Source organism: Anabrus simplex, chromosome 7 (assembly GCF_040414725.1).
Source record: "Anabrus simplex isolate iqAnaSimp1 chromosome 7, ASM4041472v1, whole genome shotgun sequence".
NCBI classification, from domain to species: domain Eukaryota; kingdom Metazoa; phylum Arthropoda; class Insecta; order Orthoptera; family Tettigoniidae; genus Anabrus; species Anabrus simplex.
Window position 1 is genome coordinate 61,381,416 of NC_090271.1, and position 141,085 is coordinate 61,522,500.

At 39.1% G+C, this 141,085-nt stretch overlaps 1 protein-coding gene across 3 annotated transcripts; it reads right to left on the reverse strand.

Moving 5' to 3' along the window:
• Nucleotides 1-1,273: 1,273 nt before the first annotated feature.
• LOC136877694 (uncharacterized) lies at nt 1,274-102,928 on the reverse strand. 3 transcript variants are annotated; one of them, XM_068228492.1, is made up of 6 exons: nt 102,881-102,928; nt 84,783-84,880; nt 74,103-74,149; nt 59,422-59,653; nt 45,433-45,576; nt 1,274-1,780 (listed from the first exon to the last, which is right to left on the reverse strand). In XM_068228492.1, the coding sequence occupies exons 2-6, from the start codon at nt 84,810-84,812 to the stop codon at nt 1,745-1,747; spliced, it is 489 nt and encodes a 162-aa protein (XP_068084593.1). In that variant the 5' UTR covers nt 84,813-84,880; nt 102,881-102,928; the 3' UTR covers nt 1,274-1,744. The 3 variants fall into 3 exon arrangements, with proteins under 3 accessions (XP_068084593.1, XP_068084594.1, XP_068084592.1); XM_068228493.1 differs by having other exon boundaries at nt 102,784-102,887; XM_068228491.1 differs by lacking the exon at nt 102,881-102,928 and adding an exon at nt 99,825-99,960.
• Nucleotides 102,929-141,085: the final 38,157 nt, after the last annotated feature.

Here is a 141,085-nt window from a genome sequence, read left to right on the forward strand (position 1 = left end):
AAATTCATGCCGACTTTCAGAACACACTGGAGGACTCTGTTCCTTCATTTTCAACTTTTGCCAAGTGGACCAGCGAGTTTAAATTTGGTCGGGAGAGCTTGGATGATGATCCGCGTAGTGGATGGCCAAAAAGTGTTACGACCCCAGAATTTATCACAAAAGTGCATAAAATGGTCATGGAGGATCGTCGACTGAAAGTGCGGGAGATTGCTGAAGCTGTAGGGATGTCTTCTGAATGGGTATGTTATATTTTAACCGAAGAATTGGGTATGAAAAAATTATCCACAAGATGGGTGCCGCGGCTCTTGACATTGGACAATAAACGCGCCAGATTGGAAATGTCCGAACAAAATCTGGCCCGTTTTCAGTACAACCAACAAGATTTTTTGCTCCGATTTGTGACCACAGATGAAACTTGGGTCCACTACTATACCCCAGAGACAAAACAGCAGTCGAAGCAGTGGAAACATGCTGATTCACCACCACCAAAGAAAGCAAAGGCAGTGCATTCGGCCAGAAAGGTCATGGCCTCAGTTTTCTGGGATGCAAAAGGCATTCTGCTGATAATCTTCCTACTGGCCAAACAATTATGGAGCATTACTATGCAAACCTCCTAGACCAACTACAGGAAGAGATACGCGAAACAAGGCCTGGTTTGGCAAGGAAAAAGGTCATCTTTCATCAGGACAACGCTCCGCCGCACACAAGTGTTATTGCCATGGCAAAACTTCATGAACTGGGGTACGAATTGTTGCAACATCCACCTTATTCACCTGATTTGGCACCATCAGACTTTCATCTATTCCCCGAGCTGAAAATTTTCCTCGGGGACGGAGATTTTCTACAAGGGAAGAACTGACAGCCGAATTAGAGAGGTATTTTGCAGGCCTGGAGGAATCTCATTTTCGAGATGGGATCAAGGCATTGGAACATCACTGGACCAAATGCATCAGTCTACAGGGAGACTATGTTGAAAAATAAAAGCAGTTCCACCGAGGTAAGATACTTAATTCTAGTACATTCCGAGAACTTTTTAAACCACCTACGTAAATCTTGGATTAGAATCATAGAAAGCCTTCATAAATGCAAGGCAAGAACAAACCCACAGAGGCACCAAAGTGAAGTGTGCTAGGCAAATGAGTGAGGTAGTGTTCCGTATCTTTCCTCCTTGCAAAATATATATTCTGTAAATATAATTGCAATGAACCAGGTGCCCATCCTCTCATTCAGCTGGGCAAAGAATTTAACCCAACATTTATTGGTCAAGGCAATACAGAACATCCCTTTATAAAATTAAAGGTTGAATTGTTTTTTATTTTCCAGTACTAATATATCTGGAAATAAATTTACATTTTGTAATATACAGTAGTTATTATAGAAATTGCATTAATTTCTTTTAAGAATGGAAATAAGACAACTTCCTCTGGGCATAAAAGCAGGTCAATCTGGCTACTTCACCATATCTCCCCTTGCATATATCAAAAAAGAGTGGAGCCTTAACATTAATATTCCCCACTGGTCACTAGGCAGATGGTACACTATCCTGTCATAACTCTATGCTCTAATATGTATAGTTGAAGTTCCACCATTAATACTAAGATGTTAGATTTCAGTATTTATTATAACTAATGTTATATTATAACTGTCTTTTGATGCATAACACATCTCATCGACCTGCTTCTTGATGCAGAGATGATGAGCTCAACATCTCAATGCCACCATGTATCTTGTAGTGATGAAAATATCAAATCACCCAACGCTTGATATGTTCCTGCAACACCTGAAATTCACAAATACATAACTCTTTACTTCTGTTCCAATGATTTATTATGGAATAATATTACCAAAGTAGAGTCTTAGATGTGAGGCAAAATATAATGGAAAGGAACAAATGAGTGAAAAATCAAATAGTATTTAGAAAGACAGCAACATGAAATGGAACACATGTTAACTCTAGAACTGGCAATGTTAAATCTTGTGGTGGCAGCCATATTTGGCAGCTTTTACTTGTCTAAATATAATACAAAATATCCGCAAGATATGAAATAAATCTGCAAATTTTTATATATCTACTTAAAGTTACGCTGAGGATTGTCGTGGTGACACGAAATTGCTTAAATGTTTTGACTAGAAAAATTACAGTTTGTTCAAGAAGTGTAATTCCTAAATTCAAAATAATAATAATAATAATAATAATAATAATAATAAAATTTTGATCATATGTACACCAAACTGGAACATGTCAGAAACAGAGGTATACAGATTGTCAATATTGTATCTGTAATTCACTAGCAAAAGTTTCATCACTCTTGAGAGGTATATTCTTGAAAATATTAGGATAACTTATTGGCATGCAGTCATTTGGAGGTGTGACCTTAGATCACGTTGGTATGATAAGTTGCTTTATGGGAGGTTCGTCCTCACTTTCACTTCCATTATTTGATGCGAAGAAATAGCTGATAAACATCCCAAATCTGACTGATTCTGTCGATTCATTCTCGATTACCTCAGTCAGATGCATCACTTTCATTATCCAACAAATTTTGCACTACTTCATTACTAATTTTCTATGCTGAAATAAAGATATACTTAAATACACACTGTACTTAACATGTATATAGTCAATCAGAAGTAAATAACTCATGCTGAACAGAAAACTACAAAATAAAATGAAATAGAATAGCAAAACAGAGCTCATGAAGGATTGTTTAAAAACACTATTAAAAAAAGGTGCACAAACAGATCGCAGGAAAACTGCACTAATTTATTTCTGTGAAATTGTGCCCAAAGAGGGTATAAATATGAATGAAACTAAACTCACGGCTGCTGTGGACATCGAAAACGATAAGAATTAGACTGTCATGACATCTGTTGAAGAAATGACAAAATTACGAGAAGTATTACGAAAATGTTGAACCTTCTACAGTACCACTACAGCAAGGACCACCAGTTTAGGGTTAAGATAAACACAATGACAGGTCAGTGTGGTACAGAGCAGTAGAAAGGGAAGACAAGGACAATCTCCACATCTTCTATTGCCATCTTCAATCCCAGTTCTTAAACTCTGACAAGCTTGAATCATCTATGGTTGCTCATCACTGAAGCCTGCTGGGACGTTATGGCACGCATGCTGAAACGTGCATGGGTATCCCTCCGGCATTTGCATTAATGAAGGAGAAAGCCATTTTGAGCAATATTTACACTAATCAGGCTAGTGTGGATCAAGTAATCGAATGTTCGACAATCTCATGTATTTCAAGCCATGTGCATACACAAGAATTTACCATCAGATGACACGGGATATTATTTCACGCTAGTTTGTTGCAAAAACATGAAGAAATTCACCCAGTACATTCCTGTAATCCTCTTTATCTTTTTGACTCTTCCTTTTTCCTGTATTTATCCAGTTTTCTTCTTATCCTACATTATCACTTCAAGACCTATCAAGGTGGCCCCTTGAGTGTTGAAACCCACCCTTCTGATGAAGCTGGGAAGCAGAAATGAGTGCAATGGGGTCTCAAAAGAAATGGATGTAGGAGAACTGGGATTAATGTGGAGAGAGTGGTGGTGGTGGTGGTTGTTACTGTTTTAAGAGAAAGTACAATTGGACAACCTTCCTCTATTAACATTATTCAGAGGGGAAAAATGGAAGAGGTCTGACACTTCAAAAAATGAAGGTATCAGCAAACATAAGGAAAGGACCACAAAGGGTGTGAAAATGACTCACAAGGCCTCCGTGTTAGTACAGCAAGAGGTAAAAGTTAGTATTTCCACTAGCGACTCAGTGATGCTCTTATATAACAGTAGTTTGGAGACATTATGGTGCACAACAAGGCAGCGCGACCAAGGAAGCTCTGCTGTTGCCATCAATAAATGTCCCTGAATGGAATATAGCAACCGACTGATCTGAGGTTGCTCTATTGATTGGACACATAAAATTACACTTTAAAAGGTATTTAGTTTGCAGCGAGAACCTGTAAGACATTTTTCTGTTGACAATGGAGGTTGCATGACGTACCTGATGAGCCGTCTTTGTTAGAAACATTACAAAAACGAAACTGAAAATATCTTCCGAAACACCAGAGATAAGACACCTGATGACTCTTTGGTGAGACACCCAGTATATTACTTGAAAGGCAAATTGTATATACATAGGAAGTAGAGAGAGCGAGAGAGAGCAATGACTTACCAGACAAGCAGAAATAGATAGAACAAAAACAAAAAAGGTCCAAATTCTTTGGCTACAGCCTTCAGCAATGAGGGATAGAGTAAGTATGGTGGTGATCATCATTGAAATGCAGCCACTATTGCAGCAAGGTCAATCATATTATGAAAATGGATATCAATCGATGCTCAGGTCTAGGGAAACATTTAGCCTTAAAGTAAGATAACTGCTCCTTTCTTACTGCACCCTCCACTGATGATGGCTGCAGCTGTAAATTAGGGGTATTTTACACGTTTCTCTTGTAAACATTCTATCTAGGCATGTGATCTTACTTCAAAGCCTATACATGAGCGTCAGTTGGTGTCTAAGTTCAGAATCTGACTTACCATGTAACAGTGGTGTCTATTTTTCAACAATGATTTCAAAAGTAGGGGCTGGCATTGAAGGCAATACTGTAGGCAGCCATGGTCTTGGTGAACGTAACATAAGAGGAGATAGACTTGTTCAGTTCTGTATGGAGCACAATCTGTTCGGCTTTACACATGGATATCACCCGCCGATAACGACGAAAAGATCATAAGAAATCAAATTGATTTCATTTTGGTAAAACAACAACTAAAGAAATATGTGACATCCGTTAAGACGTATCCCGGTGCTGATGTAAATAGTGACCACAATCCAGTTGTAATGGACCTTAAAATGGTACGTTTCAGTAAAATTAAAAGAAATGTTAAACTATCCAAGCATATAGATATTAAGAAACTATTGGATCCCAAAGTAAGAACTAATGTTGGAACTGCACTGGAAAAGAAGATGAAATTAATAAGATACACTGAATCATCAGAGGTAGAATACACATGGAACGCCATTAAAGATAGTGTGATTGAAATCCAGGAAAATGAAATTGGACAATGCAACAACATCAAAAGACAGAGCTGGATAACAGATGAAATTCTAGAACTTATGGATGAAAGGAGAAAGCACAAAAATACAGATCACATTCTATACAAAATTCTAAACAAAGCTGTACGCAAAAAGTGCAGGGAAGCCCGAGAATTATGGATGACAGACAGATGTAAAGAAATTGAGATCCTTCAAGAGAAGCACGACTATTTTAACTTGCATAAGAAAGTTAAAGAACTTGCTGGTTTGAAACGGAGACGATATGGTCAAATTTTGAGAGATGCCAATAATGAAATCATCTTGGGTGTGGAAGGGAAACTCAAACGATGGAAGGAATATATAGAAAATCTCTTCAAAGATGACAGAAATGATCCTCCTTCACCTGACGAGAGAATAAATGAAAATAGCCCTGAAATAACAAAAAGTGAAGTTGTACATGCCGTAAAACATCAAAAGAATGGTAAAGCAACTGGACCTGACGGTGTGTATGCTGAAGTTCTCAAAGTAATAACAGAACAGGAATCTACCGGCCTCAATATCTTAACATCATTATTCAATCAAATGTATGTATCAGGAGAAATACCATCAGACTGGCTGAAATCAACCTTCATACCACTACCGAAGAAGCCTAACTCGTCTCAGTGCGATGATTATCGTATGATAAGTTTGATGTCTCACGTGCTCAAAATATTCTTGCGAGTCATTCACACTAGAATATACAAAAAATGTGAATCCCACATGGATCAGAATCAGTTCGGTTTCCGAAATGGCGTTGGTACACGTGAGGCACTCTTCTCGTTAAATGTGTTGTTACAGAGGTGCAGAGATATGAATGTTGAAATCTATGCTTGTTTTATAGACTATAAAAAAGCTTTTGATTGTGTCAGGCACAATAAGCTGATAGAGATTCTGAGGTCAACAGGTATTGACTCCGGTGACTTACGTATAATCAATAACCTGTACTGGAATCAGTTTGCAAATGTCAAAACTGATCAAGGAACTTCAGAAACTGCTTCGATCAGAAAGGGCGTCTGCCAGGGTTGTGTACTGTCACCTCTGTTGTTTAACATTTACTCAGAGGCAATCTTTAAAGAAACATTGGAAAACTATGGTGGGATCAAAATTAACGGGAAAAAAATCATCAACATCATCACATATGCAGATGATACTGTTGTCATAGCTGATAATATGCCTGCCCTTCAGTGCATGATAAACTCCTTAGTTCAGCACAGTGAAGAGTTTGGATTATATGTTAACCCCTCAAAGACGAAACTGATGGTGTTCTCTAAGAAGACAATTCGGACAAATCTCACAATAAAAGATAAAATAGTTGAGCAAGTGTCTTCTCTCAAATATCTGGGTATCGTCTTGGATGACCAATGTAACTCCAAACGGGAGATAATATCTAGAATTGAGCAGACCAGGAAACAATTCATTACCATGAAGAAATTCTTTGTGAGGTCAGATCTCAGTCTCCAACTACAAATTCGTATGATCCGCTGCTATATATTTTCTGTTCTCCTATATGGATGTGAAAGCTGGACTCTGGATCCAATCATAGAAAAACGTATTGATGCCTTCGAAACGTTCCTGTATCGCCGTCTCTTGCGGATATCCTGGGTAATGAAAATCTCAAATGCCGAGGTCCTTCGTCGGATGAAAAAGCAAAAAGAACTACTGCTCACCATAAAACAGAGGAAAACACAATATCTAGGACATATCATGAGAGGTGAGAGAGGTATCAGTTATTACAGCTTATTATCGAAGGGAAGATACAGGGGAAGAGATCTGTTGGGAGAAGAAGAAATTCATGGCTGAAAGACCTTCGAAGATGGCACTGCTGTACTTCAGAAATGGCATTCCATTCTGCGCTGTCAAGATCAGAGCTAGTTACGTGGATCGCCAACCTCCGCTCGGAGACGGCGTCTTAAGAAGAAGATCGCCACCATTCTTACTGTATGCTAACTTGGGATTAAGGAGACAAGTTGGTTGATTAAGGGGCATGTTCCAAGCTGTCAGTGGAGAGATAGCATGGAATGACATTAGTAGAAAATACGTTTAAGTGGATCTTTTAAAGGTAGGAAAAATCATAATAAGAAAATAAAGTTGGAATTCAAGAGGACAAATTGGAGCAAAAACATATTAATTTATAGGAAGAGGAATCAGTAATTTATCGAGGAAAATGTTCGATAAATTTCAAACAATTAATAGGGAATCTTCCACATAGGCAACAGCCCTAAATGCAGTTCGTTGGTTGGTTGGTGCTGACACGTGGTGGTAGTGGTAATTGTTTTAAGAGGAAGTATAACGGGCAACAATCCTCTATTAAACTAATCAGAGGGAAGAAATGAAAGGGAACCAACGCTTTGAAAAACGAATGTATCAGCCAAAGAAAGGGCCACGAAGGGCATGAAAATGAAAGACTCCCTACGCCTCGGAAACCTGATAACATCGGGGTTAACCAGTGGGCGTCGGATACGATAGATGAAAGTAAGTGGAAGCAATGCCAGGACTTAGCTACGGACCCTGTGGTAACCAACAAGTGCTCCCAAGTTGGAGAGTCCTTGGGGCTTGATGCTCACATGGTAAGTTGTTACTCTCCTTATGCTTCCTTAGCACATAAGTAGAGTCTAAAATAACCAGATATTCCAAATAGATATTGATAAAACCAAGAATTTAGAAGCAAGACCTCCTCTTCCAGAGAGGCACAGGTCCCTTGCTTTCAAGTAGTTTTACGCGACGATATCGTGATCATAGTCACGGGATCTCCAGCTTTACAAGGAATCTAAACCATTGGGTCGTGACTATTCATTTCAAAAACTCGTATTCATTGGCCCAGATCTGAACCACAGCTGCCTTGGTGAGAAGCCAGTAATGATGCCCCTCAACTATCATGCCCTACTCCCTTACACCAGGAATGAGTATCAAGTCAATTCCTGGGAACAAAAGCATGGATCTATACCACTCTATCCTAACCAATTTGTGTAAGTAGTGAACCTTCCACTCCTCCAGGGCCCTCCATGGCTAGTACAGTGACGGCTTTGATTTTTTCATCATATAATAACACTAGCACTTATAAACATACCAAGTAATATTTATAACTGTAAAAAAAAAGAAAAACACTTTACTCACAATAAAATATACAGCTTCAAACTTAAGATGGATAGAATGGAGCAGCAGTATTATGTTTTACATTGCACCGACACAGATAGGCCATATGGCGACGATGGGATAGGAAAGGGCTAGGAGTGGGAAGGAACCAACTGTGGCCTTAATTAAGGTACAGCCCCAGTATTTTCCTGGTTTGAAAATGGGAAACCACGGAAAACCTTCTTGAACACTAACACACACTCTCAGCCAAGCGCTCGAAGAGAGCAGACCACGGAGAGCCAAGACACAGAGCTCACATCCTGTTAGCCGCTAGCTCACTGTCACCTTCCACCAAGCACTCAACACGGCACTAAATAGTACTGTGCCACGCCGCCAGGAGTGCACCACCGCCCAGCCAGCCGCAGCAAGCCCCCGCTCGCCCCAACCACCCGTGTCAGCCAAACACAGAGCCAGCCGTTGCGGTTCCCAGCGCAGTCCGACCTGTTGGATATACTCAAACAGGAGTGTCCACGTTCGCCGCCTGTCACCCAGCCAAAGCCAACCTGACCAGAACCAGCAGCCAGCCTATCACACTAGGCGGGCAAATTTGTCAGAGCCTTCAGTGTGGACACTGGCTTGGAACTTGTCCCGTTGTGACACGGTAAAACTACACTTGTTCCAACCGTGCCGACTGAGCGAGCGCCAACAAGCGAGACGTGGTCCTCTACGGAGTTCGACCGTTCCAGTGCTTCTCCATCCCAACCAAGCAACCCCACCCACTCCAGCCAAGTACCTACTTTAACGAATATGGACAACCCTGGTGGACCAAGTAGCTGGGGCCCATATTCCGACTTCTCCCAACCCTCACCATCATCTTCAATCAAGATCAACCACGGGACGAAAATAATTATTTCATCATCACCGGCCCAGCATCCCCAAAGAACTTTCCCACGTACAGGAAATATCTTGCCACTACCTTTCAACCCTATGTCCACCTCATCCATAGTATCTCAGAACAAGATGACTTCTCTTTCCTATTCCCTAATCATCGATTAGCCAACCAAAAAAATCAATATTATACTAACATTAAGGCCAGATACCAACACCAAGAAATCCAACCATCAGAAGAACAAGAAGAAACTGTAGTGGAAGAAGACAAGCACAACTTCGAACATCCCTTCCACTACACCAAACAAAACACTCCTTTCCCCATTTCTGAAAAATGCAACCTCCTAATTCTCCCCCTAACAAACCCCGGACACATACCAATCACTCGTCAAACCATAATTCAAGCCATTCAACCCATAATCAGCTAGCATATTGCAGTCATCGAAGAAACCCATAACTGCCACCTTCTCATCAGCCCAATTAAAAATAGATCTATCCCACTCATCCTCAGCAGATTCCAAAACGCAAGTATCCTCACCCCCATCCAAATCAATTTACATTCCAACACCTCAACTAACAATGACCGTCCCCCTTCCCCCACTCCACCACAGCACCAAAACACTGAAACTTCCAAAACATGTACCCAAACTTTCCCCCTCTCCCACCCCCTTCCCGCCCCACCACAAACCAATAAGAACACACAAACAGACGGGACCGAGGCCAAACTATCACCGGAAACAGCCTCAAACCCGGCCACTAGCACAGACATTCTCCACACTTCCCCCCTCTCCCCCCTCTCCCCCCAACCTACTCCCGAGCCCAGGAATGGGACTTCATCAGTCCCACAACTGAGCACGGGCACACAAAACAGGTACACCCAGACTAAGAGCAGGCATAAAAATCCTGCTCACAAGTCCAACAAAACACCAACATGCAACACCACAACAGAAACTCGAACCCGCATCCCCCCCAAGACCCAAACTCGTAACACAGTGCTTTAACTGTCTTAAGCTAAACCATTCTGCAGCCTCCTGCTCAGAAGCCACCCGCTGCAACAGATGCGGCGGTCCTCACCGTCACACCGATTGTAAGGTGCTGTGGGACCAGGCGAGGTGTGCCAACTGCCAAGGCAGCCATGCCGCCTCATTCCCTGGATGCCCCTTTCTAAAAAAGTCAGTTAAGGCACATTACAGACACGCTCAACACTTATCTCCACACAACAAACCTCCCCCACTCTTAAATCTCACTTTCCCGCCACCCTCGAGCCCCTGTCCCTCCGCCCACGATCTCACCGTCCAGCCCAGCCAAGACATCACCACCCTATTCAACATTCTCCTTCTCAATTTGCTTTTGGCCCAAAACCAGCCTCCACACCACAGTATGCCTACCAGACAACTAATTATCACATAAATCCCCAACCTCCAAGAATTCCCACCAAGAAAATCCACGTTCTCACTTCCTACCCTTAAGACAGCCTTCAAAGCACTGGAACTCAGGCACAGTAGAGGTGGAGTGCCACAAGCTGCAATACAACAGATGCTGATATTCTAAATTTAACATCCACAGATACTTGTTCTTTCACTTACTTACTAAAAGAATCAAGTTGCGACCATAACATACGATGCAGCGTTGTAAATCTCCAAAAGCAACATCACGCTAGGCAAACCCTGAATACAATACAGGACGAGCCACATCGTATACGTAAAATGCTGTGCTAGTCATGTCACTGAATGATGCAAACCTCTCTGGTCGCACACAATTAACATAAAAACATATTACACATAACTTACACTTAACACAAACACACATACAAGTACCACAGTTAAGCAACGTTAGGCGTGGTCACCCATTGGATGGATGACCATTACCCAATAACACTTACAAATCACAAATACTGTACACAAACTACCTATAATGGAAAAACTTACAACGGCAAAATCACACAACAGATCACAATTACTACAGACCGACAGAAGAGCTTCGATGGGAGCACCAGTATCGGTACATCACAAACCACCTATCCCTCCAAGATAGGTGGACCATACAGATAACCAGAGGGGGGGAAACCATCTTTAGGGCTGCCAACAGCAGCAAGGCAGCATAAATAAATAAATAAATAAATAAATAAATAAATATCTCACACAAACAAACAAAAAAATTCTGAAGATGGTAATCTCCAAGGAGATTACAATGTAGTCTTCTCCATCCATCTCGATGTTGTGCTAGTCTCATTGCCTGTAAAAGTGACGTCCTAGTTCTTAACTGAATAATGTCTGCCCAGAATGCGGACAAATAAGTTTGAGTGGAGCTTTTAAAGGTAGGAAAAATCATAATATGAAACTAAAGTTACATTCTCTCTTTCAAGGGACATTACTTGTAATGAGGAGTCTTTCTAGACTCCTTTCTCCATGTCATGCATTGTGGCCAAAGAATTGTAAAATTCTTTGATATAGTTGATAAAACTGATCTTTACGCATAGCACCACCCAAAGACTGATTTTCTATAATGCTGAACAACAATAATAATAATTTTATGTGGCTATTGCTAGCCTGGTGCAGTCCTTGTAAGGCATACCCTCCGATGAGGGCAGGCACCATCTACCATATATAGGAAACTGCATGTCATTGTGCTGGAGGATAGTATTATGTGGTGTATGAATTGCAGGGATGTTGGGACAGCACAAACTAACAGTCCCTGAGCCAAAGCAATTAACCATTTAAGAATAAAATCCCCAACCTGGCTGGGAATCAAACCCGGGGGCCCTCTGAACCAAAGTCCACTATGCTGACCATTCAACTAAGGGGCGAGATGCTCTGGATAATGAAGAGTCCACATCTCAGGAAGACAGAACGCACTCAAGTCCAAACCAGTCTGGACTTAGAGAGGTAGAAAAATTGTTGTCAAGCTTTGTCATGATACTTTTGGCCATTGCAATACTACTTTTTTTATTCAGCCTCACAAGTACCACTACAAGTTATGACTGACTGAAGATATCATATGTTGGGGATAGTTTCAATTTCTTTAAATGTAGGTGTTCATATTAATTTGTTGACCATGTCTACTCCCATCACTTTTGTTACCTTCATGTTGATTTTCAGTCCCATCTCATTGCTTGTAGCAGTTACATGAGCAAGAAGTGTTCTCGTTTCAATCTCATCCACAGCAATGAAAGCATTATGATCTGTGTATGAAAAATTTGAAAACTTCTTACCTCCAACAGAAAATCCTCCATCCTAACCATCAAATACAGCTCTCATGTCAAATTCAACCTGAATATGAAAAGATTACTGGTGACAATATACAACCTTGATGAACACCCTTTTGTGTTCTGAAACCCAAAGAAATATTACCAGTGATTCTCACAGCAGCTATATGGGCTTCATATAGATCTCTAATCCAACACCTATTTCCAAAAGCATTTTACCACAGTTTCTGCTACTGAATGCAGTCAAAGGCCTTGGTGTAATCGAGGAAGCAGATGATTAGTGGGAGTTGAAATTCCCTGCTTTTTTCAATCAGCTGTCAGGCATTGAGCAGTTGGTTTCTAGTCACCTTACCTTTACAAAACCGGACCTCCTAAATATTACTCATTGCTTTGAGAAATTCAGCTGTACCGAGCTCGATAGCTGCAGCCGCTTAAGTACGGCCAGTATCCAGTATTCGGGAGATAGTAGGTTCGAACCCTACTGTCGGCAGCCCTGAAAATGGTTTTCCGTGGTTTCCCATTTTCACACCAGGCAAATGCTGGGGCTGTACCTTAATTTTTTTTTTTTTGCTAGGGGTTTTACGTCGCACCGACACAGATAGGTCTTATAGCGACGATGGGATAGGAAAGGCCTAGGAGTTGGAAGGAAGCGGCCATGGCCTTAAATAAGGTACAGCCCCAGCATTTGCCTGGTGTGAAAATGGGAAACCACGGAAAACCATTTTCAGGGCGGCCGATAGTGGGATTCGAACCTACTATCTCCCGGCAGCCGCGTGCCTCTACGCGCACGGCCAACTCGCCCGGTGTGTACCTTAATTAAGGCCACGGCCACTTCCTTCCCTCTCCCAGCCCTTTCCTCTCCCATCGTCGCCGTAAGATCTATCTGTGTCGGTGCGACGTAAAACAACTAGCAAAAAAAAAATTCAGCTGTGATGTTATCACTGCCTATTGACTTGTGAGATTACAACTGCACTACAACTCTTGTGTCATTGCTTCCCCTTAATTGCACCAGACTCTTCACTTTCAACTTTCCTAGGTCATTGTATTCCTGGATATAGAAATGGCCTATGATAGTGTTATGAGAGACAAGATCTGGGAATGCCTGAGGAAAAGAAATGTGCCTGAAGGACTGGTAAAGAAAATTCAGATGTTGTACAAAGACTGTACTAGCTGTGTACAATTGGGGAAAGTCTATCATCATGGTTTCAGACCAAGAGTGGAGTTCAGTAGTGTTCATCAATGTTATGGACAATATAATGAAGAATGTCAAGGAAAAGTTAGGTAAACTGAATGCAGTGGCCTTTGCTGATGATATCATGATTTGGCGTGAAACAGAAGAGGAAGTACAGACCAAACTCAACGTATGAAAGTCCCTGTTCGAGGAATATAACCTCAACATCAGCGAGACCAAGACAGTGGTGATGGAAGTCAACAGAGATGGATGTCCAGCAAGTGTAGAACTAGTAGACCCCTAGCTAGAGAGTGTGGATAGTTTTCCTTAACTTGGAAGTGTACGTAGGTGGTTTGAAAAGTTCTCGGAATGTACTAGAATTAAGTATCTTACCTTGGTGGAACTGCTTTTATTTTTCAACATAGTCTCCCTGTAGACTAATGTATTTGGTCCAGTGATGTTCCAATGCCTTGATCCCATCTCGAAAATGAGATTCCTCCAGGCCTGCAAAATACCTCTCCAATTCGCTGTCAGTTCTTCCCTTGTAGAAAATCTCCGTCCACCGAGGAAAATTTTCAGCTTGGGGAATAGATGAAAGTCTGATGGTGCCAAATCAGGTGAATAAGGTGGATGTGGCAACAATTCGTACCCCAGTTCATGAAGTATTGCCATGGCAATAACACTTGTGTGCGGCGGAGCGTTGTCCTGATGAAAGATGACCTTTTTCCTTGCCAAACCAGGCCTTGTTTCATGTATCTTTTCCTGTAGTTGGTCTAGGAGGTTTGCATAGTATTGCCCAGTAATTGTTTGGCCAGTAGGAAGATAATCTATCAGCAGAATGCCTTTTGCATCCCAGAAAACTGAGGCCATGACCTTTCCAGCCGAACTCACTGCCTTTGCTTTCTTTGGTGGAGGTGAATCAGCATGTTTCCACTGCTTTGACTGCTGTTTTGTCTCTGGGGTATAGTAGTGGACCCAAGTTTCATCTGTAGTCACAAACTGGCGCAAAAAATCTTGTTGGTTGCACTGAAAATGGGCCAGACTTTGTTCGGACATTTCCAATCTGGTGCGTTTATTGTCCAATGTCAAGAGCCCATCTTGTGGATAATTTTTTCATACCCAATTCTTCGGTTAAAATATAATATACCCATTCAGAAGACATCCCTACAGCTTCAGCAATCTCCCGCACTTTCAGTCGACGATCCTCCATGACCATTTTATGCACTTTTGCGATACATTCTGGGGTCGTAACACTTTTTGGCCGTCCACTACGCGGATCATCATCCAAGCTCTCCCGACCAAATTTAAACTCGCTGGTCCACTTGGCAACAGTTGAAAATGAAGGAGCAGAGTCCCCCAGTGTGTTCTGAAAGTTGGCATGAATTTCCTTTGCTTTCATACCTTTCTTTATAAAGTATTTAATCACTGCTCAAAAATCATATTTTTCCATTGTCACAAATCACTACGCGGGAATAACAACAAAGAGTCGTCGCTACCACACTCCTGCAGCTAGAGCACTGACGCGCCAGGTGTTCACTCATAAAGGATGTGTGATTATTGCGCGGGAACCTCGTTGTTCTAGCACTGACATCTAGGGGTGATTCAGAGAACGTTTCAAACCGTCCTCATAATTTGGTCAAAAAGGAGATTAAAAACAGAGTGCAAAAGGGATCAGAATTCTACCAACAAGAACACTTTAATGGGATGACATGATACCAAAACTGGCCAAACTGATGATGTTTAACAGCTATTTCATACCAATATTGACCTATGGTATTGAAGCGTGCACCCTCACAAAAAGAGATTCATCAAGACTGCAAGCATCAGAGATGAAATTTCGTAGATCCACATTTCAAAAGACCAAGATGGACAAGTTAAGAAATGAAGAGGTGAGGAAAGAAGCTGGAATAAAGACATCCCTATTAGACTGAATCGGCACATCCAGACTAGGGTGGTATGGGCATATGATGAGGGTGAAGCCTACAAGAACAGCCAGAATAAATTTGGAAAGACAGGTGGAGGGGAAAAGACCTGCTGGAAGACATGAAAACCAATGGATGGACATGATCAAGGTTGACCTAGTTGCCAGAGGATGGACAGTGGATGATGTTCTCCATGACGAGTTGTATATGGACAGGAAGAAGTGGAAGAGGCTTTTCAACAGTACCCGGGAAACTGGAACTGTACAATGATGATAATGATAATGATGATTGCCATGCTTTAAAAAACTATAATTTCAGCCCAGATTCCATCTCTGGTAAAATGTTGTGTTTACAGTGCTCTGTGGCAGGAGTTTTCAAATTAAATTAGATCCAGAAGGCCACATATCAAGCCTTCTGTCTCAGTGGGAGCCAGACCAAGACATGTTATCAGAAATACAAGACTATGAAAAAATTAATAAAAGGTGTTTTTAAGTTTACAGTTTAAAACTCAAGCACATTTTAATGCGCAGTATGAAACTTGTTTTTCAAATCCAGAATATTTTCAGAGTGTGACTGTAATTTAGTCCGCTCAGTAAATAAAATATATTTCAAAGGGTGGCCACTGAAGTTGGGTGTGTGAACTTCAACAAAGAATAGGTTTGCTCATACATGTCGGTAGTCCCAAAAACAGATAAGAAACTCTGTGGTTGGAGGGACAGCAAACCAAATGAGTGTTTGTGGAGTTTGGTCATGTAGCTGTCAGCTCGCATTTGGGAGATAGTGGGTTCGAACCCCACTGTCAACAACCCCAAAGATGGTTTTTTTGCGGTTTCTCTTTTTCACACCAGGCAAATGCTGGGGCTGTACCTTAATCAAGGCCACAGACTCTTCCTTCATACTACTGGCGCTTTCCTATCCCATCATCACCATAAGACCTATCTGTGTCAATGCAATGTAAAGCAAATTGTAAGTAATTTAAAAAATTAAGAAGAGGGACAACACCATAGCAGTCTCTCATAGAGTATAGACTTAGGTTAGTCATAAGAATTATGCACAGCATTTAAAAACAAGCTTATTCCCTTGTATCCTGATAAAACTTTTTCTCTTTATTCCATTTTATACATTTTTCTCAAGCTAGGGGCCTGATTAAACTGCTCCATGGACCTTATTTTGGAGACCCTTGCTCTTTGTTTTCTTTCTTCTTCTTTCGTTTTGGCCAAATATGGACCACGTTCATTTTAATTCAACTTCATCTGTTTCTGGGCTTTAATCCCCGTCCAGTACTCCTTCATCCTTTCACTATGCAATCTCCTCCTTTCTTCTGTCCATGGCGCTTGGGTAAAGGAGAGGATCCAAGCAAGAAAGAGATGATTATTGTATGAAAAACATTAATATCCAAAAGCCCCTTCATGTTGAACTTTCAAGGTCTACACCTTCATTTACTCAACTGTACCAAATGGCAAAAAACTATAGCCAGTTAGGAAGACTGACCAAAACAATTGCAATATCTTTGAAAGGAGAGTGATCCAACAACATTGGTGCCTATCAAGGATGGAGTAGAGAAGGAGCAGAGGACAGTGTGGTAGTGAGATGGGTGTATACCAGATCATAAGCATTTTGAGAAGCAGATGGATCCCATGGGCTGGTCATGTGGCAAGGAAGCTGGAATAAAACCAAATGGACATCTTGGGAATTTGGAAAAGAAAAGCACTAGATTGGCAGAGATGAAGACAACACGTTGCTTAAGGACCAGTGACTGCTGAATGATGATGATCATGCTGACTTTCATCAACTTGTTTCAGTCTGATTCTTGATATTGACTTCTTAAGCTCAATCAATCAATCAATCAATCAATACTGATCTGCATTTAGGGCAGTCGCCCAGGTGGCAGATTCCCTATCTGTTGCTTTCCTAGCCTTTTCCTAAATGATTTCAAAGAAATTGGAAATTTATTGAACATCTCCCTTGGTAAGTTATTCCAATCCCTAACTCCCCTTCCTATAAATGAATATTTGCCCCAGTTTGTCCTCTTGAATTCCAACTTTATCTTCATATTGTGATCTTTCCTACTTTTATAAACGCCATTCAAACTTACTTGTCTAGTAATGTCTGATATCAAACCCATGAACTTGTCATCATGAGTTGGACACACTTCCCCTGATCCACTGAGGCATATCTGACAATGATAACTGCCTAGATGAAATCCTGTTTTCCAGTGCTGATAAATAACATATCTCAGGAGAAGCAAGCAAAAGCAGAGCCATTTCCGTACAGGCCATAAAGGCCCTTGGATGAAAGTAAAGGCTTCCACTTTGTGTAACTCTGGCACTAACAAAGGATTTCTTTTTTAATCTAAAATGTTTGTATTTGCTTTAACTTCATGCTTACATTAAATGTGAAAATAACAAGAGTTTTACGTAAACAAAAGCATTGTTTGTCCAACTCTTGTCTCATTTCTCTACGAGGTTGGGTATGAGATAAGACGAATTTGTCGTAGCGGGTTTTTATGACCAGATGCCCTTCCCGATGTCAACCTCATCAGAGGAGTTAATGAGATGAAATAAATGACGTGATATATGATAGTAGGAAGAGAGAGGGTGAAACCTGGTGCCGGCACATAGCCTACGTCTCCATCTGATGGACGAATCACCATCAACAGCTTTGTATGCTCTCACTCTATATGAACACTGTGGAGAGGTTTGGAATTGAATCCAGGCTTTTGGCACGCAATCTAGTGATTAGAAACTGTACATCACCACCTCTCCTACCCTGCTAGCCAACATTCTGATGGTGAAAATTTTTTCAACTAACGGGACTCAAACCGGCTAACCACGGTGTCAGACTGTTTAGATTTCAACGCCTTAATGATCATGGCCACCAGGCGGGCTACATAAACAAAAGCATTACCCACATTAAAATTACAGTCTGTGAAATTACAAGATATTTGGTAATATAAACAAGAATTTTGACAGACTTTAATAATTTGGAGGCATAGCAAAGGAGTTAAGTGCTTTTTGAAGTTCATTGGGAATATTGTGATACCTTTATCAATGGTTGTACAGTTGACGTTAAGGGGTTATGGGCTTGATTGTCAGTGGTGACTTACATACATTACAGATAAGATGTTGGTCATAATTGATCACCCTACCAAGTTTCATTGCAATCAGTCTAATCTTACCCAAACAATTCCCTTGTATCTGAGATACAGTGTGTAGCTCAATCAATCACTACTGATCTGCATTTAGGGCAGTCGCCCAGGTGGCAGATTCCCTATCTGTTGTTTTCGTAGCCTTTTCTTAAATGATTGCAAAGAAATTGGAAATTTATTGTTGAACATCTCCATTGGTGAGTTATTCCAATCTCTAACTCCCCTTCCTATAAATGAATATTTGCCCCAATTTGCCCTCTTGAATTCCAACTTTATCTTCATATTGTGATCTTTCCTAGTTTTAAAGACACCACTCAAACTTATTCATCTACTAATGTCATTTCACACCATCTCTCCACTGACAGCTCGGAACATACCACTTGTCTTCTTTCTCCCAAGTCTACCCAGCCCAAAATTTGCAACATTTTTGTAACGCTACTCTTGTCGGAAATCACCCAGAACAATCGAGCTGCTTTTCTTTGGATTTTTTCCAGTTCTTGAATGAAGTAATCCTGGTGGGGGTCCCATACACTGGAACGATACTTTAGTTGGGGTCTTACCAGAGACTTATATGCCCTCTCCTTTACATCCTTACTACAACCCATAAATACCATCATAGCCATGTGCAGAGATCTGTACCCATTATTTACAATCATATTTATCTGATTACCCCAATGAGTCCGGCCCAGCGGTGTAGGCGACAACACGTCCGCCTGTCACCCGGTGGCCCCACGTTCAATTCCCGGCTGGGTCAGGAGTTTTTAATTGTAAATGATTAATATCCCTGGCCTGGGGATTGGGTGTTTGTGTCGTCCTTAACGTTCCTTTCCTCACATTCAACACTTTACACTTCTGCCATTTACAAAAAATACACGCATGGTACAAGTAGGGACAAAAGATCTTCTAGGTCTATGCCCCGAACAAATAGCTTTTTTTTTTAAACCAATGAAGATCTTTCCTTATATTAAGACCTAGGTACTTACAATGATCCCCAAAATGAACTTTGACCCCACCAATGCAGTAATTAAAACTGACAGGATTTTTCCTATTTGTGAACCTCACAACCTGACTTTTAACCCTGTTTATCATCATACCATTGCCTACTGTCCATCTCGCAACATTATTGAGTCATTTTGCAGTTGCTCACAATCTTGTAACTTATTCATTACTCTGTTTAGAATAACATCGTCTGCAAAAAGCCTTAACTCTGATTCCCTTTCTTTACACATAACACTGATATACATAAGAAAACATAAAGGTCCAATAATACTGCCTTGAGGAATTCCCCTCTTAATTATTACAGGGACAGATAAAGCTTCGCCTACTCTGATTCTCTGACTTCTATTTTCTAAACACATAGCCACCCATTCAGTCACTCTTTTGTGAAGTCCAATTGCACTCATTTTTGCCAGTAGTCTCCCATGATCTACCCTATCAAATGCCTATACAGTCCAACTGACCTCTTGAATCCGGGATATCTGCTATATTTTGCTGGAATCCTACAAGTTGAGCTTCAGTAGAATAACCTTTCCTAAACACAAACTGCCTTCTATCAAACCAGTTATTAATTTTGCAAACATGTCTAATATAATCAGAAAGAATGTGTTCTCAAAGCTTACATGCAATGCATCTCAAACTGACTGGCCTGTAATTTTCAGCTTTATGTCTATCACCCTTTCCTTTATACACAGGGGCTACTATAGCAACTCTCCATTCATTTAGTATAGCTTCATGCAAACAATAATCAAATAAATACTTCAGATATGGTACTATATCCCAACTTATTGTCTTGAGTATATCCCCCGAAACCTTATCAATTCCAGCTGCTTTTCTAGTTTTCAACTTTTGTATCTCACTGTAAATGTCATTGTTCTCATAGGTAAATTTTAATACTACTTTGGTATTAGTCAACTCCTCTATCAGGACATTATCCTTGTAACCAACAATCTTTACATACTGCTGACTGAATACTACTGCCTTTTGAAGATCCTCACATACACATTCCCTTTGTTCATTAATGATTCCTGGAATATCCTTCTTGGACCTTGTTTCTGCCTTAAAGTACCTATAGATACTCTTCCATTTTTCACTAAAATTGTATGACCCCCAATTATGCTAGCACCGGGCGAGTTGGCCGTGCAGTTAGAAGCACACAGCTGTGAGCTCGCATCCGGGAGATAGTGGGTTCGAACCCCACTGTCGGCAGCCCTGAAGATGGTTTTCCGTGGTTTCCCATTTTCACACCAGGCAAATGCTGGGGTTGTACCTTAATTAAGGCCATGGCCACTTCCTTCCCATTCCTAGGCCTTCCCTGTTCCATTGTCGCCATAAGACCTAGTGTATCTGTGTCAATGTGATGTAAAGAAAGTAGCAAAAAAAAATTATGCTAGCCATCATGTTATCCTTAGCTGACTTCTTTGCTAGATTCAATTACCTAGGAAGTTCCTTCAATTTCTCCTTACTTCCACAGCCATTTCTAACTATTTCTTTCTAACCTGCACCTCCTCCTTAGTCTCTTTACTTCTCTGTTATAATATAGTGGATCTTTACCATTCCTTACCACCTTTAAAAGTACAAACTTATTTTCACACTCCTCAACAATTGCTTTAAACCCATCCCAGAGTCTGTTTACATTTTTATTTACCATTTTCCATCAACCATCGTTACTTTTTAAAAACTCCCTCATGCCTGTTTTGTCAGCCATATGGTACTGCCTAATAGTCCTAATTTTAATATCTTCCTTTCTTTCACATTTATTTTTAACTACCACAAAAACAGCTTCGTGACCACTAATACCATTTATTACTTTGGTTTCTGTATAAAACTCATCTGGTTTTACCAGCACCACATCCAGAATATTCTTCCCTCTAGTTGGTTCCATCACTTTCTGAATCAGATGCCCTTCCCATATTAACTTATTTGCCATTTGTTGGTCATGCTTCCTGTCATTCGCATTACCTTTCCAACTGACATTTGGTAAATTGAGATCACCCGCTACAACCACATTCCTTTCCTTATTGTTTCCCATGTATGTGATTATCTTATCAAATAATTCTGAATCAGTGTCTGCGCTACCCTTTCCCGGTCTGTACACTCCAAAGACATTAAGTTGCCTATTGTCTTTAGAGATGAGCCTTACACCTAAAATTTCATCTTTATCATCTTTAACTTTTTCGTAGCTTACAGATTTTTCTTCCACCAGAATGAATACTCCCCCTCCAACCATTCCTATTTCTACGATACACACTCCAGTTCCGTGAGAGAATTTCTGCATCCATTATATCATTTCTGAGCCATGATTCAACTCCTATTACAATATCTGGTAAGTATATATATATCTATTAAATGACTTCTATAACCAGCTGCTTTTACTCCAAGGTTGTGTGAACCTCAGAGCCATACTCTAGAAGAGGAAATCTAGTGCCTTATCCTCAGTTGTGATATTAAAACCTGATCTTGCCTGCAAAGGTTACTGGAAACTATGTTATGGAACTGCATGTTATTTCACGGAGTTTGCTTCTTGAAGTGACTAGTCAGTCCATCTTCCATAATATCTTCCATTATTAGGAGCAAACATGATGTGAAATTTTAATCTCGTATGTCAGTTGGTTTCAGAATTATGAATATTTATAACGGTACTTTTAGGCCTCACTCTCCCAATAAAAACTCATTAGGGGTGTATAATTTTATGACCAATTTTTATTTAAAATTTAAGACACATAGGAGCAACAGTCATGTGAAATTTCAAACTCGTATGTCAAACAGTTTGAGAGAAATGAATATTTATATCATCAGTCCCCACCCCCAGTTAAAAACCCTAGGGGTGTATTATTTTAAGATGACATTTTATTCAAAATTTAAGACATATAAGAGGAACCACAGTGTGAAATTTAAACCTTGTATGTCAAACGGTTTCAGAGAAATTAATCGTTCGACTCGTTGGCTGAATGGCCAGCGTACTGGCTTTGGTTCAGAGGGTCCCGGGTTCGATTCCCGGCCGGGTCGGGGATTTTAACCGTCATTGGTTAATTCCAATGGCCCGGGGGCTGGGTGTTTGTGCTGTCCCCAACATCCCTGCAACTCACACACCACACATAACACTATCCTCCACCACAATAACACGCAGTTACCTAAACATGGCAGATGCCGCCCACCCTCATCGGAGGGTCTGCCTTACAAGGGCTGTTCTCGGCTAGAAATAGCCATACGAAATTAAATTAAAAAGAGAAATTAACATTTTTGTTTTCGGATATTAAATGCTACTGAATTTTGTTTCTAAGCTTGTGTTACGTAACATCTAGCTCGTAAAGGAGCAATCATTGACTGATATTTCAATTTTGTTTGGAAAATGGTTTCAGGGTGATGTATATTTTGGTTTTCAGCGTTTTACCCCCGTTTCATCCCATTAGAGGTGGAATTTTTTTTAAACCCTTCCTTAGTGAATGCCTACGTTGTAATAACAATGTATCTCCAAAATTCCATTTGTTTATATGGAGTATTTTTGCCTGGGCATTGATATACAATCAGTCAGGACATTGCCTTTTTTTTATACATATAGATAAGTATCATAATAAAAATACTTCAACCACTATTTCACTTCTTTTCAACCCCCCTCCCCCCTTTAAGTGGATTTTCCAAAAACAAGAAAATATGTATTTAATGAATGTAGGTTTTTGTGGGTCATTGCATTAACATAAAGAAATGAATGTCTAACTGGATTAAAGCCACTATACATATTTATTTAATGAAGCCTAGCTTTCAGCCAAATTGCATTGGCATTCATCTTTGCAAGTGAAGTTCTGCCTCCGACAGTGAGCTCACTTCACATGCTCTGTTGAAGGCCAATGCAATTTGGCTGAAAGCTAGGCCTCATTAAATAAATATATATAGTGGCTTTAATCCAGTTACACATTTATTTCTTTACATTAAAATATGTACTTCTTTACTTTTAAAGGAGATCCCAAATTCCAAACTTCATGTCTCTAACATCTTCAGTTTTTGAGATATACTGTAAGTATCCTCATCAAAACAGTTCAACTCCAGTTTCACTCCTTTTTGCCCCACTTCCCCTTTAAGTGGATCTTCCAGTGTGTGTTTTTTTTTTTTTTTTTTTTTTTTTTTTTTTTTTTTTTTTTTTCTGCAGCCAGACACACCGCGCAGCACTTCAAACCCACGGGCTCCGGCAACCTCCCCCCCCCCAGCCCGTGCAGTGCCGTTCTCTTCTGACGCGGCAACGTACTGGCCCACAGCACTGGGCGGGCTTAGTAGAATAACCTTGAGTACTTCTCCACAATAACATGTGCGCCGTGCACAACGAAATGTTCACGTCACACTGCTATTCGGATCATTCACTCTACGAATTCCCGTTCGCTAATAACATACTTTAAAGTAGGCTAATCGCATTTGGAAATTAAACAGTAGAGATTTCTCCTGCACTGTAATAATAATAATAATAATAATAATAATAATTGTACCGGGCGGTACACCTCTACTCCGTTTATTTAAAAGTTGCGCCAGTTGAAACTCCTCTTCTGGAGGAAGGTTGAACTTTATCTACTCTATTAATTCTCTACTTTCTCAGAAGATGTCACCACGTGGAAAATTTTGAGTTTTTGAACTGTGTCACTTTTGATGTGTTTTTGTTTAGCTTGAAGTAAGAAGTGTGAACTTTCTCTTCTAGAGGACACTACTTAAGATCAACAATAGTGCAACCTAGTGCGGAGTCAAAGAACTATTTTGTTGAAGAAATTTTTATTTCAAATGTTTGTTCTTTGCTAAATTTCTTTCTGTTATTGTTTAAGTTGGCTGTATACCCCTCTCTTTCCCCTTGTTTTGCATGTAGCCAATCCCGAATTTCTTAAATTAATTTCTATCCAATCAGATGTATCTTCCCCCAACTTGAATCGATTGCGGGGTCCTAGCCAATAAAATAATTGTGGGCGGGTGTTTTCATTCCCCTAACGCCTAGAACCTTCCACGAGAGGTTATAAACTGCTGATTTTTGGGTCTCCGGGCCACTTCTGTTCCATCTTTCAGTGTATTAAGTACATCGCAGGAGGCGGGTAGCGCCTCTTTCTTCTGCAGCGGTCAACAATAAGGTAATGGCCGATTAATAAATTCTTTCTTTTCTTGCTCAGCAGTTTAACTCTCGGGGCGGGTGCGAAGCGTTCTACCATGTAACCTTTTCCTAAAATGTAACTACTCTTTTCTTCGATTCTCTTGTAAAGCTACATTCTGGGATAGAGAGTGCTAACCCTCTCGAGCTCCCACTCATATTGTTTTGAGGTGAACTTATTTTTCTCAACCTATTCTTCGATAATGTAAAACAAATTGTTCTTTTCTAAGTCACCTCTGTAGTATGGGATTAGCCCTTGCATCAGTGGCCTAAGAGCCAAAGTAGGTCTTAAAATCAAAGTGTATTAGGAGTGCAAGTTCGCCTCCTCTCAAATTGTTTTAGAGGTCATTTAATTAACCTGCTTTTCATTTAATAGACCTCAGTAGATTGGGTATTTTACCCCTGTGTTTATGTCCGTTGACGGACAACTTGAAGGTGGAGTTTGGTGTGGCCTGGGAAAGGCTTAAATGAAAGAGCGAGTGGCTCTTTTGGAAACGGAGTGTTGTGTGCCTCGAGGAGGCTTTACTGTGTAATTTGGAGCAAGTGCTCCAGGGTTTGATTGGGGTCTTCTGCCCCTTTGTTAAAATTTGTATATCGGAAAGTTGGGCTAGTTGCTCAAAAATTGTGAACTCAGGGCTCGAAGCCCGAACTCTGTAACCCCTGCAATTGTACATTTCAAATTGTGTTTCGGCTACTAAGTACCTGTTCTTTGTTATTACTTAATATTGAAAAGAAAATATAACCTTGTTAAATTTTACGTTAACTTTGATTCCGTAGTTTGAGACCCATTCACGCCCGCACCTTCTTACACCTCTACCTACCATCAAAACGCGGTAACAAGTGGTAGCAGAGCGTGGTTGAATGGGTCTCAATTTAGCCCCTTTTGACGGCTAAACACTGTTTTGATCCGAACTCTAACCATTTTCTCAGTTGCTGGAAATTTTTTATAGAGGTTGTTCAAAATTTTTCCGTCATCATGCCCGGCCCTCGCGATGTTCTCCTCCTTAACTATTTGCGCAAAGAGGAGTTGATCTACGAATTAACTATTAGAAACGTGCAATCTGGAGGCACGGTTGCTATCGACACTAACAAACTTAGAGAGTCCCTTGATTTGCCCATTTCCATCCCCAATTTGGGAGAGAAAGAAATTGATGACTCTCTTTCCACGATCGTCGAGAATATTTCTGGGCTAGCATCTGTAGTTAGTTTTTTTGATGAAAATGATCTGTCTCCTAATCAAATTAAGCGTGTGCAAGGCAGACTATATCACTTTTCAAATAGAGTTAATGATCTGTTGTCTCTAAAGGTGAATGACGTTCAGAGGAAGGAAGCTAATACGCTCCTTGAAACTATTTCTGAATTGTCTAGTAAAGTCACTCAATTGTTAACTGGGGAAGTTCCTCCCAAATCTGATCAGCCCACCATAGTGAATGCAGGTAGTGAGGAAGCGCCTCCCAAGGGAGAAGTCAATAGGATAACCGTTGCTGCTCAAACTATCCCGGCCCCATTGGACACCGAATCTGAACGCCGTGCATCGTTGAGTAACATCCGTTCTGAATTAACTTCCTTACCATTGAAACCTTTACCTACTATGTCACCCGGGTTTAGCAGCTTGCCTCATCCATTGGCAATGTTGCTCAGAGGTATTTCTAAGTTTTCTGTTAACACCACTAGTGATGTAATTTCATTTTTAAGATTTCTAGTTGAATTTCAGGATCACGCCCTTGTGTTTTCTCTTTCCCCTTGTCAAATTTTGCAAATTATCTATCCTTATGCTATTGGTGTTCTCTCAGATAAAATAGTAAGAGCTATTGCTGAACAGTCATCTATTGAAGATTTTCACGCACACTTGCTTGCAAATTTCATTCCTGCCCGCGCGAGGTCATCTCTGATTCAGAAATACTATTATCGGGTACAGCGCTTGGATGAAAACTTGGCTGATTTCATACAGGACATTAAGTTTTATACTAGGGTGTTTGCTCTCCACTTCCCTGAGGATCAGATCGTGCAAGCTATTGTTGAAGGGATCTCCCCACCCTACAGGTCATATTTGTGTTTCGCGGCATGCCCGCAAACTTTCTCGGAACTTGAAGCATTGGCCGTCTCAGCGGAAGGAGTTAGATACGCCGATTCCTTGCATGTCGCGAAAGAACCCCCGCCTTCCTTTAGTAACACTCGGCCTCCACCTCGCCGATCAGTCACCCCTCGTAAATGTTATGCTTGCGGGTCGCCTGACCATCTGCGCAATAAGTGTCCTCTGATCAAGTCTAGTAGGGCAAATAATGGAGCTGGTTCATCACAGGGCTGTTTTAAATGTGGGGCTTTCTCACATATCGCCAAGAATTGTCCCAATTCGAATAGCACCCCCTCCTGCTCAACTTCTGGGGTAACTTCCAACAACAGTCAAAAGTGACTAGTGGCTTCGGCTGAGTCAACTAATCCATCTTCCCAAGGCTCAGCCCCTGGCAAAAAGGTCGAGAATTCAGGGAACGATAAGTCTTCGAATACATCTTTTGAATGCCCCAAAGAGTGTCTTAGGATTGCGGCGGATATCCCCGCACCTGTTCCTTTTCTTAAGATTGAGATAAATAACGAACCTATAACAGCTCTATTAGATTCAGGCAGTGTTTGTTCCATTATTTCGGCTGAATGGTACTCCAAATTGAAATCTGTTTGTAAACTACCTGTCTATGACTCTTCTCCTGTTAAATATGTTTCGGCTAATACATCTCCATTAGAAATTCTAGGTTCTTTACTGGTCAAAATTCGTATTTTTAAGTTTACATGGAAAATCAAACTGTTTGTGGCTAAGCACTTGTCTTGCCCCATCATACTGGGAGCGGACTTTATTTCTCACACTGGTCTTGTGCTCGATCTCCAGTCTAGGTCGTGCACATTCAAATTTGCTTCTAGTTGTAAAATCCCACTATTAACGTGTAATTCTGTGTCATGTTTCTCTATTTCGCCTACCCAGGATGAGATGTTGTTAGACCTTAGACATCTACCTGAGGAGCAGGCTAATAGTATTCGTAAATTATGTCAGTCATTTCCAGAGGTATTCACTGATACTCTTGGTGTTACTGATCTTATTGAATACAAAATTGAGGTCACGGATTCGATTCCTGTCCGTTTTCCACCTTATAGGCTATCTCCACCTAAAATGAAGGCTCTGAAAGAAATCATCGATCAGATGTTGAAGGATGGTATTATTAGGCCCTCTAAGTCGGCGTATTCATCGCCTATTTTTCTAGTCCCGAAACCCCAAGGAGGCTTCAGGCCTGTCATTGATTACAGGGCTCTCAATCGGAAGGTGGTGTTGCAATCTGTGCCCCTTCCTGACCTTCATTCTTGTTTTTCATGGTTTCGTAAGGCCAAGTTCTTCACTATCTTGGACTTGAATCAGGCCTATAATCAAATTCCCCTTGCCGAAGAGTCTAAACACCTTACAGCGTTTGCCACGGACTGGAATTTATACGAATACAACCGCGTGCCTTTCGGGCTCCCCACGGGGGCAGCTGTGCTCACTAGGCTACTAGATAGGGTCTTCTCCGACATCAAATTTGAATACTTATATCACTACTTGGATGATGTCGTCGTGTTTTCGGAGACCTTCGAAGAACATCTAGATCATCTGCGAGAAGTTCTGAATCGCCTTCGTAAGGCTGGGTTAACTGTTAAGTTGTCCAAGGTTGCCTTTGCTAAGCCCTCTATGTCTTTCCTAGGGCATATTGTGTCACCTGATGGTGTAGCAGTCGATCATTCTAGAACACAGGCCATCCGTGATTTTAAACCTCCCAAGGACATTAAAGGCATCGCCAGGTTTATTGGTATGGTGAATTTCTTCAGAAAGTTCATTCCTAACTTTGCTAATAGAGCGGCGCCCTTAAACCTTCTTCGTAGGAAAGGCATCAAATTCGAGTGGGGACCTTCTCAACAAGCCGCTTTTGAAGATCTGAAATTAGCTCTCTGTAATGCCCCTGTCCTTGCTATGCCTGATTTCTCAAAGAAATTCATCGTCCAAACGGACGCGTCGTCGTCAGCTGTAGCTGCAGTCCTTCTTCAAGAGACTGAACTAGGGAGGCGACCCATCGCCTATGCATCTAGGACTTTGTCGGCTCAAGAAGCCAAGTATTCCATCTATGAGCTCGAAGGTTTGGCAGTCTTATTCGCCTTAGAGAAGTTCCGTCTCTATCTGGAACATGTCAAATTCGACCTGGAAACAGATAATCAAGCCTTAAGCTGGGTCTTAGGTAGGCCGCGTCGTACTGGTCGTATAGCCCGTTGGGCCATTCGTATTTCTGCCTTCCAATTCGATGTCAGGCATATCAGAGGTACTGAAAATGTTGTTGCTGATGGACTCAGCCGTATGTTTTCAAACGAGGTCGAGACCCACGAACCGGTCGACAGTTCATCACCTTCCGAGTCCATACTATCCGAGGTTAATGCCATCCTAACAGATGCTCCCATGCTTTTTAGAGATATTGAGAAATACCAACGTGAAGATCCGACGCTGGCTCCGATAATGGAAACCCTTTCTTCTGGGGAACAGGTTGTCCCTTATGTTCTGAGGAATGGTGTTCTATGTTGCCCATCGAGGCATGATAAGATGATGAAAGTTGTCGTTCCAGCCGTTCTGGTACCTATGATCTTCAAGTATTATCATGAGACCCCATTAGGAGGGCATCTTGGAATCTTTAAAACCCGTGAAAAGATTCGTGAAATGATCATCTGGAAAGGTATGGACGGTGAAATCCGTGAACTTGTAAAAGCTTGTAAATCATGTTTGCTGAGTAAACCCACCATGTCCACCAAGGTAGGCCTTTTGTCTTCGCATCAAGCGTCGCGCCCCATGGAACGCCTGTATATTGATTATGTAGGACCCTTCCCCCAGTCAAAGGGTAATGCCAACAAGTTCATCTTTGTATGTGTAGATGGTTTTACCAGATTTTCTTGGTTATTTCCGACTAAGCTGGCTACCGCTCAGTCCACCATTACCTGTCTAAATTCCATTTTTGCTTCTTTTGGTCCGTGCCAATATATTGTATCTGATAATGCTAAGGCGTTCACATCAAATCTTTTTCGTAAATTCTGTTTTGACTTGTCCATCTCTCATGTAACTACTTCTGCTTATTACCCTCAACCATCTCTGGCTGAACGGGTTAACCGTAATCTCAGGTCTGCACTTATTGCCTATCATCATGAAGATCATTCCAGGTGGGACACGTCCCTGCATTGGATAGCTTTTGCTTTGAATTCGGCGGTTCATGAATCTCACAAGTTTACTCCAGCTTCTTTGATGTTCAAGTTTGTTCCCAACTCGCCGCTCTCTAACCTCTGGTCTCTGAATGACATTCTACCCGAGACAATAGATCCGGATAACATTAAAGATCTTTGGAAGAAGGCTAAAGCCAATCTTAAAGTGTCTCATGAAAAGGTTAGGGAAAGGTATGATCGTGGACGGAGATCCACCCCTTTGAAGGTAGGTGACCAGGTTATGGTCAAAAATTTTGTTCCCGCGGGCAAGCTTGCCCCCAGATTCCATGGGCCATGCATCATTCTCGATTTTCTCACACCGGTTACATTGTTAGTAAGCAATCCAGCCACCGAGAGGATATTTAGGGTTCACCTGTCCCAGGTGAAACCGGTGTAAATTTTGTGTCAACTTGCTTCATATAATTTGATAGGAATATGATGGTTATATTTTTTTTTGAGTTCCACTTTTAAGGCATTCTGCTCCTCCTATTTTATTTTATATGTAAGCATTTCTTGTAAACCTCCCCCGATTGTTAAACTGCCTTCCTGTCTTTGTCACGGCCATTACCACGCTCCCGTCTCCTGCTCCACTAAATACAGTGGCTGGCTTAGATGAAATGCCATGGATATCGCCACGCCGCTGGCCCCTCAATCTACATGCCTGTGCCCTCAAAAAAAAAGATGATGGTCCAACACAATTTTGCCGCCGAGCTTTTATGTTTCAGTGCCCCCGCAGCCGCGCAGCGCCGTGCAGCAACTGGGGAGGGGGATGGGCCCCCTCCTCTCCAGCGAGGACGACATGTGTACGGCGAGCCGGAGCTCTCCTCCCGGCCAAGGCTGATGTGCGGCGCACGACCTGCTACTGGCCCGCAGCCTGTATATGTTCACCGCGGGCGCGGCGTATTTCAACACCTCTGCTCCCCTCATAGTGCGGGCGAGCGGTATCTCAGGGTACTTGAGGGGTCCGAGCGGCCTCCTTTGGACGCAAGCTGCAACGGCCGGTCTGGCCATCCAACTTAATCTACATCAACTACATGGACAGTCACCATAAGCAATAATTACACTTGGGAATTCAACAACAATATTTGGTGGACATTGCAAAATTTTCTTCACTTTTAAGTAGTAAAAGTTTATCTTCAGAAATTCAAATTCTACAAACATAAAGACTTTCATTCACCTGCAACAACAACATTTTGAAACTGAATTAAGAAATCTTGTAAATGCTCCTGCTATCTATCTTCATATCAACATCATTACTTGGACTTTGTTTCAAACTGATCTCATGCGTCACCCCTGGAGGAACTTTTGGGGGGGGAGGTCTGTACCGGGCGGTACACCTCTACTCCGTTTATTTAAAAGTTGCGCCAGTTGAAACTCCTCTTCTGGAGGAAGGTTGAACTTTATCTACTCTATTAATTCTCTACTTTCTCAGAAGATGTCACCACGTGGAAAATTTTGAGTTTTTGAACTGTGTCACTTTTGATGTGTTTTTGTTTAGCTTGAAGTAAGAAGTGTGAACTTTCTCTTCTAGAGGACACTACTGAAGATCAACAATAGTGCAACCTAGTGCGGAGTCAAAGAACTATTTTGTTGAAGAAATTTTTATTTCAAATGTTTGTTCTTTGCTAAATTTCTTTCTGTTATTGTTTAAGTTGGCTGTATACCCCTCTCTTTCCCCTTGTTTTGCATGTAGCCAATCCCGAATTTCTTAAATTAATTTCTATCCAATCAGATGTATCTTCCCCCAACTAAGTACCTGTTCTTTGTTATTACTTAATATTGAAAAGAAAATATAACCTTGTTAAATTTTACGTCAACTTTGATTCCGTAGTTTGAGACCCATTCACGCCCGCACCTTCTTACACCTCTACCTACCATCAAAACGCGGTAACAATAATAATAATAATAATAATAATAATTGAAAACAAACAGAAACTTTCTTATAAACTAATATTCGTTTGCAATTAACATCAAGTTAACTGAAAATGAATCTAAAACACACGAAGCATATTCATAGAACTTCATTCGCGTTTACCTCAAAATAAAATACAAACAGAAATGACGTGCAATATGCCAAGAACAAAAACAAATCTGAACATAGCTTTTACTTAATGCGCGTAGTTTATTGGTCATTTTTAATGGTGGTGGAATGGAATTACTGTGAATGAAAAGAAGAGCATCAGCAATTGTCTGTTGTAGAAGAGAATGAAGCCCGCTGAACTGAAATTTCTCTCTGAAGCTGAACTTGATGTTTGCATACATATTACTTTCTTAGCAATCTGGTGAAATTTTGAATAGTTTTGTCCATTTGTTCTACAATAGGACGCTATATCTATCTTCTTCCATTCCACAATTTTGCTTTAAATATCTTTCCAGCTCATCTGTTGGAATAGGAGCATCATGAACGTCAGTCCACAAAGAAAACTTCATTACTTTGGCAGGTTTGTGGCGTAGTCGTGGAATCTGATGACACGGAAACATTAGAATGCTCGTCATTCAAGAATACCTCGTTCATTGTTTTTTATCTAATCATAAAAAGACAAAATCAGTCTAACTCCTTTAATCTATACTAATATAATAGAGAGCGCGAATTTTGTTAGTTTGTGTATGTCTGGAGGGTAATCTCAGAAACTACTGGACCGATTCTAAAAATCCTTTTACTAATGTAAATATACATTATCCCTGAGAGACATGGGCTGTATTTTATTTTCAAAACAATTCGAGGTGGGAGATATAAAAATAATAGGCTAATATAGGTAAAATATTGAATTTGTCGTGCAAGGATGAGACTAAACTCATTTTAAGCCCCTTGACCCAAAAAACAAATCTCGGTAAGCCCTACGGGCCCGAAAACCATGTTTTAAGGTCCTAAAATCGACCGTTATGAAGATATTGGCACCACACTACCCCTGCTCTTGGAATCGGATATCTACAGTATATCTAAAATATGTAACATATTACAGTCATGAAAACTGGTGTTTTTAATCTCTCTTAAAAATAAAGAAACATGTACATTTTGTTTGCAGAAAAACCATTTGGGAGGGATGCAGGGGGGGTAAAAAGGACTGAAAATCTTATTTTTAATATTTACCCCCTTTTTCACTTGTCCTTAAGTGGATTTTTCAGAAACAAATTGTGCTCTTTTCTTTACCTTTACAGGAGATTACAAATGCCAATTTTCATGTCTGAGAATTCCACCTTCTCCACCGTTGAGTTCTTCACACGTAACTTTGAGCTGGGACTCTTACCAGATGTTACACATTGGGTCAGCGTGCTCTAGGACTCACATAGGAAGGAGGCACCACTCGGGTAGGGCTATCTCTGAAGAGGGTCCCTACCAGCTACTGTCATCATTAACTTTATAATGTCTTAATTGATCACCCTACCAAGTTTCAATGTAATCAGTCTGATCATACCCAAACAATTCCTTTGTAACTGAGATACAGTGTATAGCTCTGTAACCGGCTGCCTTTACTCCCAGGAATTAACATGGTACAGTACATATTTTTGATGAATGTTGTGTGAACTTCAGAGCCATATACCTCTCCAGAAGAGGAAATCTAGTTTATAAATTATTTGATTTCTTGATGGGGAATCGAACCCATGTCCTTTGGGTGAACCTTGGCTTGGCAGCCCCTCATCTCACACGAACTAAATGACAAATCTGCATTACTAGAGTGATATCAAATTGCACTGTGAAGGTACAGTATGTCATGAGTGCAAGGTACTGAAATAGTGACTATCATGTGAAATAGAGAGAAAGAAACATTTTAGACCCTCTTTTTATCTTTCACATAATTCTGTGCTGAACGTTATCTAAACATAATGCACAACAACATGCTGACATTCATGATTAACAAGATTGGAAAATTTTCATGCTCTTTTCACACACACAATCAAGGTACCTTGTGTGCATGGAAGGTTGAATCAACAGTTTTCAGGCTCTTGGGCTGGTTACCAAAGCCTCTGAGATCTGCTGATCTCTCCAAATTATCTGACGCAGTACATGAAGATGACAAGACACCATCTACCAAGCAGTAATGGGACACCTATCCACAATGTGTGTTTGGTGACTGCCACCCCATTAGAACCTTGTAGTGTCATAATTTAACGTTTAATATTATTCATCTCTGGGCCAGGTATGTGGACATTTGTAATCCTTGATGAACGTTCCACAAATGCACAGTCTACCCTTGACAATCTTAACAGTTTAGACCAAGTTATCAAGCCACCCTATCCAGCTTGTTCTCGATGAGTGTGTACAGGATATTCACTGGGATGTGACATCGCATCTCTTGCAACCATTCTGAGATTTGGACAATGGATTTTGCCCACTCCTCCTGAAACCTCACCCAGTGGTCCAATTTGTCCAAAGATGTTCTATTGGAGGTCAGGACACTTACAATACACCTCTGTGTTCATAATGCCACCGACAGACACCAGCGGTCTCATGTCAAAGAAACAGCCCCACACCATCACTCCAATGCCACCAAATTTCCCGGCTGACATTATACACTCTGGCATATGCTGTTCCCCAGTGTAAAACCCCTCAATGGGGGGATATGCATATGTGAATATATTTATTCATAAATCCAGCCAAGGGAAATCCAAAGTATCGGCGACACCGAGTACTTACAAACAGTAGAGAATAAATTTACGCGATGAGAAAAATGCCAAATTGAGAATTGAGGCCGTGGTAAAAGGGCTTCTCCTAATAAACATTCCAGAGTAAGCGCAGATAGCGCAGTGGAAACTATGCTAGATAATTTTCAAAAAATATTTAAAAAAAACGGCAGGAGAAATAAGGGACATGACAGGTGAAAATTAGATGAGAAACCAAAATAAAAATTTGGAAATATATATATATATTAGAAAAATCAAATCAAACTTTTACAATATTAGAAGAATAGAAGTCAGTACAAATACGGAATTTTCCCAACCAGAAATAATACAAATAGTTACATCAAGAGTAAAATATTCAAGAAAATGGAAACAAATAAAAGAAGGGGCCAGGAGAGGAAAGGGATGGACAAAAAGGGGATGAATACAGTTTAAAGAAAAATGTTGAACAACGAGAATAAGAAAGAATGTTCGCAGTTACCAGATTGAAGTATACCAACATGAAGTCTACTAAGCAAAGTCTAATGTCATGTGAAAGTTGCCACCTCTTCAATTAACACCCGAAATAGGCACAAATAAAGATTGTCCTACTGGCTTAAGTCACTGTATACAATAATGAAACAGTCTCCAAGTGTACCAAAACATACATGGTGAAGCATTAACCACAAGTGTGTATAGGAGTCGCAGAGTTGCGGATATACCACACGCACATTTTGAAAGCAAACAGTCACTGGATAGTCAATAGAGGCTTTGAAATTGAAAATGCAAGTAAAATCTCGGCCTGGAAATGCACTGCTCCCAGTCAAAATTTGCAAATAAAATAGCTCCAAATGCAACACAGCATTATTTACAATAAGGACATTTTTAGTTTGTCATACCTCATCTTGAACCAAGTAGTTCTGCCCAAAAATGGAGAGTCCAAGGCACATGTCGCTAAAGACGGAGATGATGTTAAAGGTTCCTCCCTCCACACAGGCCAAAGTCCATCTCAACACATTCAGAGGAAGGCCGGGTATTTATATATAGTGTGGAATAATGAGACATATGTCTGGAATATTCCAGAAGTTAGTGGAGCATGCGTGACAAAGCGGACGATGTCACATGACGTCAGGCAGCAAAAGCAGTGTTGCCAACTTGGGGGTTTCCCCCCTAAATTTAGGGGGAATTAATCGTCCTAGAGGGCAAGTTGGGGGGATAAAAGAGTCGGGGGGAATTTTAGGGGGAAAATTGTTTTTTGAGGAATTTTGAGGGGCTGTGCGAATAACATTTTTTAAATTTATTTCTGTAATTATTTATTTATTTATTTCATTGCTGTAGTATGCTTGGGTCCGCTAGTGTGTCAAATTTATCTTGAGGTTTAATTTTTCACTGTTGGCCAGCCTGTCTCAGACACTTCAGTTAATCACGCAACGTCATTATTTTCTCTTCTAGCAGCTCTTAATTTACGATCCCTTCACGTGCCTCGGGATTCCCTCTTCTTGTCTCTTTTATGAACCAAACAGCCGCCTTATTCTTTACATTTCTGTTGACTACCAGAGGATAGGTGTATTTATATGAAATCTACTGATTTTTTCAATTAATAAGAACTACGAACTACCGATACGGTACATCAAAACATTACAAATATGCATATCTCTCACTTTCCCTCTGTATCTCCTTCTCCTCGATAACCGCAGCAGCATTTATTCCTATTGGTACATGTTGAGGGGAATCAGAGACTTCGGGTCTCGCACATAGTTCATTGGTCTGTTTTGTCGAAAAAATGCCATGTAGAGGAAAATCCCCGCAGTACGTGAATGTAACAGTCTCAGAGCGTAACTCGAAGCAGTTTTCACTGTGACTGTGCTGTTCATGCAGTTGTAATGTTATTTGCTTGATGTGTTAATAATTCTGTGGAGTGATGTATTCTGTTTTGTAAATGTGTACCGGTGTAATATATAATGGCATCCAAATAGAAGAAGAAATACGTACAGAAGTATACAAAGACGTGGGAAACATTTCCCGTATTGTAAGGTAAGTTATATATGAAATTTAATCAATTTGAGTATACTTAAAAGATGTTAAATACCACATTACAAAATGCTCTCATGAGATATTTATTTTGTCATCATCTCAAACAGAAAAGTGTACATTTAAGAATACGGTACAATATTGCTAGCTAGACATGAGGTGTCATTGGTAACCCACAACTGATTTTCCTACAGTCCTAAGAAATTAAGTCATTATAAACAGAAGTCTTGAGATGTTTGTAAATCGCTCATCAGTACACGGACACAGTGGATCAGTTTTGCTGTAATGGTTAGGTTATAAACATGTTATTTTTCATCTTTGATGGTTAGTGAGTAACAAATCACTTCATCACTTTTCAGAATGGTTAACACCCGACGCATCTGGCCAAAGCATTCTGCAGATATTTCCACGCTACACTCACAGCTCATAAAAAGGATATGTTAGATCATGCAAAAACGAAAAAGCATTGTGATGAAGTTCAGATGGAGAGGGTTGCAAAATCGTGCCAAGAGATCAAACCTGTAGAAATTGGCAGGAACTTAAAATTGCTGATCATCTGGGGGAACTTATTTCTCTGTTAGTGTTCTACTTCTACTACTTCACAAAGTGTAAAGATCCATAGAACAAAATATACCATGCTTATTAAGAACGCTATATGCCCTTCTCTGCAAGAAAATTTGGTTCTCGAAATTAAAAATTCCCCTTACTCTATTATTATTATTAATGAAAGTGGCGATCTTACAACTCAAAAGCTGCTTAGCTTTATGTTACGGTACATTTCTGTTGTTGAAAAGACATTGTTTCTACATTTTATTGTATTTTGTAACTGACTACCGGTACTTGTGATGCAGAAACCATTTACTATTCACTGAAAGGATAGCTTGAAAATGATGGCATTACACTTGAAAACTTAGTAGGCATTGGGGCGAATGGTGCAAGTGTAATGGTAGAGATCGATAATTCTGTAACAGCTCTTCTGAAATGCACTGTCCCTGACCTTATCGTCATGAAGTATGTCATTCTCTTCATGTTTGTGCCGAGAAGGCTACTAAAACTTTTCCTTGTCACTTGGAGTTTCTAATCAGGGAGACCCGCAAGTGGTTTTCCTAGAGTCCTAAGAGACTAGGCCATTACAAACAACTGTTTAAAACAATCAATAACAATCGCAACCTCAAAAGGATTCAAGGGCTTTGTGGCACTCGGTGGCTCGCGAGATATGCTACCATTGAAACAACTCTGCAACAATGGCAAGATCTGAAATTGCTATTTTCCTTAGCAAGAATTGAGGACAAATATTTCATGTCTGAACAACTTTATAATATAATGGACTGCTCTACGTAGCCTATAAAGCCCTTCTGGTGTTCCTCAAAACTGAGTTAAAAGCTATATGCAGGATTAATATGATATTTCAAAGTGAGCGAGTTGACGCAGAGAAAGCACTGAAGGATGTCTTTCTACTCTTTAAATCAGTACTGAAAAAATTGTTGTACCACTCAGCTGGAAAAGCAGAAGGATGTAGATCTCCCATACTTTGACTTTGAGAAGTACGTGATGCATACTTCAGGTATGTATTTAAGATATGATTTTGAATGTTCGGTGCAAATTCCGAAACCTGATGAACGCAACGACATTCATGAAAGATGCAAGAAGTTCTTAATTGACTTGTGCAAGTAACTACAGAAAAGATTACCAGAAAATATAGCAATTTTACAGACGATGGCAGTGCTACATCCTTCCACAGCAACATCACAGAAGAAACATGAAACACTTCAACTAGTCTCCAATTTCAGTGGTCCTAAAGTGGCTGGGAATATAGATGACATTGTCTCAGAGTGGAACGATCTCCCTAGATAAACAATGGCACAACACATCAAGTACTACGCCTTTGTGGGATGAGGTTCTTCAGGATAAAGATGCAGCTGGAAATGACCGTTTCTCTAATATTGGTAACTTTACAATTAGGCTGCTAACGTTACCAGTATCAAATGCCACAATGGAGCGCGCATTTTCAGTCTTTTCTATTATAACAAACAAATTAAGGAACAGGATATCGTTAGATCTAATAAATTCTCTACTTGAATCTAGTTATTATTTAATAAGGAAGAAATATGTTGTACTCGTTTTCAACCATCCCCTCGAGTGATTAAAAAGTTCAGTGAGTCCATGTATCATTACAAAAACGTTGAAATGAGTGAAAAAGAGGAGGTGCTAGAGGATCTGAGCAAATTTTGAGGATCACTCAGCAGGAATACAAGAAAGACAAACTTGTGAGTAGTTTTCTCTTCAACAGTAGCATGCACGGTTTCTAATAATTTTCTTGTATGTTTCCAATCATCCTTTTGTGTACCGTAGTATTTCTGTAGATTTTTTAAAATATTGTTATTAATCAATATGATGGTGACGAAAATAATAATTATGATTTGGGGGGTTTTTGTCTCATTTAGAGGGATTTTGGAAGTGATCTGGGGGGAATTTGGACTTAGGAGTTGGCAACACTGAGCAAAAGGGAGGTTAGTTTATTGTCGGTCGGAAAGGTGGATAGAGCAGAGTTCGTGTAAGGTATGATGTGTGCAAATCCACATAAGTATGCAGGTTCCAGTTGAAGAGAAAATGCGGTGTATCCAGATGAAGGTAAGTCCATATGAATTGTAGAAAAAGGTTATGTGCGTGGCGAGGTTGATAACAGTAGTTGCCGGTGAGGTGAAGAGTCCGTTACATCAGGTAGATGCCACACCGATACATGTCCATCTGACCAAAATAATCTGAATCTTGACTCATCACTCCACAGAACTGATTTCCACTGCTTCAGTATCTACTTGGGACATTTGAAACAGCACCTGAGTTGCTATGCTTTATTGTCTTTCATAGTCACCCAGAATGTGCATCATTGGCACAATGCCTATCCATCTTCCACTTATGCAGGATGAATGCCATTGTTCAACTGAGCTTGTTTAACTTCACTGCAACTGCCCTGTTAGACAGCCCACAATCATGCCATTATCCAAGTCAAATAACTCTGTACCTCATGCCATTTGCTTGTCAACTGGTTTTCATACGTCCTGAAGCATATATTGGCCACACAAGTCAGCTGATATACTAAATTACTAATCATCATGTGTGCCCAGTTACTTTTTGGTAGATAGTGTTTATCGAGAAAGGATAGCAAATATTGATAATTTGAGGGAACAAATTCAAAGTCTACTGTAATAGAAAATAGATTTGCTGTAGTCCATTTCAAGAGACAGCTGATCTTAGTTATTTCTTGGGTCATTGGAGCAACCTGGCTCACTTTGAGTTTTGTCTTTATGCTACATCATTTTTTTAGGTGACAATTTCAACCTATAATGCACCAAGCTTGAAGCTCACCTGTAGCTAGTGGCTAAGCCACTGAGCTAATCAAAGAAGTTAGCTAAAATTTATAAATAAACATTTTGGCAAAAATGCATTTTATGTAATAATTACAGGCAGAGTTATTACTTAAATTGGTGCACACAATCATACTGTGATGTACAGCGATCTTTTGTTTGGTAGGACTGTACATGATGAGTCGGGTGGGTCATGCCACACAGCGAGACAGAATTGATACTTGTCCAGTGTGGATTGGGGTGGTACAATAACATCCACGGTATCCCCTGTCTGTCGTAAGACATGACTTAAAGGGGCCCCAGAGGTTCTTCTGGGAGTGTGGATTGGCAACAATGGGACCCTCAGCTGCGTCCTGGCATTTGCTTCCACTTACTTATGCGAGGCTCCTCACTTTCATCTATCCTATCCAACCTCCCTTGGTCAACTCATGTTCTTTTCCAGCCCCAACAGTATTAGGTTTCTGAGACCTAGGGTGGCTTTCATTTCCATCTCTTCAAGGCCCCTGTCACGCAGCTTGTCAGTTCCTCCCAAACTTCTCTACCTTCAACGTGGCGCTCGAGGCGAGTTTCTATTTACAAAAATCTTCTCTGTCTTTTGTTTCTTCCATCGTACTAACACGTGTCTTAATTTCTTCTTTTAGGTTCCGTTTCTGGTTCGAGATCTTTCCAGAATTCTATAAGATCCACTTGAAATACCACTTCTTTCAAGAACCTTCTCTCTTCCTTATATTAAACTTACATTCATATGTTTATGGAGACGACAACTAAGCATATAATGGACTTACTTATTTTACTCATTGAACTTTTATTCATATAACAACCTGTGATACACACACCAATCAAGTATATTTTATCTATATAAGATATATTGTATTTAAACTTTATAACTTGTCAAGTCCAAGTTGAATGCTCCGAACAATTAATTAGCAAATATTTTACAAGAAACTTCTCTTACATAAAAACTGGTTGTTGTGATTAGCCCATTGACCTTTTTACAGTGATTACAAACATTTTAAAATGAATCAAGCTGTCAATAAGACAAACCAAATCCTGTATATATTATAATGACTGTAAGGCAATTAACGACCTATATTGTTACTACATAGTGAAAAATCATTCTGGTTTTGGTATTTTTTAATTGTTTAAATATTTGGTGTATACCTCTCTATGCAAATTCTCTCACGACAAATCTTGTGACATTTAAAGATAAAAATTTCATTGTTCCGTATTGAAATTATTAACATTAAAAATTAAATAATTGAACTTCAATTATTTAATTTTTAATGTTAAATCTTGTGACATACGCAAATGTTTCAGTTCATATACGAACACTTTAAAATTATTTGTATACATCATTTTTAAGAACCTATGTTAATGTAGCTTTTTTAATGTCTTTGTAATACTTTCCTAGGCTGATGATGGCATACCTTATTGCCAAAATCAGTCCCACAAATGTGAATAGATAAAGATATGTGATGATTTAATAATGATCATGATTTTTGGTAATGAATAGGTGGATCTCTATACCTAATAATTTTTGAATGTAAATCTCAATTCAATACGGACCCTAAAAATGAAATTTTTGACACTAAATAAACTACATGTTCTTAAAAAAGGTCCTTAGGTAGACATCACTGAGAGTTGTTACATTCACCTAGACCAATATTTCAATTCAGGTTTAAACCTCAATGATTTTTCTGTAAAACCAAAAATATTATTTGATTTTCTGATTGCATTTTTTAGGATTAGAAAAATTTCCAATAGCAAATTAGTTTTTCAAAACATACACAATACATTTTCATGCCATGCTCATTCACCACATTACCCTACATAAATTCCCCTCCCCCTCCTTCCCCTCCTCCTCCATCCCTACTCCCACTCCCTCCTATCACCTTCCCTGATTCTCCTCCTTCCCCTTCTACCACAACACACAGTACATACTGGTCTCGGTGTCTTACGACAATCAGTGTCTTCTCTAACATATGTCTACACATGCCGCCAGATGTCTCATATTCTGAAGCAGGATTCCTTCTTTTTTCCACTTTTCTAATTTCCCTCGTTTTCTTTTTTGCTTCAGGTCCCATATTGAACTAAGAATATCTCCTAGTACCCTGGGCCAAAAATGGTGCCCTTTTTGCCTAACTTTTACAAGTTACAGTAAAAATTAAAATTCGTAGAAGAATGTTTCATCTAGGCCAACTTCAGCCAAAGTTTCATCAACGGGAGTTTTCAGTTAGAGAAGAAAGGTTTCTTACCTTCGAAAATTGACATAATTCATCTCACACCTTAAAATTGTTACCGCAAAGTAGAACTTTAAGTTCCTTTTAGGCTTAGAAGTGTTACGTCTTGTTTTAAGAAGGAACATAATATGTATTTTTAAACTAGTACATACTCAGTGTTTTGAAACTGAATTTTGAATTTGGACTCAAGTTCCTCACAATTTTTATAACTTTTATTTGGCAATTCAAGAATTGGTGAAATTTCCTTAAATTTATTTTCACAGAGTATTATATTAGGCCATACTTATTTTAAATCTCAAGCCATCTAACCACTTAATATGACCATTTTGGTCTTGTGTTTTGCTTTTTGTATGTCTCATCCATTGACGACATATATATTGAATACTGACACAAACTCTTTTTTGTACATTGAACTTTGGTGATGCAATTTTGAACCCAGAACATCAAGTTACTATTAAAATTAAGCAGTGATTTAAGGAATGGTGTTATGTTTTTATTAATTTTAAACTAGTGTTGTAAGAAGTGCCGGCCCTGTGGTGTAGGGGTAACGTGCCTGCCTCTTACCTGGAGGCCCCGGGTTCGATTCCCGGCAAGGTCATGGTCGGTCGGTCGGTCGGTCGTAAGAAGTGGTCTCAGATCACACTTAATCATTTCAATCTTAACCCATTCAATTTCAAAAGATTGTTATATATTCATGTTTACTGTGCATTGTTGTTTTGTATGTTTATTTTAAATGTGTCAATGTATGTTTTCAAAGGTTTTTGGCTGAAGATGACGCAGAATAAGCATTAGCGTTGAAACCAGTTCCATTTAACAATTAAATGTTGTAATTAATATTATAACATTGTTTTGTACTGAATAAGTGGACCCATTATTTTGTCCCTGTTTTATAAATGAAGTTATTATAAATGATAAAAAAATTAACATAATCTTACAATTTAAATACCTTGGAGAAAACATTATGCACAACTTAAGCAAGAAAGCAACATGGATAAATAGAACCAACAAAATGAAAAAAGCACAATTTTTAACCTGGTCAACTTATAACAAAAAAATGCTTTTCAATAGACACTACGATCCAACACTACAAAATTGTACCTTTGCCCAAAGCCACTTAAGCTTGTGAAACCTTGTTCCAAATTACAAATGAAAGAAAAACTGATCAGCTCCTCAAAACTGAAAGAAGAATTATTAGAACTTGCATAAATAAAAAGTACGAGGTTGAAGAGGTCTGGAGTATCCTCCTCAATGAAACTGTCTATCAAAAGATTGACCCAGTGACCAGCACGATGAGGAAGAGAAGAATCTCTTATTTCTTTCACGCCTTACAATTACCAGAAAACGGGATATTACGACAGTTAATGATGAGAAATCTTGGAAAGAAAATAGGAGGGCATTGGATCAAAGAAATTCAAGAGGATCTCAAAACAGCTGAACTCGAAATTACAGATGCAGAGAAGGGCTGTAGAGATTTCAGACAAATGAATAAGTACTGGGCAGATAAGAAGAATCAAACAGTACAACCTTCAAAGTAAAAGTGTACATGGAGGACTCAAGTGGTCCAATGTGGCCAATAAAGTTAATAATAATAATTAAAAAAAATAAGAATGGATCCGAAAAGGATAACTAAAAGAATCTTCGACTATTTCCGTAATATTTAAAGATAAAAATTTCCGTAATAAGAAAACCAAGCCGAACTGGTTTAAGGAAACTGAGAAGGACCTAAGAGAATTCCAAATTATGGAAAAGATGCTTGTAGATGGATCTGCAAAGAAAATAACCAAAGATAAAATAAAGAGGTTTCAGGACAGGGTGAAGCCCAAACGACTATACAGAATTTCTGAAGAAGAGAGGAAGGCAAGATCTGAAAGAATGAAAAAGTACTGGGAGGACAGGAAAACACGACTCGCTAACCATTGATAGATCTATCGTACCCCAAAGAGGGTAAAACGAACAAGAAGAAATAAGTATTAACTATACGTAGGTATTAACTAAATTATTCTTTGGTCGAAGTTTCAGCCAAAAAAGTCCTTGGATCCACAACCACCCGCTGTGGGTGGGGGACACAGACGAAGAATTCACCCACGGTATCCCCTGCCTGTCGTAAGAGGCAACTAAAAAGAGCGACCAAGGGATGATCAAATTAGAACCAAGAAACTACTTGTGATTAGTACCACCACACGGGGAACACTATGGGTCGCTTTTACTTGCGCATAGTACCACTATGTTGGTTACCAAATAGGTTTGTGTTTATCAGCAAACGAAAGCGCGACGGTTTTTCAGTAGCTGTGATTAATAGCACTACAGGAGCGACACCATGGGATGAGGGAACCCATGGTTCTGGTTTGCCTATGATTAGTACCCACTATATGAGGAACACCACGGGATAGTACGAGTCGCTGTGGTTAGTACCCTTATGTGATGAACACCATAGGTTTGCGTTGCCTGCAAATGGCACCGCAATGTGCGAAACAGCATAGGTCTGTAAATCATGTGCGAATTTCATTACCTGTGAGTAGTACCATAACGTGTGGAATACCGCGAGTCTACGCTACTCTTGATTAGTACTGCAACATGACAAATACTATGGTTCTACTTTCCTAGCGATAAGTACCATTGTGAGGGGCCGCTGACTTGGATTTTGGACCCCTTTTGACTACAAGTATCATCGATTCAGTATTGTGCTATAGAAGCAGTCCCTTGGTCAGTAATGTTATTGATCTACGCCAGCTTCTGTGCATGTGAGGCACTGTGGGTCGATTCCACTGATCGTTTTAAATTCATATCCATCCATCCACCCACCCAACCATCACGTTTTGAGTTGTGGTCAGTGGATGTTTTTGGGCTTTTAATTTGTCATTTAATTTCGTACCATTAGGGGCCGATGACCTAGATGTTAGGCCCGTTTAAACAACAAGCATCATCATCATCATCATCATCGGAACCACAACCTTGTGGGGTTCTTTTCGCTGTCCACATCCTGCCGTTTAATTTTGATTTTATGACATGGTTTTAACAATTCTATATTTTATTTAATGTTCCAAAATTGTTTTAAAAATAATTGTTTTATTAAGCCCCCTTGTCGCCACTATAAGAAGTATTGCGTAGGATTGATAGAGGTGAGTCATTATGTCTCTTCAGTGAAGCCCAGGATTTCCTTGTCAGCTGATAGTGAAACTGCTGAGAATCCAGTCAGCCTGTGAGCTGAAGACTATACATAAATAAAACTGCATATAGATGAAATTATATCCTTCAAAAGGAGCAAAAATTATATACTTCACCCTTCTCTTCGAGTGCATATCTGCTTCAATTTTAACACTATGTAGCAACATCTCACCTGACTAAAATCATGTTTCTGCAGTTCCTGGTACTTCCTCATCTTGCGCTCAATACTGAACTCAGACATAGCCACTTGGATCTGCTGGCTCAAGGTCTTGAGTTTCTCGGTGGTTACTTCTTGTAGTTTGGTGTTCATGAAGATCTGGACAAAAACAGACTACATGAGACCAAATAATAAGAAGCTGTATGAAGTTTTAGTCCTGTAACAATTACATTCACAATCAATTCAGAGAGAGAGAGAGGGAGAAAAAAATATATACACTGTACAGCATGCCAAGATTAATGATTATATGAGTACTGATGAACTTGAAGTTCCACTGAGTTAAGGATTATAGATTATAGTGTACTTGATATCATACTATAATATAGTATAATGACTTGAAATTATAATGCTGACCTTTTGACCTAGACCAACTCAATTAGAAATATGAAGTGAATGCACATATTGCAAAAAATGTCAAAGAGTTTGAATGTTGTTTTGAATCACACTAGGCTGAAGAACTTAAGCATCACTGTCATCTCATCCAACGTGAAAAATCTGTGGTGACAGAACGTGCTCTCTTTTTCATAAACCATGAGGTAAAATTTGAGCAAAACATGCTTCTGGCTACCACCTGTCAGTATCATTCTTGCCTCTGCTGAGAAGCAGTGGAGGTTATGAAACGTGACAGCTGTTTCAAAAGGAAATAAGAGAGCGTGTAGGTTTGGAGACTGTTACTTGCTGCCAGACAACAAGAGTTTGAACGCACTGGAACACGCTGCACAGGCCTCAGTAACAACAATACGATAAAAAGGAAACTCACCGCCGCTTAGCTTTCAGATACTTTTAAAGCACGGATGAACACCAACTTTCATCTAAACAAGGGCTACCACAGTGTAGCTGAAATGTTGACACTTTAAAATGTCTACACCACCTAATATCCTGAAAAAAAAAAAATCTAAGCTTATTAATTGATATTGGCCAGGAAAACCTGCACCAGTACATCAGCCATCTCTACGGAGAGCATATCTGTGGAGATATTTGACAGTGATAAATTTAATCTTCAACAGTAGCCTCCATGGCTCAGGTGGCAGCACGTCGGCCTCTCACCGCTGGGTTCCGTGGTTCAAATCCCGGTCACTCCATGTGAGATTTATGCTGGACAAAGCGGAGGTGGGACAGGTTTTTCTCCGGCTACTCTGGTTTTCCCTGTCACCTTTCATTCCAGCAACACTCTCCAGTATCATTTCATTTCATCTGTCAGTCATTAATCATTGCCCCAGAGGAGTGCAACAGGGCTTGGCAAGCGGCACAATTCCTATCCTCGCCGTAAGATGGGGTCTTCATTCATTCCATCCCTGACCCGGTCAATGACTGGAAAACAGGTTGTAGGTTTTCATTTTCAAATTTCATCTTCAACAGTACGAAGGAATGAGGAGGAAGGCTAGTTTTCTGTCATTTCTAGCATTCCTCTTGCACTGCCGAGACCATTAATGTCATACCAAGTTTAAAAGCATGAAACATACCCAATATTCATCCCAGACAAACTGTATTTACCACCGCACTGAGAGGAGGTTCATATGCAGCCATATACATGATACTCCGAAGTACATAACAGGAACATCCCAAGCTCAGCACAACTCTGCAAAGTAGGGACTGGAACTTAGTGGACTGTTGTGCCACTTTTCTCTTGCACACATCTTGACAGAAGAAGAAATTCCATAGTCTTCAACCAGCAGAATTTGTACTGTCCTTGGATACTTAGAGAATTGTCATCAATCTCTCTGACTACCATTTAACTGATAACAAATGCTCAATTGATACAAGAGGAAAAAACTCCCACTCCCACAGAGGTGTCTATTGTGGATATCATATTGCACACTGAAACTGCAATTCAACCCCCTCCAATGAATGAGGCTGAAGAGGCGTGCACTGATATTAGCAGAATACTGCAAACTTCTGTTCTGCTGAAAAGTAACATCACTGTGTAAGAGAGAAAGGCACTCCAAGAATTGAGAAGGAATTGTTATCATACTTGTGGACAAAGAAAACTATTGTTATCATGAATGCCAGTGATTAACACGTTCCGTGCGGTTCGGGTCACCATGTGCCCCGAAACATGTTACTCTTATCCGTCGGTGCGAACTTCCCAGAATTGCGAAGTAAGTAACTACGTCCTAGTTACGAATTTCCGTTAACTAGTGGCAACATAGTGTTCCAATTGAAGCAAAGGATCGAGTCATACTGCTAGTTTTGATCGGCCCACCGGTGACCCGAAGGAAGTTTTTTTCATCTTCCATTCATATCGCTTCGGGTCACCCTGAGTTCCGATTGTTGTCTGACCGATATTTTTACGCGGGAATCGCTTAGCGCGGTTACGGTGAATGAAGAAGAGAGTGTTGCTGCCCGCAGATAGTAGATTGTTGTTTAAGGAGTACCACCCTTCTGATATCTGCTTTCTACATTGCTCTTAGGAAAGCCAATAGAGGTTATTGGAGTTATTGGAATAGTTATTGACATATTTACTATCTTCCGTATATAATATTTACAAGCAATTTCAAGTCCTTTTTTTAGGTATGGAGCTTTAACATTCTGACACACCGGTGGCACGGAAAAGAAAGAGGCTTAGGACAGCATTGGGGTGGGCCTATATCATGTTCCGTGCGGTTCGGGTCACCATGTGCCCCGAAACATGTTACTCTTATCCGTCGGTGCGAATTTCCCATAATTGCGAAGTAACTAACTACGTCCTAGTTACGAATTTCTGTTAACTAATGGCAACATAGTGTTCCAATTGAAGTGAAGGATCGAGGCATACTGCTAGTTTTGATCGGCCCACCGGTGACCCAATTATTTCCGGGGTCATTTCTGTTTCACGCAATTGTTGAATCGGAACACTGTCGCACAGGTAAATACGCTGGAATGTCTCCTCAACAATAACGCACACAACAAGTGCACTTGCATTGTTTAAGATTTAATACTAGGGAGTAAACAAAGTCAAATTCGTCAGGTCACCGGTGACCCGAACCGATAATAACTAAAGGCAGCATCGGGTCACCGGTGGGCCGATACGACGTAACATTAAGTCATCGAAAATCACTGCCGCAGGGAACGTGTTAAGATTGTTTCTCAGATAGATTTCCAACTTCTTTAAAATAGTTTTTTAAAAATTAGGTAAACAATTGATAAATAATCTGGCACCTGGGTGATAGCCCAAAATACAGATCAGGGGGTGATTGATTGGTTGATTATTATACTATAGCAATTGAAATACATCATGAGTAAAGAAGTGAAATCAGAGATAAAGGCTTTTTGCAGCTGGTGTTATTCTGTAAAGAGTAATAAATTTATGGTAAATTATTCCAATCTCTATCTCCAATTCATCATTTTGAATTCGAACTTTAAATTCATATTATGATCTTTCCTACTTTAAAAAATTACTTTCCAGCTAAAATCATTCCATGTCACCAAGCCACTGATGGCTCAAATCGTACTGCTTAATTAAGCAACTCGTGTGCTTACTACCAAGTCTTACTACCCAAGTTTTGCGAACAGCTTCATAACATTACTCTTTTGTCAGAAATCACCCAGAACAAATCATGCTGTTTTCCTTTGGTTCTTTTCCATTTCTTGAATCAAGTAATCCTGATGTGGGTGCCATACATTGGAACCTATCATCGTTAAGTTTATCAACAGTGAAGTCTTACCAGCGACTAATATTCTCACACCTTACATTCTTACCACAAGCCATAAACACCTTCATAACCATATCAAGAGATCTGTAACCTTTATTTAGAAGCTCATTAATTATCTCAATGGAGAACTTTCCTTATGTTAACATCCAGTTACTTATGATGATCCACATGAGGTACTTTTACTCCATCAACACAGTAATTAAAACTAGGAGGATTTTTCCTCTTGATGAATCTTACAACCTGACTGTTCACCCCATTTACCATCATATAATTGTTTGCTGTCCATCTTACAAATTCATCGAGGTCTTTTTGCAGTCACTCACAGTCCTGTAACTCTGTATTCTATACAGTATAACATCATCCCCAAAAAGCTTTAGCCATATCATTTATATTTATATATACACTGCCGGCCAAAATTTCCGGACAAGCATTGAACTGTTAAAGAACTGAGATTGAAAGAAAACAACATACCTATGCAAGGAATTGACAAATATATATTCTAAAATATTTTACAATTAAACTGTTTTTTACATTACATCTGAACAAGAAATAGACATTGTGTACAAATTTACTCCCACAGATCATCAGAACACATCAAATTCTCTTCTCATCAAAGAAACCCTGCTTTACTGCAGGTACACTTTTAACTATTCTTGGCATTCTCAGAACAAGTTTTTCTAACACTGATGCAGGTATACTTAGCCAGGCATTCTGCAAGAAGTCCCACAGCTTTTCTGATGAATAAGGACACACTTTTTGGACTTACCGATCCAACACCTACCACAGCAGCTCGATTGGATTTAAGTCCGGGGATTGGGGGGGGCCATTGCATTAAAAACAATTCTCCAGAGTTTTGTTTATTCTGCAGATTATTCACGCAATAGCGAGACATGTGTCTGGGATCATTGTCTTGTGGGAGGACAAACTCACATTGCTGTCCAGATGAAAGAGCATAACGAGATAGGATGAAATGGTAGCCGTTTTTGTAAAGTGCTCCTTAAATTTGGTGCAGTCTACCAACTCCACTGAATGTGAAACAACCCCAAATCATCACGGAGCTCCCTCCAAGTTTCACTGTAGGTGTTATAGAGTAGGGTGCATTTTTTCCTCCGGATGAGTTGGCCGTGCAGTTAGGAGCGCACAGCTGTGAGCTTGCATCTGGGAGATAGTGGGTTTAAATCCCACTGTTGGCAGCCCTGAAGACGGTTTTCCATGGTTTCCCACTTTCAACCAGGCAAATGCTGGGGCTGTACCGTAATTAATGCCACGGCCAATCCCTTCCCATTCCTAGGCCTTTCCTATCCCATCGTCGCCATATGACCTATCTGTGTCGGTGCGACGTAAAGCAAAATAGCTAAATAATAGCATTTTTTCCTATGCTGAACGTCGAACATAAACTCATCGCTATTGCCCGAAAACCTTCTAAACTTGGTTACAGTAATATATTCTGTCATTAAACAATAATTAAACATATTCGTACAAGTACATATGTTTTGTAATACCAATATAAATGGTCCGTTTTCCAGCTAACTCATTCCTGGTTGCCAGCGTTTCACCCCTGATTGCTATGTTGGGCTCATCAGTTGGTTCATAGCACACCCACCAAGACGCATGGCCAGTGCATACCGTGGAGGCCACTGCGTAGGCTACTTGGAGCCACCGGCAGTGCCAATGCACTATGGGAGACTTTGTCTCATTACCAAAAATTGATGCCTGCTTGGCTATCAGATGATATAGATGTTGATTCCCATAGGGAACCTGAGATATTTGTCTCAAATGAGTAAATTTATATCAATTAATGGTCTGTTATTAGACATTATAAATTTTCCAGCTAACTCATTCCTGGTTGCCAGTGTTTCGCCCCCGATTGCTAAGTTGGGCTCATCAGTTGGTTCATAGCACACCCACCAAGACGCATGGCCAGTGCATACCGTGGAGACCACTGCGTAGGCTACTTGGAGCCACTGGCAGTGCCAATGCACTATGAGAGACTTTGTCTCATTACCAAAAATTGATGCCTGCTTGGCCATCAGATGATATAGATGTTGATTCCTGTAGGGAACCTGAAATATTTGTCCCGAATGAGTAAATTTATAATACAAACTAGCTGATGTACCCGTGCTTCGCTACAGAATTCTAAATTTTATACAGAATTCTAGGTTGTGTAAACGTTATGAGCAAGATTGTATTAAGTTGCATAGCTCTTAACCTTGCCCTAGAAAGAGGACGGGGAAGTCTCCAACATCCTTTCTCGTATGAAGACTGGGTTAGGGAATTTTCATTGTAATGGTAGGCCAGCTTGCCTACCGTCAGTCACAATCAGGTTGGGAAGTTTTCATTATAATAGCAGACACTCACTCTCCGCCTGCCTTTATAGATTCTCAGAAAGACTCTCTTAGTGGTTTTCCTAACTGAAATGAACATGGGTCATTACAATGATGTCAGTAGGAATGGTGCGATTAAGAGCAATGCTTTCATATGAAATACTTGATCTAATGAAAAACCACACATTTTCTCACTTTTAACGAACAGTACAATGCTGCCGAACTAACAGTCCAAAGCTACAGAGCTGGAATGACCAAGACGCAGACATCCGTGATCTGCGAACAATCTTCGTCCTTTTTTCGGCTGGGGGGTTCGAATAGTGGATAGTCCCAGGGCAAAAACTATGCCCGTTTACTTATCCCTTTCTTGGGAGTACCCGATGAGTCGGAACAACCTACTCTAAATCTCCAAGTTCTATTTTCTAGAAGTTTAGCTACCCATTCAATCACTCTTTTGTCTAGTCTAACATCCCTCATTTTGGTCAATAGTCTCTCATGATCTACCCCAACAAAAGCCTTGGCTAGGTCAGTAATGATACAGTCCATTTGACCTCCTGTATCTAAAATATCTGATGGAATATATTGCTGGAATCCTGCAAGTTGAAACTCACTCAAATAACCTTTCCTATACCCGAACAACCTTCTATCAAACCGATTAGTAATTTTTTAGGTGTGTCTAATATAATCAGATAGAATGTTTTCCCGGAATTTACATGCAACACATTTCAAGGTAACTGGCCAGTAGTTATTCACTTTATGTGTGTCACTCATTGTTTTGTACACTGGGACTACAATAGCAACTCTCCATTCATTTGGTATAGCTCATTTATACAAATAGTAATCAAATATGTACTTCAGGTATGGTACTATATCTCAACCCTTTGCCTTTAGTATACCTGCAAAAATCTTATCAATTACAGCTGTTTTTTTAACTTTTGACTTTTGTGTCTCTTTGTAAATATACCTATGATAATAAAGATATTTACAAAGAGATACAAAAGTCAAAAGCTAAAAAAAAGACTCCTCTTGTACCTTAAAACGATTCTTATGTCAAAATATCTTTACATACTCTGTCTAAATACTTCTGTCTTCTGTAAATCCTCACTTACATGCATCCCTTGTTCATTAGTAATTCTTGGAATGTCCTTCCTTGAACCTGTTTCTGCTTTAAAGCACCTTTATATGTTCTTCCATTTTTCACCACAATTTATATTACTGTATGGCCAATAATGCTTACCATCATCTTATTCTTGGTCAACTTCTTTTTGCTAAATTTTGTAGTTAGTTCCTTCAGTCTCTGTCTCTCCTTCCTTCCATGACCATTCCTAACTCTGTTTCTTTCTAACCTGCACCTCCTTTTTAAACTCTATTTCCCTTTTATTATACAGTGTACAATTCCAACTCTATATCTTTCTAACTTGCATCTCCTTCCTAATCTATTTAATTCTCTGTTATAATATGGTGGGTCTTTACTGTTTCTTACCACCTTTAAAAGGTTCATACCTGTTTTCACATTCTTCAATAATTGCTTTAAACCCATCACACAGGCTGTTTACATCAGTTTCTGATTTAGCTGTCCTACCAAAATTAACATATTTACCACTTGTTAGTGCTCTTTCTGCAATTTTCTTTACCTTCCAAGTTAACATTTGGTAAACTGAGATCACCCTCTAGAATCATGTTCCTTTCTGCATTGTTCACCGCATAGCTGATTATCTTATCAAATAATTCTGCATCAGTTTCACCCCTTCCAGGTCTGTACACTAGTGATGGGCAATGCTCTTGCTCAAGACTCTCGAGACTGACGTCACAGATCTTGAGACTCCCACAAGAATCTCGAGACTGATTCTCCTGTGCTGCGAGCTGTGCGACGTCCCATTAACTACAAATGTAAACTTGGTACTATATCATCAACAGTTATTGCGTGAAATAACGTTCTCATATGGAAACGTGTGAGCCAATAAATTTTGTCAAAAGGCTGAAAAAGTACTGCGTGTTGAACTATGAGCTTAATACCATTAATGAAAGTAAAAACCGAATGTCAGTATCTTAAACTGTTCACGAGTTATTTCAGGTGGACTTTGTAGCAGAATAACCCTGTATAATTTTTTAATAACTGTAGATAGGATGTACACCTACTTGGATACTAGAGGCATTCATTATTCAAACTTGAGATGGAGAAGAATGTACTTTGCTGTATATGCAACCCCATTACACGTGAGTGGAACGTGTAATCTAAAATGCCCAAGTTTGCTCCAATTCATTCAACAGGGGTGATGGGCAATGCTCTTGAGACTGATTCTCTTCTACTGCGAGCTGTGCAATGTGCTAGTATCTACGAGTGTAAGCTTGATAGTATATCATCAGCAGTTCTCATATGGAAACGTGTGTGATGATAAATTTTGTTAAAAGCCTAGGAAAGCACTGCATGTTGAACTATGAGCTTCTTAATACCATAAATACCATTAATGAGGTTACTTAAAGGATACAATAAAGAATTAAAAGAAAAAAGTTACTTAAGTATGATTTGTCCATTATTGGAATATGCAAACAGTGTTTGGGATCCTCACCAAGAATATCTAATAAAAGAAATAGATAGTGTGCAGAGGAAAGCAGCAAGATTTGTAACAGGGGATGTTAAAGAAACTAGGGTGGGAAACTTTAAGTAAGAGAAGGGAGAAAACTAGTCTTATAGGATTATACAGATCCTATACAGGAGAAGAAGCATGGGGAGATATCCGTGAGAGGCTTCAGTTGGAAAATAATTATATCGTCAGGACAGACCACAAATATAAATTAGAAGGAATTTTAGCAGAAGCGATTGGGGTAAATTTTCATTCATTGGGAAGGGTGTGAAGGAGTGGAACAGTTTACCAGGGGTAGTGTTTGATCCTTTTACAAAATCTGTACAGATATTCAAGAAGAGAATAAACAGCAACAGAGAAAATAAATGAAGTGTTAGAGGGCATTCGACCAGTGCAGGTTATTGTAAATTTAAAAAAAAATGTGTGTGAATAAATTAATTCCATCCCCTGGTCTAAGGAGTTGGGACAGCCAAAGTAGGGGACTGCCTGTAGGGGTGACGTACAGTGGGGACTTCGAGGGCCCTGGGACCGCTACGGTAGCTGTGAAGGCCCTTCAGGAACTCTGAAAAGTGGTGGCAAAAGGGGCTCTGGTTAAGACGCAGCAGGTTTTTATGCTACTTAGGTTCCAGAATGGGTAAAATAATAAAAAATTAAAAAAATAAAATTAAAAAAAAAGCAATGTGAAGTTTAATCTTATACCAGTTGTATAGTATCATTTGAAGTAATTCCACATACTGTATATCAGTTGACTATATTTGTAAGTAGTACAGGAGATATTATAAGTAGAGTTTTGTAAACAATATAAATGTATTAAGGATGAGCTGTGTGTTTAATATAAAAAAATTGTTAGCATAAATTGTATAATATTGTATTATAGGAAAATTTTCTTCTCTTGTTAATTTAATATTTAGTGCTTGACAATAATGTATTTTAGTGTACCATTTGCCACTGAGGTAGACACCTCATTTGCAAATAAAAAGATTTTGATTTTGATTTGATTTTGATTAATGAAAGTGAAAATGGAATGTCAGTATCTAACAGTTCACGAGTTATTTCAGGTGGACTTCTTAGCGGAATAACCCGTATAATTTGTTAATAACTGTAGATAGGATGTACACCTAACCGGCTACCTCACAATGTTGTTGACAGCGTAGCTTCTTGTGATGCAGACCGGGCCGGAGGTGTTCTGCGATGATTGCCCTTCATTGATATTATATGTTTTTAAGCGCTGGATCAGCCCAGAAGTATTTCTGCTGACATATTTTACTTCTATTGAATAAACAACACAGTGGGCTGTACTATGTGGCATCTCTTCAAAATAACTGACATTCACGACTTCCGTTGCATTTCGGACATCGTCTTCAACTTGTCGCGTACAACTAGACACAATTACACATTGCACCATCATATACCAAAGTACCTAATTATGAGGCAATACTCTATAACATTGTAAGGAATTATTTCCTTTGTCACCAAAATATCGGTAAACACAAGCACTGGTCATATGATATTGAATGTCAGGTCTGATAACGACATACACCTGCCTGTCAAGAGAATTGGAGCAAGCATTTTAGATTACACATTCCACTCATATGTAATGGTGGTTTCATATGCGGCAAGGCGCAACTTGCCTCGTCTCAAGTTCGAATAATGCAGGTCTCTAGTATCCAGGTAGGTGTACCTACAGTAACTGTCAGTTTCTGTACTTAGCCTACTCATTCATGTACTTACCGCTGCATACAATGCCAGAATGCATATCCTTTATAATTATTTTATACTGCGTCAAAATAGACCTCGGTAGAAATTAAAGGAATGAATACCCTACTCGCTTGTTGACACGTATTTATGGAATGGAGAAGGCGCATGGCTTGCTATTCACATACTCAGCATAAACAACATTCAGCTCCTTAATACCATTAATGAAAGTAAAAACGGAATGTCAGTACCTTAACTGTTCATGAGTTATTTCAGGTGGACTTCTTAGATGAATAACCCTGTATTATTTGTGAATAACTGTAGACAGGATGTACATCTACTTGGATACTAGAGGCGTTCATTATTCAAACTTGAGATGGGGAAGGATGTGTTTTTCTGCATATGCAACCCCATTACACATGAGTGGAATGTGTAATCTAAGAAAAAAGCTCTCGAGATCTCTCAAAATTTCTCGTGAGAAATAGTGCCCATTACTACTGTACATCCCAAAAATGTCTAGTTGCCTACTATATTTAGAGATGAGTTTTATAACTAGAATTTTATATTTCTCATCCTTTACATTTTCATACCTTATAAATTCCTCTTTCATCAGTATGAATACTCTCCCTCCTTTCGATTCTATTCTGTCTCTAATATAAACACTCCACATCCGGGAGAAAATTTCTGCACCCATACTATCACTTCTCAGCCATAATACAATATATACATACATACATACATTATCATTATAGACTGTTATGCCTTTCAGCGTTCAGTCTGCAAGCCTCTGAGAATTTACTAAACGTCGCCACAATCCTCGATTTGCAACTAGTGTTGTGGCCTCATTTAGTTCTATACCTCTTATCTTTAAATCATTAGAAACAGAGTCTAACCATCGTCATCTTGGTCTCCCTCTACTTCTCTTACCCTCCATAACAGAGGCCATTATTCTCCTAGGTAACCTATCCTCCTCCATTCGCCTCACATGACCCCACCACCGAAGCCGGTTTATGCGTACAGCTTCATCCATCGAGTTCATTCCTAAATTAGCCTTTATCTCCTAATTCCGAGTTCCCTCCTGCCATTGTTCCCACCTGTTTGTACCAGCAATCATTCTTGCTACTTTCATGTCTGTTACTTCTATATATGTAAAATTAATTCTATTCCTTTATTTATAATACTTATACATTTTAATAGTAACAACTTTAAGTCATTTTTATTTGACATCCATTTCCAGGTAATCTTATCACCGCTCTCTAGTCCACCCTGTTTCCCTGAATGTACCTTCCTATAATATTTCTAAACAATCCCCTAACTTAATCATACTCATAATTTTTTTTTTGTAGGCTATAAATAAAAATATTGCTTGGAGATAAAGTTATGAGTACCATCAAACTGCCTAGAGTTGACCTAGGATTCGAGAGTCCACAGGTATGTAGACTTCATTATTGCACATATTTCTTGTAATCCAACTGTCTATGAACCACTGTTGCAGGCTGTCAGCTAACCTATATGACAACACAGCATGTACAGTGCTTTTTATAATATATTAGAAACTGAGGGATGTTCCACCATTCAACACATTGTAAAATATATTAAATTTATTAAGCGAAGACCGGTTTCAACTCCCTTGGAGTCATCATCAGTTCTTGTAGAATATCAAATCACTCTATTATATTAGTTATACGTCAACATGGAAATGAAAATCGTAACCTATGATGCAGTGCTTTTTAGCATGAAATTTTTCTGGCACATAATTCTTGAACCTGAATGATTGTAAAGTCAATGGTAATAATGCCAACAGGGTAATGCTTCAAACCATTTGGTAATTTTCAAAATGTTGTACCCCATATAACTTCTGCCCTAATTGTCCTCAGTCTACCACAGTGATATCATTATTTTGGAAGTGTAAAATGAAAAACTACAACCTGTTTTCCAATCATTGACCAGGTCAGGGATGGAATGAATGAAGCCTCCCATCTTGCGGCGAGGATAGGGATTGTGCCGTCTGCCGAAGCCTGTTGCACACCTCTGGGGCAATGATTAATGACTGAGAGATGAAATGAAATGATAATGGAGAGTGTTGCTGGAATGAAAGATGACAGGGAAAACCGGAGTACCCAGAGAAAAACCTGTCCTGCCTCCGCTTTGTCCAGCACAAATCTCACATGGAGTGACCAGGATTTGAACCACGGAACCCAGCAGTGAGAGGCCAATGCACTGCCGCCTGAGCCACATAGGGTTTATTTTGGGAGTACACTTTTCTGTCCGATGATACGCACATCATAAGTCAGAATTTACATTCAGAAGTCAGAATGAAGCAAGTTAAGAAATCTGCCCATTTTTTAACAGTACAGCAAATTCTTTGGTAGTGATATAGATGATATAGATGTTGATTCCCATAGGGAACCTGGAATATTTGTCCCGAATGAGTAAATTTATAATACCAATATAAATGGTCCGTTATTGGACATTATAAATTTTCCACCTAACTCATTTCTGGTTACAAGTGATTATTTTCATTTTGACCGTATTGAAAATCAATTATTAAATGTTGAGCATTAATTTATGGAACCAGTATTGAATAGGTGGTTTCAATAAATTAATGCTCAACATTTAATCATTTCTGGTTGCCAGCATTTTGACCCCATGTGCTAAGTTGGGCTCATCAGTTGGTATTTAGCACACCCACCAAGACGCTTGTCTGTGCATACCATGGAGGCCATTGCATAGGTTACTTGGAGCCACCAGCAGTGCCAAGGTACTATGAGAGACTTTGTCTCATTACCAAAATTGATGCCTGCTTGGCCATCAGATGATATAGATGTTGATTCCCACAGGGAACCTGAAATGTCATGGTGACTGTGCTAAGTACCAACTGATGAGCCCAACTTATAGTACACGGGGATGAAACGCTGGCAACCAGGAATGAGTTAGCTGGAAAATTTATAACGTCCAATAATGGACCATTTATATTGGTATTATTAAATGCTTTGGTACCCAGAAATTTTGTCTGGCAATTAACTGAGAAAAATATTGATAGTAAATTCATGAATTAACAGCCTCATTGTAGTTAATGTATGAATGTGTAAAAATAATAATTGATTAAATGTTGAACTTGTATAATCTCAAATTTTCCCATCACAGACACTTATGCAATGATAAAAATAAAAAACACAAACACTCAAATAAGGTGTTCGAGACTGACCAGCCTGTGAGCAAAATCTCAATTCCCTGTACTGACTTTGAAGCAGTTGTCAACTTAACTCCATCTGCGGGGTTGGGTTGAATTTCAAATTTATTTTTTTTTTCTCAGCCATTACAGGAGTTCAGAACAAGAAACACTTCACAAGTTTTGAGCTATCATACACTATTTCAAATGTGAATATGGTTTAGTTTCTGTGTGAAATAGTATCAAAAGTATGCAAAAAAATGTGGTCGACTCTAGACGTTAAGACAGTGTATCACTTTTACAGAAAAAAATTAATAAAATGTAATGGTTGACATTAACCATCTGCCAGATTTAATTTATGAGGCAAAGCATGGTTCAGGTATTTTCATTTTCCCCTAAAGTGTTTGAATTTTGGTTTAATCATTCAAATGAATTCATATTGAAATGCCCTCGGGTACAGACTTGAGCAGATACCGTACTCTTACGTACTACAATTACACTAACATTAAGAACATTTATCAAAATTTGTAATGTACCTCAATTGCTTCATCTAATTTTTGTTCTGCTTCAGAAAGTTTTTTAAATTCCGATGCCATTTGTAGTCTTATTGATGACTCTGTCTTCATTTCATCCTCTTCAACAAGAGATGTGTCCTCTGCCTGTTCTTGGTCATAGATGTATCGTTCATGGAATAACTCCGAGATTTTGGCTTTAGCTGCTTTTACATTCATGATTGCTTCTTGTAGAGGAGATAATGTTTGTATATCTCTGCAATATTAAAGAATATTTACAGTCAGGAAATGGAACATTGTTAATATCAGCATATAGAATTAGCAACAATTATATCCTAATAAAGGCCCAGATCCATTTCTAGCATGACACTTGCACTGTACTTGCACTATGCCTTCTGGTATGAGCTAGAAATCTATCTCAGTCTTAACCTTGGCTTTGAAAATGTGAAAGTGACTGAGGTATAAACAGTTCTAATAATGCATTCAGTCCCTGACATGTGAACGGTGTGAAAACGTCTCTCATAGGGTCAGCTGGAGCATGTATTTCAGTGGGCCTGACGATCTGATATGTATCAGCCTTTCTGACTCAGTGAGTACACTTCTTCTATGGTGCCTAGGCTGTATATGACAGGTGATGGCAGAGCTGGTGAGGCTGAAAAGTCAACATAAGTAATCTACTAGTACAGAAGAATCCCACTAACTCAACTCCTGATAACTCAATATTCCATATAACTTGACTTGACAAGAACTAATTTCTTGTACCTTTCTAATCACTAATGAATTTTACTGAACAAAAGAGCTATATTTACTGAGTGAGTAAGTTGGCCATGCAGTTAGGGTCACGCAGCTGTGAACTTGCTTTCGGGAGATGGTGTGTTCGAATCAGTTAATCACCACTGATCTGCATTTAGGGCAGTCACCTAGGTGGCACATTCCCTATCTGTTATTAACCTAATCTTTTCCTAAATACAGTAATTGCAAAGAATTTGGAAATTTATTTTGAACATCTCCTTTGGTAAAATATTCCAATCCCATCTTCGGCAGCCCTGAAGGTGCTTTTCCGTGGTTTTCCATTTTTCAGACCAGGCAAATGCTGCGGCTGTACCTTAATTAAGGCCATGGACGCTACCTTCCCAATAAAAAATTAAGAGCCATGTTTCTCCCTCCTAACATGACTAGTGGGTCAACCAATAGAGCAGGGCATTTTGGAAGCACTGATGAAGAGATACAGACATAAACTTCTTTCTTCTCTTGTCTTAACTGTGAAGGAAGAGTGCGACTTTATCAGTAAACTGAAGAAAGTAGACATGCTTGTTGTAGGAGGGTGAATATCTGAATCTTTGTATGAAATCAAGCATATAAGCCTCGTTCATTCCTGGAGAAAGTTGGTCGACCATCCAGGAAATGAGTTCCAAGAAAGTGGCATAAAAATGTATAATAGTGAAGTTACTGAAGTAACTTCCAGGCTGCAAAGGTGGTACTGGTGGCGATGTTGGAGTATGGATGAGGCAGGATGAAAACTATGAACTTTTATATAGCAAAATAGTTGCACTAGTGAAAAAGAGTGAAGATAAAATTGAATATGAATTGGAAGGAGAGATGGAAGACAATGGAAAAGTTAAATGACTCACAGTGAAGGACTATAGGCCGCTAATGGAATGCTCCATTACCTGGAGGAACGAAGTGCATTTGCTAGGGAAATTTTGTTTCTCCGTTGCCTATATAACAAGTTGCATGGAAACAAAATGAGTGCAAAAGACAGTCAAGCATAGAGACTACAAAGAACTAGTCATTTCTTCAGTTTTGTACACAAGTTTCTTTTTTAATTTTTAACAATAATTTTAGGGTATATTGTACTTTCCTGTGTTCTTTTTTTTTTTTTTTTTTGCTAGAACTTTCTTTAGAGTAATATGCAGTAAAATATTATGATATTTGAATAATCCACTCTTTATTCCGTAAAACTTGACATTTCAGAAACTCGACATCCTCTCAGTCCACATTAGGTCGAGTTTGCAAGATTCTACTGTACTTGACTGAGGACACCTGATCAGTGGCCTCAGCCCTTGATGGGAGTCAATGACTAGGTCACTAATGTCCAGGTTTGGGTAAAGCAACTGAGTTTAAATAATAATAATAATAATAATAATAATAATAATAATAATAATATCATCATCATCATCCTAAAACTACAATATTTTAGTATAGTCAAATGCAAAATTTTTTCCATTCATTGTGATATTTGACTTTAGTCTATGATGATTAGAAATGTCGCAGTTTGGTGTGGTACATTCCTATTCTCCTTTATCAAAAGAAAAACACTCTTTCAGCACCACAGTGTAATTAACTTGCACATTATGTATACATCATCATCATCATCCTTCCAAGTATTGGGCCATGTGTCCTGTTACAGTCTTGCATTTTCCCTCCATCTCTTCAGTGGATGTCCTACAGATCTTTTTCCTCTGGGTTGGTATCGAAGAATCTCTTTTGGAAATCTACCAGATTCCATCCTTTGTATATAACGTTTCCAGCTTTCCTGATAACTGTAGATGTACTGTAGTCAGTTATTGATTGTACTTTCAGTTCTTTTAGCACCTCTTCATTCCTTTTATGGTCCCATTTTGTATACTCTGCTGTACGACACATGAATGTCATTTCTCGTGCTGTAATTCAAGACAAGTCTGGAGATCTTAACGTCCATGCCTCATCCATAGCAAAGTGCTGGTTTAGCTAGAGTATTATAAAGGCGCAATCGAGTATGTTTCTGAACAAATGATGGTTTCATGATGTTAATTATTCCTGTAGTTTTTGTGAATTTATTAATTTTTGCTGGTATATCTAATTCTGATTGTTATGATAAGTTGTACCTGAGATAATTGAACACATTTACTCTTTCCAATGTTGAGAGAGAGAGAAATGCATTTATTTCTGCTTCCCCCATTTGGAGGCTGCCAAACAGACAAAGCTTACATGAAAATTTGATCAATAATTACAAGGGTTGTTTAAAATATGTCCATAACTGATAGGTATACTATAGTAAAGCTTACTTAATAATTTTTTTTAAAATGTGAATTAGTCAATAATTTTGAAATCCATGGGGAATTCCTCATAGGACAAAGATATCTAAGAGTATAGATGATTTTTTACTATTGCTAACGATCCTTTTAGAGCTGCTAACCCAATGTCCTTAATAAATTTGTTATGTAAATTAAATTTCTTACACAAGTTGTGAAGTGTGTGAGTTATGGTGCCTTGTGCTCCTATCATCAATCTTAAAACGTCTATGGAGTCCACATGATATTTTTCGGCATAGTATGGAATGGTAGGTTCATATATATCACATTTCTCCTTGTGTACATCATGTGGTTGAGTGGATGATGCTTCGGTTCTAACTGTGGGGTCTATTATGAACCCTTTACTTGAACCCAGTGGTCAGTCCGCCGGCTTGTCCCTGTCTGAGACAAGCCATGTACCTCTCGTAGACTATATAATGCTCTTCTCTCAAGGCTTCAGCAATCATAGATCGTATACGATGATGTCGTGAATTCCGTAGGATGCCATTAAATGGACAGGAACCCAAGACATGAACTGGAACTACATTTGCTGTCGGTTTCATGGCATTTCTCCAGTCGCTACTGGTTAAACCTTCGGGTTTTCTTACCCACTGATTGGCTGGTGTGTATTCCTTATACAGTGTAACACTCTTACCCTTTTGTGGTAAGGCACACCAAGCACTGAATTCTTTCTCACAGAGTTGTTGTCGTAGGAGCAAGACCTTGACCGATTCGTATACAGTATTCAGGAGTAGGCCAAGTTTTTCGAAGCACTTCTCTGTTTCTGTATGGAGGTTTATGGTATGGTTAATATGTATATTGTTGGATCGTTGGAGAACTTGGCATGCATTTACGTGCTGTAGATAAGCCTCCCAACCACACTTGAAAAGACCAAGTCCTTTAAACTTTTTATCGGAGTATAACATGCTGTCTGGTGTATCTATTGGAAGCTGAGAACTTCTTTCAAGGTGCTTTTGATAAGTTTGCCAGTATCAGTCAGGAAACTCACAGGTGTTCGATGTAAAGGTGTAGTGTGGAATTTGTAGATCAAAGTTGGGCAAATGTAGGTTGATAGCACATTAAATTTCTGGTGTGGTTGCAGTAGTGGAGTTGATGCTAATGTATCTCGTTTACTCTTAAGTTTTTCCATCGTTAATTTAGCATCAAATACAGTAGCGTTGTGATAGTTTACTCCAAGGTAGCATATTGTCTCTGCAGGAGTTATAGACTTAATTTCATTGTAACCATCTAATGTCAGAGATTTGTAGGTAGGACTTCCTTTTACTATGGAAATGGATTTAGATTTGTTGACATTGATTTTTAGGTCAATATCTTCGAATCTCTTGATGGCCATTTCAGTGATATTTCTAGCTGAAGTCTCGTTTTTTGCTACAATCAACATATCATCAGCAAAGCCTAGAAAGGTTACGTTAGGAAGGCCTGGCATTATACAATATCCATGTTCTTCCTGGAACTCTGTTCATAAAAGTTCTTCTAAAATGTGGTCAGTTGCAATGTTGTAAAGTGCCAGTGATAAGGGAGAACCCTGCATTATACCTTTATTGAGAACAATTGGTTTGGTCTTCCTGTGATGGGATTCTATTTGAGTAATGTTATTAATCTGTAGTGCCATTATTAGATCAGACAGTTTTTTTGGTAGGGCGAGGGAGGAGAGGGCATTCTTCAAGTGTTTATGCCCTACGTTGTAAAAGGCCTTAATGATATCCAGGAAAACCAGGTTACAGTCAACCTTTTGGTATTTGGCTGATGTCAGAATAGATTTCAAGATGGAAGTGTTGATATGAGTGCCAGCAGAGTTTGTAAAGCCATGTTGATTTTCATTAAAGCTCACGTGGCTACGTAGTTGTGTATCTAATATATACTCTATTACTCTTCTCACTAGTGAATAAATGGTTATTGGTCTCCAGTTATCTAGATCCATGGGGTCTCCTCCCTTATGGATAAGCACGGTTCTAGCTCTCTTAAGAATCTCGGGCACCAGTGTTCTTGTTAACATGGTTGTTGCAATCAGTGCTATAATCTCGTAACATGTGTCATGTTTAAGTGCCCTCATAAATATATGGTCTGAGCCAGGGGATGTGTCAACGGTTGTTTTCTTTATTGCATACTCTACTTCTTGTTTAGAAATGACAGTATTCATTATATCTTCTAATTCTACATATTCTGCTTCAGATGTGTGTGAAGTATATGTTGATCTTTCCAAATCATTGGGGACTGAAACACGAGAGGAAAAGTAGTTGTGTATTTTATTTATATCTACCTTACAGACCTCTTTAGTGTCACTGATTGCCGCACGTACTGCCTTTCGTCTCTGGTTGTAGTATAGGAATTGAATTTTTTGGTATTAATACTTCTCATGGCACTTTAATCTATCTCTCTTAGTCGCCCTTTCTGGATTGCTTGATTGCGTAAATTTATGTTGATTGTTAAGTAACTTTTTTTCTCTGCCGTATCTCATAAAATTTAACTGCTGGGTGTTTTGGACCAGAAAGCTGATGCATGGCTGTGGATAAGGCTTCCATGAATTCTTTGACATGATTACCGAAGTCATCGTCATTACCGATATTCTGGAATTCCAACTTAAATTTTTCCATCGTTTCGTTGTATGTCTTGTGTGTTTTGATTTTGTATAAACAAACTGTGATTCGTTATGTCTGGTGTGTTAATATTTTCATTGATATTACCTGAAAACAGGATATCACTATCATCTGAAAGGGGTGCATGACCACTTCTTGCTGATTTCCATTCGGGATGCTTAGCTAACAGTGCAGTTTGATGTTCTTGTGGATGAGATCGGCTTATGAGGGTGCTCACTCCTGGCTTCCCTTTATAGAATTTACCACAATGTGGACAGGCTGTGGTGTTAACAACTTCATCGGTGATAATCTGACTTGTCGTGTTAGGTGATTCATCCAAGGGTTTCATTTCAGGATGTTAGAGCACCCTTATTCGCAAGAACGGAATTAATAATGGCATGGCATTTAATATAGCCTTATGGTGTTATGATCACTAATTACCAACTGTGTAATTTGCACATATCACCATAGAAAATGACATCTAACAGACATAGAATGGTATTAAAGTGTTGACCATATGATAGGTAATACAGACATGGGATCTCGCTGGACTTGGTTAAAGGAAATGGACACTTGAGTGGTCAGATTTTCATTCATCGTTATGTCTTGATGGTGTGACTGAGGATATTAAATAGGCCTTTAATTGAACATGCCAGTACTTATCAAATAAATATTAAGAAGTAAATTTAAAAGGTCGAAATAAATCATGTATCAAAACATAACCTGTACGAATATTATGCATGGCCATGGCAGCAATAGTTAAACATAAACATGCATATGGTACTCACAAATATAAATAAAAAGCCTTTCTGTAAGTCTGTAAAACACTGATAAATTACACAATACACTGTCAAAACACTATAAAAACCCAACTAAAACAAAGAGGGCAGTCAACCAAGTAAAATATCTCTAAAAATTATATAAAATATCAGTATCCAAAGTTAATCTTGTCTTTCCAAGTCATTGCCTTTTAGAACACTAAACATATTTTACTAGGAATTGGTTCTCTTTCCTTGAAGGCCATTATTTTTGTCTTCTCTGTTGAAATAATCATATTACAATCTGAGGAAACATTTTTTTAGATTGTAAACTGATCTTTGTAGGTCATCTTCCGTCATAGCCAGCAATGCAACATCATCAGCATATAATACGGCGTCTAGGTGTTCGAGGCATCTGTTTATTGATATTGATCAATGGCGTCCTTGTTTCCATTATTGCATTCATACATATTATAAAAAGTAGAGGGGAGAGTCCGCAGCCTTTTCTTACACCGCCATTTATTGATTTCCACTCAGTCTGGTTCTTGTCTAATTTTACAGAAATGAGATTGGATTTGTAGATGTTGTAGATATTGTTAATAATCTGTTGAGAGACACTGTCTTGTTTTAGAATTTCAAGCAATTTGTTTCTGTTTACTCAGTCAAAGGCCTTTTTTTTTTTTAAGTCCACAAATGCAATGTGTGTTTCCAAATTGAATTCTCTACGTTTTTCTATTAATATATCTTTATAGTGAAATATGCATCAATGCAGGAACGCCCTTTATGGAAACCTTGTTGTTCATTCCCCAATTTATCTTCATATTGTTGCCATTGATGCTTTCACGGCCCGTACTTATAGACATGATACTGTATAGGCTTTTGGGCTTATGCCGTGTCAAGAAAATAAGGTGAAATTCTTTACGTTTTGCAGAGAATTGTGCTCCACGAGAAAGGCTTCTTAAACAATGACTCTTTGAATTTAGACATTATAATAGAAGTGGAAATGGTATGTTCATTCGCCACCAGATGGCTCACAGGACGTGGCACAACACTAGCACTCGAAGTGGAAGCTGACAGAACCGTCAAAATCAGTATAAGCGGTTCACATAACGTGTGTACGTAACATATGGGATGACATGTGTATGACATAGACACAAGCCTGGAATGAAACTTCTGGCGACGAGGAATGTACGAATTTGGAAAACACCAAGACGAAATAACAATAGTTGTCACCGGTTGGTGGGACGGAGAATTGGAACTACAGTGTGTTTGGAAATGTAAATTTTAATTTTTTTTTTTTGCAACTCTGGACTCTACTGGAATTTTATGGAAACATCAAGAAACATTGAACTGTATGAACATTTCAACATGCAAAAGTGTTTTGAAGTGTTTTTTTTTTTAAATGTAGTTTTTATGTAATCTGATGTAAAATTTGTAAGGTGATTTATTTTGGAGCATCCTGTACCTACCACACGTGTGGTTTCCTATGATGAAATTTTGGGTGTTGTAATCGTAATGTTCCTGAACTTGTGCAATTGCTAACGATGTTAAAATGACCATATATGGTTACGAGATTTCCTATTGGCAAAAAGGTCCAGGAATCTAGGGTAAGTTTGATCTTATTGGTTGATTGTAATCGGGCCATTTCCGGCCTTGTGGCCGGCTTGGGAAAAACGATGCGTGAGCTCGGCGTCTTTTCGATCCATCGATCCGACCGCCCAAGCGAGCGTTCGCGCTCGAGGGCTACCCTCGGGAGCTCCTGCCTTTCCGAGGTATGTGTTATTTCAGTGTTTTTGCAATGTTTTCTGGTTTCGTTTCATTTAGTTTAATTCCTTTTGTGTTTCATTATTTCTTCGCTTAATGTCATTTTAAAGTTTAATTTGATGTGTCCGAGTTTACCCTAGGTTCCAATTGCCGTAGTTTCAAGTCTTTCATCCATTAAATACTTTCGTTTTAAACTATACCTTTAATGTAGCATCACCTTCATTGTTAAAACAAGTTTTATGTTAAGTTACTTAAGTATGTCTTGTTTCCGTGTCGTGGAACTGTATTATGTAAAACTTTGTCATTTTTAATATAGTTGAGCTAGAGGGTGTTTCTTGCAAGTCTTTTCTCCCCCATAACGTCATACGTACCCATGGACCTCGATAAGGGCTTCCCAGCACGTTCCTCATCCTGTCTTAGTTGTCATTTTTAGGCCTGTAAGTGTTCCCTGTTTTTGGTTTATATGAATTCTCCGCCACTGCGTCATATTTCTACCTCCTTATTCAGATTAAGTATTATCTTATTTATTACTGGTTATATTAATTGTTATTATTATTATTATTATTATTATTATTATTATTATTATTATTATGGTAACCGTGATTGTCCCGAAAGAACGTTACATTTGATTATTTTTATTTATGTACGCGCTCCAAGTCGAGCGGTTACATTTGATATCAGAGCGTGTGTTATGGAAAGGAGCGAAGGCTTACAATGATCATCCTCGGCTAACTTTTCTAAAATTAATTTTAAATTTTTTAAGTTTGAATATAGGTTGTATGTGTTCCGTGTGTGTTCTTAATTCCCGCTTTTGTTTTCATGATTCTTGCGCGAGTTCATCTCACCACGTGTTTTCGTTCCGCGATGTGCAGTCTTTTGTTACGGTACTGTGTTTCTCTTGTAATTAACGGTTGGAGGAAATAGTGCGTCACTATTTGTAACAAGTTTTTGGTTTCGTTAGTTTCAATAAATTTTCCTGTGTGGCAAGATTTCACTTGACCACGGTTTGTTTAGTAAAGTGATATCTTCACATGTCGTGTGCTGTGTTCGCCTTCCGAAAGTCTTCTTTGATAAATTTCAATATGTTTGATTATGTCAAGTTTTTTTTTTCGATTCGTGTGTTTTCATCGTAACACCCGTGGAATTACTTGTGGCTTTAGGCTATGTCATTAAATTATGCTAAGTGCTGTACTTAAGTTATCTCCCAAACAGCTGAGTTGCGTATTGTGTTGAAAACAGATGATTGCTTGACTAACTTCCGAGATTATGAGCGCTCAATTCAATCTTATAAAATTTCTCGTGTCGTAATCATCTTCTTTTTCTCCTTCCAGATACGTAAATTGTAGTGTGAATTGTCACAGTGATCATTGTGTTCTGGTTAAATTTTAGCACGGAGTTTCCTTAGTTTTTCTGTAATTTCTGTTTTGGTAAATTTTCGGTAACAATTTTAAGGTTATGTTGTAAAGTTTCGTATATTTCTTCGAGTGTTTTCCTGTTCGTAAATCTCGTGTTTCGGCAAATTATTTTCTAAATTTTGTTTCTTGTCGCCTGGTATGTTATATTTGGCAGTATTCCACGTGTGTGATCTTTTAAAGGTAATTTTTACGTCATGTTGTAGCTCTGTATGTAATTAAATTTCCGGTCATGTGTTGTTTTTGGTCTTTTGCTGGATCTGGGTTCGTTTCCAAGTAGGTATGGGACTATTTTGGTGACTGTTTCCCAACTAGCTGCTAAATTACGAAAGTTTCCTAGTTTGTCTTGTGCTTTTCCATCGTGCAAGTGTCGGTTTCCTTGTCACGTATATTTATTTACCCGTGTATTCCTATATTTGCTAGGGAGGGTTCTATGAGGACTTGGATAGGCTCATAGGGTGACACGTGTTCACCATATCTTTAGACCAGGTAATGCTGAGGCTCATTTTGGGCAAATTTGACGGGTTACGGATCTGCACTTGTGCTCGTGACATGTTGGAAATCTAGTGTATCTGGTATGAGATTCCTCGTAATCTTTTTTTTGGTATTAGGTGCCTAGATGGAAAATGATGTCCCTTGTTATTGTAGAATGAATACTAGGAAGATTTTCTGCAAATGTTCATTTAAGTGTCCTTACGCTGAGCTATAAATTGGTAAATTCATAGTAGGTCTGCAGATGGCCAAGATTTAACGTTCTGTTAGTTTAAATTTGTCACTAGTGAAATTTTGAGGGTATCGTAATTTAGCTAAGCCATTCAGTTAAATTTTCTGCTTGTTTTGTCTTGTTCGAGTTTATCGATAGTAAGAATGTCTTGCATTACGGGTTCGTGTCTTCCAAATTTATGTACTCAGTTTGTAGAAGTATGGGATTCTGTAAACTGAGTACAGTTCTAAATTTGTAGCGGTGCTGTATCTGTCCTACGATTGTTGTATATAATTGTGCTTTTGGTAGGTATATGTGTGTGTGTACTGAGAGTTAGGGTTAAGGTGCTGAGAGGCAGTTCCTCTTCTAGGAGTACAATATTGGCCCTAAGAGTCTCATTGTCGTGTGATAAGTTCAAGGGTACTTGAGGTCATGTTCTGATGTTCTGTCCTTTTATTTTGTGGGTACTTCTTGATGTGTCATCGCACAGGTGTTTTGTGTGTGTGTGTGTGTGTGTATGTGTACTGTGTTTGTGAGGTCGTCCATGCCTTTTACCATTCGTTGGTTATGCTGATTCAGGGATCGTCGCACTTGTTTTGGTAGTTTGATGTTGTCTGTGTGTATGTCGAAGGACAGATAAGCTTGGTAGTCTTGTGTGTCGTGCGGTTATCTGGTAATCTCTGGTATGAAGGTTGTACTTGTACCTTTTTATTTCTTATATCAGTGAGTTGGATGTCTGCTTGTGCACTCTTGCATCGCTTTTATTTTTCATTTTTGAGTTCCTGTCGGTAATATGACTTTCATTTGGTATTCCTGGCTTTATTGCGCCTTAATTTGACTGGTGTGACACGTAATACGTAATGTGAGTTTATCTATGTAAAAAATTTATGAGTACATGCCATGGTAATAAATAGTGACTTACTATCCTCAGTTCATTGAAGGTGGTTGCAAGCTAACGTAATTAATTATTTCTCGGTTTTGAGTTCCCTTGTAACATTCTAAATTCTTCCTTTCATTTGTTTCGTTCTGTTCCTTAATGTTGGGTGATTAAGAATGCACACGGTAACTTAATTTGGTAGTTATAAGGAATTAGTTGTAAGCAAATTTTAATTAATTGGCGCGCACTATTTTTCGGGTTTTGTAGTTAATATAGTTAAGTTACTTTAGTTGTAATGGGAAGGGTTATGTATAATCATATTAGATATAATTTAATGTAATGTCTGTTGGGGTAAGTTTAGAAGTTTATTGGTGATTAGTTAGGGATTTTATAATGTTTTGGCACTGGGGTAAACTCTGGCAAATTTTCTTTTAGTTTTTTAATTTTCCTAAATTTTGAAATTCTGAAATAGCACTTGCCAGGAGGGCTGGGGTTTCCCAGAAACATGAGAGGGAATCTCCCTAAGGAGGCTTGTTATTGTCAATAAAAAAACACAAAAACCCCACCCTCGAAACTCAAGGCTCCTCTTAAAGTCATCAATAGTTCAGGCCAGTGGCCTAAGTTCTTCAGTTCCAAATTTCTGCTGCGTATGTTTATGTTCCAGTTACTGCTATGCCACTGACATTTCGACCTGGGATATCTATTTGGAGTCTGCAACGCACCTATTGGCCACTAATGTCTGATGGTGGAATGGAAAGCTGTTGTAATAGTGGCAGTAGTCTGTACTGTGCCACCTACCTTCGCCAGTTATGGACCTGTTCACTAAGTTGGGTGGGCTGTGCTGAGGCTGTAAGTGAGCAATGGTTGGATTGCAATAGGGATGGAGACGTTGCCAACGGCCACGGTCAACGACTTCGTTTGACAGCGATACCAACGCTCTACTGGTTTTTGCCTGTATGGACGTTCCTGAAGAGAACAATGATAAGAAATTGTGGTGTGGTGCAATTTGTGGCGTTGAAATAATCTTCGAATCTCCATTAAGCCTCCCATTTTTAAGTTCATTTAAATTTTGTTATTTTGGGTAAAATTTTTTTTTTTGTCGAGCAGAGCTCGACTTTGGGAGGAGGAGAATGTCACCGGTTGGTGGGACGGAGAATTGGAACTACAGTGTGTTTGGAAATGTAAATTTTAATTTTTTTTTTTGCAACTCTGGACTCTACTGGAATTTTATGGAAACATCAAGAAACATTGAACTGTATGAACATTTCAACATGCAAAAGTGTTTTGAAGTGTTTTTTTTTTTAAATGTAGTTTTTATGTAATCTGATGTAAAATTTGTAAGGTGATTTATTTTGGAGCATCCTGTACCTACCACACGTGTGGTTTCCTATGATGAAATTTTGGGTGTTGTAATCGTAATGTTCCTGAACTTGTGCAATTGCTAACGATGTTAAAATGACCATATATGGTTACGAGATTTCCTATTGGCAAAAAGGTCCAGGAATCTAGGGTAAGTTTGATCTTATTGGTTGATTGTAATCGGGCCATTTCCGGCCTTGTGGCCGGCTTGGGAAAAACGATGCGTGAGCTCGGCGTCTTTTCGATCCGACCGCCCAAGCGAGCGTTCGCGCTCGAGGGCTACCCTCGGGAGCTCCTGCCTTTCCGAGGTATGTGTTATTTCAGTGTTTTTGCAATGTTTTCTGGTTTCGTTTCATTTAGTTTAATTCCTTTTGTGTTTCATTATTTCTTCGCTTAATGTCATTTTAAAGTTTAATTTGATGTGTCCGAGTTTACCCTAGGTTCCAATTGCCGTAGTTTCAAGTCTTTCATCCATTAAATACTTTCGTTTTAAACTATACCTTTAATGTAGCATCACCTTCATTGTTAAAACAAGTTTTATGTTAAGTTACTTAAGTATGTCTTGTTTCCGTGTCGTGGAACTGTATTATGTAAAACTTTGTCATTTTTAATATAGTTGAGCTAGAGGGTGTTTCTTGCAAGTCTTTTCTCCCCCATAACGTCATACGTACCCCCGTAACATATGGGATGACATGTGTATGACATAGACACAAGCCTGGAATGAAACTTCTGGCGACGAGGAATGTACGAATTTGGAAAACACCAAGACGAAATAACAATAGTGAAGGGACAGGGAAGGGAACTACCTATGTAAATTCTTAATGGCGGGCAACCAGGTGTTACTTAATTGATAATTATCTTCATAATGTTGCTGAAACTTATCTTTAATGATATTTGCATACCGTACATTTCATAACCTGAGTTAACAATGCTAATTCCTCTTAATTTTCACAGGTTTTTTTTTTTTGTCTCAATTTTCTGATGTATTGTCTCCATTTGAAATTTGATTTGAAAAGCTGAGGAATCTTTGTTTGAAAGTTTTACTTGAATATTTGAACAGTTCAGCACGTATTGCATCCTCTCCAGGTGCTTTACCATTCCTTAGTTTCTTCAAAGTTTGGTCTTGCTCTTCTAATGTTATAGATTCCAATGCATTGTTGTTAGATATTGGCAGAGTTAACACTTCATTTTTTGAACTTGTCCTGAGCATTTGAAAATAATTAAGCCAGTCATATGGTGGTATTGTTTCAAGTTGTTCTCTGCATCTGCTATCTCAAGTCCAACTGCTTTAAGTTCTTGCTGAATTGTGAGATCCTTTGTTCACATGTCTTCCAAGATTTCTAATTACTAGTTGTCATACCGGGCGAGTTGGCCATGTGGTTAGGAGCGCGTAGCTATGAGCTTGCATCCGGGAGATAGTGGGTTCGAATCCCACTGTCGGCAGCCCTGAAAATGGTTTTCCGTGGTTTCCCATTTTCACACCAGGCAAATGCTGGGGCTGTACCTTAATTGAGGCCACGGCGGCTTCCTTTCAACTCCTAGCCCTTTCCTATCCCAGCGTCACCATAAGACCTATCGTGTCGGTGTGACATAAAGCCACTAGCAAAAAAAAAAAAAAAATAGTTGTCATAAAATCCACTTTCCTGGCAATCACAAGATGTAAAAGAAATACTTTGTTGTTGTTGTTGTTGTTATCCTTTCCTTGCAATTCTTCTCTTTCATGCAGCAGAAACACAAAGGGTAGCTTGTCTTTTATTAAGACAATAGGAAGAAGAAGAAGAGGAAAAAGAAAAAGAATATTGGTTTCCTGCTTCCTCACAAATGAATCATGACCAACCACAGCCATGGAGATGGTTTATCGTGGTTTCCCATTTTCATATAAGGCAAATGCAAAGGAGCTCATCTGCTCAAAGCCGCTGGGTCCCTTAAGGTGTTGGGTTATTTTCTGCTGCTCAACCCTAGCAATGAGACGCTGGCTGTACTACCTTGCAGCTATTTTGTGTATTCCAGTGTCACCACAAACTTATATAACTAGGTTAGTGCAACGTTAACAGCTGGCCAAGATGCAATTTAATAATAAACACATTTCGAAGGAGAAAAAAGCTGGCTGATTTTATGTCCTGAGCATATAAAGGACAGCAACTACAGTACTTGCTTTTACTACACCAAACACCATACTTACTTTGACTGTTGTTTACTTGGTAGACTACTAATTTCAGGCTTCTTTTTCTGGAAAACAGAATACAAGTGATGTTAGCATGGATGTCGAAGGGAAAAATTTATTCCTCTAAAGTCCATATACAGAATCTGTCAAGTGGAAGTGAGGAAGAAAGCCTTCTGTGCAGGCAATGTCATGGATCCAGATCGAGTGAGTAATCAGATCAAAAAGAATGGACAGGGAGAACAAACATAACATGATGAAGCTTGACATTTGGCTGTTCGTCTTGAGGTAGAGAGGTCAAAATATGAAAATAAAACATAGTTCATACTGAAAATAAAAGCTTCATACTAACATTAGCCTAAGGAGCACTTGCATTACATCAGGGATTTTATGCATGTTCTGCAGACCTCCGATGTGCATGAGGCGGTATGAGGAACCCTCAGTGCAGTTTTAACCTTTTTACTCCAGCATAGCAAGACTGGAAGTGTGGCCTTGAGTGCTAGCCCTACCAACTATACCAAATACTACCCGCTTTCTGCTTTCTCAATCAAATTTTCACATTCTTAAGGTATGATAGATTGACCAAGCTTTGTAATACTAATACAAAGTGGTCAGATACAGTGTGAACTGGGTAGATGAGCGTGCAAGGGTTGGTCATGCTGACAAGTAATTTAAAGAAATAATTTTATATCTCGCTCTGTTGTCATTTTATCAGCTGCTGAAGTTAGCCAAGAAGATTGCGGGTAAATTCAAATGGGCTTTGCAAAGCACCGTTGCATTGTGACTTAAGAACGCCTTGAGAGCCATGCTGAGAAATCAGCATCCAGCACAAAAACACCATTAGTTTCAACCAGTGGCACCGTAGCGTACTTGCTTTGCGTGATCCTGTCAGCTCGGAAGTCTGAATTCAAACACCGAAGTTTTATTCTTCGACTGGTACTCTCATTACTTATTAAATTATTAATTGTTTATTAATCAACCACCTATTCAATACATAAAAGTCTTAAAATTAGGATTTTATCCTTGTTACATTAGTTGGAATGGGACATGTTTTGCCTTTTTGCAGGCATCTTCTGCCATCGTATCTCCTCAAAATTAAATTAGGATCCTAATTTATTGTTAAATGTATATTAGAATTTGATATTTATATACTTAAAACTTGTTAAGTGAGTCCTTATGAACTAGTTGAAACATGGTTGTGATAATGTATTAAAGTATTAGAACAACAGCCCAAGCTGTAATCAATAATTAACTATAGAATACATAGTATAATAGTGTATGATGACAATATTACGTGATCTATAAAACTGATTATAATTTCATTGTTTGAACCGTAGAAAACACATTCTAACAGGAAATACCCATTAATTAAAATGTTAAAAATACTATACAATGTCAACATTAAAATTATAAAGACATCTGATTGAAGTCCTGATTTTGAAAGATTAATTTATGACATACTTCATAAAAATTTATAAACATTTGTAATTCATAAACATTGAAAAAGAGTTCAAAGTATTAAAACTTCAAAACAGCAATATATGAAGTTAAATTATCGTGAACACATAATAGGCCAACATCCGTCGTAGTAATGTTGGAAGAGAAATTTAAGGAGCAAACAGCGCAATTTGAAGAGGCTGGAAACGTGTTGTAACAAGCGAGCTGGTTGAAAGGGAACAATCAAACCTTGAGTTAGATGTTGTAAATGGGCAGAATTGCCAAGTGAGTGTTGAAAGTCTGCAATTAAAAAATATATTTATTAAAAATGTTATTCTGTATAGGGAGTAAATTGACTAAATGAAGTTAGTGATTCCAATCCCTAACTCCCCTTCCTATAAACAAATATTTGCCCTAATTTGTCCTCTTGAATTCCATCTTCATATTGTGATCTTTCCTACCAGTAGCGTATACTGAGGGCTATTAAGGCTATCGGTGAAGCCCAAACCTCAATTGACAATGATGGAAGTCTAAAGCACATTATAATGTAAGCATCTGACACATTGTTCCATTTGTGTGTATGTTTAGTCCTCAGCCCAAAGGCTGGTTGGATACTCAACAGCTCTGCCATCAGCCGTCATAGATGACCTAGGCATCAATGAAGAGGTGTACTAGGGAAATGAGGAATGAGGTAGTTTCCTGTTGCTTTCCTCACTGAGCCAGAAGTTGCTATTACATATCAGTCTGCCAAGCCCACTGAAATGCATGCACCAACCAACCCTACGAGCAATATTTTCACATCATTCTTAGCAGGGACTGGCTGCAGAAGGATTGGCATTACTAGCATCACTCATACCTCAGTCACTTTCATTTTGTCAATCGCAGGCAAGACGTAGTGTTTACAGAAGACCATTGTCTGATTTCTGGAATGTGAGATATAGAACCTATAGCGGTATCGAATGGTTAACTCGTGTTTTGGCATTGCACGAACGTAAGATACATCTATCGATTCGATAAATCTCCTGCTAACTTAGAGGGCCCTGAGCAGGAGATATCTATTTGTTAACTTGGTAATGCGTGTGCAGTACTTCGGTAACAGCAACTAACATTGTGTTTGTTAACATTTTCTATGGCTTTCTCACCTTCTTCCGACAAAGAAATTGTAGAAAGGGTCAACATTGTAGAACGACCACAATTATATCATCGTCGGCCTAATGTTCTAATGAAGTATAGTGAAAATGAAATTCAAAGACAATTTGAGGCTAAACAAATATACTGGCATAGGTTTGGTAGAGGTTACAGGCGACAAGTTGCGTCCTGTGACAATTTTCATTTGTACCCGGTTGATCAAATATTAATTACAATACCCTTTAAGACTCAGTACTACTGAGTCTTATCATATTTGTATCTGTGACTGCATTCGTGTTCATAAAAGCACAGGTACCAGTAACTGAGTATAACGGATAATTACACATTTATCGTAGCAGGCTTACTTGCATCGACAGTGAGCATATACTTTTATCGTGGGATTGTTTTTAATTTACGATATTACATTACAAGGAACTAACAGGTTATATAATTGTGTTAATTACCCAATATATATAGTTATACTGTGGTCAAACAATGTCCATATTTTGGAATAACAGGAAAGAGGCACCGGTACGGTATACTTATAAGGCGCAGTGCAAACAGGATCACGCGTGGCACGTGCTACTGTTGTGCATTTTTCATTAGAAATCCTCAAACAATGTCAAATTCTTCTGACAGTCCTTAAACACTACGAAACTGTCACCCACATCTGGAAGAACTAGTCGAATACAAATTTCTCGCTACATGGCACAGAGGAGATAATGGGAGCTGCACAGAAAGCTCAAATGCAATGCATTACTTGTGCGCATGCGCCTGGTAATCTACAGAACAAATCTAATGCATAAAAGCAAAGCAGTACGAGGGGTGGCATCTAGTGTGTATTAATGAAACTTGATCAATGGGCCAATAGTTGACAGTTCGATAAGTTAGCAGCTATTAAGCTGTGCAACCCAGTGAAGATTTATCGAGTCGACAGCTGTAACAAAGCAATAGCTATCGGATAGATATCTCACCATTCCAGAAACTGGGCATATGTCTTCTAGTGTGGGCTAGAGCAATATTGTTACTTTCCTTGATCTGTCTCAGCTTTATCCTTGGCTTGTTCCATTTACAAAAGTTAAAAGCGATGAGAATAAACATCGCACATATTTCTGAGAGCTAAGCATCGGAGACTGATATCGCAGCCCAGACTCTCGTCCCTCTCCCCTCGACCCACTTCAAGCGGCTTGCTGATGTAACTTATGTCTGATTGGTGTTAGGACCAGGGTGATAGCTGTGCTAGGCTTCGTTCTGCCAGATAGCCACTGCTAACTGTCAACCATGCATTACTCATCGTATATACCTCCTCACCTCCATATGTCTGGCGGAATTACACTGAAGAAAATGGAAATTGCAACACCCAGAAGAAGTGGTGCTACATTGCTGCAATTGAACATGCAGGATGAGTGTTTGGTTATGATGCAATGATTACACTTTCAGGTCCCTCTGACCGCAAGTTTGGACAACAATCAATACAGGATGTGCCCACCACGAGCTGCAATACATTGATGAATTCGTCGAGGCATGGAGTCAATAAGGCCCTGGATCGCTTCCTGAGGAATTGTGGCCCATGCTTGCTGCACTGCATGGGTCAGTTGTTGCAGAGTTGTGGGTGGCTGAGGACGGTTAGCCAGTTGTCGACCCATCATGTCCCACACATGCTCAATAGGACTGAGGTCCGATCTGGTGGGCCATTCTAAGGTTGTGATGTCGTAGAGAGCTTCTCTGGAGATGCGTGCAGTGTGAACCCGGGCGTTGTCCTGCTGAAACATCCCATTAGCAATGTTCGCCATAATAGGGACAACCACTGGATTGAATACCCTATCAACGCACTGTCGAGTAGTCATAGTGCCCTCAACAAGCACTAATTGTGATTTCTCATTAAAGCCAATAGCTCCCCAGACCATAATGCTTGGTGTTGGCCCTGTGTGCCTCTCGACAATAAGATCTGGGCGGCCCCTCTCCCCGGTACGTCGGCACACATGATTCCGGCGATCACTGTGGGCAAGACAGAAGCGTGATTCATCACTAAAGACAACCCTATGCCATTCATCGACCCACATCGATCTTTCCTGACACCAGGCCAGCCTTACACATCGCTGCTGTGGGGTCAATGGAACACCTTCTGCAGGTACACAGGCTCATAAGCCAGCTGCACACAGGCGATTACCAACTGTTTGTTGTGTAACGTGGGGTGCCACAGCTGCTCGAATTTGCGCTGCTGTTGCATGGGGTTCCATCCAGGCCATCCGAATGATGCGGCAATCCTCTCTCACAGTTGTCTGTCGCGCTGGGCCTGTGCCTGGTTTACGAGTATGGCTACCTTCATTTGACCACTGCTGCCATACACGTTGTACCGTAGATGCCTGTCAGCCAACATGTGCAGCGACAGTCCTTAGTGATAATCCAGCCTCACACAGCCCAATTATCCGAGCCCTCTCAAACGGTGACAGTTGTTGATAGCGTGCTCTTCTCTGTCGTCGAGGCATTTTTGACGGGGAACACTTCACTGCACAGACTGCAAGTCAACTACGCTACACCAGAGTCCATATACTGGAGTTGATTCCTCCGCGACCAATCACGTGGGGAGACCTGTAGCAACAATCCAATGGGTCTGAAACTTTGATCGTTTACATACCTACATGGAATAGTTCCATATCTTGAAAATCAACACAAACGACCAATGCCTTCATGGTGTTGCAATTTCCATTTTCTTAAGTGTATATAGATAACAGAGTGCTGGTATTTCACTCCCGTTTACTTCTACATCATTGTAGGAAGAAACTGCAGTGCTCCTGTTACAGGAGTAATATGTTTTGTTTTTAAAGGTAGATCTGCTAAAATGAAATGCATTTTTTCAGGTTTAGTGTTCTCTTTTGTTGGTTGGAATCGAACCTGTGATCATGGGTCGGACACCACCACTGATCTCCCAAGAAAGCTAATTAACCAATGAACAATGAGTACAACCGCTGTAAAATTCAACATGTTTATTTAATGAAATAATAATAATAATAATAATAATAGACTCATAATGTGCATGGCATCTGTTTAGGCTTAGGATAAAGTGAATGGTGAAGACATCATAAACACCCAGTCCCCAAGCCAAGGGAATTAATATTGTGAGGGGTTTGATTCTGAAAATTGAACTGGGGCCATCGGTCCAAAGGCAAGCATTCTGTCCACTTAGCCACAAAACTGGACTTTAATTTGCTAAACTTTAGATTTCCATCTCCACTGATCAGGTGTCGAGTATTGACAGTAGCAGTGGCCAGGGCAGTAGCTCGTGAAGCTGCTTTCACAACACAACAGGCTTTTCCGTTGGCTATTGGCTGCAGCTCAAAATGCTGAAGGCTTCACATTCACTAAACCAACCATCGAAAAGGGGTAACCTAAGTCTAGTGGTAGCCCAAGTCTTGATCCCAGCATACGCCACTGTTTCCTACTTTTAAAGACACCACTCAAAGTTATTCGTCTACTGATGTCCTCCCACGCCACCTCTCCACTGTCAGCTCGGAACATACCACTTATTCGAGCAGCTCGTCTCCTTTCTCCCAAGCCTTCCCAGCCCAAACTTTGCAACATTTTTGTAATACTACTCTTTTGTCGGAAATCATCCAGAACAAATCGAGCTGCTTTTTAGATTTTTTCCAGTTCTTGAATCAAGTAATCCTGATAAGGGTCCTATACATTGGAACCATACTCTAGTTGGGGTGTTACCAGAAACTTATATGCTCTCTCCTTTACATCCTTACTCATCATCATCATCACCATCATCATTTCCCTTTGTTCAGCTGTAGCCAGATAGGGGCAAATATGGTTCCTCTCCACTTTCTTCGGTCCTTCCACCACTCCTCCTCCAACACTGTGACCCAGTCCAGGTTTCTTTCTATAATACTGCGTTGGATTGCATCCTTCCATCCCCTAAATACCCTCATAACCATGTGCAGAGATCTGTACCCTTTATTTACAATCATATTTATGTGATTACCCAAATGAAGATCTTTCCTTATATTAAGGCCTAGGTATTTACAATGATCCCCAAAGGGAACTTTCACCCCATCAATGCAGTAATTAAAACTGAGAGGACTTTTCCTATTTGTGAAACTCACAACCTGACTTTTAACCCCGTTTATGATCATACCATTGCCTACTGTACATCTCACAACATTATCGAGGTCATTTTGCAGTTGCTCATAATCTTGTAGCTTATTTATTACTCTGTTTAGAATAACATCATCTGCAAAAAGCCTTATCTCTGATTCCACTTCTTTACACATATCATTGATATATATAAGAAAACATAAAGGTCCAATAATACTGCCTTGAGGAATTCCCCTCTTAATTATTACAGGGACAGATAAAGCTTCGCCTACTCTAATTTTCTGAGTTCTATTTTCTAAAAACATAGCCACCCATTCAGTCACTCTTTTGTCAAGTCCAATTGCACTCATTTTTGCCAGTAGTCTCCCATGATCTACCTTATCAAATGCCTTAGATAGGTCAATTGTGATACAGTCCAATTGACCTCCTGAATCCATCTGCTATATCTTGCTGGAATCCTACAAGTTGAGCTTCAGTGGAATAACTTCTCCTAAACCCAAACTGCCTTCTATCAAACCAGTTACTAATTTCACAAACATATCTTATATAATCAGAAAGAATGCTTTCCCAAAGCTTACACGCAATGCACATCAAACTGACTGGCCTGTAATTTTCAACTTTATATCTATCACCCTTTCCTTTATACACAGGGGTTACTATAGCAACTCTCCATTCATTTGGTATAGCTCCTTCATGCAAACAGTAATCAAATAAGTACTTCAGATATGGTACAACATCCCAACCCATTGCCTTTAGTATATCCCTCGAGACCTTATCAATTCCAGCTGCTTTTATAGTTTTGAACTTCTGTATCTTACTGTAAATGTCATTGTTGTCATAGGTAAATTTTAATATTTCTTTAGTATTAGTCACCTCTTTTATCTGGACATTATCCTTGTAACCAACAATCTTTACATACTGCTGACTGAATACATCTGCCTTTTGAAGATCCTCGCATACACACTCCCCTTGTTACTGTAATGATGATGATGATGATGAAGATGAAACAAGAGGATTTTGATCATTTGTAGTTTCCTGCTTCTACTTCTTCTTCTTCATCCATTCCCTTTTCCAGATTCTCTCTGGGTAGGGTAGTGTACCAAAACCCTCTACCTTACTCGATCTTTCCACCACTTCTCTTCTAGTACTTTATTGCTATTGACTCCTCTATTTGCAATACAGTCCACAACAGAGCTCCTCCATCTCATTCTAAGCTGTCCTCTAGGCCATGGCAGTCTCCATGAATGGTCTCTTTCATATTCTCTCTCCTGGCATTCTCATCATGTGTCCAAACCATTTTAGCTTTGCTATAACAATCTCTTCTTGAAGTTTACACACTCCCACACTTCTCCTTATTTCCTCATGTCGTATTCTATCTTGTCTTGTCTTTCCTATGCTCCTCAAGAACCTCATTTGAGCTGCTTGTTCCGCTTAGTCAACGTCCAGGCTGCTGAAGCATAGGTCTGATTTATAATAGGACGAGTATAAAACCTTCTTGCACTTCATTGGCACATCTTTGCTCCATACAATGTCTCTCACACACTGGTAGAAACTTGCAGACTGCTGTATTCTTAAATCAGTTTCTCCATCCAAATTTCCATCTTATGACATCATGCTGCCCAAATAAAGAGATTCATTTCCTACTTTTATCACTCCCATGGATTTTCTGTTACCTCTCATCATGATCAAAGTCTTGCTTTTCACAGCACTAATCTTCATTCCAAAATTTCTTATCTCGTTATTCTATAAATCAACTTGTGTCTGTACTTCCTCTTCATTATCTCCCCAAACTACAATGTCATCAGCAAAGAGCATAGACTTTACTTGCTCGCCCATCATCTTCTCCTTGATATTATATAGAATTATATCCATGATGATAATGAAGAGTATGGGAGACAATACACTTCCCTGTCTTAAGCCTGTCTCAACTCTGAACGACTCAGTTTGACCCACTTTGGTTCTAACACAACTTTTGCAATTTAGATATATTGCTATTACCATCTGCATTGTTTCATTCCCAATCTGTGCCTTTGTCAATGTTTTTCATACCAAATTTCTTGGGACACTGTCATATGCCTTTTCAATATCTAGAAACGTTACTATCATGTCCTTTCCATATTTCCAATACCTTTCCACCATTTGATACAATGTAAATATTGAGTCAAATGCGGACCTGTCTCTTTTAGATCCATACTGGTGTTCTGCCTATTTTCCCTCTACTCTGTCTCTTATTCGTTTATCCAAGATTCTTTCAAGGATCTTAGCTGTATGAGGTATCATTGTCACTCGTCTTTAATTTTCACATTGCTTCCTGTCTCCTTTCTTGAAAATTGGTATAACGACCCCTTTTGTCCACTCTTTTGGAACAGTCTTTTCTCTCCATATCACTCTGAAGAGTCTATACAACCACTGTAGACCAACTGCTCCTACTGCTATTATCATTTCTATGGTAACCTCATCAATTCCAGCTGCTTTGCTTCGTTTCATTCTTTTAGTGGCCCACTCAATCTCTGCCATGGACACCTCATTTTCTTTATCTTCCATCTGCACTAAATCTGGTTCTTTGATTTCTCCTTGTACCGAGGTATTTTGCATGTTGTAAAGCTGTTCAAAGCTTTTTCCCTACCTCTGCAATATATCCTGCTTCTGTGTCATCACTTCCTTCTGTTCATTTTTAATGAAGTTAGCACCTTCAACTGGATTTTTCTTCTTTTTTACTCACTGGAATAAGACCTTTTTTTACCGAGCTCGACAGCTGCAGTCGCTTAAGTGCGGCCAGTATCCAGTATTCGGGAGATAGTAGGTTCGAACCCCACTGTCGGCAGCCCTGAAAATGGTTTTCCGTGGTTTCCCATTTTCACACCAGGCAAATGCTGGGGCTGTACCTTAATTAAGGCCACGGCCGATTCCTTCCCACTCCTAGCCCTTTCCTGTCCCATCGTCGCCATAAGACCTATCTGTGTCGGTGCGACGTAAAGCAACTAGCAAAAAAAAAAAAAAAAAAAATCTTTTTGCTTCCGGTTGTATCTTCTTGCGGAGATTCAGTGAAATTTTGCCAGCATTTCTTTTTCTCTTCTTGAACTACCTTGGAGCACTTCTTCTTGCAGTGCCTGTATTCTGTTTTGCATTCTGTTGTTCTGTTTCTCAGCCATTTTTTCCAAGCTTGTTTTTTCTGTTTAACGATATCTTTTACCCTGTCATTCTACTAGGGCATTTCTCGATCTTTCTTCCTTCCTGATACTCTTCCACAAGTCTTTTCTGCGGACTCCACCATGACTGTGTTAAAGTACGCTCATTCTTCTTCGACCCTTCCGATGTCTTCCTTAGGTATACTTGTTTTAATGTGTGCCTGGAACTCTTCATTTATTTCCTTCTCCTGCAATTTACTCACCCTTAGCTTTATCTGCCTAATCTCAGTTATCTTCTCTATCTTTCCCATCTTTTTAACTTAGATATCACAACTCTGTGATCTCCTACAAAAGATTCACTTGGGAGGGCTGTTACATGTCTCAACAGTTTCCTGTTACCTCTCTCGACCAAAATGTTTCCTACTACCAGATGAGTAAATTTGGGTTCATTATGTGATGGAGGGAGGGCTGCCTGACCAAGATGGTAAAGGCGTGCTTGTTTCACCTGGAAGAATGTGCGTTTGATTATTCAGAAAGTCGAAAAATTTACGAAACAAGATTTCCACTTCTGGAGGTGCACATGGCCCTGAGGTTCACTCAGCCTAAAAAGAAAAGGAGTACCAGGTTAATTCCTGGGGCTAATGGCAGCTAGGTGTATAGCTAAGCACTCTACCTCACCAAGTACCGAGGTTACATATAGTAGAAGCCTTTACCTTCCACCGCTCCAAGGACCTCCTTGGCCTGTACAGAGATAACCGTGCTTTGCCTTTGATACATGATTGAGGAAGGAACCTAAATATGTTAAGATGTACAATATCTTTCGAGAAATGTATTGTTCTCTCACATGTGAATACTTTTGAAAAATCTTTGATAATTCTAATTAATTAGGTATGGTACTATGTCCCACCTTTGCAGTCTTCTTTGTTCTCGGTGACATAGGTATGGCTTTCACTGGTCCTACGAGTGTTTCCTTAGTAGTCGGTCCTCCAAAATTGATTCCTATCCCTGTATGCAAAACAGAAATACAAAATAAGTGCAAGGTATATTTCTGTCGTCATGTGCTACCTAAGTTCAAGCTAGTAATACCTCTTGTAGCACATAGACTAAAATACTACCAACAGTGGACAGTGAGCTGTAAGAAATGTGCTTCTGAACACTAGCTGTACTATTGCAAATTGGTTTTCAAAAACTTGTTTCTTTTGTGTGAGCCTTACATAATACGAAACAAAGAAACATAATTATAAAGTCCTTCATTCTCTCTCTTTTGTCTGTCTAGCCCTTCACAGCAAAGTTCTTTAGTATCTTCCGTAATTTATTTAATCCACTCTTATCAAATAAACCCTTTCATCTAATGAGGAGCTGTTCCACTTTGAGATTAGGCAAGTGCAATGTTGTTGATATCATTGGAAGCATCACACAATGTTCAGCTTTCATGTACATTATTGAGCTGCTGATGGCAAAACCTTGTCCACAGAAGAACAGTGGAAAGTTTACATTAGGGTAGAGCAAAAAGCATGATCCTCTGAATAAGAAGATGCTATGACTGAAATTACGTTTCATAAAATGGTCATAGACAAAATAATAAAAGCAGAATTTTATCTTGCACTATGAGAAGCAAATAATAAATTAGTTACTGCACCAATCATGAAACTGCATTCCTTCTAAATCAAAACCGTACTATTCTGTTGTAGTAAATCATTTAGAGCGATCATATTTGTATTTCTACAATGTGGTGACTCTCCTCTGTGGGTGGGAGCACCATATCCCCTGCCTGTCATAAGAGATGACTTAAAGGATAACCCCTAAGAGCTGTTAACTTAGGAGCATGAGTTGATGACCACAGGGCTCTAACTGGAACTGGCATTCCTTGTACCAGTCTCCTTGGTTTCATCCTATCAAATCTCCTCTCTTCTGACCCCAACGGTGTTATATTTGCAAGGTCTAGGAAATCTTCCTTTTCATGATTTTTGTGATTCTTCCCTTTTGACAATGCTCGGGGCTGTTGAAGCTGTTCCATTTTTTTCCCCTTATTACTGTGAGAGAGAATGGTTACCTAGTAGTACATCCTTAAATGCACTGTGTAACATATCTGGAACATGGTTTTAGAAAATGATGTAGGTACCTTGGAGGGAATTACATGAACCAGTGCATCCTTTGCCCATGTGCTTCATTATGTATATAGAGTATATTTGATATTGGTTACTCAGTGGTTGTCTGCACTGCAGATTTAACCCTACACTGTACTGTGTAGTGTTTTTGCAACGTAATATTCTTCTTGTAGTTCGGTAACACACTAAAAGATGGCAAATTTAACAATGTTCATAATATCTTTGACATCTATACTTCCAGAAATGATGCTACAGGGGGATAGGGGCAATAATTTTTTCCATCTAAATCCTATGTTACCTTTGCATGAGGCAGTTGGACATGTGTCATGGCAGCTGTATATGTACGAGCAGCATTGAAATAAAATTCTAGGTGTTTTGCTGATGATTGAAGTTTCACAAAAATACTGCCCTGTCCACAATATACTTATCTTTTAGCATAAATGTCTAATAATGTACAGTCTACAATATTTGTTACAAAAATTTCATGAAATATTAATGTAGCATTTTTGCTACATCATGCAGCTAAGCCATTTCTTTTCAGATGCATGTTTGAAGGTTATGGGCAGCAGTGACTTGAAGTATTTCTTGATAGTTTTCTATTTGATTACTATTTCATTCATGCTGCAAGATTTAAATAACAACAACAACAATAATGTGTGTTTTACAGTTTTCTCCAGATGGAGTTGTTTACCTTTAGCAAATACTAGCTGATGTACCCGTGCTTCACTATGGGATTCTCAGAAAAACCGACTTGGTGGTTTTCATAATTGAAGTCAACATAGGTTATTATTATTACAAAGAAGTCAGTAGGAAATCAGCGATTAAAAGCAATGTTTTCGTATAAAATACTCGATCAAATGAAAATCCGCACATTTTCTCACTTTTAACGAACAGTACTACGGTTAAAAATAGGAGAGGATTTCCACCAATCAATACTTATTTATTGCATATATTAAACTACAGGACCAGTTTCGACCTCATATACAAGGTCATCTTCAGCTGAACCATACATACATATTTATATAATGAAGCTTTGATTAAGATTGTGTTGTTAAAGGAATGCTATATGATGATGATGTACATTTAGTCACATACAAATGGGGCACGTCTTAGCGTGAACTGGCATATATGTCATTCTGTACAATATTGCAACTGTATGTCCAAAATATTATGTTGAAGGTCTTAAAATTAGTGTATAAAATATGTCTTTACTTAAACTAACATATATATATATATATATATATATATATATATATATGTACAAGATAAATACAATATATAAAAACACTTCATGCAAATGAACATTCGTTCTTGCTTGTTGGTCAATGACATGACTATGACATGACCGTGACATGACCAACAAGCAAGAACGAATGTTCATATGCATGAAGTGTTTTTATATATTGTATTTATAAGTTAGTTTAAGTAAAGACATATGTTATACACTAATTTTAAGACCTTCAACATAATATTTTAGACATACAGTTGCAATATTGTACAGAATGACATATATGCCAGTTCACGCTAAGACGTGCCCCATTTGTATGTGACTAAATGTACATCATCATCATACAGCATTCCTTTAACAACACAATCTTAATCAAAGCTTTATTATATAAATATGTATGTATGGTTCAGCTGAAGATGACCTTGTATATGAGGTCGAAACTGGTCCTGTAGTTTAATATATGCAATAAATAAGTATTGATTGGTGGAAATCCTCTCCTATTTTTAATTGTGCAATTCGTCAATACGGAAATGAAGATTATAGATTACAATACAGTACTACGGTGCCAATCTAACAGTCCAAAGTTCCAGAGCTGGAATGACCAGGCTGCAGACAGCTGTGGACACTCCTCTGCCATTATTCGGTTAAATGTGCACACTGTTCATTCCAATCAGTGCCTCAGAATAGGGATTGAATAGCTTGAATGCTATGATGAAGCAGTGTGTTATGTACCAGTAGTATCAGAAAATTGGTGAATCAGAGGAATGGCATGCTAAAGAAGAAAGTTATCTAACTCCCCAGCTACTGTACTTCCCGCCGATATCCAGGCAGGCTGTCACACTCGGTACGACCGGGCGAGTTGGCCGTGTGGTTAGGGGCACGCAGCTGTGAGCTTGCATCCAGGAGATAGTGGCTTCGAACCACACTGTCGACAGCCCTGAAGATGGTATTCCATGGTTTCCCACTTTCACACCAGGCTGTACCTTAATTAAGGCCAAGGCCACTTCCTTCACACTCCTAGCCCTTTCCAATCACATCGTCGCCATTAAGATCTATCTATGTCGGTGCGACGTAAGGCAATTTTTAAAAAAACTCGATACGCAGCAGTAATCCTATCTATCGGAGATGAGTGGTAACAGAAGACACAAAGCACATCACAACAAACAATGATCAATGTAATGTTATTGTTGATAAATTTTATGAGCTTTTTATATTGTAGGCCTTCATATTTAGTTTCCTTTTGACTCTGTGATATTAGGGATGTTATGAATTTATTTATAGCATAGACTGTAGCTTCTTATTCTCCAACTTTACATACCGATTTTCATTAAATTCTATTTACCCATTTTCTCGTGACTCGGCACTGATATGGACTTAGTAACAAAAATACAAATTCATGAAAATCTCTGTTATCATAGCTGGCATGGTAAAAACGTATGAGACATAAACAAGCAGAAATTTAATTCTATATAATAGTATTTATAGATAGGATCACTAATAATATAAATATTTGTGAATAAAATTTTAGGCTTTCTCCTAAACTACCATTTTACTTGGCATGAATAAAATGATTTATAGCCTAGATTGTAGTAGCTCATCCCCCAACTTTACATACCGATTTTCATTAAATTCTCTTCAGCCGTTTTCTCGTGATGCGTGTACATACATACCTACATACACTGACTGACAGAGCAAATGCAACACCAAGAAGGAGTGGTTCGAAAGGGATGAAAGTTGGGGAAAAAACAGAGACGGCACGGACGAATAATTGATGTTTATTTCAAACTGATATGCAGGTTACACAATGCGCACGGCATCGACTCAGTAGGATGTAGGACCACCGCGAGCGGCGATGCACGCAGAAACACGTCGAGGTACAGAGTCAATAAGAGTGCGGATGGTGTCCTGAGGGATGGTTCTCCATTCTCTGTCAACCATTTGCCACAGTTGGTCGTCCGTACGAGGCTGGGGCAGAGTTTGCAAACGGCGTCCAATGAGATCCCACACGTGTTCGATTGGTGAGAGATCCGGAGAGTACGCTGGCCACGGAAGCATCTGTACACCTCGTAGAGCCTGTTGGGAGATGCGAGCAGTGTGTGGGCGGGCATTATCCTGCTGAAACAGAGCATTGGGCAGCCCCTGAAGGTACGGGAGTGCCACCGGCCGCAGCACATGCTGCACGTAGCGGTAGGCATTTAACGTGCCTTGAATATGCACTAGAGGTGACGTGGAATCATACGCCATAGCGCCCCAAACCATGATGCCGCGTTGTCTAGCGGTAGGGCGCTCCACAGTTACTGCCGGATTTGACCTTTCTCCACGCCGACGCCACACTCGTCTGTGGTGACTATCACTGACAGAACAGAAGCGTGACTCATCGGAGAACACGACGTTCCGCCATTCCCTCATCCAAGTCGCTCTAGCCCGGCACCATGCCAGGCGTGCACGTCTATGCTGTGGAGTCAATGGTAGTCTTCTGAGCGGACGCCGGGAGTGCAGGCCTCCTTCAACCAATCGACGGGAAATTGTTCTGGTCGATATTGGAACAGCCAGGGTGTCTTGCACATGCTGAAGAATGGCGGTTGACGTGGCGCGCGGGGCTGCCACCGCTTGGCGGCGGATGCGCCGATCCTCGCGTGCTGACGTCACTCAGGCTGCGCCTGGACCCCTCGCACGTGCCACATGTCCCTGCGCCAACCATCTTTGCCACAGGCGCTGCACCGTGGACACATCCCTATGGGTATCGGCTGCGATTTGACGAAGCGACCAACCTGCCCTTCTCAGCCCGATCACCATACCCCTCATAAAGCCGTCTATGCCTCCGTTGACGGTGGCCTGGCATTCTTAGCTATACACATGTCCTGTGGCACACGACAACACGTTCTACAATGACTGTCGGCTGAGAAATCACGGTACGAAGTGGGCCATTCGCCAACGCCATGTCCCATTTATCGTTCGCTACGTGCGCAGCACAGCGGCGCATTTCACATCATGAGCATACCTCAGTGACGTCAGTCTACCCTGCAATTGGCATAAAGTTCTGACCACTCCTTCTTGGTGTTGCATTTGCTCTGTCAGTCAGTGTACATACATACAGACAGACAGACAGACAGAAATTATGGAAAAGTAAAAATGCATTTCTTTGTTACTGTGGACATGACTGGCACAGAAATACCATTCTTTTCAAATTCTGAGCAATGTACAGACAAAACTCTTATTTTATATATATATAGATATTTGTAACGACATAAATGTCTTATGGCTGGGGATCATCTGAAAATATGTGTTACGGAAGTTAGCTTGACAGAAATGTAACCCTAGCAACTGTGCAGGCTTTGATGTAAGGTGTACCGAGCTCGATAGCTGCAGTCGCTTAAGTGCGGCCAGTATCCAGTACTCGGGAGATAGTGGGTTCGAGCCCCACTGTCGGCAGCCCTGAAGATGGTTTTCCGTGGTTTCCCATTTTCACACCAGGCAAATGCCGGGGCTGTACCCTAATTAAGGCCACGGCCGCTTCCTTCCACTTCCTAGGCCTTTCCTCTCCCATCGTCGCCATAAGACATATCTGTGTCGGTGCGACGTAAAACAAAATAGAAAAAAAAAATGATGTAAGGTGTGGAAGAATGGCTAGACAATATTACATAGCAACCGTGCAGGCTGTGATGTAAGTTGTGGATGGATGGCCAGACAATATTACCTAGCAGCCGTGCAGGCTGTGATGCAAGGTGTGGATGGATGGCCAGACAATATTACCTAGCAACCGTGCAGGCTGTGATGTAAGTTGTAGATGGATGGCCAGACAGTATTACCTAGTAACTGTGCAGGCTGTGATGTAAGGTGTGGATGGATGGCCAGACAATATTACCTAGCAACTGTGCAGGCTGTGATGTAAGGTGTGGATGGATGGCCAGATAATGTCACCTAGTAATCGTGCAGGCTGTGATGTAAGTTGTGGATGGATGGCCAGACAATTTTACCTAGCAACTGTACAGGCTGTGATGTAAATTATGGATGGATGGCTAGACAATGTTACCTAGCAATCAGGCAGGCTGCGACGGACGGTTGGATGGCCAAGCAGTGTTACCTAGCAACCATGCAATCTGTCACCGGTTGGTGGGACGGAGAACTGAAACTACTGTGTGTTTGGAAATGTAAATTTTAATTTTTTTATTTGTCTGAAGGATTTAATTTTTTTGCAACTCTGGACTCTACTGGAATTTTGTGTAACTGAAATATGTTTGTAAATTTTTTAAAATTATGGAAACATCAAGAAACATTGAACTGTATGAACATTTCAACATGCAAAAGTGTTTTGAAGTGATTTTTTTAAATGTAGTTTTTATGTAATCTGATGTAAAATTTGTAAAAGGATTTATTTTGGAGCATCCTGTACCTGTACTGCAAGTGTGGTTTCCTATGATGAAATTCTGGGTGTTGTAATCGTAATGTTCCAGAACTTGTGCAATTGCTAACGATGTTAAAATTACCATATATGGTAACGAGATTTCCTATTGGCAAAAAGGTCCAGGAATCTAGGGTAAGTTTGATCTTATTGGCTAATTGTAATCGGGCCATTTCCGGCCTTGTGGCCGGCTTCGAAAAATGATGCGTGAGCTCGGCGTCTTTTCCATCCGACTGCCGAAGCGAGCGTTCGCGCTCGAGGGCTGCTGCCCTCGGGAACTCCTGCTTTTCCGAAGTAAGTGTTATTTCAGTGTTTTTGCAATATTATTCTCAATGTTTTCCGGTTTCGTTTCATTTAGTTTAATTCCTTTGGTGTTTCATTATTTCTTCGCTTAATGTCATCTTAAAAGTTTAATTTGATGAGTCCGAGTTTACCCTAGGTTCCAATTGCAGTGCTTTCTATTCTTTCATCCATTAAATACTTTCGCTTTAAACTATACCTTTAATGTAGTATCACCTTCATTGTTAAATCAACTTTTATGTTAAGTTACTTAAGTATGTCTTGTTTCCGTGTCGTGGAACTGTATTATGTAAAACTTTGTCATTTTTAATATAGTTGAGCTAGAGGGTGTTTCTTGCAAGTCTTTTCTCCCCCATAACGTCATACGTTCCCATGTACCTCGATAAGGGCTTCCCGCAGCTTCCACATCCTGTCTTAGTTGTCAGTTTTAGGCCTGTAAGTGTTCCCTGTATTTGGTTTATATGAATTCTCCGCCACTGCATCATATTTCTACCTCCTTATTCAGATTAAGTATTATCTTATTTATTACTGGTTATATTAATTATTATTATTATTATTTATGGTAACCGTAATTGTCCCGAACAGCGGTAACATTTGTTATTATTATTATTTATGTACACGCCCGAAAGAACGTTACATTTGATATCAGAGCGTGTGTTATGGAAAGGAGCGAAGGCTTACAATGATCATCCTCGGCTAACTTTTCTAAAATTAATTTTAAATTTTTTAAGTTTGAATATAGGTTGTAAGTGTTTCGTGTGTGTTCTTAATTCCCGCTTTTGTTTTCGTGATTCTTGCGCGAGTTCATCTCACCACGTGTTTTCGTTCCGCGATGTGCAGTCTTTTGTTACGGTACTGTGCTTCTCTTGTAATTAACGGTTGGAGGAAATAGTGCGTCACTATTTGTAACAAGTTTTTTGGTTTCGTTAATTTCAATAAATTTTCCTGTGTGGCAAGATTTCGCTTGACCACGTGTTTTGTAGTAAAGTGATATCTTCACATTTCGTGTGCTGTGTTCGCTTTCCGAAAGTCTTCTTTGATAAATTTCAATATTTTTGATTATGTCTAGTTTTCTTCCATTTCTGTTCCGATTGTAACATTTGTGTAATTTCCGGTTGTTTTAAACTGCGTCGTGATATCGTGCTAAGTTTTGTCTCGATACTGTAATTGGTACTGTACTCCCGTGTTTGAATTCGGGTTATCTCTTGAACAGCTGAAGTGTGTTGAAAACAGCTGAGCGTTTGACCAACTGCGAAGTGCACACCCTACATCCTTAATAAAGTTATCGAGTGTCGCGTTCTGCTTGTTTTCCTTCTAGACCACGTAAATTGTAGCGTGAAGTGTCAGTGATCATTGTGTTCTGGTTGAATTTTAGCACGGAGTTTCCTTAGTTTTTCTGCAATTTCTCTTTTGGTAAATTTTCGGCAACTATTTTAAGGTTATGTTGTGAATTTTCGGCTATTTCTTCGAGTGTTTTCCTGTTCGTAAATCTCGTGTTTCGACAAATTATTTTCAAAATTTTGTTTCTTGTCGCCTGGAATGTTATATTTGGCAGTATTCCACGTGTGTGATCTTTTAAAGGTAATTTTTACATCATGTTGTAGCTCTGTATGTACTTAAATTTCTGGTCATGTTGTGTTGTTTTTGGTCTTTTGCTGGATCTGGGTTCGTTTCCAAGTAGGTATGGGACTATTTTGGTGACTGTTTCCCAACTAGCTGCTAAATTACGAAAGTTTCCTAGTTTGTTTGGTGCTTTTCCATCGTGTAAGTGTCTGTTTCCTTGTCACGTATATTTATTTACCCATGTATTCCTATATTTGCTAGGGAGGGTTCTATGAGGACTTGGATAGGCTCATAGGGTGACACGTGTTCACCATATCTTTAGACCAGGTAATGCTGAGGCTCATTTTGGGCAAATTTGACGGGTTACGGATCTGCACTTGTGCTCGTGACATGTTGGAAATCTAGTGTATCTGGTATGAGATTCCTCGTAATCTTTTTTTTTGGTATTAGGTGCCTAGATGGAAAATGATGTCCCTTGTTATTGTAGAATGAATACTAGGAAGATTTTCTGCAAATGTTCATTTTGGTGTCCTTACGCTGAGCTATAAATTAGTTAATTCTTAGTAGGTCTGCAGGTTGTCAAGATTTTATTTCTGTTATTTTAAATTTGTCACTAGTGAAATTTTGAGGGTATCGTAATTTAGCTAAGCCATTCAGTTAAATTTTCTGCTTGTTTTGTCTGGTTCGATTTTATCAATGTTAAAATTTCTTGTATTACGGGTTCGTGTCTTCCAAATTTATGTACTCAATTTGTAGAAGTATGGGATTCTGTAGACTGAGTACAATTCTAAATTTGTAGCTGTGCTGTATCTGTCCTACGAATTTTGAATATAACTGTGCCTTTGGTAGGTATAGGTGTGTGTGTACTGAGACTTAGGGTTAAGGTGCTGAGAGGCCGTTCCTCTTCTAGGAGTACAATATTGGCCCTAAGAGTCTCATTGTCGTGTGATAAGTTCAAGGGTACTTGAGGTCATGTTCTGATGTTCTGTCCTTTTATTTTGTGGGTACTTCTTGATGTGTCATCGCACAGGTGTTTTGTTTGTGTGTGTGTGTGTATGTATGTGTACTGTGTTTGTATGTCATGTGATGAGTCAGTATTGAGGTCGTCCGTGCCTTTTACCATTCGTTGGTTATGCTGATTCAGTGATCGTCGCACTTGTTTTGGTGGTTTGATGTTGTCTGTGTGTGTATGTCGAAGGACAGATAAGCTTGGTAGTCTTGTGTGTCGTGCGGTTATCTGGTAATCTCTGGTATGAAGGTTGTACTTGTACCTTTTTATTTCTTATATCATTGAGTTGGATGTCTGCATGTGCACTCTTGCATCGCTTTGGTTTTTCATTTTTGAGTTCCTGTTGATAAAGTAATATGATTTTCATTTGGTATTCCTGGCTTTATTGTGCTTTCATTTGACTGGTGTGACACGTAATACGTAATGTGAGTTTATCTATGTAAACATTTCATGAGTACATGACATGGTAAATAAATAGTGACTTACTATCCTCAATTCATTGAAAGTAGTTGCAAGCTAACGTAATTAATTATTTTTCGGTTTTGAGTTCCCTTGTAACATTCTAAATCTTGCGTTTATTTGTCTCGTTCTGTTCCTTAATGTTGGGTGATTAAGAATGCACACGGTAACTTGATTTGGTAGTTATATGGAATTAGTTGTAAGCATATTTTAATTGATTGGCGCACACAATTTTTCAGGTTTTGTAGTTAATAATTTAGTTAAGTTACTTTAGTTGTAATGGGAAGGGTTATTTATAATCATATTAGATATCATGATATCATTTAATGTAATGTCTGTTGGGGTAAGTTTAGAAGTTTATTGATGATTAGTTAGGGATTTTATAATGTTTTGGCACTAGGGTAAACTCTGGCAAATTTTCTTTTAGTTTTTTAATTTTCCTAAATTTTGAAATTCTGAAATAGCACTTGCCAGGAGGGCTGGGGTTTCCCAGAAACATGAGAGGGAATCTCCCTAAGGAGGCTTGTAAATGTTAATGAAAAAACACAAAAAACCCACCCTCGAAACTCAAGGCTCCTCTTAAAGTCATCAATAGTTCAGGCCAGTGGCCTAAGTTCTTCAGTTCCAAATTTCTGCTGCGTATGTTTATGTTCCAGTTACTGCGATGCCACTGACATTTCAACCTGGGATATCTATTTGGAGTCTGCAACGCACCTATTGGCCACTAATGTCTGATGGTGGAATGGAAAGCTGTTTAATGGTGACAGTAGTCTGTGCTGTGCCATCTGCCTTCGCCAGTTATGGACCTGTTCACCAAGTGGGGTGGGCTGTGCTGAGGCTGTATGTGAGCAATGGTTGGACTGCAATTAGGATGGAGACGTTGGCAACGGCCGCGGTCAACGACTTCGTTTAACAGCGATACCAACGCTCTACTGGTTTTTGCCTGTATGGACGTTCCTGAAGAGAACGATGATAAGAAATTGTGGTGTGGTGCAATTTGTGGCGTTGTGAAAATATTCTGATCTCCATTAAGCCTCCCATTTTAAGTTCATTTAGATTTTGTTATTTTTGGTAAAATTTTTTTGTCGAGCAGAGCTCGACTTTGGGAGGAGGAGAATGTCACCGGTTGGTGGGACGGAGAACTGAAACTACTGTGTGTTTGGAAATGTAAATTTTAATTTTTTTATTTGTCTGAAGGATTTAATTTTTTTGCAACTCTGGACTCTACTAGAATTTTGTGTAACTGAAATATGTTTGTAAATTTTTTAAAATTATGGAAACATCAAGAAACATTGAACTGTATGAACATTTCAACATGCAAAAGTGTTTTGAAGTGATTTTTTTAAATGTAGTTTTTATGTAATCTGATGTAAAATTTGTAAAAGGATTTATTTTGGAGCATCCTGTACCTGTACTGCAAGTGTGGTTTCCTATGATGAAATTCTGGGTGTTGTAATCGTAATGTTCCAGAACTTGTGCAATTGCTAATGATGTTAAAATTACCATATATGGTAACGAGATTTCCTATTGGCAAAAAGGTCCAGGAATCTAGGGTAAGTTTGATCTTATTGGCTAATTGTAATCGGACCATTTCCGGCCTTGTGGCCGGCTTCGAAAAATGATGCGTGAGCTCGGCGTCTTTTCCATCCGACCGCCGAAGCGAGCGTTCGCGCTCGAGGGCTGCTGCCCTCGGGAACTCCTGCTTTTCCGAAGTAAGTGTTATTTCAGTGTTTTTGCAATATTATTCTCAATGTTTTCCGGTTTCGTTTCATTTAGTTTAATTCCTTTGGTGTTTCATTATTTCTTCGCTTAATGTCATCTTAAAAGTTTAATTTGATGAGTCCGAGTTTACCCTAGGTTCCATTTGCAGTGCTTTCTATTCTTTCATCCATTAAATACTTTCGCTTTAAACTATACCTTTAATGTAGTATCACCTTCATTGTTAAATCAACTTTTATGTTAAGTTACTTAAGTATGTCTTGTTTCCGTGTCGTGGAACTGTATTATGTAAAACTTTGTCATTTTTAATATAGTTGAGCTAGAGGGTGTTTCTTGCAAGTCTTTTCTCCCCCATAACGTCATACATTCCCATGTACCTCGATAAGGGCTTCCCGCAGCTTCCACATCCTGTCTTAGTTGTCAGTTTTAGGCCTGTAAGTGTTCCCTGTATTTGGTTTATATGAATTCTCCGCCACTGCGTCATATTTCTACCTCCTTATTCAGATTAAGTATTATCTTATTTATTACTGGTTATATTAATTATTATTATTATTATTTATGGTAACCGTAATTGTCCCGAACAGCGGTAACATTTGTTATTATTTTTATTTATGTACGCCCGAAATAGCGGTTACACAATCTATGTCTTACGGCTGGTGGTCATCTGAAATTAGCAGCCGTTGATGGATGGCGAAGACCGAGCAGCACTGTATTTGAAAAAGAATGCAGATTGTTTGAAAGGCTATCACATCAGTTGAATTGTGGACATGACCTATCCGCTTGAACAAGCTATTAATTTCCAATTCAATCAGTGTAATTAATCTCTATAAATTGTTTAAAAATAATTTTATTAGTTTTATATGTTCTTACGAGTAATAAACAATACTTCTTCTCATGCACTGTACTGGGTAACATTTGTACATGAGTAGCCTTCAATACATTATGTAGCATTTTTGCACACTCCTGAATGTTTCCCTTTTTGTTCACCAGTATGATCAAATCCATAAAAAATCTGCTATGAGTGTATTGTTACATATTTAACCTCCCTGTAATATAGTGTAAATAAATTCATGCAGTGTAGGGTTAAAGTGGTATCTACTGTCAAGCAAGAAGAGGTTACATCACACTGCACTGAATTGAAGTCTGGAATTCTTTTTGACCCAATAAAAGCCCCATTGTTTGAAAACTCAAGACTCAGCTGATCACTGGCCAAGTGGAAAAACACCAAACGACGCATATGCAAGTTTTCTGGATGCAATGGGATCACAAAATCTTTCTTTGTTTCGACAAAGAAAAGAACTCCTACATAGATCTCCACCAGGAGCTGGGAGTGATCGTTCTAGTACTTTTGACCATGGTGATAGAGTGCTGCTAAAATGAGAAAAACTGTAACCAGAAATAATTCTGAATCATAGGTTCATCTATAGTTTTATCAATGAATGATGCAAGACATTTGCAGAAAATAAGCAGAAAGGAAAGAGAAAGTACACTTGATTTATATATACTGTATATATCAGGTGGGCAAAATAAAAGTGGCCCAGAAAATATTTGACTGACACGGGACAGGCCCTTGTTAATGAACATCAAAGAAAATGCTGGAAATGGTCTAATCTGAGGAAATGATGTCTCTGCCACAAAATTTAAACAGTGGTACGAGGGCTGGAATGGGGTCCACTCAGCCTCGAGAGGTCAGCTGAGTAGAGGAGGGTTCGATTCCCACCTCAGCAATCCCCAAAGTGATTTTCCATGGTTTCCCACTTCTGCTCCAGGAAAATGCCAGGATGGTACCTAACTTAAGGCCACGGCCGTTTCTTTCCCTCTTCCTTGCCTATCCCTTCCAATCTTCCCACCCCCCACAAGGCCCCTGTTCAGCATAGCAGGTGAGGCTGCCTGGGCAGGGTACTAGTCCTCCTCCCCAGTTTCATCCCCTCAACCCAAAATCTTATGCTTCAGGGCACTGCCCTTGAGGCAGTAGAGGTGGGATGCCTCACTGAGTCCAAGAGGAAAACCAACCCCGCAAGGTAAACGGATTAAGAAAGAAAAAGAAAGATTAAAATTCCCGATCTGAGTGGAAATTGAGACCATGACCCTCTGAACTGAAGGTCTCAATGATGACCATTCAACCAATAAGTCGGACTGACTGAACTATATACATTTTTAAAAAATAGTTAAGGCAACCTGTCGTGTTTTAACAATGCAAGAAAACGCAAAGTACTAAGTATCCCATACAACAGGCAGGTCCAGCTACCCTAAGCACTTGTCCTCAAGGCCAGGCATCTACTCTCGCTTTTACAGGATTAAAAAGGTTTGTTCTTTAGAATGGCAACAACAATAATATGAAGTGTCAAAATATTTGATTGCCATTCAAAAATTAACTTCCTCAGCTGGAATAAAAGTAAACTCGTGTCCTCATCCCGAGGTGGTGCAGCTCTTTTCAGGCACACCCCCATTGGAGGTGAGCTGCATGTACCATTTCAACCATACACCAGCCCTCCTGCCATTCTTAAATTTCTGGCAGTACCGGGAATCAAACCCGGGCCCCCAAGTATGGCAGCTAATAACATCAACCATTACTCTATGGAGGCGGACCTCAGCTGGGATAAAACCTGCAAACATGGGATCTACTATTACCCAAATAGGCAGCTATTTTTATTAGTGGTATGGCACTATTTTACTGGGTGGTAGAGAATTCTGTGTGGCATTATAGAGAGAGCACATTACAAAGAATGGATAAAGTAAGAATCATCATGCATTGGCTGAAGTGCAATTGAAATATGCAGGTCCTTTCTTTCTTATATCCTCACTTCACCAAATACATATTTTGTTGGTATTCCATATGTCTCTGCTATAGTCTTTAGATAAATTATTTTTAAAACTACTTATGAGGATTATTCACAGAAAGGATGGCAACAGTGATGTGGAAAATACATCAACTAGCAGAATGAAGAAAACTTCCCATTATCTGTTATTGCAACATAGATGTCTATACTGAGAGGGACTGCTTTAAAGGATACCTACTTCAGCACTCATACTATGGAAGGTAGGGAAGATTTCATTCTGTTCGATGATGATGCTGCCCTGTGTTGAATTTTGCATTCCAGATGTCAATGCATTGTTTACTTCTTTCAAACAAAATTGTATAGCAGTTATAACATACTAACCTTTAACTTGCTCCATGCTTCTGCTTGGCTTTTATCAAATGATTGCTGAGCGGAACACTGGATGCTCCAGCAAGATGTTGTGATGTCCTAATGAATCATCTCTTGCAAGTTGTGTCCCACAAACTTCTTGGCATATGCTCACCTTGAGATAGTTGATTGCTTTCTGTCACATCATGCTGCTGTGTTACCATTATCAAGGTATTTCTGTTCGGGGATTGCTTTGATGTTTTGGTTCTGTCTCAACAAACTTGAGGAGCAATATTTTGCGAATTATTTGCATGGCATATTTTTCTTTGCTACAAAAATGTAATGCTCTTTACAGAATGCACACTACTTCATTTGTTGCACACACAAAAACCGAACAAGTTGGATACACAGTAGATTGCACAGTTGTGAGCTTGAATTTGAGAGATTGTGGGTTTGAAGCCCTGAAGATGGTTTTCCATGGTTTTCCACTTTTAGACCAGGCAAATGCTGGAACTCTATCTTAATTAAGGCCATGACCACTACCTTCCCTATCCTACCCCTTTCTTATCCTTGTGTGTTGCCTGAAACCTTTTGTGTTAGTGCAATTTTAAACCATTAGCAAAACAATAAACTTAAAATTTTACATGCAAAGCAATACCTATCATACCAGTGTTGTCAACCTTCACCTGATAATGTTAGCATATGCTCAGTGAAACCTCACATGACTCAACATTAGTAATAAGCGGCAAAATATTCAGTAGTATTGTATAATGTTAAAATTTTAATAGACTTCTCTATCAGGAGAAGCAGGAAATAATGTTAAAAGATTCATACCATGGAGTCAACAGCTAATTCCTTAACTGAGTTATATTCAGCTGTCTTCATACATGTATGCTTCTGAAACCATGATGCAAAGAATTTATTCTCTGTAATATTAATACCGGTATTTAGCTGTATATAATTTATAGGTATTTGAGAGCAGCTACATCATCTACTTGAGGAAGACTTTATCAGTAAGTACATAGTTTCCATATTACATTAATATGGATAGTGAATTTCAGAAGGTGGAGCTTGATGTTTGGTACAACTCTCAGACTTAAATCTGTAAGTGATTGTGTACATTTCTGCATAATTCTAGGAGATCCATAGGTCAGCAGCAAATTAACGGTGATATTCTAGTAGTATTTTAAATTAAACAATTGACTAAGCTCTTAGGAGTTGTTGGTCAAATATCAGAAATGAATACAAATCCTATGAGTTTCACAGGTGAAAAGGAACATGATAAGATTTGCACATATGTTATTGAATCATTCAAGATGTTAAATCACATAGAAGATGATAGGTAGCCCAGAGGCTTAGCTCCTGGTTTTCTATTCAGATGACAGAGGTTCAAACCCTGATTATTACTAGGTGGAATTTTCATCTGAAAATTCGAGTGGCATTGGGATGATGAGTTCACTGATCATGTGATGACTTCATCAAATGATTATCAACTGCAAACTGCTAGACTATCAATGAAATGAGAACCAGTGGCATTTCAGATACTGAATCATGTGTGTTGGTACACACAAATACAGAGTGCCATCCATTGGCAATAGCAGTTCAATTGTATTGTAAATCCATGACAACTGTATCTCCCTCATGATACAAATGCCATTTCCTATTTCTGATGGCCAACAGAAATACTCTTCAGAGTTTATGGTCTTGCATTCCTGCTATGGACTGATATTCAAGTGAGATTGAAAACTTGAAAATAGAAAGGCTGTAGATGCTCAGTACATTAATTGGTAAAATAATTTGAGTTTCACAGAATCCGTCATTGATACTGATGAAAAATTAAAATGTTATTTGATTCAGGTGTATAACTTGCTTAGTAACTGAAGCAGCCACCATACCAGCGAACCCCAGCAACATCATTACAAAAAGGGTTTTGCATGCGAGTACAATACCGCCATAATCATCATTTTCATGTCCCCTTGTCCAGCTCCTGCCAGATCGGGATGTTGATGGTACTTCTCCACCATTGTCTCTCCTTTTCCAAGGCTGATAATTATCAATTACCGATGGGGTTGCCACTCCCAAAGGCATTTTAGAGTTATACCGTAAATTCTGCAAATAATCTGCAAAATTTTTTTTTTTGAAAGTTGGCACTGAGAAATACAGATGCATGCAATATTCAGGATAAAGTTGTCACCACCCTCATCATACCTGACACCTATTGTGTATACTTCAGTGTTACACATGGTGTTGGTAACCTGTTCAGAAGAGAGGTGTGAATCATATGTTAAGTATGACTGCAAGTGCAACAAGTTATCGTTATCGCTTGTTCACTACTTTGTATTATTGGAGATGCAGAGAACATTGGAAATCACACGGTGGGAAGAAGGTATGATATCACTGAAAGTTATATTCACAACTGGTGAAAAAATAAAACTACCGGACGAGTTGGCCATGTGATTAGGGCCACGCAGCTGTGAGCTTACATCTGGTAGATAGAGGGTTCGAACACCACTGTCGGCAGCCCTGAAGATGGTTTTCCGTGGTCTCCCATTTTCACACCAGGCAAATGCTGGGACTGTACCTTAATTAAAGCCACAGTCGCCTCCTTCCATATCCCAGGCCTTTCCTCTCCCATCATCGCCATAAGACCTATGTGCCGGTGCGACGTAAAGCCAATTGTAAAAAAACTACTTCAAGAAACAAATAGTAGGTAGGTTTTGCGGCCAAAGATCAAAGCATCCAGACATAAAAAATAGGCTGTGCAATTGCGTCAATGAAAAGAGGTAACTAGGCATCATGAATTTCGAGATTTTTTAATGGCTCCCTGGTGATAACCAAGAGATGATGTTGAATTTACATTACTAGGAGCATTTTCACTAGGAGCATTCAAATAGCTATTTTTTTATTCTTTTAGAATTTCCCCTCCAAAAATTGAAGTGCATTGATTATTTGTGTATACACAGTAAGCAAGTCAGTCAACAGATCTCCTTACAGGCTGATTATCCATGAGGTGAGTTCATGCCAAGAAGATGCACAATGAGTGATAACCAGACAGAACACAAGAAATTATGCACCAAATGTTATCATACCTCATCATATAAATTTGCACAGCAGTCTGTGATCAACTACCATGTAATCAAGCTGACATAAGCCCAGCAAATTACATCATGAGTCAAGGTTAGTATGTTCCAATAAAAACAAGTAAGCCTGAGAAGAACTCAAAGCCAAATTTTGATCACATGCAAGTTGTTAATTTGCTGATTGCTCAGAAAATTACCAAAAATCTCCATTACCATACTATAATGCCTAAACAAAAAATCCAACTCAACAATTCATCAAAATACAATGTGAATAGCCTACTGTACATGGGCTCTTTCTTTACTTGTGGCAACACTGTTGTATGTATACTTGCTCAAAAAAAGGAATGAGTGCATGGTATTGCATAAGTTTCTCTGTGGTACACTTTTCTAAGAAACAAGTGAACCTATAGATATGATGTTTGTTGTGGGTATCCAGAGGGTTTTCTTTTATCTACATGGGGGATGAATTATATTTTGATAATTACAAAAAATTAAGCCTGATAGAATATTAAGTGTGAGAAACATACAGTAACATATGCCAAGAAGCCTATGGAGTTAAAGAGATGAAGATACTGATATTTGCAGATGATGATGTGATCTGGGGAAAGAATGGGAAAGAAGTGCAACAATAACGAGATGTACTGAATGAAAAATCGAGAAGTATGGCATGAAAATCAGTACAGAGAAATGCAAGACTATGGTAATGTTGAGAGGGGAAAGGCAAGGAAAGGGCACTGTGAAAATTGGAAGTCAGAGTCTGGAAATTGTGGACTGCTTTAAATATCTAGGAAGTGAATTAATGCAAAATGCTAGGGTGGACATGGAGATTAGCAGGAGGGTACAGCAGAGTAATGCATTCTACCAAAGTATAAGAAAACTTGTTTGGAGCAAGGAAGTACCAAGATACCAAGGAAAAGTAAACAGATAATGTACAAAATGTACTATGTACCCATACTGACTTATGCAGCTGATACCTGGACTTTAACTAGCAGGTAAGGGAGTAGAATTCAAGCCAGTGAGATGAAATTCCTAAGAAGTAAGAAGACAAGGAAAGACAGAGTGAGAAATGAAGAAGTTAGGAAGGAAGTTGGGATAGGAAACCTAAATGAGAGAGTTGAAAAGAATAAACTAAGGTGGTTTGGACATGTAAAGAGGATAGAGGAGAATAGAATTCCAAGATAGATGCTGGAGGCAAAGTGCGAGGGCAAGAGAGCAAGAGGAAGACCTAGAACAAGGCAGATTAATCAGTGAAGAAAGGCATAAGATGATGAAATTTGGACTGGGACAAGATCGTGGAAGGAAAGAGGAAGATGGAGAAGTGCCATAAATACCCCGACCCGGCAGGAGCTGGATAAGGGGAAATGATGATGATGATGCCAAGAAATGGAGGCAGTGTTTCTTGCATATCCAACCTACCTCACAGTACACGAACTCATCCCTTTAACGCTTTGTGTCTGCACTGTGCTGTGAAGAATAGCATCGTCTGTGGGAGACTGGTTGAAAAGTTAGTTCCCACGAAAGTTAAAAGTGCATCCAAACCCCAGCAGTTTGAAGTTGATGGTGTCTGTTGTATGACTGTGACGGTGTTGTCTTAATACATACCATATCTCAAGGGCAGACTGTGAATGCACAGTTCAGTTATGGGACATCACCTGTGACCAGCACTGTACAAGAAGCAGTGACATTTTCTGCAGACACCCCCATCTTTTTACAGGTGGCTGATTTATAGGCTAGAAGGGGCTGGGAAATGCTCTTTCTTCCCTTATACTTATCAGACTTACGCCCTTGGAAATGGAGTTCTTAAGAAATATGATTCAGAAAATAAGGGGGGACAAAATAAGAAACGATGAGATATACCATCTTGTCCAAGTGAAAACATCCCTCAGTGAGAACTGTGTCGAAGCCAGGCTGGAATGGTTTGCCCATCTCAAAAGCATGGACCCACAAAGAACAGCTAGTGTAGTTAATGAAGGAAATTGAAGGCCAAGAGATTGGCCAAGGAAGAGATGAATCAATAAGATTAGAAATGATCTACCTGGATGAGGTCTAGATTTGCAGGAGGTTATGGAAGAAGACATCTACATGGACAGAAGTAAACAGAGAGTGCTCATTCACTGCACCCAGGAAACTGGAGCTGGTTCAAGATGATGATGATGATGACGACGACGACGACCTAACCCACCATTTTCCAAATGTAAGCTAACAGCTACATGGCTCAAACTGGGCAGCCACCTTAAGAAAGTCTGCTTTGGAAAGTATTAGGAAATATGGCTCCATCCAATTAACAGGAAATGTGACAGGTACAGAGGATTCCATCACTTATACAGACAGTTATGAAGGTTTTCTCCCATGTGTTCCTTGTCTTCAGTAGATTTTTAAACTTTTTATCCTGTTATTCCATAAAAATACTCCTGTTTGGGCCAAGTAAATCAGAATTCCTTTCTTCTCTTTCGAGAATACTTATCCTTTCATGCTGCAGTTACCAGGTGAGCTCATACAAATCACAAACATCAGTGAACAGCAATCGAGTAGACTCCTTTCTCCTCTTACCAACTCAGTTATTTTCAGTTATATTTTTTTTTTTTTTTTTTTTTTTTTAAACTTGCTTTACGTCGCACTGACACAGATAGGTCTTATAGCGACGATGGGATAAGTAAGGTCTACGAGTAGGAAGGAAGCAGCCATGGCCTTAATTAGGGTACAGCTCCAGCATTTGCCTGGTGTGAAAATGGGAAACCATGGAAAACTATCTTGCGGGTTGTCGACAGTGGGGTTTGAACCCACTATCTCCCGGATGCAAGCTCACTGCTGCGAGCCCCTAACCGCATGGCCAACTCGCTCGGTTCAGTTATGTATATCTTCATTTGTGATCCTATCTTCATATAATACATCTATTTCTGTAACAATTCCTGGCCACTATCTTCCACAATTATTGCAATTAGGCTTTAAGTGCCAGCACACAGGCACTAAGTGGTGACGGAAGTAGAGGAATAATCACCCTGAAGGAAAAGTTGAAATTGAAGTATAAACAAAGAGAGAAACTATTAGTCATCTCATTTACTTACTAAATTCTGAATGTCTCCATAACCCTATTTATAGAGTGGATGTTTACTAAAACATAAAGCAGTATGCTAATTGCATATTTCTCCTTTTTTTTCCAGTTCAATAAAGAATAAAATGACAGTTGTATAGATTTCTCAAATTATGAGTGACTAACTCAATTTAGTGCAGTATTTTAGATTTTAACATTTTAGTTGAATATATATTTTTGAGCACTATAAATCTTCCCTTAGCACCTTCTTACAACTATCTCTCAGTCCTGTGCCAAAGCTCCCTTAGCCCATTTTCTCAACTAAAAGTTTTGATGAAATTACCTATAGTGGACTGAAATTTGTACTTGTCGCTGGGATAGAAGAGAAATGCATTATTTGTGTTATCTTGGATATTTTCTACTTGCTTCCTATGCTTAACTCTCTGCATTCACACAGAAATTAATAAATAAAGATTTTATTCTGTAATAAAGTTAAAACTGCTATAATTCCAAGCTTCCAAATGAAAAAAATAAAGCACTCAAAAGAGTTGTTCTGCAGTGAAGAATGAATTTCAGTACCCCAAAAGTAAAATAAATAAAAATTAGTAAATATTATAAGAAATAGGAGTACATAAAAAGAGTTAAAAATGAGTGTCGTCTCCAATATTATAAACGGCGACAACAGTCTCTTCGTCTGCGAATGATTCTGCCAGAGATACTTTCATACCATATCGGTTTCTTTCTCCAACACGTTGGCTGACTGGTGATTCATCAGATGCAATTGATGGCGTTGTGAGAGTCTCCTCAGAGAAGCGTTTACCACGTTTACTACGAACCCTGGACAAAGTGCCAGACACCTTGCCCTTTTGCAGAGGAGTGGCCTCTTCTTTGCTCTTGAAATTTTCAAATTCTCGTTTCACCTCATCCCATTCTGCTTCCAACCTGCGCAAACACAACAGGAACTGAAATAGGAAATGGAATAGAGTCTCAGTTGAAATGTGACAACTGGCTACAGTTAGTTCACACAAAGTAATGGAAATGAACAAACAAGGGCAAATCAAGCTATATATATATAAAAAGATAGGAACATGAACTGGATAAACACAATGACATATCGAGAGTAATCAAGTAAAAGTAATCAAATAACTTGTAACAAATACTTTTTTTAGTAATTTTTATTAGTAATCATTTTTTGTAATTTTTACTTCTTGAAATAGACCTTTAATTGTTACATTCTAGTAATTAATACATATCGTATGGACAAAAAAACAAGATATTAAGTTATAATAAAGATAACTATTATACTACAGCAAAACCAGTAGCTTCACCACTGCTGGATGCCGTACTTTCTTACCACTCCAGAATTTCTAAAGACATCATACCATCACTGCTGGGAATGTTCTAAAAATTAAACACACCGGGTGAGTTGGCCGTGCGCGTAGAGGCGCGCGGCTGTGAGCTTGCATCCGGGAGATAGTAGGTTCGAATCCCACTATCGGCAGCCCTGAAGATGGTTTTCCGTGGTTTCCCATTTTCACACCAGGCAAATGCTGGGGCTGTACCTTAATTAAGGCCACGGCCGCTTCCTTCCAACTCCTAGGCCTTTCCTATCCCATCGTCGCCATAAGACCTATCTGTGTCGGTGCGACGTAAAGCCCCTAGCAAAAAAAAAATTAAACACAGTTATTCCTTCAAGTGCCCCAGCAGATTTGCTGTTGAAACCATCCTACCGAACACCATCAGGGCTTTAGTTTCAGTTGTCTTTTTGAGCACACCATTTTCTGTGACACATCATCTTCAAAACAAGTTAATAAGAGGAAATGCAAGGTGTTGAACATTAAATCAAAAATTAAAATGATCGAAAGATTTGAAAACAGTGAATTGGTGGCTGATTTAGCAATGAATATGATGTTGGAATCACACCTATATGAGTCGTCATAAAAAAATAAAGTCAACATGGACTACTGAACAGAAAAACCATGAATCAGCCTAAATTTAATTCTCTGTGTCAATGAAAAACCATGGGAAGGTGCTCTAATAAATGGACCCATACTTATGAAAAACAGGATCTAGCATGGGATGTTTGGAGAGGAAAATGCCAAATGCTGAAAATGAGCTCCATAAAAATATTTTAAATGCAGTTGCTTTAAAGCCACGACAGTCAAAGACAATGGGGAAAATAGAGATGCCAATCTGGGAAGCTCACTTCACGAACATCCTAAACCAACAAAGGGTCATCGAAGCTCATGAAATAACAAGACAATACGATGACATCAGAAGATTTACAACAGAGGAAATTAGAAACACTATATCAACATTGAAAAACAAGAAGGCAGCAGGCCCAGATGGGATATTTAACAAGCACATCAAAGCAGCCTCGGAAGTTTTAATCCCAGCAATCACGAACATGATGAACTTATGTCTGTATACAGGACAAATCCCGATGAGCTGGAAAACCTCGAAAATTAGAATGATATACAAGGGAAAAGGAGAGCCACTTGACCCAAACTCGTACCAGGGAATTGCGCTAGAGAACAACTTTCTCAAAATTCTGACGAATCTTGTGAAGATTATAAGACTAACAGAGGAAATCGACAACAAGATCCCAGAGGAACAATTTGAATTCAGGAAAAGCTGAAGCACCCTACATGCAGTCAAAAACCTCATAGACGACATCGAGGAGAATATAAGATTCCCAAAAGGAAAATTCCAAGCAGTATTCGTCGATTTTACAAAAGCGTTCGACAATCTCAACAGGACCTTAACATGCGCCAAACTAGAACAGATGGTGGAACAAAACAAGGAACTAAGCGTCTTGATACACAACATCCTGAGTAAAAACACCATCATAATTTCAGACAATGTAACAACCTCGCAAGAAATTATACAGACAAACGGAGTGTTACAAGGAGACCCCCTTAGTCCCCTTCTGTTCAACGTAGCCACACATGACATGGTCCAAGCAATAAGAACTTCCGCTCCGTACCACACGATTTATATATACGCAGACGACATGGTGATGGGTTCTCACGATACTAACAAACTCCAGAAAGGAATAAATGCTCTAGGAACATGGGCTGAATACAATGGACTGAAAATAAACGCAGAAAAGACAGTACACATGGTCTTCAGGAAAGGAGGACGCCTATCCACAAGGGACAAAATTTACCTCAAACATGAACCTCTACAAACTACGAACAGCTTCAAATATCTGGGCGTAACGGTCCAGACAACAGCACACTCATTCAGAATTCACACAACACAACGAGCAGCTGCCGCAACCAAAGCCATCTACGACATCATGTCATTAAGCAAACTTTCCCTGGATACAGCTATTGCCCTTTTTGAAGCCAAAATCGTTCCTATTCTAATATACAGAATAGAGATAACATGGGAAAAGTTAAGCTATAAAGACCTAATACAAATGGAAAAAGTGAAAGCCAGATTCTTGAAAACAGCCATCGGAATTTCAAAGTACACCAAGTCAAGACTAGCGTACAAACTCGCGAGAGAAACATTTCTAATAGAGGACCTGAGATGGAAATTCAATCTGCCCTGTACAGACAACTGGAAGAAACTGCGGTTAGAGAGGGAGAAGAAAAAGAAGGAGATATGACCAGAGTTCTACTCTTCAGAGGCCATGATGAACAGAACATGGACCGGTACAAACCAGGAGCTGAGACATTTTGTAAATTCCATGGCAGTCCATGGCTACCATCACAAAATCTGTAGGTCGAAGACATACCACGACCCGGACTCAATGTGCATATGTGAACTCTGTAGTAAACATTGTGACCGATATCACGTAATGTCGTGTAAAAATCGTGTGAAATCAATCATAGACCTCTGTATTGATTAATGTATCCTAATACTGCACAACTTGTGCGCAATAAAGTTTATATACATATAAATCAAGAGCATTGTACAGGGAATTGAAATATATAGAAAATAACGATGTAATAAGTTATAATTCTGCAAAATAATACAGATGATGTAATCTATATATATAAAATAACATGTCCTGACTGACAGACCGACCGCCAAGCCAAAACTACTGGACATAAAGAAACAAAATTTTGGGGATACATTTATATTAGGGTGTAGGTGCTCAATAAGGGAGGATTTTTGGATATTCTGGCACTAAGGAGGTGAAAAGGGGGGTGAATTTTTAATATGAGGATATCTATATCTCAAAAACTTAAAAGTTTACAGACATAAAAATTGGTATTTGGAATCTCCTTTAAAAATAATGAAACACATACTTTTTTTTCTTCATAAAATCCCATTAATGGAGGTGAAAAATGGGGGAAGGGGTTGAACACCTTTTATGAGGAGACTTATATCTCAAAAGCTGAAGATGTTATAGACATGAAAATTGGTACAGTATTTGGAATCTCCTTTGAAAATAAAGAAACACATATTTTTGTGTTTTTGGATAATCCTATGAATAGGGAGTGAACAGGAGTAACAAACAGGGTGAATTTTAAAAAAAGACTATATCTGCAAATTATCTCAGACAGGTAAAACGTTACAGATTTGAAAACTGGCATTTGGAATTTCCTGTAAAATTAAAGAAACATTAACGTTTTTTTTGGAAAATCCACTTAAGGGGAACTGAAAAAATGGGTGAATTTTTAAAATTAGCATATCTACAGTATATCTCAAAAATTTAACATGTTGCAGATGTGAAAATTGGTATTTGGAATCTCCTTTAAAAATAAGGAAACACGTTGTAACAGTAAATACAGTACTTTGATGAGCATGAAACTAGACGCAGGGCGTGTACCATTTCTGATTGAAGTGCTTACAGAAGAAGATAGGGTTTCGTGAAATGATTCTTAAGTTTGTTAAAATTCTGAATTTATTAACATAGTTCAAAGTTATATCACCTTCATACAACAGATATATAGGTAAAGGTTTCTTCCTCATCCAGGCTGGTGATGTACTCAAAATCCGACTGCTCTCCTCGTACGTTTACCAGTCTCCCCTCTGCACCATGGAACCATGATTCCTCCCATGATTGAAATTTTAGAAGTTCTCAAATATCCATACGATGTCTGGAAGATCGAGATAACGTAGGAATGTGAGTGCTGAGATTTGGTTGCACGGAGAATGACTTATGACCGCACAGATTTGCACCTGGGACACGGAAAGAGTTTCTTGAATATAAATTAACAGATTTGAATGTTGAACTATCACTCATAATGTAGTGTCGTCAAATGTCAATAAAACTGACTTTAAAAAATGTGACACTTGAAACAGTTTGAAATTATCACACACGAAATATCTGTTAAGTTTCTGTGCAATTTAAACTTAAACACTTGAAAAAAAATCTTTCATTCGTAAACCAATTTGGTTCATTAATGTAAACTTGAAATTAAATGAAATGGATTCTATTCCTTCACAGTCTGTGGTTTGATTATACGAAAATACACTGTCTATTGTAAACACACAGTTCAAATGTACAGTTTACTGCTTGTCGTGAATACACAGTCTAATATCACGGTTCATGACTTATTGTAAATGCATATCTTAAACACAGTTCAATGTCTACCAGGAATGCACAGTTCAAATAAGAAATTCACGGTCTGTCCTTAACACACTGTTCAATGTCTGCAACGAATGCACGGTTCAAATATGTATTCCATAGTCTCTCATTAACATGCAGTTCAACGTCTACAAAGAATGCATAGTTCAAGTAAATGTTTCACAGTCTATCATTAACACACAGTTCAATGTCTACGATGAATGCACAGTCCAAATATGTAGTTCATAAATTGAAATTAATTCACAGTTCAATGTCTGCACAGTTCATGTATGTAGTTCACAGATTGAAATTAATTCACAGTTCAATGTCTACTATGACTGTCTACAAGATATTGGAAAATCACACGATTTCTATTAGTCTGGTGACACAGTCACAAATTGAAATTAATCCATTAATCAATCACCTGTCACAGTCTGAGAAATTCTAAGTTTGTAGGCCTAAAATTCTCGAAATTATTTCAATTACTTGGCAAAGCAAATATCGTTCACAATCCATCATTGTTCGAATTGTTTCATCAGCAAATGAGTTATAAGCACTTGAAAAGAAATGTAAGTCTGAAACATTAGTTCAAATAAGAAATCACTTGGAAATCAATGGCAAATTATGATTTAAACTACTCTTAATTGAGGCTAGATTCTATCACTCGTGAGTCACGGAAAATTTACAAGTCCACACACAGCATGAGACTATCACTCGCGTAGCGTTGCCGTCCCCGCGAGCCGACCAACGGGTTCGACTGTGGCATTGAAGATCCCCGCTCACGCCCGCTGCTCACTGCACACACTCCACACACACACACACTGATCTGCCTAGGGAAACAGCTCTTCATTTATACTCAAATCGAGCCAAAATTTGTCTTTACATTTCGCTTAATAACTTCGTTATCTCTTGTCGGATTTCTACCAAACTTTGTAGAAATGAAGGTAGAATACGTGGCTACGCGGTGATGTTGTTGATTTAAACCAACCATTAGTGGAAGAAAAGTTATTAAATGAAGAACATTTCAAATGTTCCATGCTGACGTAAGCTCTCTCTGTCACGGGGAGGCAGGCCGTGACGTCAACCCACTCCATGTCACACACACACACCAGCTGCTCGCTGTCTCTGGCTGTTGTCTGATGTTGAGCCGGCGCGTAGCACGAAGTTTAAGTTTTAATTGCGGGGACTTAGATCTGTACCGCTGTTCCCAGTACAACATATCCTTTTTGTTACAGGTGAACTACGATATGATGTTTTATTTTTATTGACCTAACCTGTACTGTATAATGCTGTAACATAGGCATTTGTAAATAGTAGAATTCTGTCTATAGTTCCTGGAAAGATCTAGAAAGTTACATAACTTTTGTACAGGGTGTGTTACTTTGTTGGTATGTGTTCTAGAAAGTGTGTTCTGTCTATTCTGGAAAAATACGACTTTCGCGATCATGCGTATTCTAGAATGTTAGTCAAAGTTCTCGATCGAAAGTAAGGTTGTGATTGGTGAGTCTAGGTGGCGATAGGGAACACGTGCACGCTGATTGGTTGCCTCCAAGGCCAGTAATTCCTATATATAGTGAGCGAGGCAGTGTTCGAATGGATTCTGTATCCTGAATTCTGTCGGTCTCGGTTTATCTGTCTGCGAGCAGCCTATCTGGTTGACGTCCCCCGGGGTTCCGGGATGGCCCTCTCCTCGGGTAAGCACTCTTGAATTCCTTTCCTGCTAAAATTTCCGTAATGTTCCGATTTGCTTTTCATACAGGAGTCTGCCCTAACCTCGCCTAGATTCACCAAATTAGTTACTTATGACGCCTTAGTTTTTCAGCTAGACTTACCTGTTCGTTTCCGAGGCATTCCCGTTTTGTATATTGTATATTGTAGTTTAATAGGATTTCCCTTGGGGTTTGCCTCTGGTAGTTCTGTATCACTTTAGGTACGCTAAGTTTTGGATAACCTTTTTTTTCACATCACTATATATTGCATTGTACCACTACATTGGTAAATAGATGTATAGTTGATTTGAAATTTGAGTTTACACTGCTACGAAATAAGCTATGTATATCACTGAACTTATAGCTCGTAACTTGGAATGTATTTGTAAAATTATCTTTTAAATAATATTTTTAAAACCTAAGGATCACGGCCATTTATTTCGGAATCCGCTATCTAAGCCATGTCCATGCCTTTGGTAGGTTCCCAGCCCTTCCAACTTCCCGTTTTGTCGTTCACTAGTTGGCCCCACTGATAGTTACGTACTTGTTTTGTTGGAGACCCGCGTAATGCTAGCTAGTGTTTTTCCGAGTGTGTAGTGTTTTCTTATATTGTGCATTGTACTCTTACCTTCCCTTTTTAACTGTGTTTGTGCCTTGTTTAGTGTTACCCCTGTAGTCTGAGGTCGCATTTTGGTAGCAGAGCGTGGTTCCGATCCACGGACCTCTGGGTTTCCCAGAGGTTTCTGCTACCAAAATGCGACCTCAGACTACAGGGGTAACACTAAACAAGGCACAAACACAGTTAAAAAGGGAAGGTAAGAGTACAATGCACAATATAAGAAAACACTACACACTCGGAAAAACAGTAGCTAGCATTACGCGGGTCTCCAACAAAACAAGTACGTAACTATCAGTGGGGCCAACTAGTGAACGACAAAACGGGAAGATGGAAGGGCTGGGAACCTACCAAAGGCATGGACATGGCTTAGATAGCGGATTCCGAAATAAATGGCCGTGATCCTTAGGTTTTAAAAATATTATTTAAAAGATAATTTTACAAATACATTCCAGGTTACGAGCTATAAGTTCAGTGATATACATAGCTTATTTCGTAGCAGTGTAAACTCAAATTTCAAATCAACTATACATCTATTTACCAATGTAGTGGTACAATGCAATATATAGTGATGTGAAAAAAAAGGTTATCCAAAACTTAGCGTACCTAAAGTGATACAGAACTACCAGAGGCAAACCCCAAGGGAAATCCTATTAAACTACAATATACAATATACAAAACGGGAATGCCTCGGAAACGAACAGGTAAGTCTAGCTGAAAAACTAAGGCGTCATAAGTAACTAATTTGGTGAATCTAGGTGAGGTTAGGGCAGACTCCTGTATGAAAAGCAAATCGGAACATTACGGAAATTTTAGCAGGAAAGGAATTCAAGAGTGCTTACCCGAGGAGAGGGCCATCCCGGAGCCCCGGGGGACGTCAACCAGATAGGCTGCTCGCAGACAGATAAACCGAGACCGACAGAATTCGGGATACAGAATCCATTCGAACACTGCCTCGCTCACTATATATAGGAATTACTGGCCTTGGAGGCAACCAATCAGCGTGCACGTGTTCCCTATCGCCACCTAGACTCACCAATCACAACCTTACTTTCGATCGAGAACTTTGACTAACATTCTAGAATACGCATGATCGCGAAAGTCGTATTTTTCCAGAATAGACAGAACACACTTTCTAGAACACATACCAACAAAGTAACACACCTTGTACAGAAGTTATATAACTTTCTAGATCTTTCCAGGAACTATAGACAGAATTCTACTATTTACAAATGCCTATGTTACAACATTATACAGTACAGGTTAGGTCAATAAAAATAAAACATCATATCGTAGTTCACCTGTAACATCCAAAATGCTACCTCAGACTACAGGGGTAACACCAAACAAGGCACAAACACAGTTAAAAGGGGGAGGTAAGAGTACAATACACAATATAAGAAATCACTACACACTCGGAAAAACAGTAGCTGGCATTACTCGGATCTCCAACAAAACATGTACAAAATATCAGTAGGGCCAACTAGTGAACAACAAACCGGGAAGATGAAAAGGCTGGGAACCTACCAAAGGCATGGACATGGCTTAGATAGCGGATTCCGAAATGAATCACCGTGATCCTTAGTTTTTTAAAATATTATTTACAAGATAATTTTACAAATACATTCCAAGTTATGAGCTATAAGTTCAGTGATATACATAGGTTATTCGTAGCAGTGTAAATTCAAATTACAATTCAACTGTACATCCAGTTACCAATGCAGTAGTACAATGCAATTTACAGGTTATCCAAAATCTAGCGTACCTCAAGTGATACAGAACTACCAGAGGCAACCCCCAAGGGAAATAATGTTAAACTACAATATACATATTTTAGTGAAACAAGAAATGGGAATGCCTCGGAAACGAACAGGTAAGTCCAGCTGTTTCCGAGGCATTCCCGTTTTGTTTCACTAAAATATGTATATTGTAGTTTAATAGGATTTCCCTTGGGGTTTGCCTCTGGTAGTTCTGTATCACTTTAGGTACGCTAAGTTTTGGATAACCTTTTTTTTCACATCGCTATATATTGCACTGTACCACTACATTGGTAAATAGATGTATAGTTGATTTGAAATTTGAGTTTACACTGCTACGAAATAAGCTATGTATATCACTGAACTTATAGCTCGTAACTTGGAATGTATTTATAAAATTATCTTTTAAATAATATTTTTAAAACCTAAGGATCACGGCCATTTATTTCGGAATCCGCTATCTAAGCCATGTCCATGCCTTTGGTAGGTTCCCAGCCCTTCCATCTTCCCGTTTTGTCGTTCATTAGTTGGCCCCACTGATAGTTATGTACTTGTTTTGTTGGAGACCCGCGTAATGCTAGCTACTGTTTTTCCGAGTGTGTAGTGTTTTCTTATATTGTGCATTGTACTCTTACCTTCCCTTTTTAACTGTGTTTGTGCCTTGTTTAGTGTTACCCCTGTAGTCTGAGGTAGCACTTTTGTTTTTGGAAAAACCCTTAACGGGGGGGGGGGGGGGGGTGAAAGAACTGAAAAATTAGTTGAATTATTTGTATGAATATATAGGCCTATACCAAAAAATCTAAAGATGTTAAAAATGTGAAAACTGGTATTTGGAATCTCCTTTAAAAATAAAGAAACATGCATTGGGGGTGAGGGAATCAACTTGGTAGGGGGGTGTGTGATGAAAACGGAGATGAATTCCTTTTACAAGGATACATATATCTCAAAAAGAAGATGTTACAGTCGTGTTTTTCGTATTTGGAAGCTCTTTTAAAGAAACGGATACTGTTTATTTTTGGAAAATTCACTTAAGTGGGGAGTGTGAAAAGAAGTGAAAAAAATTGAATTGTTTTTCTGCAGAAACTTATATCTCAAAACTGAAGGTTACAGATGTGGAAATTGGTATTTGGAAACTCCTTGAAAAATAAAGAAACACGCATTTTTTTGGGTGAGGTGAAAAAGAAGTTGAATTATTTTCATGAGGATACTTATATCTCAAAAACTGAAGATGTTACAGACATGAAAATTCGTATTTGGAATTTTCTTTCATAGTAAAGAAACATGTAATCTTTTGTCTTTGGAAAATCCACTTAAGGGGGGTGAATTAATTGAAAAATTAGTTGAATTCTTTGTATGAGGATACTTATATCTCAAAAACTAAAGATATTACACATGTGAAAATTTGTATTTGAAATCTCCTTTAAAAATAAAGGAACACGCATTTTTGGAGGGGGGAAATCAACTTAACGGGCTGGGGTGACAAAGGATTTGAATTCTTTTTGTGAGGATACTTATATCTCAAAAACTGAAGATGTTAGAGGCATGAGCATTTGTATTTGGAATCCTTTCAAAGTAACGAAACACATGTTCTTTTATCTTCGAAAAATCCACTTAAGAGGGCTGAATGATTTGAAAAATTAGTTGAATTCTTTGTATGAGGATAGTTATATCTCAAAAACTAAAGATGTTAAAGATGTGAAAATTGGTATTTGGAATCTCCTTTAACAAAAATAAAGAAACATGCACTTTTGGGGAGGGGGGAATCAGCTTAACAGGTACGAAGGGGGGGAAAGGAGTTGAATTACATTTATGAGGATACTTATATCTCAAAAAATGAGATGTTACAGACGTGAAAATTAGTATTTGGAATCTCCTTTAAAAATAAAGAAATACGCATTTGTTTTAACGGAAAATCGATGTAAGGGATGTGGGGTAGAAAATAAGTATAATAAGGAGTTGAAATATGTTTATGAGAATACTTTATCTTAAAAAAAGAAGATGTTACTGACGTGAAAGTTGATATTTTGAATTTCCTTTTAAAATAAAGAAACACATATTTTTTGTTTTTTGGAATGTCCACTTAAGGTGGGAGAGGAGTGGAAAGAAGTGAAGAAGAAGTAGAATTTTTTTTTGAGTATATATTTATCTCAAAAAATGAAGGTGTTACAGATGCACAGACATGAAAACTGGTATTCGGAATCTCCTTTAAAAATAGTGAAACACGTATTTTTTTGTTTTCGGACAATCCAGTTAAGGGGCTGAAAGGAATTGGAAAAGCGGGTGAATTTTTTAAAAAAGTACCGGTATACCTACATTATATGTCAAAAACTTAACAAGTTAGAGACAAGAAACATGGTATTTGGAAAGTCCTTTAAAAATACAGGGACATGTACCTTTTTGTTTTCGGAGAAGGCACTTAACGGGGGGTGAAAAGAAGTGAAAATAAGTTTAATTACTTTTTTTATGAGGATACTTATATCTTAAAAACTGAAGATGTTACAGACATGAAACTTAGTATTTCGAATCTCCTTTAAAAATAAAGAAACATGTATTTTTGTTTTCAGAAAATACACTTAAATGGGGGTGGGGGAAGGACTGATCAAGGGGTTGAATTCTTTTATGGGGATACTTATATATATCTCAAAAACTGAAGATGTTACAGATGTGGGAATAGGTATTTGGAATCTCCTTTAAAAATAAAGAAACATGTATTTATTTTTTCGACTTGAGAGAAGACTGTTTCTCACATGTACAGTTCTATGTCGCATGGTCGTCTTAGCCCCAAAAGGTAATACCACAAACGTGGTTTTAAAAAAATGTCTGGGGTAAATCAAACTCAATTTTTAGGTGAAATTTTATACTTTAGGAATTTTCAGATAGTGTCTTAATACAATAATACCAATATAATGGTCCGTTATTGGACATTATAAATTTTCCAGCTAACTCATTCTTGGTTGCCTGCGTTTCGCCCTAGTGTGCTAAGTTAGGCTCATCAGTTGGGACTTAGCACACCACCCAAGATGCAAGGCTAGTGCATACCGTGGAGGCCACTGCATAGGCTACTTGAAGCCACCAGCAGTGCCAATGCACTATGAGAGCTATGTCTCATTTCCAAAAAATTGATGCCTGCCTGGCCATCAGATAATGCACTATGAGAGCTATGTCTCATTTCCAAAAAATTGATGCCTGCCTGGCCATCAGATAATGCATTGGCACTGCTGGTGGCTTCAAGTAGCCTATGCAGTGGCCTCCACGGTATGCACTAGCCTTGCGTCTTGGGTGGTGTGCTAAGTCCCAACTGATGAGCCTAACTTAGCACACGAGGGCGAAACGCAGGCAACCAAGAATGAGTTAGCTGGAAAATTTATAATGTCCAATAATGGACCATTATATTGGTATTATAAATTTACTCATTCGGGACAAATATTTTAAATTCCCTATGGGAATCAACATCTGTATTATCTGATGGCCAGGCAGGCATCAATTTTTTGGAAATGAGACATAGCTCTCATAGTGCATTGGCACTGCTGATGGCTTCAAGTAGCCTATGCAGTGGCCACCACGGTATGCACTAGCCTTGCGTCTTGGGTGGTGTGCTAAGTCCCAACTGATGAGCCTAACTTAGCACACGAGGGCGAAACGCAGGCAACCAAGAATGAGTTAGCTGGAAAATTTATAATGTCCAATAACGGACCATTATATTGGTATTATAAATTTACTCATTCGGGACAAATATTTTAAATTCCCTATGGGAATCAACATCTGTATTATCTTAGTACAATGCCGAGGAACGATTACTTTGATCAAATTACGAAATCCACGTGAGCGAAGCTGCGGGTAAATGCTAATAAGTAATAATTTCCGCAAAATAATACTGGGTCTACCAGAATGTAGAGCTAATGGTGGGGTTAGAATGATTTGTGAATATATACATGCAGATATAGCTAGAAAGGTAATAAAATATTGATTATTAAGGAGGGGATATGGGAGGGAAATATTGATTTTAACATACCAACATCAGATGAAACATTTGATGATTACTGGCTAACACAAGTTAAAAAGGATGCTAGAATGAATAGGAATGGGAGACTGTTGAGATAAAGAGATTCATAATTAAGATAAGAAGTCGAGCAAGAAACTAATGATTAGAGTGAAAGACATTGAGAAGCAGATGATTATGGCAGAACAAAAGACCAGAAGAACATTACTGGAATTCTGCAAGATGATCTAAAAGCAGTCAACAAAAAAAAAAAGAAAGAAAGAAAGAAAGAAAGAAAGGTTTATGAATAGAGAAGTATGAGGTATGGTGTCAAAGAGATAATCATGACAAAAATGATTGTTTATTCTGTGCAGAAACAATGGAAGAGTATGTAGGGAGACTGACTCACTTTAGGGTTAAATATCTGGGTAGTAAATATAAAACAAAAATAGAAAGAGAAAAAATCCATACAATTGTAAAATTATTAAATAAAGAGTACATTGCACTGAGAAGAACAGCAAAATGTTTCTGTATTTAAAAAATATATGTGGAAAAATAAAATAAGTACTAATGAAAAGAATATGTAACACTGTATACCATTTAGGGCAAGAAAGAGAAAGGGTGTTCATGTGTAGCATGGACACTAGTAGATTTAACACATTAATGATGGGCTATGTTATTTTTTATTTTTTTTGCTAGTTGCTTTACGTCGCACCGACACAGATAGGTTTTATGGCAACGATGGGACAGGGAAAGGCTGGGAGTGGGAAGGAAGCGTCCGTGGCCTTAAGTAAGGTACAGCCCCAGCATTTGCTTGGTGAGAAAATGGGAAACCACGGAAAACCATCTTCAGGGCTGCCAACAGTGGGGTTCGAACATACCACTCCCGAATACTGGATACTGGCCGCACTTAAGCGACTGCAACTATCGAGCTCGGTGCTATGTTAATTAACATAGTTTTGTATTGATGCGCGGGCGACCGGCTATGTAAATTACCGTTTTCTCACATTGCTTCATTCTTGTGTGATTTTATCCTCTCCGCCGTTTCTTCTTCATTTTGAATCACCCATCTTTGGGGTACGTCAGATCAATCACTTCTTAGATGCTTGGGCTCTTTTCTTCTCCCAATAGTTCTTCATTCTAACTGATCTCCTCCTCCTTTCCTCCTCTGATATCTGAATCGGTTTTCTGGTGTTGTTCTTAACTTGGAACCTCTTAGTTTTGTCTTTGGTTAAGGTCTTGACTGTACCATTCTTTAACATAAGTTCGGTAATCTTAAGAGCTCTCAGATCCTTTCAACTTCCTTAAACCAATTAGGTTTAGCCTTTTTTTTTTTTTTTGCAAAAGAAGTCAAAGATCTGTTTAGTTAATCTGTCAGGATTCATTCGGAATATGTGTTGTTCATAAAATAAAGTATTTTTTGATCGGAATTTAGATAGATTCATTCTTTCCTTGACAATGCTTTTAGCACAGGAAGTGTAGTTTCATAACACTCAGTACCGCGTGACCGAGTGTACTGTCAGGTGTCAGCATGGTGCACCGTTGCAAAGACAGCTTGAACGATGATGAAATATTTGGAGAATTGCATGCTGATAGTTTATCTGATGTCCTTAGTTATCGTGAAAGTTTAAGTATTAGTGATTGTGAAGATGTGTGTCCGTCAACATCAAAATATACGCTCGGAAGTGAAAGTGCAACATTCAGTTCAATTCAGACGAGTCTGTTGACGGCGCCAAACTTCAAGAAGGGATGCTGCTGGAAGAATGTCTGGAGATCTGAGGCTTCATAAAATTGAAGCAATTGTTGGACATGGAAGGAGAAAGTATCCTCAGAAGCCCTGCAGACTATGCACTGCACACAAGAAACGCAAGGACACAAGGTACATCTGCTCGGCTTGTCAAGTTGTTTTGCAGAAGGGCAGCTGCTTCACGCAATACCCACTAAAAGCAAGTTCTAGAATCACTGGTAAGTGCTCTCACTAAGTTTCAATAATTTATTTCATGTCATTTAAAAGTTACATGTATTTATACTTCATCCTACTTCTCATGCTAGGTGTGTTTCTGTTGCGGGTCCACAGGAAAGAATGGAGTAGCGCGCACCCGGACAACAATGTGTTAAGTACAATATTTAATGTAGTAATAGAAAAATAGTTGTAACACAGAATATTTCATGTATGTATCAAATAAATGAATTGCAATGAATGAATATTCTCTCCCTATTTTCAGGTGATCTGGAATTAGGGGATGGGATTATTCTATTCTATGAAACAAGCATATTTTATGAGAAACTTAACCCTACTGCTACACCTTTCTTTGCATCCACTGAATGGTTACAGTGATTTAAATCCCTCCACGGCATTTGTGAATTAAACATTGAAGGTGAAATACCAAGTAGTGATGTTAGTACTGTTAGCACAAGTTCATACTCAGTCAAGTCTACGATGCTGACGATACGATAACAAGATGAACAGATTATCTGTCTTTTCCAATAATCCATTCCTCTCCTTCATGATTATGTTCTACTGTATATCGTTCTGAGACTACTTTAGTAGCAACGTCATTGTCAGTATCTTACTTTCAACATATCTGAGGATGGACTGTGAATGGATGATCTTCTTCTTCTTCTTCTTCTTCTTCTTCTTCTTATTATTATTATTATTATTCTACCGCTCTTTCCCACACCTTATGGGGTTGGAGATGCGAACTGTGTCAAACATGTCGACTGTCCCTGTTTTATGGTCAGATGGCCTTCCTGACGCCAACCTTATGCAGAGGGACGTAATCACTATTGCGTGTTTCTGTGGTGGTTGGTAGTGTGGTGTGTTGTGTGAATATGAAGAGGAGAGTGTTGGGACTCATACAAACAGCTAGTCCCTGAGGCACAAGAATTTATTACACATGATTAAAATCCCTGTCATGGCCGGGAATTGAACCCGGGACCCTCTGAACCAAAGGCCTCAATGCTGGCCATTCAGCCAAGAAGTTGGACAAATGGATGATGATGCAGTAAAATATTTTCAATTCCTAGAGTTTCTTCCACCAGAATGATAAGGGTACTTACGAAGTGTACATTTTCTTGAGGACTCGCGCAGTGATATAGGGGTTACATGATGCAAACAAGGTGATATCATCCACTCCTCCACGAATATAAAGATTTGCAAGGCGTTCTACCTGCATAATGCGATCCTGGGACATGTTTAGTTGGCTTGGGTAGTCCTGCATCATGTACTGTGCTTCCATTTGCTCTACCAAAGCCTCTATTTGTTCCTGCACAAAAAGCACCACAATTAACAATATACAGAAGTTGTTTCATAAGTCCATGTTATATCTTTGAAAATGTGGCAGCACAGTAAGTTTGAAACCTTGTATCACATTCCATCGAGAGATGGCATCTGTGCACATTGGTGACTAGTTAACAATGTATGAAAAACTTAGTGTGCTACCAGCTGTGGTCCAATACAGATGTAAGTAAGGTTGAGCAGTTGTCGAATATCAGAAATGCACATTTTTTTGGGTTGGAAACAATTAATTCAAGGACACAAACATTAATGGCAATCATAGTGTGAATTGGTAAAGCAATTGGAACAGTCACTTTTGTTCACCCCATATAGCACATTATACATGGTGTTTGGAAATTCCTGTTATAAACACCAAGCAAGTGGTTGCGCGGTTTAGATCAAGTAGCAATCAGTTTGCATTCGGAAGATGGTGGGTTCAAACCCCTGAAGTTGGTTGTCTGTGGTTACCCATTTTAACACCAGCCAAATGCTGGGGCTGTGGTTGCTTTCTTCCTACTCCTAGCCCTTTCTTATTCCATCATCACTGTAAGATCTATCTGTTCAAATATAAATGGTCCGTTATTGGACATTATTAACTTTCCAGCCAACTCATTCTTGGTTGCCAGCATTTTGCGCCAGTGTGCCAATTTGGGCTCATCGGTTGGTAACTAGCACACCTACCAAGACGCACGGCTAGTGCATGTAGTGGAAGCCAATGCGTCGAGTACTTGGAGCCACAGGCAGTGCCAATGTACTCCAAGTAGTTCCAAGTAGCCTACGCAGTAGCCTCCACCATATGCACTAGCTACACGTCTTGCTAGGTGCACTATTGTCACGGTCACCAAATTAGGTGGGTCGGAGAAATTATACTGTTGCCAACGTAATGTAGCAACTGGCGGAGAAATGTCTAATTGAACACATCATTTAGGAGCGTGAGGCAGTTTGCTCTCCCAAGCTCCTAATGTTACCTCCTACAATGTTGCAAAACAAATTATACTACAAGCTTCAGGAAAGACTGCTGATTTTGGTACTATAACTATTTTCCACATAAACCAATAAAATAATTATTGAGAAGAAAACCTGAACAAGTACATTTAAATCCATAAAATCATATATTGAAGTTTTCAGCAAGCGGCCACGTTTTTGTTTCTTCAGCCAATAAAATGTTGTCTGCAGGAAAAATGCAGAAAACAGTCTAAATTAAATTTTTTATCTTAAACATGTTTCCATGGATCTTTTGCTTTTTCTGGAAAATGCCCAGAAAGCGGCTATATAAATGTCGCTAGCTAAGGTTATTTGGTCGTGCGTGCCAGCGCAGGACACAGGACATGGTAAGTACTTTTGGATTATGTATTTTTTTTATTTTTTTTTTTTCTATGGGCTTTACGTCGCACCGACACAGATAGGTCTTATGGCGACGATGGGATAGGAAAGGCCTAGGAGTTGGAAGGAAGCGGCTGTGGTCTTAATTAAGGTACAGCCCCAGCATTTGCCTGGTGTGAAAATGGGAAACCACGGAAAACCATTTTCAGGGCTGCCGATAGTGGGATTCGAACCTACTATCTCCCGGATGCAAGCTCACAGCTGCGCGCCTCTACACGCACGGCCAACTCGCCCGGTAGGATTATGTATTAATCTGTATCAGTTTTATTAAAATATTTTTATTTGTTTATGGTTTACAATATCACTTTAAATACTTGAATACTATATATTGGACTGCATACTACAGAGTAGAGAACTGGAGCTGAATCGGACAGGCTTCTACTAGACAGCACTGCACGATCGGCAGTGCCAATCCATGCTCAGAGGTAAGAGACTCTCGACCATCTGCCGTTTCCCATTCCCATATAGAGTATGACAACAGCGCAGTTTTCCTCACTAATTCAGTAATCGCAGGTTTAGTTACCAACTGATGATCCCAAATTGGCACACTGGGGCAAAACGCTGGCACCCAAGAATGAGTTAGTTCGAAAATTTATAATTTCTAATAACGGACCATTTGCCTAGGGTATATTCGAATTATGAATTTATTGATTTAGGATACATACTTCAGGTTCCCTGTGGGAATCAATATCTGTACCAAGATCTATCTGTGTCAGTGCAATATATATATATACACACACACACACACATGATAGGGCCTAATTATTTGCTATAAAATGGTTCTCCTTTTGTATACGAGGACGGTTTGAAAAGTTCTCGGAATCACCGCTAGATGTCAGTGCTAGAGCAATGAGGTTCCCGCGCAATAATCACACATCCTTTGTGAGTGAACACGTGGCGCGTCAGTGCTCTAGCTGCAGGAGTGTGGTAGTGACGACTCTTTGTTGTTGTTCCCGCGTAGTGATTTGTGACAATGGAAAAAACTGAGATTCGAGCAGTGATTAAATACTTTGTAAAGAAAGGTATGAAAGTAAAGGAAATTCCTGCCGACTTTCAGAACACACTGGGGGACTCTGCTCCTTCATTTTCAACTGTTGCCAAGTGGACCAGCGAGTTTAAATTTGGTCGGGAGAGCTTGGATGATGATCCACGTAGTGGACGGCCAAAAAGTGTTACGACCCCAGAATTTATCACAAAAGTGCATAAAATGGTCATGGAGGATCGTCGACTGAAAGCGCAGGAGATTGCTGAAGCTGTAGGGATATCTTCTGAATGGGTATATTATATTTTAACCGAAGAATTGGGTATGAAAAAATTATCCACAAGATGGGCTCTTGACATTGGACAATAAACGCACCAGATTGGAAATGTCCGAACAAAGTCTGGCCCATTTTCAGTGCAACCAACAAGATTTTTTGCGCCAGTTTGTGACTACAGATGAAACTTGGGTCCACTACTATACCCCAGAGACAAAATAGCAGTCAAAGCAGTGGAAACATGCTGATTCACCTCCACCAAAGAAAGCAAAGGCAGTGAGTTCGGTTGGAAAGGTCATGGCCTCAGTTTTCTGGGATGCAAAAGGCATTCTGCTGATAGATTATCTTCCTACTGGCCAAACAATTACTGGGCAATACTATGCAAACCTCCTAGACCAACTACAGGAAAAGATACATGAAACAAGGCCTGGTTTGGCAAGGAAAAAGGTCATCTTTCATCAGGACAACTCTCCACCGCACACAAGTGTTATTGCCATGGCAAAACTTCATGAACTGGGGTACGAATTGTTGCCACATCCACCTTATTCACCTGATTGGGCACCATCAGACTTTCATCTATTCCCCAAGCTGAAAATTTTCCTCATTGGACGGAGATTTTCTACAAGGGAAGAACTGACAGCCGAATTGGAGAGGTATTTTGCAGGCCTGGAGGAATCTCATTTTTGAGATGGGATCAAGGCATTGGAACATCGCTGGACCGAATGCATTAGTCTACAGGGAGACTATGTTGAAAAATAAAAGCAGTTCCACCGAGGTAAGATACTTAATTCTAGTACATTCCGAGAACTTTTCAAACCACCTACGTATATCATTTTCTTAATTTTATCAATATATAAATATGCCTAAACTACCATGTACAAGCATTTTCATTTGATACACCACAAACCAGAATATAAAATATGTATAGTAAATTTTTTGCAAAAATAAACAATATAAACAAATTCAATAATTTTTTGTTCTTAAGGATTTTGGAAGGGAAAGGAACTGTTTGAGCAACATAATCTCCTTATTCTTTGCAATTTTGTGGATAAAATGAAGTACTATTTTGGTCATATATAACTTGTCAATGATTTTTGGCAGAATTTATACAAAGAGTCTGCAACACTAGTAAAAAATTCTTGCAACTACAGGAGAAATGATCGCCAGCTCAAGGGTTAAAATCTTCATGTGTCACCCTTGTCCAGGAACCTTCTTGGTCAGGCCCTCTACTTATCCTGATCCACACTGATGCTTCGTACTTGCCATTATTACAGTGGGAGGGCTCATCCAAAGGCACTTTGTACAACCTAACTGTCAGGTTTCAACGAGGCTGTCCCTAACCTGGAGAACAGGTCCTGCATACTGGATTTCAGTGGTATTTCCTCCAACCTCTGAGCTCCTCTACTCTGAGCCACTGGTCTCTTTAGAGAGTCAGTGTTGAGTAGAGTCTGCTCCATCTTGCAGCAAGTAACCCTGACCATACTAAATGAGATTTACTAAAATGAAAGTAGTTTGACATTTTACCACTAACCTGCAGTTTCCCTATAAGGAGGTCCTCATCAGGTCTTTTCTTCAAATTCTGATAGTTACTTGGAAGTTTACACACTCGTTGCCCAAATCTCAGAACTGATAGAGTTGATGCAAGATCCTTCTGGTTACCTTGGATATGACCTACAAATCTAGTTGATAACAATATTACATGTCACAAAAATCTGACAACTTACACATACAATTAATTAGGCTAAGTTAAAGAAAGAAGGAAAGAAAGAAAGAAACAAACAAACAAACAAACAAACAAACAAAGAAAAGAAAATAAGAAAGAAAGGGAGGAAATAATAATAACAACAACAACAACAACAACAATGTGCCGTCTTATATTTTATCGTTATCTGTCTCAAATCCCTATCACCAGAATATCTCGAAGAATATTTTATTTTCTCATGACTTAGAATTATTATATCACCCCATGGGCAACTGTAGTGAAGGAGGATCTTGCTCTCTGAGACACTGATTCAAGAAAGAAGGAAGTTCAGGACCTGGTACATGAGTTAAAAAGGATCTTCCGTGAAGAGTGCGAAGATGACCTGGCACAGAGTAGTCCGAGAAGTGAAGAAGTACAGAAGATGAAGGAATACAGGAAATCCAGAAAGACTAACAAGTGTCAACCATGGTCCTAAGAGGCCGAAACGGTATGTTATATTGTTATCTACAACAAAAAAATGCCTCTTCCAAAACACTAAGATACGTCACTATGAAATGGTTCTGAAGCCAGTAGTTACATGTGCAAGCAAAATCCTCCCCCTAAATACCAATTAGGGACTCTTTGAAGTACTAGAGAAAAAAGAGCGTAGAATCATTAGAGGAATCATGACATCCAATTACAAGAATGGCTTCCACTAAAAAAAGATCCAACAAGGAAATCTGAAGCAAAATAGAGAAAATTACAGACACAATCTGCAAAAGACAGGCAGGATTTTATGATCACCTCAAAAGAATGGACGGAAACAAGTTGACCAAAGCGATCTTTCACTTCTTTTATTCAAAACCCAAAATCACGATGCCTTAGTTTAGAAACTCCAAAGAAGACCTCCAAATGCTACAAAACAAACCTGAAGATGCCTTTGACAGAGAAAAGACAATGATGAATGACTGAAAAGAAGACATGATGACCCTTGGACAGAGGAACACAAGCAGGACCCATTCACAAAGAATGGGGGAATTCTCAGCTAAAACAAAAGCAAAGTTCATTGCCAAATATAACAAGACTTATGGCTGGTTTCTGGAATGACAGTTATCTGTAGCTGCATAGTTATCAGTGACTTAACATGGTGATACATTTAAAATGAGTTTACGAAACTATAATTATCAGCTTCTTCACAGTTACCTGCACAATGACTGGTAAGTGCAGCCAGTGCCGTAGTTTCCTCTACGTTAGAACTGATTCCAACAAATACCAATATGAGGCACCACTCCATACTGTTTTGTACAAGGTCTTACATTAGTTTCATAAACATTAGTAAGTGATAATGAACTGGTTATAATATGTTTACAGTCATTCATTGTAGTTTTAACATGCTTGGGTGTGCTGGAGTCAACAATACTTTGGTCAGTATGTTTACTTCCATATTATCACTGGCTTTAGTCACTGATTCCACCTGTATGGTGTCATCTGTCCCAGCTGTTTTGGTTACAATCTTCTCAGAGCATGACGCCTTTACTGTAGATAATTATATATTCCAGTATGAGAAATGAATCATCAAATAAAATAGAATTCGAATCAAACGGATTTTCATCAGGCTAAAATTGATCTATCAGTGCAGCTATAATGTTAAGCTTTCTTTCGTCAAAATTGGAATCATGAATCCCACCAACAGTTAGTGAACACCCAGTCTGAAATTGTGGAGTATTTACCATTAATATTTATATTTTTACTAAATAATAAATATCTTAGGTACCGGTATGCATTTAATATAAGCCTGCTGAATAATAAATATGTATTTTTCATTGTTTTTCTTAATGTTATTATATCCTTTAACTGGTGATGTGAGGTCTCATAGACTCCCAGTAAACATAAAACATCTGGACTTCTTTAATTTAAAATCTTGCAAGGAGCTGTATTTTATGTTACCTTCTTATCTGTGTCAACACACTTCACACTCTGGGTCAGGATTAGCTAGCTACATTCAATTGAAATTTTCAACTGGACTTCACGTCAGCAGTTACGTGAGTATTTTTGTCAATGCCTGTTGTGTGGTCGGTGTAAGTAAAACAACTCAAATGACTGGTCCATTGCAGTTATTAAGAACTACAAATCCTCAGTTTGAGGAGTACAATAGGAACTACTAATGAAAAATATAGTGATATAGCTTTTTTTTGGCTATTGGAGATTGCAGTTTGTAATGATTTCATGTTGTTCAAGTTGTGCCATGAAAGCCCGGGGAAAAAAATGGAATTCTCGAAGGGTTTGGCATCTGATCAGGTGAAATTACATGTCAAAGAAGAATGATAAATGAGTGAGTTCCCAGAGAGATATGAGCAGGAATAAGCAACATTTTGCATGCAAGACTCAGAGTCGAGATACGGAAGAAAAACTGAAGAAACAACAATCTTGCCGTACATGTCCAGCATCCTTGAAGAGAAAAACAGCATATGTATGTTTTTAGTAGGAGTTTTCTGTTTGTTTGCAGTCTACTAAACAAATATGCAACAGTTGCAGCGAGAACAAATGGATATCGCACCATCAGTGCAGAACTTCAGTGCCGGAATGATAGGTTCCAAAGTGTGCTGCACGTTTTCATTTATATGATTACTAGCGAATGTACCCGTGCTTCGCTACGGTATTCTACATTGTATTCGAATATCGAAGTAAATAGTGTGCATGTAGTAAATAAGATTGTTTTAAAATTGCATGTCTCTTAGCGTTATCCGAGAAAGAGCATGGGGAGGTCCCCGTACGTTGTTTCCAATGTAAAGTGTTTGTTATGGATTTGTGATATAACGGCAGGCTCACTTGCCTACTGCCATTCACAATCGAGTTGGGAAGTTTACATTATAATTGCAGGCCCCATTGCCTACTATGCGCACAGAATCGATTTGGGGAGTTTTCGTTAAAATGGCTGCCCCCCTTTCCTACTTCCAGACAGATTACAGTTTTTATTATAATGGCAGGCAATTACCCTACTATCACTCGAAACTGAGTTGTGCAGTTATCATTATAATGCCAGGCCCATTTTCCTACTTCCAGCCAGCTTACTGCCAGTCACACCAAGTTGGTGAGTTTCCATCAAAATAGCAGGCCACTATGCCTAATGCCAGTCACATTTTAGATGAGGACATTTCTTTATAATGGCGGGCACCCTTGCCTACTGCCAAACACAATCGGGTAGGGGAGTTTTAAACAAAACTGCATGCTCACTTGCCTTCTGCAAGTCAAATCGAGAAGTGAACTATTCATTACAATTGTAGACCTTCCTTACTAATGACAGTTACACAGGAGTTGGAGAAGGAACCCTTTCATACTGCCAGTCAAAGTCGGTGTGGGGAGTACTGATTACAATAGCAGACCAACCCTTTCTCGATCACTACAAATCGACATCAGTGAATATATATAGATCGACATACGAAAGTATATGCGTGTTTACAATATTGAAGACCTTCATTTACAGATTAACTGCTACTAAACGTACGTCATATCGACAAAGGATTATACCATAAGACACGCCGGATTTAGTGGCCGAAATGGCTGGTCCTATGATATGTCATCTATTCTTGGGTCAGATTGAGTTAGAAACGTGGAACAGGGTAACGTTCTTGTAAGATTATCTCACATTACATTACTTTTCGGATAATTATGTGACAGCTACATACATAGTATTTGGCTGATATATGGCTACTGGGTGGGCCAATTTTCGTGAAGAGTTTGATGATTCTGTATTTCATATAAGTAATCGAAGGTATGAATTATGCATGTGAAAATTCCAAATTAACTTAACATCCATTAATAGAGAAAAATCAAACGTAAAAGGGATACAGATACGGCATAAAGTCATAAGACCAAGGTTGTAGGTCATTCCAAATTGAACGGAGATCGTGCAATTTGTTATGTGATAGGAATTTCCGAAGGTCTGCACCATCATTAAAATTGCCTGCATATTTCGATATTCTTCGGGGATAAAAAGTGAAAAATGTAATGATCTTGGATGTTTTCCGTTCGTTACAGGCTAAAACGTATAATTTTGGCAGTTTCAATTATCTTCTTTTTCTTCTGGCAGATTATGCCGAAATCTGGATTTTGGGCGAGGCGGGTAAAAATTAGGACTTTCAGGAAACTAAACGAAAAATTATGCAGATGGTCATTATTACCCCTTAAACGGAAAGCTGTACGAAAATTTCGCCAAAATAGTCAGTGTAGAGGCACACAGTCGTTACGATTTGATTTATATAGATAAGGAATCTGCTCCATGTAAAACACCTTTTTGGCTATGTCCGCTGGACTTAACCTGCAAAACTGACCATTCATGATATCTCCCTTATTAATCCTCCTGACGAAAAAATGCACATGAAAAAAAGGTTTAGAGGTAGAATTCCATCACGTTTGGTCGATTTCCAGTCAGGTTGGTCTTGTTCTGTATATATTGTGGAAGAGTAAAATCACCATTTCGGTTCCCTATAAACCGCCAGTCCATTCCGGAACATGAAATGTTATTTACGTTTAAAACCTACCTTTGGACAGGTGGATGCTAAATATGAATTTTGGTTCGAATGTCTTCAGTAGTTTTCAAGTTGTAAGGAATACGCTTTACACGCACCCGCTCGTGAGTTAAGTCCGTTGGGACTTGTACAAAAAAACGGTCCGTTAATGATATCTCCCTTATTAATCCTCGTATCGAAATGATGCACATGAGAAAAAAGGTTTAGAAAAAAATTTCTACCAAGGCAGGTAGATTTAAATTAACGTTGGTTGTGTATATTTTGTGGAAGTGCAAAATCACTGTTTTGGTTTCGTATAAACCCCCAGTCAGTTCAGGGATTTAGAAACAATATTTGCCCTAAAACCTATCAAGGACAGGTGTATTCTAAATATGAGTATTGGTGGAAATACATCCAGTAGTTTGTAGCACTCGCATACATACGGCGTAATTAAGGAAGAAAATAATACAGTTAAGAGAGTTGAAAGTAATAGAAAATGGATTATAACTGAGGACAGCCGGATAACGACAAATATGTAAATGCCTAATTAATGTATTGGAAAATCAAATGACCCTCAATAAATTATGCTAGTGTGAGTTATGGATATAATAAAGCGGTAACAGAGGAGAAATTTAGGTCCAGTGATTCCTAGGTAAACAAAAAATAAGAAGATGACTAATGGTGTTATTACTTAATCTATTCGAAGGCGGTTATAACATCCAACGATATTCCGCCAATATCCCGCAGATAGGCCGATTGACGCCTCTCTTGCCTTCTACCTAAGGAACAACCACGAATTTAAAAGCATGATGAGGGAAATGGCAAAACGTTACTTCCCTGCTGGCATGCAGTCAGAGACGTTGCCATGGTAACCTGTAGGTTCGTTGTCGGTCTGTCGGTCACTCAATGCAGAGCATGGTACCAGCAGAAAATTGTAAATTTCTCCGTCATGTAAAGAGTAAGGTAAATTATGAACAACCGGGCGAGTTGGCCGTGCGCGTAGAGGCGCGCGGCTGTGAGCTTGCATCCGGGAGACAGTAGGTTCGAATCCCACTATCGGCAGCCCTGAAGATGGTTTTCCGTGGTTTCCCATTTTCACACCAGGCAAATGCTGGGGCTGTACCTTAATTAAGGCCACGGCCGCTTCCTTCCAACTCTAGGCCTTTCCTATCCCATCGTCGCCATAAGACGTATCTGTGTCGGCGCGACGTAAAGCCCCTAGCAAAAAAAATTATGAACATAACGAAAGTTGTTTATAATGAAGAGACGTTTCACGTACGGTAAACGAAGCTTACAGAATATCAATAGTATAAGAGAAAATGGAGAAAAACCATTCTGGTTTTCCTATAAACCCCCCGTGTATTCAAAGATTTTGAAATGATATGCATATCGAAACCTTCCTCGGGAGGAGTATACTCTAAATATGAAGTTTAGTTGAGACCTATCGAGCCGTTTCGACGTGCTGGTGGAAAAACCATTCTGGTTTTCCTATAAACCCCCGTCTATTCAAAGATTTTAAAATGATATGCATATCGAAACTTTCCCCGGGATGAGTATACTCTAAATATGAAATTTGGTTGAGATCTATCCAGCCGTTTCGACGTGATGGTGGAAAAACCATTCTGGTTTTCCTATAAACCCCCCGTGTATTCAAAGATTTTAAAATGATATGCATATCGAAACCTTCCCCGGGATGAGTATACTCTAAATATGAAATTTGGTGGAGATCTATCCAGCCGTTTCGACGTGATGGTGGAAAAACCATTGTGGTTTTCCTATAAACCCCCGTCTATTCAAAGATTTTAAAATGATATGCATATCGAAACCTTCCCCGGGATGAGTATACTCTAAATATGAAATTTGGTTGAGATCTATCCAGCCGTTTCGACGTGATGGTGGAAAAATCATTCTGGTTTTCCTATAAACCCCCCGTGTATTCAAAGATTTTAAAATGATATGCATATCGAAACCTTCCCCGGGAGGAGTATACTCTAAATACGAAGTTTGGTTGAGATCTATCGAGCCGTTTCGACGTGATGGTGGAAAAACCATTCTGGTTTTCCTATAAACCCCCGTGTATTCAAAGATTTTAAAATGATATGCATATCGAAACCTTCCCCGGGATGAGTATACTCTAAATATGAAATTTGGTTGAGATCTATCCAGCCGTTTCGACGTGATGGTGGAAAAACCAATCTGGTTTTCTTATAAACACCCCGTGTATTCAAAGTTTCTAAAATGACATGCATATCGAAACCTTCCCCGGGAGGACTATACTCTATGTATGAAGTGTGGTTGAGATCTATCCAGCCGTGTCTACGTGATGGTCGAAAAACCATTCTGGTTTTCCTATAAACCCCCCGTGTATTCAAAGATTTTGAAAGGATATGCATATCGAAACCTTCCCCGGGAGGAGTATACTCTAAATATGAAGTTTAGTTGAGACCTATCGAGCCGTTTCGACGTGCTGGTGGAAAAACCATTCTGGTTTTCCTATAAACCCCCGTCTATTCAAAGATTTTAAAATGATATGCATATCGAAACTTTCCCCGGGATGAGTATACTCTAAATATGAAATTCGGTTGAGATCTATCCAGCCGTTTCGACGTGATGGTGGAAAAACCATTCTGGTTTTCCTATAAACCCCCCGTGTATTCAAAGATTTTAAAATGATATGCATATCGAAACCTTCCCCGGGATGAGTATACTCTAAATATGAAATTTGTTTGAGATCTATCCAGCCGTTTCGACGCGATGGTGGAAAAACCATTCTGGTTTTCTTATAAACACCCCGTGTATTCAAAGTTTCTAAAATGACATGCATATCGAAACCTTCCCCGGGAGGACTATACTCTATATATGAAGTTTGGTTGAGATCTATCCAGCCGTGTCTACGTGATGGTCGAAAAACCATTCTGGTTTTCCTATAAACCCCCCGTGTATTCAAAGATTTTGAAAGGATATGCATATCGAAACCTTCCCCGGGAGGAGTATACTCTAAATATGAAGTTTAGTTGAGACCTATCGAGCCGTTTCGACGTGCTGGTGGAAAAACCATTCTGGTTTTCCTATAAACCCCCGTCTATTCAAAGATTTTAAAATGATATGCATATCGAAACTTTCCCCGGGATGAGTATACTCTAAATATGAAATTCGGTTGAGATCTATCCAGCCGTTTCGACGTGATGGTGGAAAAACCATTCTGGTTTTCCTATAAACCCCCCGTGTATTCAAAGATTTTAAAATGATATGCATATCGAAACCTTCCCCGGGATGAGTATACTCTAAATATGAAATTTGTTTGAGATCTATCCAGCCGTTTCGACGCGATGGTGGAAAAACCATTCTGGTTTTCCTATAAACGCCCCGTGTATTCAAAGATTTTAAAATGAGATGCATATCGAAACCTTCCCCGGGAGGAGTATACTCTAAATATGAAATTTGGTTGAGATCTATCCGGCCGTTTCGACGTGATGGCTGCAAAGATTTTAAAATGATATGCATATCGAAACCTTCCCCGGGAGGAGTATACTCTAAATATGAAGTTTACTTGAGATCTATCGAGCCGTTTCGACGTGATGGTGGAAAAACCATTCTGGTTTTCCTATAAACCCCCGTCTATTCAAAGATTTTAAAATGTTATGCATATCGAAACCTTCCCCGGGATGAATATGAAATTTGGTTGAGATCTATCCAGTCGTTTCGACGTGATGGTGGAAAAACCATTCTGGATTTCCTATAAACCCCCCGTGTATTCAAAGATTTTAAAATTATATGCATATCGAAACCTTCCCCGGGAGGAGTATACTCTAAATATGAAGTTTACTTGAGATCTATCGAGCTGTTTCGACGTGATGGTGGAAAAACCATTCTGGTTTTCCTATAAACCCCCGTATATTCAAATATTTTAAAATGATATGCATATCGAAACCTTCCCCGGGAGGAGTATACTCTAAATATGATATTTGGTTGAGATCTATCCAGCCGTTTCGACGTGATGGCGGAAAAACCATTCTGGTTTTTTATAAACCCCCGTGTATTCAAAGATTTTAAAGTGATATGCATATCGAAACCTTCCCCGGGAGCAGTATACTCTAAATATGAAGTTTGGTTGAGATCTATCCAGCCGTTTCGACGTGATGGTGGAAAAACCATTCTGGTTTTCCTGTAAACCCCCGTCTATTCAAAGATTTTAAAATGATATGCATATCGAAACCTCCCCCGGGAGGAGTATACTCTAAATATGAAGTTTGGTTGAGATCTATCCAGCCGTTTCGACGTGATGGTGGAAAAACCATTCTGGTTTTCCTATAAACCCACCGTGTATTCAAAGATTTTAAAATGATATCCATATCGAAACCTTCCCCGGGAAGAGTATACTCTAAATATGAAGTTTGGTTGAGATCTATCCAGCCGTTTCGACGTGATGGTGGAAAAACCATACTGGTTTCCCTATAAACCCCCGTGTATTCAAAGATTTTAAAATGATATGCATATCGAAACCTTCCCCGGGATGAGTATACTCTAAATATGAAATTTGGTTGAGATCTATCCAGCCGTTTCGACGTGATGGTGGAAAAACCATTCTGGTTTTCCTATAAACCCCCCGTGTATTCAAAGATTTTAAAATGATATGCATATCGAAACCTTCCCCGGGATGAGTATACTCTAAATATGAAGTTTGGTTGAGATCTATCCAGCCGTTTCGACGTGATGGTGGAAAAACCATTCTGGTTTTCCTATAAACCCCCCGTGTATTCAAAGATTTTAAAATGACATGCATATCGAAACCTTCCCCGGGATGAGTATACTCTATATATGAAATTTGGTGGAGATCTATCGAGCCGTTTCGACGTGATGGTGGAAAAACCATTCTGGTTTTCCTATAAACCCCCCGTGTGTTCAAAGATTTTAAAATGATATGCATATCGAAACCTTCCCCGGGAGGAGTATACTCTAAATATGAAGTTTGGTTGAGATCTATCCAGCCGTTTCGACGTGATGGTGGAAAAACCATTTTGGTTTTCCTATAAACCCAACGTGTTTTCAAAGAGTTTAAAATGATATGCACATCAAAACCTTCCCCGGGAGGAGTATACTCTAAATATGAAGTTTGGTTGAGATCTATCCAGCCGTTTCGACGTGATGGTGGAAAAACCATTGTGGTTTTCCTATAAACCCCCGTCTATTCAAAGATTTTAAAATGATATGCATATCGAAACTTTCCCCGGGATGAGTATACTCTAAATATGAAATTTGGTTGTGATTTATCCAGCCGTTTCGACGTGATGGTGGAAAAATCATTCTGGTTTTCCTATAAACCCCCGTGTATTCAAAGATTTTAAAATGATATGCATATCGAAACCTTCCCCGGGAGGAGTATACTCTAAATACGAAGTTTGGTTGAGATCTATCCAGCCGTTTCGACGTGATGGTGGAAAAACCATTCTGGTTTTCCTATAAACCCCCCGTGTATTCAAAGATTTTAAAATGATATGCATATCGAAACCTTCCCCGGGAGGAGTATACTCTAAATATGAAGTTTGGTTGAGATCTATCCAGCCGTTTCGACGTGATGGTGGAAAAACCATTCTGGTTTTCCTATAAACCCCCCGTGTATTCAAAGATTTTAAAATGATATGCATATCGAAACCTTCCCCGGGATGAGTATACTCTAAATATGAAGTTTGGTTGAGATCTATCCAGCCGTTTCGACGTGATGGTGGAACAGACAAACAGACAAACAGACAGATACAATTTTATTTATATAGATTTTTGTTTATACTTGTGTTCTGGACCAGTGAAAAATGATCTCTTTAGTAATTGCGGTGTATTTGTATAATTTTGCCGATGACAACAATCAAGGTTAAATTTAAGACGATGTCTGCGTAATGCAAATAAGAAAGAAGATAAAATATATCTAATTTGTGCATTATTAGATCGTACATATATTCGTATTATGAGAGATTATTACATGCTGAATCAGATTGATTGAGATGACTGTGTACATGTTTGCCAACCAGTTTTCATTATAGAAAACTTCTGCTAGTAAAAGTAACTAGATATTACCAAAATAACACTAAAAATATTTGCATAGAGACATCTATTGGAGGACAAGAGATACTAAACATGACGATAACTGTACTGTTTATTGCTAGGGCTTATAAATCTGGTTTTAAGTTTCTGGAAACTCATTAAAGTTAACAGCGCAGTTAAAGTTACAAGCGCACTTAGGTAACTCAAAGGTAACTGTGTTATACCAGAAACTGGCCATTAATATTGTCCTCAATGGCCCCAACAAATAGATAATAACAATAATATAATTATTTCCAAAATTAAACACCCTGGAGAATTTGTATTCACCTCATAGAGCCAGATGTTCAAATACTTCATATAACAATGGCGTTTGTCCTCTGGAGAGGCCTGGTGTATGTCTTATAATTCGACGCCCGTAGGCGACCTGTACGCCGTGATGAGGATGAAATGATGATGAAGATGGCATATACACCCAGTCCTCATGCCAGGGGAATTAATCAATTATGGTTAGTCTTACTGACCCTGCAAGGAATCGAACCCAGGACCCCTGTGACCAAAGGCCAGCATGCTAACCATTTAGCCATGGAGCCAGACAAGTACTTCATATGAGAAACAGTCACATAGTGCTGCTGGTATAGATAATCACTAATTTCTGTATTTCACTGTAGGCGTTCATTCTCTGACAGCCTGAGTTTTTAGATATTGTTCTGATACTCTTGAGGAACAACAACTTCTGTTAAATATAATATTGACTACGATGATTTAATCTACTGTGGATATGAGGAGGGCAGTTTTCCAATTTTCATTGCTGTCTCTGAGAAGGCTGTTACATTATCACTCACAGAACATGTTTCGACCACTTAGTGGTCATCATCAGCTGTTACCTGCTTGGTTAGCATTTGTATTGCAAGTAGTCCACTTGATGACCGTATCGATGAGTATAATCAACAAGAATAATTAAAAAACCACCTAATCGATACTTTATTTTTCATATCAGATGTAAGGCTTTTCAGGCGTTTGCTCTATTAACCAGCGTTTCATCTTAGGTCTGACACTAGACTCGTCAGAGTGGGATGTATTTAAAGTTAAAAATTTCATTGTTCCGTATTGAAGAATATCACAATTAAAATTGAAATAATTGATAAGGAGATTCCACCTATTCAATACCAAAGAATAAGAAATGTAGTGAATTACATTCTCATTTAATAATAATTAGAAATGGTACCGGTTTCGACCCTAGTCCAGGTCATCATCAGCCGATTAAGAAATGGAAAACAATGCATAGGATCAGTAGAAGAGGCAATATGAAAAGGAAATGAACGGGGGTAAACACTGTAAAACTTAGAAGAAGTAACATACAAGTCATTCAAAAGAAAAACAGTGCGCAATTCTCTTAGCGGCAGCAAGGCACACGCAGCGCTAGGCAGAGTCCCACAATGATTACGAATAGCGGAGAACTGTTCAAAGCCAGTTATTTAAACACTGTCAGGCATAAAGTCACATCACAATCAAACACATACGAAGGTCCATATTCGTGTTGGAGTTGAAGACGAGCTGATTCATTGAAGCAACTTGCCAGCTCCCGGTGAACAGCGCAACACATTCAATATCAGGCACTGTGGTTTCAAACACCAAAGTAAAATGGAGAATAGCTTGATGATCCAGTTATTTTCCTTGGTTGCGGGAAAGTAAGTGTATAGATAAATATAATACAATTCAATATAATTGAGTAAGTAATTAAGAGTGGGATGTGTCAGACCCTACCCACTGACGCTGGGTGTATGCAGGTGAGCTTATCAGAAGCCTATATATGAGGCACAGTCTGATAACTGCATATGGGAGATAAATTTCCACAATGGAATTATTGCCCGCCTAGCAATTCCGAATGGAAAATTCTAAATTATTTGCGTTGGGCAAAATTAAATAAACATTATCACTCACAGAACATGTTTCGACCACTTAGTGGTCATCATCAGCTGTTACCTGCTTGGTTAGCATTTGTATTGCAAGTAGTCCACTTGATGACCGTATCGATGAGTATAATCAACAAGAATAATTAAAGAACCACCTAATCGATACTTTATTTTTAGCGTTGGGCAAAATTAAATAAACATTATCACTCACAGAACATGTTTCGACAACTTAGTATCATCATCAGCTGTTACCTGCTTGGTTAGCATTTGTATTGCAAGTAGTCCAATTCATGAGCGTATCGATGAGTATAATTAACAAGAATAATTAAAGAACCACCTAATCGATACTTTATTTTTTGCGTTGGGCAAAATTAAATAAACATTATCACTCACAGAACATGTTTCGACCACTTAGTGGTCATCATCAGCTGTTACCTGCTTGGTTAGCATTTGTATTGCAAGTAGTCCACTTCATGACCGTATCGATGAGTATAATCAACAAGAATAATTAAAGAACCACCTAATTGATACTTTATTTTTTGCGTTGGGCAAAATTAAATAAACATTATCACTCACAGATCTTGATGATGACATGTTCTGGTCGAAACATGTTCTGTGAGTGATAATGTTTATTTAATTTTGCCCAACGCAAAAAATAAAGTATCGATTAGGTGGTTCTTTAATTATTCTTGTTGATTATACTCATCGATACGGTCATGAAGTGGACTACTTGCAATAAGGCTGTTACCATCGAGGATACATGTAGAGTTTCAGCACTAGGTGTGTTGAACAGATATACTTCTTAGTGGATTATACAGGATGTCTCAAAATAAGTTACAGAAAATTTATGGGCATAATAAACCCAATAATGTAAGAGAGGAACCGTCTTCCATTTTTTCCTAAATTGTGTGGTTAATCTACAGGAGTAACTGGTTCATACTCTATATCTTATGTCCTACAATGTAGTGCACTGAATTCACAACAGAATGTTCGTGGTGAAGAGTGTTAATATTAGCATTTACAATTCCCAAGAAAAATGCATCGGATATGCAGAAATTATGAGAACCTTTACTAGTGAACGGAGTACAGACATGAGCACATGACTGAGGACTGCACAGTATCAGCTGTCTGCATGTGCTATGCAGTTGACAAGCAGTACAGTGAGTACACATGTAGGGGAGGGAAGTGGACAAGCGTGGCATCAGGAAGAAGAAATTTAAAGCATCATTTCCTGTTTTTGGACCAGGTGAAACATACAATAAAAATATTAATGTTCGCAGAATGTACAATATAGACAATTAACAGAAATCAATTGTCACTAAACCTATTTCCTCAATGGGTTAAGCACTCTAAAGTCGAGCCATAAAGACCTGGTCTTTTACATTAGGAAACCTAAATAAGGTGTGGTATACATTTCTGATTAACACCTATCAAAACACAATGAAACTGTACAGAACTATGTTGGACTTAGTTTTATTAGCCTATATCCTAGGGTAATTTTTAATACTTGTCAATACCATAGGATGTACTTGCTATGTTTA

Bases quoted from the DNA above. Each gene is read 5' to 3' on its own strand.
- LOC136877694 (XM_068228491.1), bottom strand. The intron at 74,150-84,782 runs GTGGGACATAGT...TCTGTTTTCCAG, and splicing joins GAACAAAGAAGACTGCAAAG to AAAAAGAAGCCTGAAATTAG. The intron at 45,577-59,421 runs GTACATTACAAA...GTTTTTGTCCAG, and splicing joins AATTAGATGAAGCAATTGAG to ATCTTCATGAACACCAAACT.